A 141,516-nucleotide genomic window follows, 5' to 3' on the forward strand; every position below is an offset into this window, starting at 1 on the left:
GTGCACAGTGGGTGTGCAGTTTGCAGGCGATGTGGGCTGGGGGTTTGTTTGCAAAGGCCTGGGGTTTTGCAAAGGACTGGTGCCTCTGGTTTCTGCAACAAGGTTGTTCATCTCCCCAGGATACTCGGCGGCTCCCAGAGCTCCGCCTGCAACTCCCGTGCAACTCCCCGCCAGGTTAGAATGTGCCTTCTTTATTCTTTCTTTTCTTTTCTTCTTCTTCTTTTTTTAATATATTTTATTGATTTTTCACAGAGAGGAAGAGAGAGGGATAGAGAGCTAGAAACATCGATGAGAGAGAAACATCAACCAGCTGCCTCCTGCACGCCCCCTACTGGGGATGTGCCCGCAACCAATGTACATGCCCTTGACCGGAATCGAACCTGGGACCTTCCAGTCCACAGACCGACGCTCTATCCACTGAGCCAAACCAGTTTCGACAGAATGTGCCTTCTTTATTCAGAACAACAACAAAAATCACAGTTAGCATGATGAATATTTCTTACAATTCTAGCTGGTCTCCAGTGTTCTGTCTCTGCCGCTCACAACTGCAGCTCGGGGCGGAGCCTGCAGCACGGGGCGTCTCTGCGCCTTGGCCGGTGAGAGCGGCGGCGGTGCCACTTTGTCATCGCCAAAAATAGGGACGCCGCTGAGACGTTCGTGTGGCCCGGAGAATGAGAGCAGGGCAGCCGTTTGGGGTTGGCCCGAGACACATACAACAGCAAGTGGCACCCCACTTTCTCGGGAGTCAAAACATCATCTCATCAACGTCCTCTCGTCGCCTGATAACTAAGGGCAAGAGCTGACGTCTGCGGGCCCCCCCGGGGCTGCACCTAGCACCCCAGCCCCGTCCCCTTTAGGATCCTGTCCCCCCCGCACCTGGATTGGATGCTTGTAAGCACCCCGTCTTCTTGGCTGGCCAACCTTCTCCATCATCGCCTCATAGGATTCAACCCTGCCTTCGTGATGGGGCACGGCGACGGGCAGCTCTAGGCCAACTGGGGTTTCCCGGGCCTCTCAGCAGGGGATGCTCCAGACCTGGGACCCTGTCTTCTATCTCAGACTGGGCCCTGCCCCGGACCCGACCCATGTCTCGCACCCCGTGGCCCAGGCTGCTTTTGGCAGAGGCAGCTGGCCGCCCGGCTCAGCTCACTCAACATGCCCTCCCGGACCTCCTGGCCCACCTCGGGAGCCATGGAGTTTGTGTCGGGCGGGACATCTTCAGCCAGCCCAGGCCCTCCCAGTCCTAAAGGAGACGATGCCCTTGACCGTGGTGGTCCTGCCTGGACCCTGGGTGAGGGCCCCACCTCCCACGCGTGCAGACACCGGGCCGAGGCTTACCGGGCCCGGGCCTGATCCGCCCACAGCAATGAGGGGCCCGAGCAGCCCGCCCGCTAATTGCTTTTGCTATTTGTGGACGCTGCCTCTCCTGATGTGCGCTCCCGCTGAGGACAGAAATAACCCGGCTCTAGGAAGGTCATTATCGCCGGCACTTCCTGTCTCAGCAGATGCTCAGCAGCCAGCGAGATCGGGCCTGACTCAGCATGTAGGTCTCAGTAGGTCCCGGGACCAGGGACCATGGGCGGGCCGGCAGTGCCTGTCCCCTGGCAGGGTCACCGGAGCTCCAGAGCCTCCGTCCCTGACCCCACAGCCAGTTTCACTCCCTGAAGCCCCTCTCAGTCCTCTGGGCTCACCTGCTCTTCGACCTCCTTCCCCATGTTCCCCAACTATTGGGAAGTCATGTGATGAAAGAAGAGGGTGGGTGTTTGGAAAGGGGGGGCTCTTCTTGACTTGAATTGGAGCCCCCCGTAGCCTCTACACCCCCTGCCCCCCTGAGACCTGAGTCACTGGAGCGATTCAGGGGATCCTCCGTGGGAGAATGAGTGTGGATTTTGGAGTCAGAAAACCTGCATTTCAGCCCCAGCCCCGACCCTTACTGACCTGAGACTGAGGATGAGTCCCTCTAGGTCTCCATCTCGTGTCCTCACCGCAAAGGGGGACGAGGACAATGGGGTCTGGAGAGAGCCTCATGGGAGGAAACCTGCTCTGATCTCCCCGTGTGGCACTGCCCATCCCCTCCCTCCCTCCTTCCTGCCTTCTTGGTGCTCAGCTTCTTCCTCCCTGCCTCTCTTCCCTCTTCCCTTTCCCCCTCTCCCTTCCCTCTCCCTACACCCTCCCTCGAGGCCATGGGATCATCCCTGGCCCATCCACCCTCCGTCCTCGGCCACCCACGTAAAGGCCAGGCGTCACATGTGGCATCTGTGCCCACGCATCCTTCCTTTCTCCTGGTGACACCCTTCAAGGTTAGCGCCAACTGACAGCCCCGTCTCCTCCACTTGCTGGGGAAACCGTCTCCATAGCAACCAGTTGGCAGCTTCGCCCTTCCTCCCTTCCTTCTCTCCACCCCCTTCCCTCCCCGCCCAGAAGCCCGGGCCCCTTCAGCATCCAGCCACCTGAGCTACTGCTGTGTCTCAGGGACAGACAGGGGAGTCCCTCTGCCCAGAGGTTCCCGTGGGACCAGCACACCATCTCCCTTGGAAACCAAAGAAGCCAAAGGACTTGGGTTCCTGCCTAAAAAAGGACTCCGCCTTTTTGCCAACCAGGAAGGTTAAGGGAGGGACACGGGGCCAGCAGCTCCATCTGGTCGGAAAGCTGTTGGTGAGGGTCTCGCCTGAGAAGTGATTTTCGGGAAGTGCTGGGCCCCTTCTAAGGAAGAGGGGAAGATGCCACGAGAGAAGGAGATGGCGAGCAACCAGATTGTGGGCCAAGTTCAAGCCAGGTTTACACACTGCAGTCGGCTCCGGAGGCTCTGAGCAGAGGTGCCCTGTGCGTGCAGGCCCATCCGACGGAACACGGATGCCCAGGCGATGTGCGTGCCAGGCACCCTCCCACGGTTTTGGTGTAAGAATGTCCCTACCACTGCAGGGCATCTGGGTTTTGTTTCCCTCCCATCTGGCAGCTGCCCAGGTGTGGCCACCAAGGGACGGGATCTCGTGAGGTGCAAGGCCCAGCTCCCAGCACGGGGGCTGTGGGCAGAAGCACCACCTGGGCAGGGCTGAGGTGCCAGCTGCTGGCGGGCCCGTTCTCTCCCGCAGGCCCCGCCTCTCCGAAGGACCCCAGCTGGGTTCTCCTCTTGATGCCCCTCCAACCACTCCCAGCTGACCCGGCCAGCTCACACAGCCGAAGGCGCAGGTGCCAGCCCCACGACCACCTGGAGCTCTGCGACCTCGGGCAGCCCTCCTTCTCTGATTGGTCCTGTCCTCGGCCGGGGAACCTTCCTCCAGCCTCGACCAACCACCGGCGTCCCCACAGGGATGCAGGCAAAGCCCAGTGGACAGGCTCTCGTTGCAAAATTCCCCTTTACAAACACCTGAACTCCCATCTCTCCATCCTGGCGGAGGCTCTGAGGGTGGTCACGGCTCCCCCTTCGTCGGCCAGCTGCCCATTTTTCAGGAAGAGGAAGAGGGGACCTTGGCCAGGGAGATAGTCCCTAAAGGGCCTCGCTCATCCTCACCTGTGTGGCCAGGACTGGAGAGCCACCACTGCCCGCAGCCATGGCCGCGGGGCAGGCCCGCACGCTCCCCACGCGTGAGGAGAAGCGTGCTCCTCGGCACAGAGGCCCCGTTCGCCGGAATGACGTGTGCTTCGCAGTGGGGGATGCTGGGAACGGGGTTGGAAAGGACCACAGGAGCATCCATCCCTCCACCCTCATGCTGGCACCAAAATGATCCTGAATGGGGTACCACGGCTCCTGGTTTCTAGAACTTGCACACACAAGGGCTCTTTCAAAAATCTGTCTGTGCGGTGCAGCCTCTACACACACCTGTGATGTCCCAGAACAAGGGATATTATGACCCCTGACCCTTGGCCCATGACCCCACCGCCCACCAGCACCGTGACCTGAATGAAGGCTCGTCCAAGTCTCTGCTCCATCAGCCCCAGGCCCCAGCCCGTGTGCCGAGCTGCCCTGTGACCTGCCTGACACCATGCTGTTCCTCCTTCCTGGGAGACGGGCTAGGCCTCGTTCTGATCGGTGTGACCGATGAGGTGATTTGGTCTGGGGAGCCTCCTCTCTAACCTTCTCCCTGCACCCCCAAACCTCCAGCCCCTCCCCCCCAGGGGGACCCCGGAGGTCTTTACTTTTTCCCACCGTCGAGGGGCCTATGAAAATTAAAAAAATGAATCAACCACGGCGACCCTTCCAGCCAGTCGCGGCTCGGCTACCCTGCAATTAAACCAATGCACCAGCCTGAAACACATATTTACATCTCATTAGCAGAAGTCAAATGCAACAACGGCATTAAAATTAAGAAATTAGGCCCAATTATCCTGTCGGCGGCAATCGGGAGACGTTGTCAGGGGCTGGCTTATTCATTAGTTTGCACAGAAGTTCAACGGCTTCCTGATCGGGTGCTATTTTTTATCCCCTCCTTCTCTCGCTTAAAAATAAAAAATAAAAAATTAAAAAATGGTGGAGGCGTTTTTGTTTCTCTGCAGAGCAGCAGCCTGAGCGAGTAGGGCCCAGGGGAGGCCCGGGGAGGGCTCACCTCCCTTCTGTGCTGAGTCATCAGGACCCAGCTGTGCCAGGCAGAGGTCGGGATTAGCGGGTAGGAAGGCCTGGGCACCTGCTGCACTGCCCTCTCCGATGCCCGGGTCCCTCTGACCCAGATGCTCTCCACTGACCCAGCGCCCCTCCCAGGCTCGCTGCCTTCACTGCCAGCCCCACGGGGCTGGGGTCCACTGGGAACACACGCTCTTCCTCTTCTGCCACCAGCCACAGCTCCCAGGCCAGTCACTGTCTGGCCAGATCAGGCAATTTGTGAATGTTGGCCGGGTGAATGAATACAAATGTTCTTTCCTGCAGGTGAGAGGACTTCCCGGGCCGCTGGCTGGGCCCAGGTGGATGGCCTTGAGCTTGGAGGTGAGTGGTTCGCTTCAGAGAGAGGCTTTGCCTGGAAGGCTGTCCTTCCTCTCTGGAAGCTTCTGCCCTGCTCCCTTCCCTGGATCCTTCCTTTGTCCTGGACGTCTGGCCCGTTCGGGAACCCGTTACCACCCCCTCGCCTCCTGGCTGTCCTCTGTCTCCACGTGGGGGGTGCCCACGGTGTGCCCGTGAGCGGATGCTTCCTGAACTTGCGTTTCTGTAATTGCTTCCCTCTGTCTCCCACGCCCGCGGTCCTGCCTCTTCCATCTCGCAGGCAAGCGCTGACCTACATTCTCACAGGCACCGCCGTCCGTGATGCTGCCAACATGTCAAGTGGTGTTTAGTGCGATGGCTCTCCACTGTGGTCTGGATGCCTGGCCCCTCGGGTTGGCAGCTCTCCCAGGCCAGCGTCTTCCCCACTCCTGTCGGCTGGGACTCCAGAGCCTGGGAGGACGGACGGGAGGAGAGGAAAGGCCTTCCCCGGAGGAGTCAGAGGGGGAGGGGATTGGGGGGGGGGGCCGGTAGGGGACACGGCTGGCAGCTTGGCAGGCACGGGGTGGGTGGGGGTGGGGGGAGCGCCCTCTAGTGGAAGGGTTCTCAAGCTGATCTCTGTGGTCAGTGGGACGTGGCCTGAGGCAGAACGCAGGGTGTCTGTCTGGGCTGCGCCTGGGACAGATGGACACGTATTCCCCCCGGGACTGCAGGCGAGCCTGGCGAGTTCTGGCGCACTCACAGGCACACGGCAGAGCTGCTTGAAATCAGGGCTTTCTCAGAGAATCCAGGCCAGGCTGCTGCTATTCTTAGAGCCTCTTGGGCTTCTGCAGAGAGCGAAAAGGGGGAGGGGATCCTGGGCTGAGTCCGGGTCTGCTTTCCCACCCACACGCAGTGCACGGCTCCGGGAGCCCTCCACCTTTCTGGGCCTCGATTGGCCTTTATCCTGGGTCCCTTCTGCCTCAGAGGCTTTATTCTGAAGAGCGAGAGCCGAAACCGGTTTGGCTCAGTGGATAGAGCATCGGCCTGCGGACTGAAGGGTCCCAAGTTTGATTCTGGTCAAGGGCATGTACTCTGGTTGTGAGCACATCCCCAGTGGGGAGTGTGCAGGAGGCAGCTGATCGATGTCTCTCTCTCATCGATGTTTCTGGCTCTCTATCCCTCTCTCTTCCTTTCTGTAAAAAATTAGTAAAATATATATTTAAAAAGAGAGAGAGAGAGAGAGAGAGAGAGAGAGAGAGAGAGAGAGAGAGAGAGAGAACGCAAGTGCAGGGGACCCCTGCTCTCTGCACCCAAGGCCTGGACTGAAATGACCACTGAAATGGCCACTTTGGGTCCAGGTTAGAGGCTGCCCTCGGAGTACTTCCTCTCTAACCCAGGGGGCTGCACGTTCAGAGCACACTGTCCCTCTCGCCTCCACAGCCCTCCCTGTCTGAACCCAGGAATCAATCGGAACCACTGAAGGGAGGGGGCAGCTTGGTAGACTCCAGGTCCCAGCCAATCTCAGTGAACGTATTCAGTCAGGTGGTGTGACTACCAGGTGCCTGCTGTGCCCGGGCACCGCGACCAGAGCTGGAAACAGCGGTGGGTGAGACCCACACTGTCCTGCCACATGGAGCCCCCAGCCTGGCAGGGGAGGGGACACAGGGCAACAGCTCCCCGACCCCAAGAGGACAAGTCCGGCCATTGTGGGTGCCCAGGAAGGGACACCTGGCCCAGCCTCAGGGTCAGACTGGAGAAATGGGGAAGAGGCAGAAGCAGGGCATGTGGCAGTCTCTTAAAGCAGGGGTCCTCAAACTTTTTAAAGTGGGGGCCAGATCACGGTCCCTCAGAGAGCTGGAGGGCCGGACTATATGAACTACTAATTCCTACTGTAACACTTTGGCTGCGCTCACTGCCCAAAAAACCTGGCGGGCCGGATCAGACTCCTCTGCGGGCCGCATGTGGCCCGCGGGCCGTAGTTTGAAGACCCCTGTCTTAAAGGTTCCTTCACTCGCTTGTTCATTCATTCATTCCTGCACCCATTCATTCATTCATTCCACAGCATTGGGTGCCGGTGGACGGCGGGTGCTCTCAAGCAGTGGCTTCCTGGCTGGAGGACTGTCTGAGCTCAGGTGAGGCTGGGGGGTCTACGGGAGCTCCAGAGTCTCCAGGCCTCAATGTGCATGAGTTCATTATCACGTCAAGTTCAGAACGTGTGCGTCAAGTTCATCTGCGTGACGATGGCAGGAATGGGAAGAGGGAGTGGAAGACAGTTCCCGGGAGGGACACCCACCAGGTAAGCTGAACTCACCTACCTATGAGGCACTGGGAGCGAGACAAAGAGGTTTGGTGAACAGCTCTCTCCCCCCAACCCCCACCGCCCCGGGAAGATACATGGCAATAAGACCGTTCACACAATTCTCGCTGAGTCAGAGGAAGAGAGCCAGTGGCAGGCAGTGAATGTGTGCATCCCCGGGACTGCCACGTGCATGTGTGTCTTTCCGTGTGACCATGTGACGGTGAGTCGGCGTCTTTGGTCCTAAGTGTGTCTCTTGCTGCCTCCTGCTTCCGGAGGAGTCGGGGAGCATAGCTCTGTGGCCCGCACCCTGACGGGCCAGGGTGAGTTGGGGGAATGCAGATTCTGGGCTCCAGCCCCTGCAGCCCAGCCTGTGCCGCCTGGAAACCGCCTCTGGCTCCTCACTTGCTCCGTCCTTCTCCTGGGAAACCCCTGGCACAGCCAGGATGCCACCTCCTCGAGCAGGAAGCAGGTCGTGGTATGCTTGGCGAGAAGGGAGGGGGCAGCAAGGTCGGCTCCCCGGTCCATCCAGGTCCATCCCATGAGGCCCTGAGCCACAGCTGCAGGGCGTTCTCTTTGTAGCCAATACACGGTGCAGAGATGACTGTGAGGGCCTCACTCAAACCCTCCATTCAGAGCACAAATGCGATACATGCCCGCTGACAGGATAGGCACGGTGATCACACCAAATGCAATTCAGGCTGTTTTCGCGTTCGGAGAGCTGGAGGCGCTGGCAGTCTGAGGTCGAGGGAGCAGGAAAAGTGCACCCCGCTTGCTGACTCACGCGGCGCTGAATTTGGCGCCTGGATGAGGATAAATCAATGAGCTGGAAAACACAACCCCTCTTCCCTTCGCCGGGCAGGCGCGCGCGCTCCCAGGATGCACAAAGCAAGCACCGAGATTTCAATTAGCGTCTCCCGCCCCACGGCTCTCTGGTTGTGAATCATTGCCTAGGTTGGAACACGGGACACAAACGCGCCAGAAGCGGGCGATGCGGAGGCCACCCCGTAGGTGAAGCAGGTGAAATCTCTCCAAGCAGAGCCTGCGGGAGGCGGGGAGAGCTCCCTGGGGCAAAACCAAGCGAAACCCAGGTGTGGAAGGCAGGAAGCCGCCAGTGCAGGGCCCAGCGATCATTGTGATCATTGCTCAAGCCTGGGGGGCCCTGGGGGGGCCCTGAGGGGGACTCTGTGGGAGGTGGCCCAGTCACATCAGAGAGCCAGGGTGAATGCCTCCCTCCCTCCCTCCCCCACAGAGAACATTGTAGAACTTTTAGAACTTTAGAAGTTAAGTTTATGGTGTTTTATGTGGAGATGATGATGGTTGGTATATCATTATCTGAAAGCTCATCCATATGTTTACATTAAATATGTACGGCTTTTTTTTGTACGTCAATCATACCTCAATTTTAAAAAAATAAATTAAAATAAATTTAAAAAAATAAAAAAGGAACACAAAATTTAGACAAGACAAAGAAAATGGTGGCTTCTTTCTTTAACAAACACAAAAACCTGCGTTCTAAATTTAGCTTATCTCAAACCCTGCCCATCTATGTTTTAGTTATTTTTTTTCCCTCTTGCTCCTCCCCCTCCACCCTTGGAGATGATGTAGGGGTGAATATCAACTTCCTTGCTTTAAATGGCTAATACCCCAGCTGCAGCTTCACTCCTTAGGGTGGGTGCCCTGGTCCTCTCCTCGTCCAGACTCATCAGCACACCTGTCGTGCACCTCTGAGGGGCTGCCGGTGAGGGTGATGGTGGTGGCTCTAAGAAGTAAAATCAGAGAAGCTCAGCATGGGGAACAGAGTCAATGAGCCATTTAAAAAAATATTTGGAAGTAATTTCTGTTAGGGTCGCCAAAGGAGAAATGCACGAAAGGGGTAAAGAATTATACACTTACCAGAGGCCCAGTGCATGTGCAAGGGTAGGGTCCCTCAGCCTGGCTAATCAGGTTCCCTGGCTCCCCATCTTCTCCTTCCCACTATGTTCCACGCTGCCCCCTGGTGGTCAGTGCACATCATAACGAGTGATCGAACTCAACCGTCTCCTGGTTGAACCGCTGAGGGGATATTTTGCATATTAGCCTTTTATATACATAGGTAGATTCGGTCATCTGAAAACCAGATGGACTGGGCCCCAAAATGGTGCCAGCACCCAGGGCCAGGGAGGGGAGTCCGAGATCTTAAGGGACTCCAGATGGGCTTTTTCAATGGGGAATTCCTTGGGTGGGTCTGGATCCTGGGCAAGTCTAGAGGGGAAAGTTACTGGTCTTAGAAAATGGAATGTGGTCTAAGCGAAAGGGAGTGTCAATGGTAAAATGATTGAAGGGTCTGTTTCCCGGGGAGGGGATATCGATTCAATTATTTGATCAGACCTAACCATTTTAAAATTATAAAGTTGCAATAGAAAAGAATTACATCTATACCCTAGATTTGAATTCGCCTATTTTTTAAGATTTTATTCTCACCTGCTGTCTCTCTCAATGTAATACCATACATATTTTCCTTTTTTACTAAACATTTATTTGAGGATAAATTACGTGCGTCCTGGCCTCTTATACCTAAAATATTTCAGTGTGCATTTCTAAGGAAGAAATATTGTCTTTTATGCAGACAGCATTATTAACTTCAGAAAATTGATTATTAATAACAGAACTTAAATCTAATTTACTGCCTATACTTCAGTCTTGTCAATTTATGTCTTTTTTATAGCGTTGCTTTTCTTGCAGGAAAAGATTGATCACGTACTATACTGTCATACCATAGTTCTTCGTCTCCTTTAATCTGTAAAAGTTTGTGTCTTTTTTTTTTTTTTTAATCTATTATTGAAACTGGAGAACCAATGGGCCTGGGCTTCCTCTCACTACTTGAGCCAATCGAGTAGAGACAGGGTTGAATTATATATTTATCCCAATAATGCCAGCAGCATGGGAGAGCAGCAGGTCATCCAGGAATCTGCTCTACCCCACTCTCCTATAATCCAGCTGTTTATATGGGGTACAAGGACGACGATTACGTAGGGAACTGGGCAAAAGGAATAAGAATGGGTATAATGGTTACAGGTTACAGGCAAAGCAGGCCATGTGGGTTGGGGGGTTTGCAAAGGGCAGGGGGCATCTGGGACTCCTTTCCTTTCCCCAACAAGGTTGTTCATCTTCCCGTGATAACAGGCAGCTCCCGGATAGGGGAGGATGGACGGCATTTCCAGGTGGGCTCTCAGGTCCCATGTACAACTCCCCTCCAGGTTAGAATGTACTTCCTTTCATCAGAACAGAACAATCACGGTTAACAGAGCCTGATGAGTGTCCGGGGGGGGGGGGGGGGGGCAGGAATTATAGCTGGTCCCCAATATGATATCCCTGCCCCTAACATAAGGACTTGGACATTTTCGAAGAATGTGGTTGACCAGGCATTTTTTATAAACTCTTCTACCACCCGGACATTTTCTCATTTTGTCACTGTAGTTCGCTAGATATTCATAAGAAGAACGCAAAAGGAATTGGACGTTGTTGGGCCTCGTGGGCTGGGACCCTGAGTCTGTTTGCTTCCCCAGGAAGTCATCCATCCCCGCCCTGAGGAGAACGGGATGTGACAGCGGCCATGAGTGTGGACCAGATGATGCGAAGCTGGTGTCCAGGAGGCTGACGTGCATCTCGCTGGCTCATTGGTCAGGCGAGCATTTCTCAGCCATTGGGGGTCCGGTGGGCTGCTGGTGAGACTGTTACCACTCCGCCCGACCTATGCGTCCCTCTGGCTTCCCTCGGCAGCTCTTTGCCGCTGCCTCCCTCCCTGGGGAAGAGGGATAGAGAGCAGGGCGGGTTGTACCTGCGCTGGAACTCCGGTGGCATCTCTCCCCCTGTTTTCCTGCTTCCCTCAGAACCGAATCCTCTGATTGAGCTGAGTGGCAGGGCTGAGTCCCTATTCACAGCTCCATTTAGTGTAACTGATTCGTGATTTCTCTCTACAAATGGGCTGATTGCTTAAATTGAATCTTCACGCTCGGGCTTTTAGAGGAAGCTTCAGATGCAAAAATTGTTTACACACGTCTTGGAGTCTGAACCCTGGATGTAAGAAGTATATTTGCATACATTTACGAGGGCTAACAGGCACCTTTTGTCTTGGGGCAGATTAACCCTGCCGGAGGGTCCCAACAGTGAGCACTAGGGTCCCCAAACCCTGGCTCGCAAGGCACATGCGGCTCTTTGGCCCCTGGAGTGTGGCTCTTCCACAAAATACCACGGCCTGGGCGAGTCTATTTTGAAGAAGTGGCGCCAGAAGAAGTTGAAGTTTGAAAGATGTGGCTCTCCAAAGAAATTCCAACCACTGTGCTGTTGATATATTTGGCTCTGTGGACTAATGAGTTTGCCGACCCTGGCATCTTATTCTGAGAATTGGTTCACATATGGTCTGAGATGTAGCTTTCTCCTTCCTCTGGGGGTTTTTGGGGGAGACCTAGGCCTGCCAGGAGCCCCCAAGCAGCCAGGAGCCACCCCATCAATCGGTCCTATTGTCCCTTAGCAGCCCTGCCAGGCTCCAGGTATGTCTATTCCGAAGAGGGACAGGCTCAGGGGCACCATCCCTCCTACCCAGCATACCGCTCACCGCACACACCTGCTCGCCTGCAGTCTTCCCTAAAGAGGCCATCGTTGGTGTCCTTCAGGAGCCCAGGCTGTGGGGTACCCTCTCTTCCTCTGTCCTTTATGTTCCCTGGCTTCTCTAGTTGAGCTGCCTTCTTGGGCTGGAGTCCCCAAACCCCACAGCAGATTGGAGAACCTGGGTTTGGGGATGAGGCCGACCGGGGCTCAATCCTCGCTTCATCACGTACCAGCTGTGTGCCCTGGGCAAGCCGTGAAGTCAGTCCCTCTGCTCATCCACTCGTTCCCCCAATAACCCAAGGATGCACTGGAAGGAAAACAGCTCTGTGCAGCCTTAGGCAAAGTGCCTGGCACAAGGAACCTTCAATGCTAGGTGTGCAGGTTAAAAATGCGGATTAGCCATTAAGCGGTTAAAAATGCAGATTTTGTAATCAGAGAAAACACAGTCATTTCCAAGAGAAACATCAAAAGTGTTTCATCCAAAGTAATGTCCATTGCTAGCACTTTTCTTCAAAATAATGAATTAAAACTTCCCGCAAATGCCCTTTTTTTGGCACGAAATTGGACATTTCTAAGCGTAAAAATACCTATGATGCTAACACCTTCAGAAAATTTGGCAGATGAAGTTTTGAAGCTTGTTGTCAATACAACAACATAGTATACACATCAAATCGCATATATATCAACATACACTGAATGGCCAGGTTATTATGATCTCTGAATGCATAATAATCTGGCCACTCAGTGTATATCCTATATAATAAAAGGCTAATATGCAAATTGCCCCTTCCACCAGGAGTTCGACCATCAGGCAGGCAAGTCAACTGCCCATGTCCCCTCCCTCTGGCCAGGCTGGCCGGACCCCACCCATGCACAAACTCATGCACCAGGCCTATATATATATATATATATATGCACACACTGAGTGGCCAGATTATTCTGTGTTTAAAGATCATAATAATCTGGTCATTCAGTGTATGTGTAACCCCATCTAGTAAAAAAAAAAAAAAAAAAAATCCGCATTATTAACCGGTACACCTAGTACATAATCACTACTATTATTATTGTACTGTTATCATCATCATTATTTATTTCACTTACCCAGATTTTCTATCTAAAAGCCCCCATTTAGATGCAACACTGGAAAAAAAAAAAACTCCAGACACATGTAATAAGAACACAGTGCCATCTATGACTCTGCAAAACAGCAAACGAGAATCTAACAGGCTCTCTAGTGAGGCACCCAGGTTACATTTAAGTTAACCGTCGCCCTGAGCTAAATATAGGACGCGAGAAATTTCTACAAGAACAGGTGACCCAGATTCCTCCGCCAGATAACCGGCCCGGGAGAGGGGATGCGGGAAATGGGACAGGTTTCAAGGGAACCCCGCCGAGCGGAAACCCTGTGTGCAGCCTGAGCGAAGCAGCCGCCGCAGGACTCTTGTTCGTTTGTTAGAGGAAACCAAGGGGTTTGACCGTGAGCAAGTATTCGCTGACATTACAGTTGTGTTGGAAATGTTGCCAGGTATAATTGTAGAATTGCAGTTATGGCCCCAACATGTCTAGTTGTTCTACATGAATTGCTGAAGTCCGTTCAGGTACAATGACGGCAATGCTGGGGTTTGGTTTACTATCTCCTGGAGGAAGTGAGGCGGGCACGGGAGAGGCGCACATAAGGGTTAAATGGACCGCTGTGACGGCTCTTTCTACTTGCATGCATGTTTGAACATTTCTATAATGAAAGAAGGCTAAAAATTCACACAAGCTCCTGCTGGCTTGGTTTTACCAGCGCCCCCTGGTGGCAGCCCAGGGCACACACTCTGGGGAGGGACCCTGGTGCAACCCAGGAATCAGAGGGAAATGGCTCCTGCGTCTTCACACACACACACACACACACACACACACACACACACACACACACATCCCTCAAGCCCACAATATCTGCCACCTGCCCTTTGGGCCTCTGCCCTCTTTCCCGGTCCTGGACTGTCTAAGCCCGTGACCGGCAAACTGCAGCTCATGAGCCACATGCAGCTCTTGGGCCCCTTGAGTGTGGCTCTTCCACGAGTCTATTTTGAAGAAGTGGCGTTAGAAGAAGTTGAAGTTCAAAAAATTTGGCTCTCCAAAGAAATTTCAATCGTTGTACTGTTGGTATTTGGCTCTGTTGACTAATGAGTTTGCCGACTACTGGTCTCAGCACCTGCTAGACCCGCTTGCTCTCTGACCAGTGACCTCACTTCTCTGAGCCTCAGAGTCTCGTCTCAAAACTGGGAATGGTGATAGCAACCGCCCAGCCTGAAGCCCTCAAAACACGTGACTCTTTCCTCCTCTTCCTGTCTTTGGTTCCTCTTGCTTTAGCTGAACTTCGCAGGCTGGGGAGAGCCAAGCTTCGTAAGCCTGTATTGAGGCTGCTGATGATACAAATGAGGCCGGCTGGCAGGCTTTGGTGCACGGAACTCAGCTCTGGGACAGTCTCCTCCTCCTCCCCCTCCTCCTCCTCTCCCTCCTCCTCCTCCCCCTCCTTCTCCTTCTCCCCTTCCTTCTCCTCCTCCTCCTCCTCCTTCTTCTCCTCCTCCTCATCCTCCTCCTTCTTCTCCTCCTCTCCTCCTCTTCCTCCTCCTCCTCCCCCTCATGCATCTCTGCAAATCATAGCTTCCAGCTATTAAACTAAAAATGCATCTTTCACTGTCAAGAAGCAGTGCCACAGACAGCCAAGAGTCCTTAGCTATGCAAGTTTGCTATCTTGGCCTAGAAATGGCACAGCTGAGCCAACTTAATATCTTCCTTCAAGAATCTGCCGGCGGCGGGGACGCCAAGAATGTTCACCAGCTGTCTCCGGCTCCGGTGAGCTAGGAACCGGAGGAGTCCAGAGGAGCCACATTTGACCGGTGTGAGCTCAGCTTCCGCTACCCACTGGCGTGGGGCCCAAAGACAGGCCCCAGGCAAGGGGCTGGGCCACGTTCAGCTCCCATCTCAGCAGAAGGGCCTCCGAGGAAGGACCAACCGGCAGAGGGCTGGGCCCCACAGCCCTGGACTTGACAGGCAACAGTGAGTATTTTGATTTGTATTTAAAGGAATAGAGATACTCTGGAGAGTGATGGAACCTAACTTTCATCTATAAAACAGCCAGGGCTAAACTCTTGTCTTTTCTTAGCGACACTGAGGTCATCACCGCATTAACAGAAATAGCAACGCTTTAGGATCAGGTGACTTTGGTCATGAGCTTGGGCCTGGGAGACTCTTAAACTGCCGAGCCCAGCAGGGAGCAGTGGGACCAGCTGTTCTCCAGCCACGCCCTGGCAGGAGGAGCGCCCACCGGACCTGTGGCCTGGACAGGCAGGCTTCCCTGGGGTCCCTGCAGCACAGGATGGCTCAGCGGGTCAGGACGCGGCTCAGGGACCTCCTTCTCCTCTACTCCAGTGTCTGCGGGGTCCTTTGGCTCATGTCGCCCAGTGGGCAGGCCCAGTTCCTCCACCAGCGTCTGAAACAGGGCTGCTGGGAAGCCCTCTCCTGCCTGCAGCTCCCCTCCCCTTTCCCAGACAGACCCTGGTTCCAGACCCGCCTGGGCAGCAGGGCCTCAGCCTGGAAGGACTGGCCCTCATCTCCAGGCGGCCTCGGACCTGGTCCTTGGGATCTCAGGCAAGTCTCCTCTGCAGTCTGTGCCCTCAGCCTCTTGCTGTGTCCCTCGGGGATCAGGGAGAGCCGGAGGGGCCCCTCCAGCCCTCCACACCCAGAGGCCTTCGCTCCGAACCATCCGGAGCCACTGGCGGTGGGTGGGGAAGGAGCGCCTCCTGCTGGAGTAACTTCATCAACCAATTAAGGGAATCTCTGGCGTCCTCAGAGGGAAAGTGATTACAAGCTCCGCACACACGTCTGAAAGATCAGCACGATCATTACCGTGCATCACTCAGTTTGTTAAGTGTGCTTTAAAAACCCCACCATGGGATACATCTTCATTGCAAGGGCATCTGTTGTTTCTTACAAATGATTAGCCGTCACGGAATCGTCAATTTAACTTTGTTGTGTGGTTAAAACTAATTTTTTTTTTCTTTCTCTGTCAAATATATGTGTATAAATATTTTTTCTTTCTCTCTCCCCCCTCCCCTCCCCCCCAGAGAGAAAGGGAGAGGGAGAAAGAAACAAACCAGCTTATTTTATTTTATTCATTTTTTATTTATTTTAAATATATTTTATTCATTTTTTTTTTTTTTACAGAGAGGAAGAGAGAGGGATAGAGAGTCAGAAACATCGATGAGAGAGAAACATCGACCAGCTGCCTCCTGCACACCCCCTACTGGAGATGTGCCCGCAACCAAGGTACATGGCCCCAACTGGAATCGAACCTGGGACCTTTCAGTCCGCAGGCCGATGCTCTATCCACTGAGCCAAAGCAGCTTATTTTAAAAGGAATAGCATGGGCTTGATGATCAGAACGTTCTGGGTTCACATTCTGAGAGCTGCATGACTGTGTAGTGGGTAAGAGCGTGACCCCACACTGGGCTTAATGCCTGGGTCTACCTGTATTACTTGTGGAAAGTTATTTGTGTTTTCTGTGCCTCCGTTTCTTGTCTGTGAAGGGGGGGGGGGGGGGAGGGTGTGTGTAATAATACTACCTATCCCACAGGGTTGTTGTGCTTTCGAAGGACATGTGTGAAAGGCTTAGAGGAGGTCCTGAATGATAGTATCTGTCATTTATTATTATTATTATTATTATTATTATTATTATTATCATTGTGATGATGATGGATGATGATGACGATGATATCAGGACAATCCTGGACAATGACCTTCTCTTAACCTCTCTGTGTCTCTAAACTTTAGAGTCTAAAGTAATGATAAACTTACCTTCCATGGTGGACACTGTGACACACCACCCAGCCGTCCCTTTGATGAAAAATCGCTTCCCCAACTATTTTAGCAACAGCTTTCAGAGGTTAGTCCCTTCAGGGATCTTGTCTGCTGCACTGCAGAGGAGTGGTCCTATCGGAGTCATGTCTTGTCTCAGTGCACATTCATGACTGATGAGTATGGGCCTGTGTGACCTTTTCATCTGGCCCAACTTGGGATAACTCTGAAAGACTAATTTTAGAGGCCTCTGTCACCATTCAAATTCTCTCTCTGTCCATTCTTTCTTCATTTTCCTTTTTTCCCACAGGTCTCGATCCCAAAGACACTTCTTAAAAGCATTTTACTTTCCAAATTTTATCTCATAGCCAACTGTCTTAGGAGCCCAACCTGAGACACCCAGCTCCACAGAATCATTGCCAAGATTAAGAAGCAAAACAAATACAGTACGCAACACTGTGGCTGGACCATACCCCCACTTACAACACCACAAACGAAATCTTTTGGAAGGGCCATTCTCTCCATTGTACTCTATGCCTTCTACCTGAAAGATGGCACCTATGACCAACTCAAATAAAAAAAATTATTTATCTGGCCAACCTAAAGTCATTGTTGTTTTCGTTCAGGATAGAGTTTGACAGTTAGCCCCAGGTGACAAGAGGGAGTTGGGTCCAGCTGGTTTAATGAAATCAGTTTAATTCCTCCCCCAAATACTATACTTCAGATTGAAAGGAAGGTCATGTGTCTCCAGGAAATGCCTATTCATTGATAGAGTTCCTGCTTTGTAACTCAACATTTTCTCACAACCACCTCCCCCTTCCCCGACTCCCAAAGTTCATTCATAATTCTAGTTGTTGCCTTTCTAGGAACCATGCATAATAACATGAGACTAGGCACTAATTTACATAGGGACTATCAAGGCTATTTCCAAAGCAATGAAATAAATACGCATTATTCGGCAGGTACAACAGCATCACCTGTACTGATTATGAAGGTCATTTTTCTGTGCGTTGCTTGAGGAAATCTCAGTCGATGAATCTTGCTCTTAACTTCACACTTGATTTTCTTTGTGGCGAAAAGCAGGGACATGTGGGCACTAATAAACAATAAAAATAAATGATATTGGCAAGAGGCGAAGCCATCAACATCATTTAAAGTCTCCACATCACGGGTTGACAAGGGATCACTCGACTTGCACTAGAGAGGGAAACGCTTGAAAAAGAGACCAAAGAGTGGATTGGTGAGGAATTCATCAGCATGAGCATCAGACAGATGCCCTGACCTTTGCTTGAGTGATGATTCTTTCGATCAGGTCAAGCCCCTGGGAATTACAGAGCACATGCTTGCTGTAGGGCTCATATTTTATTTACCATCTGCCAGAGTACGGGGAGTTTTATGGATGAGATAATCTCCCATTTACAGGTAAATACTCTTGGGGGAAATCCTATATAATAAAACCCTAATATGCAAATGACTGGTCGCTATGACATGCACTGGCCACCAGGGGGAAGACACTCAACACAGGAGCTGCCCCCCTGGTGGTCAGTGCGCTCCCACAGGGGGAGCACCGCTCAGCCAGAAGCCAAGTTCATGGCTGGCGAGCACAGTGGTGGTGGTAGGAGCCTCTCCCACCTCTGCTGTAGGCGGGTGGTAACGAGCAAGGGGTCCCAGACTGTGAGAGGGCACAGGCTGGGCTGAGGGCCCCCACCTTGCCAATATCGTTTATTTTTACTGTTTATTAGTGCCCACATGTCCCTGCTTTTCACCACCCCCAGTGCACAAAATTTTGTGCACCAGTCCTCTAGTAAAATTATAATAATATGTATCTTAAACCTAAAATGAACCCACAAGAATTACAGGGAATAAGACAAACATTGCCATCTAGCTGACAGCACGTTTATTCTCAATTGAGATACAAAGTGTAACTAAGCCAGGGCTCTAGAGTAATTTATGAGAGGTGAATTATGGGTGTAACTGTGCCCTCCAAAGCAAGATATGAGTACGTCCTAAATCCCCAACGACACGTAATATGACCTTATTTGGAAATAGAGTCTTTTCAAACTTCAGGAAATTCAGATGAAATCAGACTGTGAGACAATAATCTTTTGTTGTCTGAAGCAAACCATTTGTGGTCCTTGGTTCCAGCAGCTCTAGAAAACGAGCACAGTAGGTTTTAGAAACTCCTGTGGGTATGTACTATGTTCAAAAGGCATTATTGTTTTGCTTCTAGATTTAGGGAATCTTTTGTGTCAGTTGTTTTCCCCATTCAGCTTAGGCTCTAGTACAAACCTTGTGTTGAGGTTTCATGTACAGAAATGAAAATGGCTCTGAGTGTTGTGTGAAGGATGGCGGAAAGGTCTCACGAGAGAAGGGAAAGGAGGAAGAGGAGGGAGGAGGAAGGAATAGCGGAGGCGGTGGGAACTGAGGTGAAACAAGGGGCAGTAGTGGAGCCCTAGCTGGTTTGGCTCAGTGGATAGAGCGTGAGCCTGTAGACTAGCAGGGTCCCTGGTCCAATCCCCAGTCAGGGCACTGAGCCAAACCAGTTAGGCCCGCATCCTTTGTTATAGCAGCCCATATGTGAAGCATTCCACTCCTGCAGCTTTTCCAAGTCTATCTGAAGCCTCTTCCTTTCTGTGATTCTCCATCACACATGAACCCTTCAGGGACTATGTGCTCTGTAATTCCCAATACAATTTTAAGGCAGTAATTGGTTTGGATATGACCTTCTCTAAACCCTACCAGTGGCCTACATTCAGGGAACAAGTCTTAAAGCTAATGTGGTAAAATACATGAGCCAGAGTGGCCTCCTGTGTGTTCTTTCTCGGGAAGGCCAGGCTGAGCTGGGCAGTATGTTTAGGACAGTGGTCAGCAAACTCCTTAGTCAGCAGAGCCAAATATCAACAGTACAACGATTGAAATTTCTTTTGAGAGCTGAAAACTGTTTCTCTTTGTAAGATTAAAGATATTAAGCATTGTTTCAAAAAATTAAAAAGATATACGCCCGCCCTAGCCGGCTTGGCTCAGTGGTTGAGCATCGATCTATGAACCAGAAGGTCACAGTCAAATCCAGGTTAGGGCACTTGCCCAGGTGTGGGCTCGATCCTTGGTAGGGGGCATGCAGGAGGCAGCTGATCAATGTTTCTCTCCCATCATTGATGTTTCTATCTCTCTCTCCCTCTCCCTTCTTCTCTTAAATTAATAAATATATTTTTAAAAGATACATAAAATGTAATAAGATGTGTACAGAGGTCTGAAAAACATAGTGTGTTTGAGACAATGAAAGAAATCCAGCAATCCCAATCTCTGCCATGAGGTTGAAGAAATAGACAGACAGAGGTTTTGGAGGTGACTTTCATCTTAGTTCAGGAAAAAGCTTTAATTAATTTTTTAAATTTTATTTAAGTACCAGTGCTCTGATTCTGAACTTAGGGTATACCATGGTTGCCTCTTCAAGGAATCAAACATGTTTACTCTGCCTAGATACAAAGGCAATTCTAACAAATAATTGGCTGCACTTTATAAATAAACTAGAGGGCACAATCCAGGGTTTCGGGCTCAGTCCCTAGTAGGGGGCGTGCAGGAGGCAGCCGATCAATGATTCTATCTCATCATTGATGTTTCTTTTTTTTAATATATTTTATTGATTTTTCACAGAGAGGAGGAAAGAGGGATAGAGAGCTAGAAACATCGATGAGAGAGAATCATCGATTAGCTGCCTCTTGCACACCCCCTACCGGGGATGTGCCCACAACCATGGTACATGCCCTTGACCGGAATCGAACCCGGGACCCTTCAGTCCGCAGGCCGACGCTCTACCACTGAGCCAAACCGGTCCCGGCTCATCATTGATGTTTCTATCTCTCCCACTCTCCCTTCCTCTCTGAAATCAATAAAAAATACCTATAAAATAATAAAATAAAATAAGACCTCCTTAGTCATGCATATTTAACTTATTTCCAAGTCTTTAGTTACCCGTGTATCTGATAATCATCTCTGCGTGTGATAGCATATCTCCTTGTATAGCTGATAGCTTCCTCAGAACTCCTGGGCCCCTTTGTTCCTTCCACTGAAGCAGGACCCAGGGTCTAGGGTCAAACCAACAGATGATTCCATGACAGTTAGCATCCCTGACAGCAGCCTGGCCCCAATATAGGAGTGGTCCCATAAGCTATCTCAGCTTCCGCCCCAGCCAATGCCTTCAGGGATCACTAAACGTCTAGATTTTCCCCTTCTTCCGATGACTAATCAAATCCGAAGAGAGGCATGTGAGATTCAGGTGGTGGTCTCTGCTTGAACTCTTTGCTTGCCATCATGCACCTAACATCTAGAAACCTCCAGGCGATCAACGTGTTCATCTCTTCTTGCTCCTTAGTCTTCTTGGCATTAGGAATATTGGTCGATGACTGGGTTAGACTAAATGTTGAAACCAAAGAAAATGTAAAATTCCACAGCCCGTGGAAATATAGTACTATTTGGCCAAAAGGTAAGAATGATTCCCTAGGACTGTGGTTGGCAAACCGAGGCTCTCGAGCCACACGTGGCTCTTGGGCCCCCCTTGAGTGTGGCTCTTCCACAAAATACCACAGCCTGGGTGAGTCTATGTTGAAGAAGTAGCGTTAGAAGAAGTTGAAGTTTAAAAATGTGGGCTCTCCGAAGAAATTCCAATCATTGTACTATTGGTATTGGGCTCTGTTGACTAATGAGTTTGCCAACCACCGCCCTTGGAAGAGGGGTGGAGAGGGAAGGTTCACCTTTCCTTGACTTCCATTTACCATACCAGCTTACTCATTATTTGTTGGTGCCATTTCCTCGGGCTGCAGTGAGCCCCCTTTCATAATCAATGCAGCCACAGCGGAGTCCAAAAATCTCGCCATTTCTGATGTTTTGGAGACGTATTGAACGTTCATAGATTTCCTGGCTGGACAGTTGAGAAGTCTTGGCAGTAGCAGCAGGGTGACCCAGCACAGCAAGAACAGAAGGGTATAAAAAAAAAAGGCAACAGGCAACAAGGGAAGTTGGTTAGACTGACAGCAGAGGCGAACAGGAGAAATGCGAGTGTTTCCTAAGAAACGAGTTCTGAGAAAGGGAAGGAGGAGGAAAGGAGCTTACAGAGATACCAAGATAGAAACGGTTTCTTTGGGTTCTCCCTCCCATTCGGCTCATGGTTTCCTGCTTCTTCATCACACACACACACACACACACACACACACACACACACACCCGCTTCTGTCTGGATTACATTATCAAATCCCCTCCCCCATTTCCTTTTTTTTTTTTGAAAATATATTTTTATTGATTTTTTTTTTACAGAGAGATAGGGAGAGAGATAGAGAGCTAGAAACGTCGATGAGAGAGAAACATCGACCAGCTGCCTCTTGCACACCCCCTACCAGGGATGTGCCCGCAACCAATGTACATGCCCTTGACCGGAATCGAACCTGGGACCTTTCAGTCTGCAGACCGACGCTCTACCACTGAGCCAAACCGGCTTCGGCCCCATTTCCATTTTTGACTTAGGGAAGTGAGGCCCTGGGTGGGGAATGAGCCCAGAAGAAACATCTGTTTCTCTCTCAAGATAGCGCCTGCTTTCCAACAGGTGACATGGAAGTGGTCAGAACCATGCTGCTTGTGGTCCTCAGCTTGTCCTACTTCTACAACTGCTACCTGGGAATGGAATACACCTACATGTTCCCTCAGACGGCATGCGTCACCTTCACGGCTGCCTTCCTCACTTGCTTCACAGGTAAAACTCCCTGGCTCCCCTCACACGGGCGTGGAGGTGGACTTGGTTGGTGAGCCCCGCCCGTAGTTTCCAACTCTTGTGGCCTTCCCAGATTTTTGGATCCAATAATGCAGCTTCTGAATGGAACCATCCATGGACATGGGATAGGTTCTTGGATGAGGTGCCTCTAAACAAGGGTGGAGGCTTCGAAATTAGGCCTGTGGGGGAGTTAAGATGAGTAGAAGCATCACGGGTCCTCACAAGGGTCTTCCCCCTCCCGCCCTTTTGTTTGGCCAATAGGGATCCTTCTGATCTCTGCCCTCATCCTGTATCACATAAGGCTCAGGCAAGGCAAATCCGTGTACTACTTGAACTACCATTTAACCTGGAACATTTCCACGGCCTACATAAGTATTTTCTTGCATTTTGCCTCCGGTGAGTGTTTTGAGGGCCTTTGATGAGTCAACAAGAACCAACCTCTCCCGGATAGAATGAAAGGATGGGAAAAGGGAATGAGGAAAATGTCCCGATCCTTGCATTGTAAGGGGCTAACATCCAAGTGGCCTCACGCTCTGATGACAATTCCTCTAGAGACAGAGCTGGAGAGCAGGAGTGGGTGACGCAGCCAACGTGCCGGCCTAAGAGGGCAGCTCCTTATCTCCACCTTTGCTACCGTCTTTCACACCCTCCCCATCTCAGGGTAGACTAAAGAGCATGCATAGCAAGGAACGTTCATGTAGGTGTGTGTGTGTTGGTGGGGGGGGGGGATGTACAGTGTCACCCCAAGGCAGTTTTAGATCAGACAAAAGCAATCTCTAATACTAAATGTTCAGCCTCCAACATTGGACACCCTTCTTTCTAAAAGTGGTTTTCTTTCTTTATTTTTTTTCTTTCTTTCTTTTTAATATATTTTATTGATTTTTTTTTTTTTACAGAGAGGAAGAGAGAGGGATAGAGAGCTAGCAACATCAATGAGAGACAATCATTGATCAGCTGCCTCTTGCACACCCCCTACTGGGAATGTGCCCGCAACCAAGGTACATGCCCTTGACCGGAATCGAACCTGGGACCTTTCAGTCTGCAGGCCGAAGCTCTACCCACTGAGCCAAACCGGTTTCAGCTAAAAGTGGTTTTCTTTTTGTTTTTTTTGTTTATCCTCAACCGAGAATATTTTTCCTTTGATTTAGTTTTTATTTTTATTTTTTAAATTTTATTTTTTAGGGAAAGTGGGAGAGAGAGGGAAAGACAGAGAGAAGCATCGATGTGAGAGAAACACATCGATCGGTTGCCTCCTGCCCAGCCACTGACCAGGGCCCAGGCTGCGGAGGAGCCTGCAACCAGGCTACATGCCCTTGACCGGAAAGGTACCTGGGACCCTTTGGTCCGCAGGCCGACCTCTATCCACTGAGCCCTACCGACTAATGGCTCTGAAAGAGTTTTAACATTTCATTTAGAAATCCCTCGCTCAGATGCCATGTCCCAAGAACCCTCCGTTGTGTGTCGGTAGAGAAGGACTGAAACTCTCCAGCCCCCAGTTTTAGTCTGTCCCATCGAAGCATCAGACCTCCCCCCTCCAAATGTCTTGGGGTGGGGGGGCGGTTCAAAAGAGCATCCCTGGGCTTTGGGTCGGCGTCTCTCTGAGTCTCTCTGCGGACACAGGGGGAAATATCTCATGAGACATCTTCCGTTCCTCTGTCGCCCTCCCCCGGCTCCTCTCTCCCACAGGATTCTTCTCTCTCCTGGAGTACCAGCGCGCCATAGGCCGCAGTCTCCCCTCCGAAACCGCCAGCCAAGGGAGTGATTTCAGAATGCAGTCTGGGAGTTCTATCCAAGTTATTTCCTTACCAGAGACCCCCCCGCATCCACCTAGCATTGTCCATGTCCGCTCTCAGGAATCCAGGGATAGTGATATCCCAAAACCCAACCAAATCCAAAAACGCCGGGTGACCTGGGCTCTATGAGTCGATCATCCATCACTCACCTGTGCTCGTCTTAAGGAAAACAGTCTCGTGTGCACATTTCCGGGTGGATGTTCAGCCATGTTGTCTGTAAAATGACCGTGACCTGGTTGAAATCGGTCAGAAAACCCAGACTATGGCTTTAAAAAAAAAAAAAAAATTCTTACCTACTGAACTAATTTTTTTCTATTGGATGTCACCATTGAATAGCATTTGTTAGAAGGTAATAAATATTGCAGAACGAATATTTGCTGTATTGTTCATCGTGTACATCACAAGGTTTTAGAGTAATGTCTATAACACCCACTGGGTTTTGTTTATGTTGTGAAATGTTTCAAACATTCACAAAGAATACAAAATAATATAACAACCTGTGCACACATCATCCAACTTTATGAAATTTTACTGATTTGCCCTATGAGCTTTATTTTTTTTTCCAATTACAGTTGGCATTCAGTAAATATTATTTTATGTTAGTTTCATGTGTACAGCACCGTGATTAGACACATAAAATGTACAAATTGTTCCCCATGATAAGTCTATATAATTGTATTAACTAATGTCACCCCAGCAAATCCAATAATTTTTTAAAGAAAAACAAAAGGAGTGGAAAAATGTATGTCACAAAAATACTGAGAAACAAGGCCCACAAAAATTCTGGTATGTCTGTGTTAATTTAGGTTAAGTGAATGTTAACAGTAGGAATTAGGAGATACAAAAGTCATTTTATGAAGATGATAGGGCCCATTTAACAGAAAAATATTAAAATTCTAAATCTATGTGAGCCTAGTAAAATAGCTTCAAAATCTATATGACGTATGAAAATTGTGATTAGTAAGTCATCCTTAATTTTTAAAAAAGTATCCTAACAGTTTACTGGTCCCTAACATGGACACACTTTATATAGATCTATAGGTAGATAGGTAGATCTATATAAAGTGCAGAGTGTGAGAAAATGACTGTCAATCAAGAATTGTATGCTATGCCATTACCAAGGATGTGAAATAACATTTGCAGACAGGGCTTTTACCACTAATAGAACTTTCTCAAAGAGCTTACAAAATAACAAACTGCATCCTGTAAGGAACATTTGAGATACATGAAAGAATGGAAAGTTAGAATGAAAAAATTTTTTTTAAATATATTTTATTGATTTTTACAGAGAGGAAGAGAAAGGGATAGAGAGCTAGAAACATCGATGCGAGAGAAACATCGACCGCAACCAAGGTACATGCCCTTGACCTGAATCAAACCTGGGATCCTTCAGTCTGCAAACCGATGCTCCATCCACGGAGCCAAACCGGTTTTGACTAGAAGAAAATTTTTTTAAAAAATTTTTAAAGCTATAGTGGACATGAAGAATGTCCTCCTGGGCTCAGGTTTAAGTCCTGCTTGTCAACAAGTCTTGAGTAACTTTATTTATTTTTTTATTTTTATTTTTTTAAAGATTATATATATAACTTCAGAGAGGAAGGGAGAGAGAGATAGAAACATCAATGATGCAATAATGAGACAGAATCATTGATCAGCTGCCTCCTACTGGGGATCCAGCCTGCAACCCAGGCATGTGCCCTTGGCTGGGAACCGAACCTGGGACCCTTCAGTCTGTGGGCGGATGCTCTATCCACTAAGCCAGGGGTCCTCAAACTTTTTAAAGTGGGGGCCAGATCACGGTCCCTCAGAGAGCTGGAGGGCCGGACTATATGAACTACTAATTCCTACTGTAACACCTCGGCTGCGCTCACTGCCCAAAAAACCTGGCGGGCCGGATCAGACTCCTCTGCGGGCCGCATGTGGCCCTCGGGCCGTAGTTTGAAGACCCCTGCACTAAGCCAAAGCAGCTAGGGCTTGAGTAAGTTTAGAGCCATGGCTGGTGGGTTGATGCGGACTTGTAATGGCAAACAATTCCTGCAGACTCCCCCCAGCATCTGTGAACAGGAGAGAAAGAACATCAGTCATCTGGGGCTGTGCCCTGAGTGCTGGGTACAGCTCAGCACGACCTCCGACCGTGACGTGTCATCATTAGGCAGGAGGCTGCCTAGAATGGCCTTGCTCTTCCGCATTGATTTATGCTTTTGCCCGACACTGTGAATGACTTGGCATATTTTATTAAGGACTTCAAATACTCTATCACCATGCCATCAAGTATGTAAATCAACAGCCAGTGGGCAGCCATGTGTGTACCAAATGACACTGTGATTTGGCTTGGAAAACAGCGCCTCTGTGTCCGAAGCAGACATCAAACACGTGAGCAAACACCGTCTTCGTATCATGTATCTTCTTCACACATGTTTCCCCCCAGAGAGCCCCTTTCTTCTATGTACATCTAATCATCGTAAGGGCTATTCGTGGGGCACCTGACCACTTCAGATGGTCGCTGCACACATTTCAATCATATTGTCAAAAAAAAAATTTTTTTAAATGTATTTTATTGACATTTCACAGAAAGGAAGGGAGAGAGAGAGCGAGCCAGAAACATGGATGAGAGAAACATCGATCAGCTGCCTCCTGCACACCCCCCGCTGGGGATGTGCCCACAACCAAGGTACATGCCCCTTGACCAGAATCGAACCTGGGACCCCTCAGTCCACAGTCCAGTGCTCTATCCGCTGAGCCACACCGGTAAGGGCATATTGTCAAAATTTTAGTATGGCTTTCCCTGCTGTCTATGGCTACACTAGATGGACAGAGTGACACTGAATCTTTAGGGTTTCCTATATGTCTCTCTTCATCTAATTTGCATGTCCCTGGTCATTTTGAATCATATGGGTATCCAAATTGTGAGAATAAATTACCTTGAAAATACCTTGCTGCTGGCTTTGAAGGAAGATACGATAATACCGGTTTTGAAAATGTCCACCCATTTTTCCACGGAGAAGGAGATGGGCTTTTATATTAATTTTGCCCACATTAAGAAAAAAAGGAGTCACGCTCTACACCTTTTAGTTAATACTAAGACAGCTAGCCGCAGACTTTCTAGTCTCCGTTTTCTCCATTTTCCTGCCACGGGAATATGGTAAGATTACACCTCGGACCCTCTTCTAATTGGGGGGGTGGGGGGGAGGGGCAGGTCCTGGCAAAAATGCATGCATGGCCTGGCCATTGTGAATATTAGAGAATTTTTTTTTAAAGTAAAATGATTTGGACTGAGTCTCCTCTTCAAATGTTTCTTCTTGTCAGGACGAAAAGAACTCAAGATGACATTGTGATTTGGCCTGGCAAGCAGTGCCTCTGTGTCTGAAGCAGACATCGAACACGTGAGCAAAAACCGCCTTCGCAGCATTCGCATCCTCCATGTGAACTATGGTGAGTTATGTGGTTGTAGATTGATAGGAACTGGGGCTATGCAAGGATGGGCACTAGGGTGGATTGGTGGGGGGGTGGCTCAGTAGTTAGGATTAGGGAGCAGCCCCTGGACACTGCGTCCCGATGACTCAGCCTCAGCTGCCTTCCCTCCTGCTACCTCTGCTCCAGATGCATATCTGGTGTGTTTGTCTGAGTCACATAGCAACCGCTGTGATGACGGTACAGGGTATACAGTGGGACAGAGATGGGCGGTTCTCCAAAAGATAGGGTAAAGGCCTCATTGTCAGGAGCAAGGAGAAAGAGACAAAAAGGCCTATTGCTGAGAAGCCTAAACTAATGTAAAACTGTCATGTGAAGTATCTACCTTATACCGCTTGGCATCTGTTAAAAACTCTGGGTTAAATGCCTTGCATACTCGGTAATTCTTTGGGGGGCAGAAGGGGGGGGGGGAATTCTCTCTCATCATGGATGTTTCTATCACTCTCTACTTCTCCCTGTCTCTCTGAAATCAATCAATTAGAAAAATAAAACGTATTGTTTAGAGTTAGCAACTATGTTGTATTATGTCCATCGTAGCTTTTTAAAAATATATATTTTATTGATTTTTTTTTTTTTTTTTTTTTTTTTTTTTTACAAAAAGGAAGGGAGATAGATAGAGAGCTAGAAACACCCATCAGCTGCCTCCTGCACTTCCCCCAATGGAGATGTACCTGCAACCAAGGTGCACGGCCCTTGGCTGGAATGGAACCTGGGACCTTTCAGTCCGCAGGCCAAAGCGGTCAGGGCTTGACCATAGCTTTTAGTGAGTGACGTTATGTCATATGGGATATTTCATCTTTGCAAACAACTGGGAAATGTTGTATCCTAATACAATAAAATATTTCAATTCTGAAACTTTTTGGGGGGGGGTGGGGGTGTCGTCCAAATTTTTTTTAATTTAAATTTTATTCTAAAAAAAATTAACACCACCAAAGTTCTGGGTTTAGATTAAGCATCTTAGTGCTGGTGATAATTAGAACCAGAATAGCATCATCTCAATATATCAGTGCCATTGATTTACTTGGTTATTATTGTCTTACAGTATGAAGTCTCCACAGATATTCTGTTTGTGAAGGAAAGCCAGCATTCTCTCTCTCTCTATCTCTCTATCTCTCTCTCTCTCTCTCTCTCTCTCCCTCTCTCCCTCTCTCTCCCTCTCTCCCTCCACCGCAAGTCCATTTGTATTGATGCGGATGTTGTTGAAGAAAAAGTGCATGGCCACTGGGTGGCGCCCAACTCTGGAGCAGCCCAATTGTTTACAAAGACATCTCTCTGTGTAGGCTCTGACCATTTCAGTTAGGAGAACTACCCTGGGGGGGATTCCTATGAGGAAAAACAGGATTGTTACACCAGGCAGATTTAGTTTTAACTCTAGTCTCTTGCTTGCTAATCCAGTGACTATTTCTGTCGACTTATCTGTAAACTAGGCCTGGGTTCAATGGGATCGTGCAGTGGGAAGCATCGAATGTGGTGTCAATCAAGTTCGGGTACCCAGCCACTGTTATAAACTCCTCATCTTCCCTAACCAAGGCCAGGTAGACCTAAGAAAAATGTAAAACAGACCAAAGAGTAATCCCAAACTCCCCAATACACTCATTTTGGTGCATCAGCGTATTTTGAATGCACCTGGAAAGCTGATGGATATTCTACTGAAACCCTTCCCTAAGATTCTTGCCTGCAGGGGGAGGGGCGGGGAGGGAAGAAAGGGGGGAAAAAGAAAGGATAAAAAGCTCTCAGAACGATGACTGGATGTGGGATCACTCTAGAGCAGGGGTCCTCAAACTTTTTAAAGTGGGGGCCAGATCACGGTCCCTCAGGGACTATATGAACTACTAATTCCTACTGTAACACCTCGGCTGCGCTCACTGCCCAAAAAACCTGGCGGGCCAGATCAGACTCCTCTGCGGGCCACATGTCGCCCGCGGGCCGTAGTTTGAAGACCCCTTTCTGGGCATGAACTTTTTTAAAATATATTTTATTGATATATTTTTTTACAAAGAAGAGAGAGGCATAGAGAGTTAGAAACATCGATGAGAGAGAATCATCATCGATCAGCTGCCTCTTGCACACCCCGCACTGGGGATGTGCCCACAACCAAGGTACATGCCCTTGACGGGAATGGAACCTGGGACCCTTCAGTCCGCAGGCCGACGCTTTATCCACTGAGCCAAACCGGTTTTGGCTGGGCATGAACTTTTTTTATTTCTTCCTAAATTCTAAGCTCCCCACGAGACTGGCAGCCAGGGTATTGTGGCCAGCGAGACCCGGTGGAGGCAGGGCTCCAGGCCAGGGAAGGAATGAGCAACCAAGAATGTAGCATGATAAGCTTTAGCTAAGATAACTGTTGGCCATAAAATAGTTCTGTTGCAAAGCTCATCCCCCAGGCAGGCACGTCCTGTTTCCAGTAGCCGCAAGGCAGAACAAACAGACCCAACCAGGTCAAACAGAAACTGCTTAAGCTGAAAATAACCCCCCACCCCAGGTGTTGTATAAACTTTAAATGTTACTGTACTAGTGGAATTTTTCTATAACTTATAGCCGACCTTTCTTTGTTAAAACTTTAGCCAATCATAATCTGCCAGGCATCCCTAAGATGGGGATAAAAGTAGCATGCTTAGAGTGGGTCGAGGCTCTCGTTGCTCACTGCTGTGTCAGTGGAGACGTGAGCCGGGACTCGAGTTCGTAACAAAGGCTCCCTAAATTCCAATTTGGCTGACTGGTGGTCGTCATTCGCGGGTCGCCCACAACCAGGGGAGCAGTGGGCAGCGGCAGCTGGACCAGGGCTCAACAGCCCCCTCCCCTCCTAATCCTCAGCTCACTCCCCAGGGAGCTAACAGCAGCCCCAACCAAGTTCACTTCTTCCCCAGAATGTTCCTAGGAGCCAAAGCAGAGCATGGCCTAGGGCTCCCTGTTGTTTCTTTTACCTCATTTTCTTTCTTTGTTTCACTTTTCCTCGGCTTTCATAAACATGCTCTCAACCTCACGTTGTGAAATCTTTCCTACAGGAAGTCACGGACCCGCATACCACAGGCCGGTCTGAGTCAGACCTGCTGCAGGCCCACCCCTGTCTCATAGCACAGAGAGCAAAGAGTTCCTTTTGAGTAAGCAGTCCTGCATTCTTAGCCCTAAGATTGGTGCAGGACAGTCGTCAGGCAGATGATGACAGGCAGTATCATCAGGTGATCTGGAAAGTGGCTCCAGGAGTTCTGGTCACATCTGGTAGTTTGCTTAATGGATGGGAGGTAACAGGTGGCCAGGACAGGTGAATCCTACAGAGGGCTGTCTATCCAGGAATTGATGCAGGACTGGAAAGTTTTTTTAAATTGTGTGTTTTGTTTGTTTTGTTTTCAATTCCCAGGCCGGTTGACCATGGAGCTGTGAACCAGGAGGTCACAGTTCGATTCTCAGTCAGGACACATACCCGGGTTGCAGGCCCCATCCCCAGTGTGGGGCTTGAAGGAGGCAGCCAATCTATGATTCTTTCTCATCATCGATATTTCTCTCGCTCTCTCCCTCTCCCTTCCTCTCTAAAATTACACACACACACACACACACACACACACACACACACACACACATATATATATATGGAATGGAGTCTTTCCTTCTGCCTCAATCTTTCCTTAGCCACTGGGTTACATGACTCCATTGTATATGTCCCCTGTCTTCACGCTTTCCTCTGTGAGGACAGCCATCATTCCGGTCTGAAAGAAAAGCCGTTTGTCTAATAGTACTCAGTACTAGACTTTTTTTCCAGCTCATTTAAAAAATATATATTTTATTGATTTTTTTTTTTACAGAGAGGAAGGGAGAGGGATAAAGAGTCAGAAACATCGATGAGAGAGAAACATCTATCAGCTGCCTCCTGCACACCCCGACTGGGGATGTGCCAGCAACCAAGGTATTGTACAAGCCCTTGACTGGAGGAATCGAGCCTGGGACCTTTCAGTCCGCAGGCCGAGGTTCTATCCACTGAGCCAAACCGGTTAAGGCCCCATCTTATCTATTATCCATCCATCTGTGATAAGTTTTCAGTTGGGCTCAGTTTTCATGTGATCTGCCCAAACATAACATTTGCAAGTCACCCGTGATCATATGAAAATAGTGGCTGTTGGTCGTAATGGCTATTGCCAGTAGGTCAGCTAAAAAAAAAAAAAAAATGCTCATAAGGCTTGTGTACATTTCCAACATTTGCTCCTTTTGGAATCTGTCTTACAATATCTATAGTGAACAGCAATCACAAGGCCTCTGAGTATACACAGCTCTCAATATTTCTATGCACGTATGTATGAATCAAAACATGTTATACATGGGGGCACTTATTTACTTAAAAGGTTTATAGGTCTTAAGAATACATATAAGAGCTGAAACCAGTTTGGCTCAGTGGAGAGTGTCGGCCTGTGGACTCAAGGGTCCCCTGTTCGATTCCGGTTAGGGGCATGTACCTTGGTTGTGGGCATATCCCTAGTAGGGGGTGTGCAGGAGGCAGCTGGTTGATGTCTCTCTCTCATCGATGTTTCTAACTCTCTATCTCTCTCCCTTCCTCTCTGTAAAAAATCAATAAAATAATACATATCAGTAGATATGATAAGAACAATAGGAAATCTTCAATGAATCGCATGGACACACCACAGAAGAGGCAACAAACAGGAGAGAAGAATTCAGTGGAACTCCATGCTGATGGAGAGGAAACAGCAGGAAGTGAGAGGATGAGCAAAACAGGTTGCTTACATTGTTACTGCCGCCTCCCCCCACACACACCTCAAAAAAACAACCCCACAAAAAATAAACTAGGTTTAAGCTCCTGATGAAAAACCCATGATTCCTATCTGCATTGCCATCGTTTCTCCCACTTCCCCCAACACACACACACACACACACACACACACACACACAGCACCACGCCCTAGGGCAGTGTTTTTCAACCTTTTTTGGGCAAAGGCACACTTGTTTCATGAAAAAAATCACGAGGCACACCACCATTAGAAAATGTTAAAAAATTTAACTCTGTGCCTATATTGACTATATATAAAGTAATTCTCTATATTGAATAGGAATCAAATAAACACAAAGAAAGTATTTTATAATTACTTTATTATGAAATATTAAGTAAACAAAATAGTGAAAAATTATAAAATTCTTGTCTTGTCTGCACCTACGGCACACCAGGCAACATCTCGAGGCACACTAGTAAACGCTGCCCTAGGGATAATACTATCTTGGGACAATGATTCAGATTAGAGATAAATCAATGATGTCAAGCTCATACAGTTATTGGAGGGGGAACACATAACAGCCCTCCCCTTCACCTGGCCCCTGATGGTCCCTTGTCCTAGAGAATCAGGCAAAGGAACAAGAGCACACATTCCTTTGGAGCCAGAGACCAGCAAAGGTCAGACTGTGTGTGTAGGAATTTCCCCTCGATCCCTTACTTTCAGAGCCGCCACTTTGTTGCTGGTCCCTAGGCATGGGCGGGTCTTCCCGGAACTTTTGATTGCGACTGTTTCTCTCTCTCAGGGTGACGCAGAGGTTCCCGGTGCCCGGCAGGTAGGTGACCCGCTACAGTTCCCGCTAACCCGGGCTGAGCCCCAGGCCCGCTCCCTGCCTCTCCCCACTGCAGCTCTGCTCGGGTCTGCCTGAGCTGCCAGCCCACGGGGTGCAGGGGTTAGTCCTGGGGTGGATTGGGGGCGGGGAGTTAATTAGGGGAGAAAGGGAGTGCAGGTGCAGCAGGTGGCTGGTCAGGGGGAATCTTGTGGGGCTGCAAGTGGGAATTGTCTTCTCCTGATAATCTCGAGGCCCCCCTGTTCCTACTTTCTCTTTTACTTTACCTCCCCCTCCCGCTCACCCTCCCCTTCGTACGCACAATTCCTATTTCCTCTCTGTTTTGTAAATTTATGCTGTGGAAATGGAGCTTCAAAACCTCCCTGCCCCCCATCCAAAGCAGCCCCTAAACCCTTCTAAATAGAAGTTCAAGGCTCCAGCTCACGTGCCTTCTGTTACTTCCTGGACTCTAGGATGGAAAATTTAAAGTTTAAATCACTCCCGTTTCTTTTTCTTTTTTTTAAAAAAATATTTTTATTGATTTGAGAGAGGAAGGGAAAGGAAAAGAGAAACATCCATGCTGAGAACCAATGATGGGCTGCCTCCTGCACGCCCCCTCCTGGGGATGGAGCCTGCCACCCCCTGGCGCCTACCCTGCCAGGGGGAATGGAACCCGGGACCCTTCAGTCCGCAGGCTGATGCTCTATCCTCTAAGCCAGTGGTCGGCAAACCTCGGCTCGCGAGCCACCTGCAGCTCTTGGGCCCCTTGAGTGTGTGGTTCTTCCACAAAACGCCACGGACGGCCTGGGCGAGTCTATGTTGAAGAAGTGGCGTTAGGAGAAGTTTACATTTAAAAAATGTGGCTCTCCAAAGAAATGTCAACCGTTGTGCTGTTGATATCTGGCTCTGTGGGCTCATGAGTTTGCCGACCACTGGACTTAAGCCAAACTGGCCAGGGCCACACCTCCCTCTGCACCCCGATGGCCTGGGGGAGGCCCACCCAGGGTTCTCCACTGGCCCTTTGGTGGCCCTTGTGCCACTAGCACCCCCCCTCGCCCAGGGCAACGCCTGGATTCCCCGCACCTGACTCACTGACACGCCCTTCCCTCCCTCCCTCCCTCCCATTCAACTTTGAACCCCATCAGCTGCTGCTGGCAGCCTGGCTGCCTCCGGGTTGCTAAGAGCACTTACTTCTGAAGTGCCCTGGAGCGGGAGGCAGAGGGAGGGCGGGGGGAGTTCTGACTCAGCCAGGGCTGTCCTGGAAGAGGTGGGGGAGAGGGTGTGGAGGAGGGAACTGCCCCTGGGAGGGATTTGTTCCAGTGCCCAGACCAGCCTGTGTCTTTGCAGGAGACACTCAGCTCCTGTTTCTTCACCGGAACGCCGCACTCGGTGAGTACCGCCCACCCTTACAGATTGGGTCTCCCTCCAAAATTTCTTCAGCTGCTGTACCCCCGTATCCTGGTCCCCCTCGGGCGTTAAGGTCCCTGCTGGCATTACTAGAAACTCTCTCCTAGCCCAGCGCCAGCCTGTGGTACAGAGATTGATTCTCAGCATGGATGTTTCTCTCTCCCATCAGATGTGTGCTTGGAAACCCTTTTCTGAGCCTGCGTCCCTCCCCCCACAGCTGCACCGCCTCTGCGGTTCAGCCAGTGTGAGCCTTTTGGCCACCATCTGTGTTTGCCCAGTCCCTCAAGATGAAAAACAGACACAAACCCAAAAGCCTGCCGTGTTGGCGCTGATTTGTAGGTATGGGGGGGAGGGCATGGTGTATCAGAAACCATTGCAATCAGGTGGGTGAGCAACAGGCCATTGCCCTGGCTTGGAGTAGGGTGTGGTGTTTGTTTGTTTCAATCTGTTTGTGTTTTTTCAAAATATATTTTTATTGATTTCGGAGAGGAAGGGAGAGGGAGAGAGATAAGGAACATCAATGATGGGGGAGAATCATTGATCCGCTGCCTCCTGCATGCCCCCTACTGGGGATCGGGCCTGCAACCCAGGCCTATGGCCTTGACCGAAGGCGGACACTTCAGTCTGCAGGCTGACGCTCTATCCACAGAGCCAAACTGGCTAGGGCCAGGTGTGGTGCTTGAATGGTGATTGTGATGAGCACAGACAGACCTAGAAATAGACCTGCCAAAAGCTTCGGGATCTTTGAGGAACGGGGTGTGGTTCCGGGAAGAAAAATGAACTTTCTCAAGAGCCCGCCCCGGCCTGCAGGCTCCAGGAAGAGGTTCCAGATTCCCAGTGACTCCTCCGCCCCTGCTGGGAATACACACAGCAGTTTCATTTCTCTTCAGCATTCTCTGTGGACCAGGCAATGACGTGTTAGCTCACTGTTCGTTTTCTGTAAAAATCCCCTACCGGTCCCGGAGATTGCAGCTCAGGTCACCACCCTCTGACCGAGCAGGGGGAGGCGAGCTCACAGGTCACTCCGTTCAGAATGGCTGGGGGGCAGCTCGCAGTGAGACTGAGGTCAATGACTAGAAGCTGACACATCTGCTGATTCTCTGGATTTTAAAACAGCCCCACCCGGCCAGGTGTGGCTCAGTGATTGAGCATCAACCCAGGAACCAAGAGGTCACCAGTTCAATTCCCAGTCAGGGCACATACCTGGGTTGCAGGCTCCATCCCCAGTAGGGGGCGTGCAGGAGGCAGCCGATCCATGATCCTCTCTCATCATTGCTGTTTCTCTCTCCCTCTCCCTGCTTCTCTGAAATCAATAAAAACACACTTAAAAAAAAAAAAAAAAAAGTGTGACATAAATTATAATCCATGGACATAATATTTTTTGGCATAGCACATGAAATGGTTGTCTGAAATTATAATGAAATTTGTGAGACATGTTTTGATTTAAAATGAAGGGCATGTTGAATTTGTGATAAATTAACAGCTTGGCCAGAGAGAACAAACTGGTTTTAATAACGAACCCCAAAAGAATAGCCACAAGATACATGATCTAAGTTGCAGAAGGCCGTTTTGGATCAGGCAACTTCTTTTGCGAAGGGCCGAGACTCAAACTGTAGGGTAACATTTATTTACGAAAGCCCTAATGCCTAGGACCATGGTCAGTAAACTGCGGCTCTTGAGCCACATGCGGCTCTTTGGCCCCTTGAGTGTGGCTCTTCCACAAAAATACCATGGCCTGGGCGAGTCTCTTTTGAAGAAGCAGAGTTAGAAGAAGTTGAAGTTTAAAAAATGTGGCTCTCCAAAGAAATTCCAATCGTCGTCCTGTTGATAGGTGGCTCTGTGGACTAATGAGTTCGCTGACCACTGGCCTAGGAGACATGGGCTTAGGAAACAAGGGATGGAGGCAAAGGAAAGGCCCTTGGAGCTTTGAAGGGAGGAAGGTCACGGTGATGCGTCTGGAGGGATGGGAACGGAAGTGGAATTGGAAGGGAAAGGCGCAGCCTGCTGGGTCCTCCATCCTAAGGGTTAAAGGTGGAGATTTTAGGGGTGGTTCCAGGGGCAGATCTCAATAGAATATGCAGCAGCTTTCCAGGTGTGTCCTTTCAGGGTTGTGGTCTCCACTGATGGATCGGTCAGTGTCAGGGCAGAGAGGTTAGCATTCAATGCAGCTGGCCCTGAGGGCAGCCATGGTGCTGAGGTCAGCCACGGTGCTGCTTGTCGGGTTTTGTTGCTTTTCTGGGCCTGGAGCTGAATGAAGTACAACCGAAGCCTAGATATTATCGCCAGGGAGGAAAGGTCAGGGGGTCTAAACCCGAATGACCAGGATATGCGAGGGGATTAAAGGTCATCGCGGGGACGAGGTCCCACCCTACACTTGTCCATTGCTAGGACTGGGGCCTTCCGCCCTGGTAACCTTCTGCCCATCGTCCTTGCTCTGCTCACGCCTGTGTAACGGCCACGCCTACAAAGGCAACAGCCACGGTCGACTTAACACCAGGGACAAGAACAACACGCATGTTTATCTTCATTGATTCAATGGGCCAGGCCCCATTCTAGGGACTTCATCTATCTTCTTTCATCTGTGCATATATTAAGGTGACCAGACGTCCCACTTTTGGCGGGACAGTCCCGATTTCTAACAATTTGTCCCGCATCCCGTGGCGTTTTTAAAAAGTCCCAATTTTTGGAAAGAATCGTTTAAATCTTTTGGACTTTTTTTTTAAAATGCCGCGGGAAGCGGGACAAATTGTTAAAAATCGGGACTGTCCCGCCAAAAACGGGACGTCTGGTCACCTTAATATACATACGATTTTCATGTTAGAAATGCTGAGTTTCCGAGACCTTCATTCCATTCACTGACTATACCTAAAACGTGGTATCATAAATACACTTCCGGAAGAAAAAAAAAAGTGGGCTTGGTGTTGGAACCAGTCTTAGGCGAGGTTTCCTGTTCAGCTTTACACCTGGATCTGGCCTTTTGTAGAAGGAGCCTTGCTGTTGACACCTTTAGCCCCTGCTGTTCCGCCTTTCCCTCCTTCCTGGGTCCATCACAAACCCTCTGAGTAGATGTTGGTGCCAGAGAGAAGCCCATCGGTGGTGTTGATGTTTAGATAGGTGAACCCCAACATGGCGCTCCATTCATGATGTGTGTCTTTTCCGCAGTACCCCTGTGTGTCACCATGGTGTCCCCTCCCTGCGGCCTGCTGACCCGTGAGAAGGAGCCAGGTAAGCCTGCCTGGTGCCTCTGGCTTGCCATTGTGCCTGTGGCACCTTGCACGATGCCTGGGCGGCGGGAGGCAATCTGTGAACCTTGGTGACCTCTTGACCTCTGGCCTCTCTCTAGTGCCCCTGAAGAGCATTTCGGTGACCTTGTCCATTCGTGACTTTGTGGCCGGTGTGTCCGCTACCCTGAACTATGAGAATGAGCAGGCAGTCCCGTTGGAGGTCTTCTTTGTTTTCCCCATGGACGAAGACTCGGCTGTCCACAGCTTCGAGGCCCTGGTGGATGGGAAGAAAATCGTGGCAGAATTGAAGGAGAAGTCGGAGGTACTAGGGATGAATACATTACTTCCTCCCTTCTTATGCCCATAATGCGTACTCTTTAAAAAAAAAAAAAATATATATATATATATATATATATATATATATATATATATATATATTTAAAAAGTCAATAATATACATAATTTATTGACTTTTTTACAGAGAGGAAGCGGGGAGGATAGAGAGTTAGAAACATCCATGAGAGAGAAACATCGATCAACTGCCCCTTGCACACCTCCCCCTGGGGATGTGCCCGCATCCAAGGCACATGCCCTTGACCGGAATCGAACCTGGGACCTTTCCAGTCTGCAGGCCAACACTCTATCCACAGAGCCAAACCAGCTAGGGCCCATAATGCGTACTCTTTAGGGTCTCCTTCAAATGCAACTTCCACGAAATGTTGATGTCGAATGCTTTGTCCTCTACTCCCCTCTAGCCGATAACTTTGCTAAAACCATTGGAGGGAGACACCCCTCGGAGGCACTTCGAGTTTGGCTGTGAACTTGGCAAGACCGGTCACAGGCTCACCCCACTTGTCTCCCCCAGAGCGTGTCACCTTCATGTCATGTCACCTGTCCTTCCTTGTCCCCTTAGGCCCGCACCGATTATGAGGATGCCATCAGCCAGGGCCACCAAGCCTTCTTGTTGGAGGAGGACGACGAGGTTGGCGACACCTTCTCTTGCAATGTGGGGAACCTGGCCCCCGGGGCGAAGGCGGCACTCACCCTGAAGTACGTGCAGGAGCTGCCTCTGGAGGCCGACGGGGCCCTGCGCTACGTGCTCCCCGCTATCCTGAACCCTCGGTACAAGCTCTCCAGTGAGTAGGCTCTTTCTTCAAATACCAGCCGGGGGGGCGGGGGGGGGGGACGACCCTCTTCAAGGTTGTCGGGGTGCTAAACATTGTGGGGAGGGGACACACCGCTAAAGTAACTTTCCACAGGAGAAGGTGTGGGCGGCGGCCTTCACATAAAAACTCCTCCCGTCCCCGCGAAGGACGTGCCCTACACGCTCAGCCTGGCTGCCACCGTCAGCTCACAGCATGGCATCAAGAGCGTCCAATGCAACTGCCCCGTGGGTCCCATCCAGTACCTTGACGACAAGACATCTGCTCAGGTAATTAGTGAGGGGGCACTGTGGTGGCCAGCACCCCTATATTTGGGTCCTGATCTTCCTCCTCGCTCCATCTCCTAAATATTGCTAACTTTCACCTGTTAGCCCCAGGGGAATTACACTGGGTCCCTGCTATTTATATATATATATTTATATATATATATATTTTTTTTAATTGATTTCAGAGAGGAAAGGTGAGGGGGAGAGAGAGGGAAACATCGATGATAAGAGAGAATTATTCACCGGCTGCCTCCTGCACGCCCCCTCCTGGGGATCGAGTTCACAACCCAGGCTTGTGCCCTGACCGGGAATTGAACCCAGGACCCTTCGGTCCACAGGCCAGTGCTCTATCCACTGGGCAAAACTGGCTAGGGCTGGGCCCCTTCTTGATCCTTAGTCCATCTCTGGAGCCTCCCACCTGTTCTCGCCCTTGCTCCTGGCTCTGCTTACGCGTGGAAGGAGCCGGGAGACCTTGGCTCTGACCTCAGCCCCGGGCAGGGGTAGGAGGGTCTAATGGGGCTTCTTGGCTTGCTCCCAACTCAGATCTCCTTGGCTGATGGACACAAGTTTGATCGGGATGTGGAGCTGCTGGTTTACTACAGTGAGGTGCACACCCCCAGCGTGGCTGTGGAGATGGGGGCACCCGCAGCCAAGGCCGGTACGTGCCTTCTCCCTTTGGCCGTTGAATTACCCTCAAATTCCCCTCACTTTTTTCTCCTAAGGCCGTTGAATTACCCTCAAATTCCCCTCACTTTTTTCTTTTCTTTTCTATTCTGCAATGGGTAAAACAAAACAAAACAAAAACGGGAGTAGTTTACACTATGGCATGCAAAAATGGTTCAGGTCAATGAATATCATGTGACCATGCCCTATATGTACATTTAGGTGGATTAGTAGAGAATCAGACCAAGGACATGAAAAAAAAAAATTGACGAGGGAAATGCAGCTAATGCAGCTAGTTTACAAATATTACCTAAGGAAATAAATGTAAATGTAAGTTAAAATATACATTGAAATGGACAGTTTAATATCAAAGATTAGTAAATAATCAAAATGTCTCACAGTAGCTAAATTCACTATGCTGGGATTACTTGATGAGTTATTATGCAGCTACTAGAATCATATATGTTGACACATTGAAATAATATGGGGAAAAAGGCTTCCAACAAGGATTAAGTAAAAGAAAAGTAAGTTATACAGATCAGCCTCTACAAGTATAAATAAAAGTAAAATAAAAGTAAATGATGTGACTTTTTTACTTTTCAAATGATCAGAGATTTCCAAATCTGGGAACACCTCCTGCTTTAAAAAGCGAGGTGACTATGGCACCCCCGCAGATGGCTGTAAGCAACAATAATTTGGTATCGAACTTTGGAGGAGAGATTTGGTGCTATGTGCCAAAAGAAGTGTTCATTTTAGTGATTCTAATTTTAGGAATCTTACCTACGGAAAAAGTGCCATTAGAAGTTTAAGTTTTTAAAATGTGGCTCTCCAAAGAAATTTCAGTCGTTGCACCATTGATATTTGGCTCTGTTGACTAATGAGTTTGCCGACCACTGCCTTGGGGACAATCATAGTCAAAACACAGTGTCTTGGGTTAGGCTCTTACTTCCATAACTGCTACTGCTTTAAAGATAAGTGGCTATAGTTGATCTTCAGTAGGCCATTTTCTTATCTCCCGGTTGACATTTGGCCACGATAACTTCACACTCCAGCTCACAAATTGGAACGCCTTAATTTGCCTTCACTTGTTTAACCATTCCTCCACCCCACCACCCCCTACCCCCCACAGGGCAGACTGTCCATGCTAAACCTAGTAGAGGGGGTCCCAGCCTCAGCTAGTTTTGCTCCAGCTCCTGTTCCATGAAGCCCCGGGCCCTGTCTTCTTACATTTGTGGCCTGGTTTTGTCCTTCCCTTTGGGCGAGCTCCCCCTTGTGTGCCCATGAAGTACTCCCACAACGAGTATGTGTTGTGTGTTTTTTAGTTCCTTTTTATCTCAGAGTGTCCTTATTTCTTTCTGAGTAGATTCTTTGATGGGAGATCCATCCGCAATGGTGAGTTTCTACCCAAACATCCCAGAGGCCCAGTCACCAACTGCATGTGGAGAATTTGTCTTCCTCATGGACCGCTCGGGAAGTATGCATTGTCCCATGAATCATCAGGATCCGTCTCGGCTGCGCATAGGGGCGGCCAAGGTAAGACTAGTTCTTGTTCTGGTCACGTGCTCAACTAAGGATGAGTCTCTGGGGTTAAGTTAGAGTGCATCTGGGTCATGTGGATCCCTGTGTCCAGCTGCACTTCAGCTCACATGACCACTCCGAGGTCTATAAGACTTGGAGGCATGCTTCTGGTGAAGGCCCACGCCCTCAAGAGTTCGATTGGGAGGGTCTGTGTGTCTTCAAGGATCCTCTCTCACTCATTCTTCATACTCTCTCCCTTCAGGAAACACTGATTTGGCTGCTGAAGAGTTTGCCTATGGGCTGTTATTTCAACATCTATGGATTTGGATCTACCTTTGAGGCCTTCTTCCCGTAAGTTTCTAGAAAGGCTACAGAGAGTCCGAAAAAAAGATCCTCTATAGAAAGGACTATAGCCGAAACCGGTTTGTCTCAGTGGATAGAGTGTTGGCCTGCGGACTGAAAGGTCCCAGGTTCAATTCCAGTCAAGGGCATGTACCTTGGTGCAGGCACATCCCCAGGAGAGGATGTGCAAGAGGCAGCTGGTCGATGATTCTCTCTCATCGATGTTTCTAACTCTCTATCCCTCTCTCTTCCTCTCTGTAAAAAATCAATAAAATATATATTTTTTAAAAGGAAGAAAGAAAGAAAGGGCGATATTGTTAAAGGAGTTATGGTAGCATTGACTTTGGCATTGGGTTGTATGCAGTGGGGCGAATCTCACTGCGGGGATGTGATACTGGGCAGTGTCAGCTAGCTGTGTCCCTGAGGGTGTTTGCTTTTCTCAGGGAGAGCGTGAAGTACACTCAGGAGACCATGGAAGAGGCGCTGAAGAGAGTTAAGAGCATGGACGCCAACCTCGGGGGCACAGAAATCTTGGCACCTCTCAAGGCCATTTACAGTAAAGCTCCCATCCCAGGCCACCCTCTCCAGGTAAGAATTGGAACAGAGCTCCCAGGAAGGGGGTAGAGAGAACGAAACTTGGGTTCCAGAATGAACAGCCCTGAGTTTCATTGTAGGGTTGTCGCAATATGGTGTGCATTTCAAAGACAACAAAGAGCTGTCTTTCCTGTGGTAAAGGGGAAAAGACAAGAGACATTCCATGGAATTCCTCTTCCTTAGCTCCATGCTCTGAGCTTTGGAGGCAGAAGCTGTCTTGTAGAATGACACAAAAGCTTGAGGTGAAACTGGCAGGGAGATGCAAATGCCCAGGGTTCGGGTCAGACCATGTGAAAACAAGTGACAGTGGCCCACTAGGGATTCTCACACAGGTCTGAAGAGGCATCGTGTCTCCGGCATGAAGTAGTCGAGTTTTTCAAGGGCAGATGGCGGTATTTTTAGAAGTGAACTAAAAAAAAAAAAAAAAAGTGAACTTTATAGAGACTTGACCAATGTCTTCTGTGTTCAGCTTTTTGTGTTCACAGATGGAGAAGTGAGCGACACATTCAGTGTCGTTGGAGAAGTGAAAAGAAATGGGCAGAGGCACAGGTATACAGACCATGTCATTGCTGGCTGACGTGTGTATTTAGAGCTAAAATTATAAACCTATCTGTAACTGAATCCTAAATTTGGGTACGTCATTTTCCATTGGTATTCTCTACTTTCTAATGATCAATTATGATTTCTTTATAAAACCTATGTTATTTGGAAGTTTACTAACTAGTGCACGATCTCTTCATGTATTTTTATGTGTGTGGGTTTTGTTTTGTTTTTTTACCATGATTTTATCATGTCCCCCGTTAGTCCCCGTCTCTAACTTCAGGCTGTTTCACAACCGCAGGTGTTTCTCATTTGGTATTGGCGAAGGGGCCTCCACCAGCCTCATAAAGGGCATTGCCCGGGCATCGGGGGGTGCGGCAGAATTTATCACAGGCAACGAGAGGATGCAGTCGAAGGTGAGGGGCAGGCCTGTGTCCAGGGGAGTGATCTAGAGGGAATGGGGGGGGGGGGGGCCGGGAGCACCCTGCTGCAAGAGCAGAGGCAACCTATGGCCTCTAGGATTCACTTCTTTATATTATTCCCAAGGCTTTGGGCTACAGACTCCATGGGACTACTTTTGTCTTTATGTGAACGGGGCCCACTGTAGTTTCTGGAGAAATGGCATCTAGTCCCAGCAACAAGATGCTGGAAGAGGTCAGAGCTTTGTGTTTCAAACAAGAAACAGAAACTTAAGAATTTTCCCTGTTGAGCTTGGCATTCCAGGTGTGTGCAAATGACACAAAGAACACAAGAAGGATGGCCCTAGCCGGTTTGGCTCAGTGGATAGAGCACCGGCCTGTGGACCAAAGAGTCCTGGGTTCCATTCCAACCAAGGTCAAGGGCATGTACCTTGGTTGCAGGCTCCTCCCCAGCCGGGGCCCTGGTCAGGGCGCATGCAGGAGGCAACCCATCGGTGTGTTTCTCTTACATCCATGTTTCTCTCTGTCTTTCCCTCTCTCTGAAGATGGATGGAAAAAATATCCTCAGGTGAGGATTAACAACAACAAAACACAAACAAAACAAAAAAATATACAAAAACAAGGACAGCCTGGAATATGTCTGTAAACTGCTGCTCCATTTGACGAGTAAGCACAGGGAAGGCATCCACCTCTGGTTATAGTGCTACGTTCCTTGGAGGAATCTCTTTCACGTCCCACGTGGAAAGGGTTCAATTCAGGGTTCGTGTTCTGGAGAAGGGCCGCACACAAATGAAAAGAAGACTTGAAGAAATTCAATTTGGCGATATGGGGGGGCCAGGTGGTAGTCTAAGTCTAGTGGGAGAACTACTCCTGCTCTGGCCCTGCCATCCCCTTTTAGTGAGGCTTTGGGGAAAACATCTTAAGCAAGATACACAGAAATTTACATGGAGCCCTTAGGCAGGAAGTAACAGAAACTTACACGGGACAAACAAGGTGGAGGTGCTTCAGCAAACAATGTCTCAGCTAAAGGGTGAGTGGTACTAGAGCAATGAAGGTGGTTGACCAGCCTTTCTGGCTTCCTGTCAACATCTCTCTCTCTCTCTCTCTCTCTCTCTCTCTCTCTCTCTCTCTCTCTCTCTCTCTCTCTCTTAAAAATATATTTTATTGATTTTTGACAGAGAGGACGAGAGAGGGATAGAGAGCTAGAGACGTTGATGAGAGAGAAACATCGACCAGCTGCCTCTTACACACCCCCTACTGGGGATGCGCCCTCAACCAATGTACATGCCCTTGACCGGAATCGAACCTGGCACCTTTCAGTCCGCAGACCAATGCTCTGCCACTGAGCCAAACCGGTTTCGGCAACATCTCTTTTAGTGAAACTGATTTGTTTCGGGCAGTTCCTCTTTCCCAGTTGCTGCCATTTCTTGTCGAATGCCTACTTCTCTATTACTTTATTCACATTTATTACATTTCTCTGCCTTAGCCTCCTCTTGTGTAAAGCAAAAGTAAGAACACCCACCTGCTATTAGAGTACTAGGGAGAAGGTCTACCATGCGTTGGGCTGCATAGCTCATGGGCACGATGAGCACTGAGGTAGTAGGCGGTATGGTCGCCATTATGTATTTGTGGTGCATTTATGTGTTTATTCTGTTCTCTTGCCTCCGCCAGGCTCTCAGGGCCCTGAAGCGCTCTCTGCAGCCTGTGGTAGAGGATATTTCTCTGAGCTGGGATTTGCCTGCCGGTCTGTCTGCTAAATTGCTTTCCCCAGAGCCAACTGTCATCTTCCAGGGCCAAAGGCTAATCGTCTATGCCCAGTTGACTGGGACCATGCCGGTGAGATTCCATTCTTGCTTGTTCCTCCTGGGCAAACTCATTGGTCAACAGAGCCAACGATTGAAATTTCTTTTGGAGAGCCACATTTTTTTTTTTAAATGTAAACTAGATAGGTAGGCACGTTGTTATTAACGTAATGAGGGTACGTGGTATTTTGTGGAAGAGCCGCCCTCCCGGGGCCAAAGAGCCGCATGTGGCTCAGGAGCCGCAGTTTGCTGACCACAGCTCTAGCCAGAGTTGGCGCTGCCCCGAGCTCTTCTCCGACCTCGCCATCATGTCAAAGTCTATGGTTTTCTGAACTAGCCAGAAACTTGAAATGGGTGGGATCTGCCCCAACTCTGACATCTCTCCCTGGGTGATCTCTCACTTCCCTCGTGTCTACTCTTCTCTACGTTTTAGCCAGCAGAGGCAACAGGAAAAGTTTGCCTCAAGTACACCCTCCAGGGCAAGCAGTTTGAGAACCCGGTGGCGTTTTCTCTACAGCCCAAGTCGGATGCCAAGTAAGATTTCCATTTTTTTTTCCTTTCCTAATTCCTTCCTTTTCTCTCTCCTTTTCCTCCCCACTCCTCCCCTCTCCTCTTCTTTCATTCCTCTTCTTCCCTTCCCTCCACTTCCCTTTCGTCTTGTCTCTGCCATCCTTGGGGGTGAGTTTCCTGCTCTTCATTTTGGGCTCAAGTGATTTCCCTAAAATCAAATTTCCTTTTCCGACCACTCAGAATTCATCTCACCCCCATCTTTATGTTCCCCCCTGTGCCATCCCTAGCTTCTCTGCGTAGCGGCACAGGGTGCTTCTCCCCAAGTCACAGGAATTCTTTTTTTTTCTTTTTTTCCCCCGGTTAGCCTCACCATTCATCGCCTTGCTGCCAAGTCCTTCATCCAGACCAAGGACGTGGGCTTCCATCAGACTCCAGCAAATGATAAGAAAGACGTCTTGAAGATAAGCCTGGAGTGTGGCGTCATAAGCTCCCACACGGCTTTCATCGCCATCAACAAGGACCTCAACAAGCCGGTCCAGGGACCCCTGACTCGCAGTGACGTTCCAAGTCCAATGCTATTTGCTCAAAGTGCGGCATTTGGTTCTCCTATGATGATGATGTGTAGTGCACCTGCTCCTTCGATGCCTGGTAATTCTGTTCGGAGGTTCGGTGCTTCTCTTCCAAGCCCAATGAGCAGCCTTAAAGGTGGTAGGTTTTATTGTAATCAAACTCACGTAAAACAAGGGGCCCTGTATATATCATTTAAAGCAAATGTTTATGAAAAGTCCTTCCCCTCCCGCCACCCCTTGTCATCTCCGCATCTAGGATCTCTGACTGCTGTAAAACTTTTCTGTCCTAGAAAACTAGAAATTACACCATTAGCAAGAAAATGTAAAGTACTCCAAAGGGGGGAGGGGGGGTGGTTTATGAGGGAAATGAAGCTGAAAGTGCATATACACATTGAGTAGTTAACACTGCCTATACCTAAAGCTGATGTATCTTATCGATCCTGGTTAATGATTACACAAATGGCCGGCAAACAACCTGGTAGTGTTAGGAAATGGGTGCTGGTCGCTGAGCTGTCTCAGACATGAGCCAAAGCTGGAGAGTGAAATGCTCAGGGAGAAGTAGAGCTTTTTGTCAAGGAATATTGAGGGGCCGATCAGCTGCAAGGATTGACTGAGATCACCATGGAGGATAAGCTATGTGGCGTCCCACCCCACAGGATTTGCTTCAGCGGGGCTCTGGTACCTGCTGAGTCTACCCCATGCGTATGTTGCTTGTGGAGGTGGTAGAGTGGTGATGCTTTGACATGGTCTGAAGATGTCCACTGGGTGCACTGGCTCTGGAGACTCTTGGGAGATTCAGGCCAAGGTCAGCCACTACCTTTGTTCTGCCCCAGGGCCACCCAGCATGAGCAACAAAATGATCTGCAGATGGCTGCTACTTGTGTTGGGCTTGGAGGTGCCTAGGAGAAGCCATGCTACAAACCAAGGTTGGCTGTGGCTAGTGCCAGGCCCAGGGTCACTTAGCAACAGGTACTAGCCCAGATGCTGCTTATTTGAGAGATTTTAGGAAAATTTGAAGCGTGAGCCAAGATAGGCCATTCTGATGATAGTGCCACTAGAAACAGCCAGTGTGGACAGGGCCTCCACCAGGGTGGGGCTAACAATGTTAATCCAGGTTGATGGAGACTCAGATATGGTGGCCACCTGATGGTCCTTTGGGGGAGGGTTCAACAAAGGAACAATGGCCTCTACCGGTACTTCTGTCTGGAAGAAAGCTGCCCATCCAGCTCATGCTATGATGCCAGACCATTCCTCCCTGTATGCCTTAGGTGCCTTTCAAGTTGCCATCCCCACGCTGGAGCTCTGAGGAGTGAGTCTAAGTTCATCCACATGTGGACCCTTTAGGAGGAACTGCTTGGGACTCCAGCAGCCTCTGTCTCCCTCAGCCTCATCCCTCGCTGTTTTTTGTAACCAGAAGTTATGGGGACTTTTCTTTCCAGCACTGCAACCCTGAGCTGGAGACTTGGTGTGGGGCTGGGACCCCTAGCTCTTCAGGGGGTACCTCTGTAGCTGACATATCCCCCTAGTTATTATCTGCCCCTACATGGGTGTGGCACCAATCCCTCCTACCAGTCTTGATGTGGCTTCTTCTTTAATTCCATTGTTATAGGACTTCCATTGAGCTTCAGGCAGTTCTGAATGATGGTTATTCTGTAGTTTAGTTGTAATTTTGATGTGGTTGTGGGAGGAGGCAAGTATACTGGATTTATTTATATTGCCATTTTTTTTTTTTAAGTATATTTATTTTTCAACTAGTTTTTTACAGGTAGAACAATTCTGCTTGATAACCAGATATCTTGTCTTGGGAAGGAGTGGCCAGAGTAGAGTGGAGATTGAAGCCATTTGATTGGAGGAAGACAAGAAGCTTTGAAATAGGGTGTTGGATAGGTTATGTACATGGGTGCTTAAACGCTACAGAGAATTGCAGGCTTTGCAAGGAAGTGAAAGCCTTCTGTCTAGTTTTCAGATACTTCAGTGAATGTAGAAAAGTGACAAAGAAGTTAGTGGTTGACAGCAGTGAGGCTACTAGTATGAGGAAGGTAATCCAGGTGAAGGTGAAGAGTCACGATATGGATGTGGCCGTTGGGACTGAAGAGGTTGCTCACCCCACCTACCTCACCTCTCTAACCTGGACACTTGGGTTCTGGTATCTGGGGCAACCACCATTTGAGAAGGATAAAGGGAGAAAGGATTTCTAGAAGGAAAAATTTAGTTTTAAGTTAAGATGAGTAGTGGGAGGAAGCCTCCGATAATGAAACCAAGGATTCAGAAAAGATCATTGTCGTGCATCAGGAGGACACCGTTGGAAGGGTCGGAGGGTACAGGATTTGGGCTCCTGGGAGAAGAAGAAAAGGCACAATGAAGATGATGACTGAGGCTGGCCCGGATAGGAGCATACATCTCAAAATTATCAGGGCCCTTTGCCTACAGCAGAGAGCATAGGGTGCCTCAGTGTCAATCTCTACAATATAATGTTGTTTTTCAGCTCATACAAAGCCCTATTCTCCTACCACCCTCCGGCATCTCTGCCCAACTCATACCGGAGCATGTCATAGCAGAAGAACGGTTATGACCCCCATAGGTCCACAATTAATAAGAGCCTGTATTAATTTCCAGATGAGCATCTTTCTGGGGATATTTTCTCACCAGGGCTTGTCTGTCACACATATAGGACTAAGACTAGCCGAATGCCGAAGTGGTGGATCTAGAGCAAAGAAAGCCCAGCTTTCAAGGGAGCGAATTGATGTTGACAGGGTCGTATCAATGGAATCTTCTTCCACCGACGTGACCGACTTGGAAACTAACCATACAGGTGAGATGACCCTCAGTTCTCTTTTTCTAATCTATGGGAACCGAAGAACTCAACTTCTGTGTCCCGCTGTCTTGTGGCTTTCTCTACCTAGAAGGTGATGGGCTGGAAAAGTGTCGGGGGTAGAGGGTAAAATTTCCCAGTTTCCTGGTCAGGGCCAGCCCCGCTTCCATAGTCTACAACACAGGACACGGAAGCCTGCCCCCGTGGAGTTTGGGACGAGCCCCTTTGCCGTCTCAGCTCATACACCTTGCCTACCGATTGGGTCCTCCTCTTGCAGAACCCACCTGCCAGCCTGTTTGGGCCCAGCTGCATCAATCATTCTCTTATAGGTTGGGGTTGAAGACCGACCTTTTTTAATGCTGTCTGATGACTTCCTGACACTACAAAGCTGTTCCTTGGTCATCTCATTGCCTTGTGTCCCATACAGCTGGGTAGTCAAAATCCATGTTACCTAAAATAGACTTAAAGGCAACTTCTGTCCAGTCTCTTCCTGTTTGTTTTTTGTTTGTTTGTTTGTTTGTTTGTTTTTTAATATATTTTTATTGATTTTTTTTTTTTTTTTACAGAGAGGAAGGGAGAGGGATAGAGAGTTAGAAACACCAATGAGAGCCGGGACCGGCTTGGCTCAGTGGATAGAGCGTCAGCTTGGGGACTGAAGGGTCCCGGGTTCGATTCCGGTCAAGGACATGTACCTTGGTTGCGGGCACATCCCCAGTAGGGGGTGTGCAAGAGGCAGCTGATCGATGACTCTCTCTCATCGATGTTTCTCACTCTCTATCTCTCTCCCTTCCTCTCTGTATAAAATCAATAAAATATATTTAAAAAAAGAAAAAAGAAAGAAAAAAAGAAACACCAATGAGAGAGAAACATTAATCAGCTGCCTCTTGCACACCCCCTATTGGGGATATGCGTGCAACCAAGGTACATGCCCTTGACCAGAATCAAACCTGGAATCTTTCAGTCCGCAGGCCAACACTCTATCCATTGAGCCAAACCGGTTTCGGCAGGATCTGTACTCTTGCTATAGCCTTTCTCTGGATTCAGACCTCCCTCCCTGACGTATGCCAAGGGGCCAAATTACACTTCCTAGTTTCTCATCTTCTTTTTTTCTCTCCTCCAAAATCTTTGAAGATGATCCTCTCGTAGAGCTGATTTCCCTCCAGAAGGCAGATGGTTCCTGGGATCTGAATGAAGGTCTGGCCGCGGCCCTTGGTATGAGCTTGGGAGATATACAGGCTGCACTCCCTGTCAAGGTGAGACTCGGGGAAGAAAAAAGGAATCTGTCTGTTTTTGAGAAGTTGGGATCAGTAAAGAGAATTGGGTGAATCATGACTCGCCCGAGGAAGCAGAGTATAGGAGGGCAGACACTAAATAAATTTCTAATAAATAGAGGTTGAAGGTTCCTCCTGGATAGGTTAGAACAGAAGGAACAAGGAACTCCTGGTCCAGCTAGTAGGAGTTGATTGATGACAAAGGGAACATTCTCTTTTCCTTTGGCTGATTCCCTGCCACCCAGCTCAGTGATGGTAACAGCTGACCACTGAGCAGTAACTGCGCTAAACACTTCACTTTCATGATCTTACTTTTTTCTCACAACAGTGAAAAAAAGGTAAGTCCTATTTATGTTGCTGTTTATAGATGAAGAAGCTGAAACCCAGGGAAGTATAATAATGTGTCTAAGTTTACCCAACTAGTTGGTGGCAGAGTGGGGTTCAATTCCAGGACTATTTTTCGAACCCACGTTATTGCTTCTCTTCCTAATGAGGAAGTTGTGCAGAAATGAGCAAGATCTAAGTTAGGGATGTGAAGCATACACAGGGGTGATGTCATTATTGCAAATGCGTTCAAGTCTGCTGATGAGGACACATTCCGTCCTGGAATTTCAAGGTGGCTTGCGAACCGAGATATCGTGAAATATGAGACAAATGCCAAAAGCCTGAAAGGCAGTGTCGTTTCGAATTTACAAAATCTGGAAGGTGATTCAGTAAACCTCAGATATCTGAAACAAGACTACTCAGAGGACAGGGTAGCTGTTTCCAAATGTTAACGCTCATGAGATAAAAGAATGTATTTTAATCTGTTGTCTCTAAAAACTGGCATTGGGAGCCGCGGGGGAAAGCTCACGTTTTTTTTTCTGGTCTATGGATGGCTTTCTGTTGAGCTAGATGACCTTGACCCAGAACGTTTGGTCTCCAGTCCCAGCTCCATCTAGAAGCTTCTAGAAGACTCACTGTGGGCAAATCGTTTCACTTTTATACGAATCTGTTTTCTCTCTTAAAATGTGTGGCAATTGGCCATTCTCCATGTGTTCATGTTTTGGTGGGGGTTCAAATAAAAACACACACGTGAAGATGCTTAAGGAAATACAGAAAACCACTGTGTGTGTGTGCGTGCGCGCGCGCGTGTGTGTGTGTGTGTGTGTGTGTGTGTGTGTGTGTGTGTGTGTGTTGCTGTTTTATCACAGCTGGCTGATCCTTGGTGGGGGTGTCTTAGGAGTTTCAAGCCATGTCCTGGTGGTTACACGATTTAAAATTTAAGACATTTTTACCTTAAGACTCACTGGAGCCCTAACCCGTTTGGCTCAGTGCAGTGGTCGGCAAACTCATTAGTCAACAGAGCCAAATAGCAACAGTACAACAACGATTGAAATTTCTTTTGAGAGCTACATTTTTTAAACTTAAACTATACAGGTAGGCACATTGTTATTGACTTAATTAGGCTACTCCTAAGCTGGCCTTTTCTAAAAACTCAAGGGGCCAAAGACCCGCATGTGGCTCGCGAGCCGCAGTTTGCCAACCACTGGGTGGATAGAGCGTCGGCCTGCAGACTGAAAGGTCCCGGGTTTGATTCCGGTCAAGGGCATGTACCTTGGTTGCGGGCACATCCCCAGTAGGAGGTGTGCAGGAGGCAGCTGGTCGATGTTTCTCTCTCATCGATGTTTCTAGCTCTCTATCCCTCTCCCTTCCTCTCTGTAAAAAAATCAATAAAATATATATTTTTAAAAAAGACTCACTGGATTGTTGCCCTGAGGTTTAGGGCCTGGCATTAGAAGCCCTAAAGGAGGTAGCGGAGGAGGGAGTGCAGGCTTCAGGGACGTCTCCGTCTGTTGTAGAGCGCGGATTCCTCAGGCTGGGCCACTGTCCTGGCGGTGACCTGGCTGCATGACAAGCATAAGGACAAGAAAGGCGAGTGGGAACTTCTGGAAAGGAAAGCTGTGGCCTGGATTCACAGCCACGCAGGTAGGAGCACAATCCCGGCACCTCATCTCCTTCCCCTCTTAGGAAGCTCCGCTTCTTCCCAGACACTGAGCCTCCAGGCCTTGGCGGGTCTCCCAGCTGATTCTTCCCGGGGCAGGAGGAGGGCGCAGTCTTAAAGGGGGGGGGGGGGGTTGGGGGGGAGGTGTGTAACGAGGAAAAGGGGCATCGAGTGGCATTTATTCTTCTCGCTATGTCCATACCGTGCTGAGCATGAGTTTTTTCTTGTTTGAGTGTTTAGTATCTCCTGCTGCTGAGTACCTCTGGGGCCAGAGGAAAGGAAAGGGGATCTAGGCCATGTGACCAGAAAAGTCGGGGGTGTTAAATACAGATACAAGCAGGACTGGGGGAGAGGATCGGGGAGGTTCAGGGGAGACTGGGAGAAAGGCATTTCCTGTCACTGCTGTCCCTCGGCCCTCACTTTGGTTTTCTCCTCACAGGCTCCGCCAGGGATGGGCTGGTGAAAGCTGCCGCGGACTTTCTGAAGTCATCGGTGGATCCCGCCGTCTTCGCCCCCTGAGGGTCCCTACCAGAAGCACTTTCTTCCTGCTCCCGGCCCCTCCTGTCCCCTCCGCCTTCCCAAACGCGATCTGTCTTGTATACCTCTCCTGTCGGTTTCCTGTGATACATTCCCGCCCCACCTCCCCTCCATGTTCCATGTTCCCTCTGGATATGACATCCTTTCCCCAGCATGTGGCCTCAGCCAGGCATCACGGTCCCACACCTGCTCTCTTTCTGGAAGGAGATCAGAGGCAGTCAAGTCCCTCCCCGGCTTTTCAGAGCAACAACAGGAGGAAGAAGTGGTGTGGACTCCAGGCTAACGGTTGCCGGGTTGATGTCACGGACCTTTCAGTCCCAAACGCTATCCTAGTGGAAGGGACCCTGTTGGATGTGTTGTTCCCTAACATACTGCTGTATCAATATTAAAATGACACCTTGTTGTATCTGATACTGTATAGATTTATTCGTTGAATCTGCGTGGGTTTTCTCATCCCTTGTTTTCCCTCCCAACTTATATTTAATTGTTGCCCATTCAAGTTGAAGTTTGCCTTTGCATGAGGCAGGTTGGTATCCAAGTCTACCGTATTGATGTCATGACAAAAGAGAGTTTCCTAAGGGCCATGAAATGTGCAGAACTACCCTCTGCACACACAAGATGGCCCTCGGCATTTATTATTCAGAGCGTGTATTCATTACGTTTATTGTTTACCTCCCCTTTGCTCACCCTTCAGCTTCCAGGCTGGGATTTGGGGATTTCTAAAGCAAAACATAACACGAACAAAAAAACAATAATCTTGATTCTGTCTTCTTTATAATGCAGAGTCCTCTCATTTTTCCATTCGAGTTCTCATGCTTTGAAACCTACCAACCTGGCCGAAACCGGTTTGGCTCAATGGATAGAGCTTCGGCTTGGGGACTGAAAGGTCCCGGGTTTGATTCCGGTCAAGGGCATGTACCTTGGTTGCGGGCTCATCCCCAGTAGGGGGTGTGCAAGAGGCAGCTGATCGATGACTCCCTCTCATCCATGTTTCTAACTCTCTATCTCTCTCCCTTCCTCTCTGTACAAAATCAATAAAATATATTTTAAAAAAAAAACAAAAAAAAAAACCTACCAACCTGTACATGTCTCCAATCGAAACAAGTGTCAGTCTTCGTAATCAACAGACATGTTTATGGAAGCCCACCTTCAGGGCTTGGCACTCCCTGTTCTGTTCCATCGGTCTATATGCCTGTTCTCGTGCCAGTACCTGGCTGTTTTGATTATAATGACTTGATAGTATAGTTTGATATCTGATATTATGATCCCTCCAACTTTGTTCTTCTTTTTCATGATGGCTGAAACTACTTGGGCTCTTCTTTGGTTCTATATCTATTTTTTGGAGTATTCGTTCTAGATCTGTAAAATACGCCATCGGTATTTTAATAGGGATTGCATTGAATCTGTAGATTGTGTTGGGTACTTTTGGACATTCTAATCATGTTTATTTTCCCAACCCATGAACAGAATATGTCTTTCCATTTGTTTGTATCTTCCATTTATTGTTCCAATGTCCTATAGTTTTCTAAGGACAGGTCTTTTATCTCCTTGGTTAAGTTTATTCCTAGGTATTATTATTTTGTTGTTGCTATGGTAAATAGGATTTTTTTTTTTTTAGTTTATCTTTCTTAGAGTTCATTATTAGTGTATATAAATGCTATCAATTTCTAGATGTTATTTTTGTATCCTGTTACTTTGCCAAATTCACAAGTCTACTAGGTCTTTTGTGGAGTCTTGAGGGTTTTACTTCACCCCTTACAATTTGGATGATTTGATTTGATTTTTTAAGCTAATGCTGGCCACATAAAAAGAGCTTGGGCATCTTCCTTCCTGTTGAAATTTTTAGAGTAGATTTTAGTTCTGTGAAATATGCCATTGGTATTTTAATATGGACTGCATTGAATCTATAGATTGCTTTATGTACTATGGACATTTTAGTTGGTGTTAGTTCTTCTTTGAATGTTTGCTAAAACTCCCCTGTGGAGCCATAAGGTCCAGGACTTTTGTTTATTATTATTATTATATTTTTATTATAAATTTTTATTATTATTACTGGTTCAAATTCATTAGTTTTTATTGGTCTATTCAGGTTTTTTTATTCTCTTTTTTAATATATTTTATTGATTTTTTTTTTACAGAGAGGAGAGAGAGAGAGAGAGCTAGAAATGTCGATGAGAGAGAAACATCGACCAGCTGCCTCTTGCACACCCCCTACTGGGGATGTGCCCGCAACCAAGGTACATGCCCTTGACCAGAATCGAACCCGGGACCTTTCAGTCTGCAGACCAATGCTCTACCACTGAGCCAAACCAGTTTTGGCAGGGTTTTTTTTTTTATTCTTATTGAGTTTTGGAATATAGGATGTTTCTATGAATTTGTCCATATTGTGCAGGTTGTCCAGTTTGTTGGTACATAGCTGTTCATAGCATTTTCTTATAATTCTTTGTATTTCTGTTGTTACTTCATCTCATTTGTTTCTGATTTTATTAATTTAGGTCCTCTTTGTTACTTGATGAGTCTGGCTAGTGGTTCATCACTCTTATTTATCTTTAAAAGACCAACTCTTGGTTTAATTTATCTTGTGTATTGTTCTTTTATATTCCATATCATTTATTTCCATTCTCATCTTTGTTATTTACTTCCTTCTACTTATTCTTGTATTTTCTTGTTGTTCTTGTTCTAATTCTTTTAGTTGTAGGGTTAGATAGTATATTAGTGATAGTTTTTGTTTCTAGAGGTAGGCCTGTAATGATATGGACTTCCCTCTCAGGATTGCTTTCACTGTGTCCCATAGAGTTTGAGTTGTGTGTTCATTTTCACTTGTTTCCAGGAAGTTTTCAATTTTTTTTCCTTGATCTCATTGATTAATAAATAACATACTATTTCGCTTCAGTGTATCAGAATATTTTGTTTTTATTGTAGTATTGCTAGTTTCATGCCATGGTGATCTGAGAAGATACTTGGATTATTTCAGTCTTCTTTAATTTGTAGAAACTTACTTTGTGCCCTATCATGTGGTCTATCCTCAAGAATGTCCCATGTGCACTTGAGAAGACTGTATATTCTGCAGCTTTGGAGTGAAATGTTCTGTAAATGTTGATTAACTCTGTCTGATCTGGTTTCTCATTTGAAGTCGCTGTTTCCTTAATTCATTTTTTATCTGGAAGATCTATGCAGTGATGTCAGTGGAGTGTTCACATCCCCTACTGTGACTATCCCCTTGCTGTTGATCTCTCCCTTAAAGTTCTCCAAGAGATATGTTATATATTTATGTGCTCCTATATTGGGTGCATATATGTTTAGCAGTGTTATATTCTCTTGTTGGATCATACCCTTTGGTATAATGCAGTGGCCTTTGTATCTTTTATGGCTTTTGTTTTGAAGCCTATTTTGTTAGATATAGATATAGATATAGATATAGATATAGATATAGATATAGATATAGATTTTTTTACTTTTTTTATTTTTTTTTTTTACTATCCCTGCTGTCTTTTGGTTTCTTTTTGCATGGAAATTTATTTTTCAATCCCCTCCTTTTCATCCTATCTATCTTTTGTTCTGAGTTGGGTCTCTTGTAGACAATATATATATATATATATATATAATATTTTCTTATCCATTCAGCTACTCTGTGTATTTTGATTGGAGCATTTCGTTCATTTACATTTAAGGTTAGTATTGGCAGCTACTCATTTATTGTCATTTTTGTTCTTTATACCTGTGTTCTTCTCTTTCTCTCTATTCTTCTCACAACAGTCATTTTAGCATTTCTTGCAGAGCTAGTTTGGTGGTAATAAACTCCTTTAGCCTTTTTTTTTTTTTTTTAATCTGGGAAAGTCTTTTTGGGGGGCTCTCTAAATATATCCCCATTTTGGCTGCCTCTCTGTATTTGTTTCTGTGTATTAGATAGATCTTCTATGTCTTCTGTTCTAGGTAGAATGGCCTTGTGTAGTAGATTTCCTGTGAAATTCAGTGGTACAGTCTTTTTTATTATCTGAACCAGGTGCTTCAGAGATGTCCCTTGTGTGGCTTATGTGAGTACTCTTGTTGTTAGTAAGTCTTGATGGCTGCTGACTTATCCGTGGGTGGGTTTGTCCCTCAGGCTAGCTGACTGTAGAGAGATATAGATATTTCCCACTTGAGGGCACCCTTTCTGATGATCTCATTACTATTATCTTATAACTAGGTGATGAATTAGTTTCACAAACTAATTGCTCCCTCAGAGCCATCAGTGGGTCCAAAGTAGGGCTTAAGGGGGTTTGAAAAAAAACACACACAAAAAAACAAGGAAGCAATCCAGGGAGAGTGAGTCTAGGCAAGTCTTGATCAGTGCAAACCCTATGAGACTCGATTCTTTATAAGTAGGAGACCTGACATGCCTTTAGCTGGAGCACTCTGTGCTCTGCCAAGAAGCAGTAACTGCCAGCTCTTTATAACCGCACTTTGGAAACTTAATTGTGCTCTCAAGTAGACTGTGAGAGTGTCCACACTGCTGCTCTTATATGACTACTAGAGGCCCGGTGCAATAATTTGTGCAAGGTGTGGTCCCTTGGCCTGGGTGGCAATTGGAGTCCATGTGGGGCAGGGGGAAAAGACAGAGGAAGGTTGGCCCCAGCAGCAAGCTAACCAACAGCTGATTCCATGAGTAATTGGGCTCCCTCCTCCCTCCTATCTGGGTCCGGGGTGTGCATAAAACAGATTTAGGGATGTCAGGGCCCCAGCAGTAAGGTCTGGTCAGTGCACATCATAGCTACAGCCGATGGGCCAGTCATTCTAATCATTCCAATCGTTGGGTCCTAATAGTTGCTTAGGTTTTTATATATATAGATGAGCTCCAGCTCCACACACAAAGTCCTTCCTAATCCTGCCAACTTCTTTTTCCTAAAAAGGCCTTCTTATAGAATCATCCAGTATCAAGAAGTCTGATCATAGGCAAGGACCAAAGACCTCTGACAGCCTTTGCTGAGCTGGGACAGATGCCATCTTGGCTTTTGCTCAGTTCTGGGGCAATAGGTGAGTTCCTCATTTTGGCGTGGCCATTCTATTAGATACATGTTTATGTGGCACCTGCCACAGGTTATGATTGGAATCCCATGGTGAATGTCTCTCTGTAACTTCAATGTCCCCACATTGGGGTTGATGTTCAGGTATAGTGTCACCTCCTACAGAGTTTTAAAAAGTGTCATATTTTTTAAAGTGTTAAGCCCAGTACTAGGTACACAGCAAATAGTCAATGCATGCCCCTATGTAGCATTAGTATTAGTATTACTGTGTTTCCCCGAAAATAAGACATCCTCCAAAAATAAGACCTACTTACAGGTTTCCTTCTGAGTGAAATATAAGGCATCCCCCGAAAATAAGGCCCCCTCCTAGGTGCTGTCTCAGAATGAAAATTAATTTACTGTAAACTTTGTGAAACCTAAACTGCAAGAAGTTGTGACTTGGGTGAAGAATTCATGGGAGAAAATCACTGACAGTTGCATTGCAAATGCACTGCAAGCAGGCTACCTTGACAAGAAGTAGTCATTTAAAAACAGTGCTATTGCTAAACATGAGAGATTTGGTCCACTGATTCTGAAAGAAATGGAATCACAAGAAATTCACCAGGAAATTCAGGAATTGGATTGTTATGATGATGTTCCAGAAGATGATGACATGATTGTCATTGAACAAATGAGTAAATTCTTGATACTGTAGAATTCACAGTTTGTCTGGTTTGTGTTGACAACTACCGTACTACCGTACCGTATACAGGTAATAAATTTCCTTTATTTTCATTTAACAATAAATGTGTACCATATTCTTCTTCATGGAAAAATAAGACATTCCCTGAAAATAAGACCTAGCGCATCTTTGGGAGCAAAAATTAATATAAGACAGGGAAACAGGGTAGTATTAGTATTAGTATTAGTATGTGTTACCAGAGAAGGATATCTCTGTGCTGCCAGACACTATGTCCAGCTCTTGACTTGCTGAATCTTCCCCATTAGAGCTGTTTTTGACCTTACGCCTATGGGTCTGTATTTTTTTCTTCATCACAGGAACATGAATTTGGTGCCTTCCTTGGTGCTTCTATTTCTTTTACGTAGCATTTCAAATTTGCCTCAAACGCTCTTAGAAAATGTTAAAAGGACCACAAAAACCAGAGCAACATCTCCTGATACGTTTGGAAATATTACACCTCCCAGTTCTGGGAGGATATAATCTAGAAACGATATAGTCCAAGTCTATTCAATAGTGTTGTTTCATAAGGCATCTATTTGCAAGTAATTATACACTACCAGCATTAAAGGAAAGCATGTAAATGGATAATTTTTAAGATACATAAAAGATAGGAAGTCTTTTCATTTGGATTTTTTTTTTTTGCCAAATACTTTCACAGTCATTTCAGAAACTTTTCTATTGTACTAGGTTATTTTTGTTGTTCATGTTGTAGTTATGGTCACTATGATTTTTATTTCCTAAGTAATGCTACTATGACAACGAAAAATTGTTGTATAAATTACTTAAACCAGTACAGTGAAATCAGCTTTTAAATGAAGTGTTCTGATTTCTAATGCCATTTCTTTTCCTGATATTTTTCAGGGGGTATGAAAGAGTACCAGTTTGTTGCTCAGAGATATTGTGAGAGTTCAGATTAGAAATACGCCTAAAGAGAGTAAATCCATGAATTAAAGAACTGTAAAACGGTTTTCCACATAACAGGACAATGTTTTGAATATACCTTTAAATCCCTGGCCTTGTCATCACAGACAACCACCTGCCTCCACATAAACATTCCTTCCAGGGGTTAGAGAGACTGTGGCTCTAACATAAGCATCTCTCACCAACTCCAAGTTTTATACAGACATTGCCATTCCTAAAGGGCTGGGTTCTGCTTGTTAAAACACAGCCAAAGCACTGGTCAGCAAACAGCTAGATAATTTGCTATTGGTGTTCAGACTTTGGTGTCCCGAGTCCCATTCCTGGGCCTGGCCTGAGCCCGGCCATGAGGAATGCCTCCGTGGTGACCGAGTTCATCCTGCTGGGCATCCCGCACACAGAGGACCTGGAGGCCGTGCTCTTTGTCCTGTTCTTGACCTTCTACGTGTTCACTCTCGTGGGAAACCTGCTCATCCTGCTGGCCATCGCCTCCTCCGCTCGGCTGCACACCCCCATGTATTTCTTCCTGTGTGAGCTGTCTGTGTGTGACATCTTTTTCCCTTCTGTGAGCTCCCCCAAGATGCTCTTCTACCTCTCAGGGCACAGCCGGGCCATCTCCTACGCAGGCTGCGTGTCCCAGCTCTTCTTTTACCACTTCCTGGGCTGCACCGAGTGCTTCCTGTACACGGTGATGGCCTACGACCGCTTCGTGGCCATCTGCCACCCTCTGCGCTACCAGGTCATCATGAGCCCCAGGGTGTGTGCCATCCTGGCCTCGGGGACCTCCTTTTTTGGCTGCATCCAGGCCACCTTCCTAACCACGCTCACCTTCCAGCTACCCTACTGCGGCCCCAACGAGGTGGACTACTTCTTCTGTGACATCCCCGTGATGCTGAAGCTGGCCTGTGCGGACACCGCCACCCTGGAGGTGGTGGGCTTTGTCAGCGTGGGCCTCATGCCCCTCAGCTGCTTCCTCCTCATCCTCACCTCCTACAGCCGCATCGTCTACTCCATCCTGCAGATCAACTCCGCTGAGGGCCAACGGCGTGCCTTCTCCACCTGCAGTGCCCACCTCACTGCCATCCTGCTTGCCTTCATGCCGGTGGTCCTCATCTACTTACGGCCAACGTCAGACCCCTGGCTGGATGCAACGGTTCAGGTCCTGAATAACCTGGTCACCCCCATGCTGAACCCCTTGATCTACAGCCTCAGGAACAAGGAGGTAAAATCGTCTCTCAGGAAAGTGCTCCATCAGCTGGGCTTCCTTCGTGAGCAGTTGTAGTGGAAGGACAGTAGCCAACAACGGAAGTGCCCTTGCAACCTATAAACTGCTTTTATATGCTTCTCAATAATATCTTTTTAATGGGAGTGTCCAGATATTATGATTGCCTCCATTTTCCAATGTGGGGATAGGATTCAAAGAGTTCAAGTGGGTAGAATTTGAAGCATATGTAAGAAGTGATGGCAGAATGAAGCCCTAAGGACTGGTTTTCTGAGTCTTGGGGCTGTGCTTTCTCGAGAACAACATATTGCTGATGAGGTAGAAAGGAGCCTACCACAGTAGGCAGAGTAGCCTACTCCTTCTGCTTCTCAATTTTTATTTATTTTTTTTTTATCCACTGACACCCCTTTGTCCTCTTCTTTGTCCCCCTCACCCTGACACTCTATGTTGGCTGCCTTGATTGTCTCCTCCAATGCCTGAACTGAATAAACCCTCATTTCATCGGTCTGGATATTGTTGAAAGAAGTGGAGTTGTGTAAAGAGAATGACTTCCTGCAGGGACCTAAGGCAGGTTTCTTCTGAGTGAAGCCAAGGTACCGGTGACCTGCTGTCACCTAGAAATTCTATCTGTTGGGTTTTGACCTGGAAGCAGGCCCTGGCTGTATCAAGTTTATTTACATGTAGAAGGTCAGCATGTCAATGAGCATGTGAGAAGGGCAGGTGGGGAAATTGGCGGAGCAGTGACTGTGGTCTGATGCCACATTAGAAAATCTGGATTTGACTTTGTGTTTTTCAGTACACCCAGGGGACCATTCTGTGTCTTTGGTGTTAGTTTCATTGAAAAGGTGTGACATTGTTCCCCATTCCTTCATATCTGTCTCTCTCTCTCTTTTTCTCTCTCTCTTTTTCTTTGGGCTGAAATACACTAAGAAGAACAATAATGGGCTGTTTCAATGCAGTACACTGTTGTTTTTATGACTGGAATTCATTGAGAATCCTAGCACACCTGAGGCATGTAGAATACACTATTGCAATTTATCCTAACAATGAAATGGAGAGGGAAGGAAACTGAGAGGAGAATGATGGGAAAGGAAGGGACGGGGTGGAGACCAGTTTGTCTGTCCTTCTCAGAATCAGAGAGCAGCCCAGGAACCTGCCAGGCCTACCGGTACTGCTGTGTCTGTGCCTCAGCCAGTGTGGGGAGCCAGCCATGCTCCTGCAGGGGAGACGGACTCTTTCCTGTCGCCTGGCCTACATGCCTCCAAGCCTTCTCAGCGCTGATTCTCCTGTTCCTCAGGAAACAAGAGCCTGAAGAAGAAGGTGACAATGCATCTCCAATTATTTCACATGTGGTGGATTCCCACTGGAGCCTAAGTCCACTTGAAGAACTCTTTCCATTCCTTAAATTCCTGGTGGGTGCTGCTCAGATGATCCAAATAGAACAGTTTTTAAGAATAAAGGATGCAATCTGCCCTAACCAGTTTGGCTCAGTGGATAGAGTAGGGGTGTCGAACTCAATCAGAGAAGGGGCCAAAATCTAAAATCCAGCCTAAATCGCCGGCAGAATGGTTTACTGAACAGTCATAAACTGACAATGTCATAAACTGACAGCAGATTGCAGTGATGACAGCGCGGTGCGGGCCACATTGCAAGGCCTGGCGGGCTGGATCTGGCCCGCGGGCCTTGTGTTTGACACATGTGGGATAGAGTGTCGGCCTGCGGACTCAAGGGTCCTGGGTTCAGTTCTGGTCAAGAGCATGTACCTTGGTTGCGGGCATATACCCAGTGGGGGGGGGGGTGCGGGAGGCAGCTGATTAATGTTTCTAACTCTCTATTTCTCTCCCTTCCTCTCTGTAAAAAGTCAATAAAATATATTTTTTTTAAAAAGAATTAAGGATGCAATCTAATTCCTTTTCATGTTCACTCAGACAGATATCATTTGGTGAATAACTTTGGGCTATAGATGGGGAATGCAAAGATGAAGAAAAGGTGATCCTACCAGAGTGAGTCATAGTCTGCTGGAGAAAAGAAACAAATGTGCAACTGACATCCCATGATAAAGATGTGAACTATGGCAGGAAATATGGAGTATATTTTTCTGGGGCTGTGGAGGCCTTGAGGCTTGAAGGCTTTTGTTTGTTCTGTTTTCCGCCCACACACATACCCCGTGAAGAATGGCTTTTGCAGGGAGAAATGTTTTATAGGGAGAAGCAAGATGCTTCTCAATCTTTTGTTTTTTGGGGTGGTGGGGATGAGACATAATTCCTTGAATGGGTATCTCAATTATGTGTTATCTGTGAAAAAAATAAAATTCTTGTAAGAAAAATAAAATTAGCCGAGACCGGTTTGGCTCAATGGATAGAGCGTTGGCTTGGTGACTGAAGGTTCCCGATTTCGATTCCGGTCAAGGGCATGTACCTTGGTTGCAGGCATATTCCCAGTAGGGAGTGTGCAAGAGGCAGCTGATGATGACTCTCTCTCATCGATGTTTTTAACTCTTTATCTCTCTCCCTTCCTCTCTGTACAAAATCAATAAAAATATATTTAAAAAAGAAAAAAGAAAAGAAAAAGAAAATTAATTTGGCCTAACCCTGGCAAATTTTGCTCAGTGTTTAGATTGTCAGCCTGTGGACTGAAGGTTCCTAGGTTTGATTCTGGACAAGGGCACATGCCTGGGTTATGGGCTCAATTCCAATTGCAGGTGCGTAGGAGGCAGTCAATCAATAAGTCTCTCACAACATTGATGTTTCTATCTCTTTTTCCCTTCTCCTCTAAAATCAATAAAAATAAATTTAAAAATGCTTTTAATGTGTTCATAACAGTTTTGGGATTTTAATGATTATCATTGTAATCACTATGGTCATATACACGATTTATTTTTAAGCTAGAGGCCCAGTGCAAGATGGATTTACTCTCTTTTGTGCAGGGGTTGGGGGTGTCCCTCAGCCCAGCCTGCACTCTCTCCAATCTGGGACCCCTCGAGGGATTTCCGACTACCCGTTTAGGCCTGATCCCACTGGCCAGGACTGGGCCTAAACGGGCAGTCAGACATCCCTCTCACAATCCAGGACTGCTGGCTCCCAACCGCTCACCTGCCTGATTGCCCCTAACCACTTCTGCCTGCCAGCCTGATCATCTCCTAAACACACAAAAAAGCACTGCAGGTGATGTAAGAATAGCATTGGAGCACCTTTTACCATGCAAACTATCTTGGAGAAATATAGATATAGCCCACTTTACTGCACCCTTTTCGATGATCTCATTACTATTATCTTATAACTAGATGATGAATTAGTTTCACAAACTAATTGCTCCCTCAGAGCCATCAGTGAGTGGAAAGTAAGGCTTAAGGGGGTTTGAAAAACTTCCAATGAAGCAATCCACGGAGAGTATGTGCAGGTCTTGATGGTGCAAACCCTAGGAGACTCGATTCTTTATAAGTAGGAGACCTGAGGCGCCTTTAGCCAGAGCACTCTGCTCTGCCGAGAAGCAGTAACTGTCAGGCCTCATAACTGCACTTTGGAAAACAACTGTGCTCGGAGGTAGACTGAGAGAGTGTCCACACTGCTGCTCTTATATCACTATGAGCTCCAGCTCCACACGCAGGGTCCTCCCTTGCTGACTTCTTTTCCCTAAAATGGCCTTTCTATAGAATCATCCAGTATCATGATATCTGATTACAGGCAAGGACCAAAGACCTCTGACCTCTGACAGCCTTTGCTGACCTGGGACAGATGCTCCAGATGGAAGAGAAATTTGCACAGTTCAGAGATAGCGCTCACGTGTGGCTAGAATTAGTAGCAAGAAGGTCATGCTCAGCAGCATCGCTCCTCAATAATGCCACTGTTCCTCTCGGCCATCTTGGCTTTTGCTCAGTTCTAGGGCAATAGGTGAGTTCCTCATTTTGTTTAGATATGTGTTTACGTGGCACCTGCCACAGGTTATGATTGAAATCCCGACAGAGAATGTGTCTCTCTGACTTCCAAGTTCCCACATTGGGGTTGATATGCAGGTATAGTGGCAAAGGTAAGACCTAAGCTCGTTGTGTGATTTTAAAAACTAAATTAGATGTTAACTAGACGTGCTCTAACGTTCATGAATGGAAACGACTGGGAAGAAACGAAATAGAATCCTTTTCGTATCTTAGTATGAAATGATACAAACCCGTTTAAAAGGGTATCCTTGGCTATCGATGAGACAGGCTGTCCTTAAAAAGACAGGCAAACAGAAGGCAGTGTTCCTGGTGGAAAAGGGTGTGGACAATAGCATGAAAAAGATTGGTCTTCGCTGTGACTCAGACTTGCTTTGTAAATGTAGGCAATTTGCTTCCTTTTTGTAAATGTTTCCTGATTGGTAGATGGCAATAGTACTAATCGTTTCTTCTTACAGGATTATTTTTAAAGTGTCATATTTTTTAAAGTGTTAAGCCTAGTCCTTTGTATACAGCAAACAGTCATTAAATGAGACACATATTAATGCATGCACCTATGTAGCATTAGTAATAATATTGGTATTGGTATTGGTATTGGTATTGGAATGTGTTATCAGAGGATGAGATCTCTGTGCTGCTAGACCCTCTGTCCTGCTCTTGACTTGCTGAACCTTCCCCATTAGAGCTGCTCTTTGACCTGCTGCCTATGGGACATTAATTTGGTGCCTTCCTTGCTGCCTCTATTTCTTTTACGTATCAATTCAAATTTGCCTCAAACGCTCTTAGAAAATGTTAAAAGGACCACAAAAATCAGAGCAACATCTCCTGATACGTTTGGAAATATTACACCTCCCAGTTTTGGGAGGATATAACCTGGAAACGATATAGTCCAAGTCTATTCAATAGTGTTGTTTCATAAGGCATCTATTTGCAAATAATTATACACTACCAGCATTAAAGGAAAGCACGTAAAGAAATAACTTCTAAGATTCATAAAAGAAACAAACTTTTTTCATTTGCATTTTTTTCTTTGCCAAATACTTTCACAGACATCTCAGAAACTTTGCTATTGTACTAGGGTATGTTTGTTGTTTTATGATCATTATGATTTTTATTTCTTAGGTAATGGAACTATGTCTGTAAAGATGTTGTGTGAATTATTTAAAGGAGTACAGCTAATAGGTGACAAAACCAGGATTTAAATGAAGTGTTCTGATTTCTAATGCCATTTCTTTTCCTGACATTTTCCAGAGGGTATTAAAGCGTGTGACTTTGTTGCTTAAAGTATTGTGAGAAATACGCCTAAAGAGAGTAAATCCATGAATTAAAGAACCGTAAAATGGTTTCCCACATAACAGGACAATGTTTTGAATATACCTTTAAATCCCTGGCCTTGTCATCACAGACAACCACCTGCCTCCACATAAACATTCCTTCCAGGGGTTAGAGAGACTGTGGCTCTAACAAAAGCATCTCTCACCAACTCCAAGTTTTATACAGACATTGCCATTCCTAAAGGGCTGGGTTCTGCTTGTTAAAACACAGCCAAAGCACTGGTCAGCAAACAGCTAGATAATTTGCTATTGGTGTTCAGACTTTGGTGTCCCGAGTCCCATTCCTGGGCCTGGCCTGAGCCCGGCCATGAGGAATGCCTCCGTGGTGACCGAGTTCATCCTGCTGGGCATCCCGCACACAGAGGACCTGGAGGCCGTGCTCTTTGTCCTGTTCTTGACCTTCTACGTGTTCACTCTCGTGGGAAACCTGCTCATCCTGCTGGCCATCGCCTCCTCCGCTCGGCTGCACACCCCCATGTATTTCTTCCTGTGTGAGCTGTCTGTGTGTGACATCTTTTTCCCTTCTGTGAGCTCCCCCAAGATGCTCTTCTACCTCTCAGGGCACAGCCGGGCCATCTCCTACGCAGGCTGTGTGTCCCAGCTCTTCTTTTACCACTTCCTGGGCTGCACCGAGTGCTTCCTGTACACGGTGATGGCCTACGACCGCTTCGTGGCCATCTGCCACCCTCTGCGCTACCAGGTCATCATGAGCCCCAGGGTATGTGCCATCCTGGCCTCGGGGACCTCCTTTTTTGGCTGCATCCAGGCCACCTTCCTAACCACGCTCACCTTCCAGCTACCCTACTGCGGCCCCAACGAGGTGGACTACTTCTTCTGTGACATCCCCGTGATGCTGAAGCTGGCCTGTGCGGACACCGCCACCCTGGAGGTGGTGGGCTTTGTCAGCGTGGGCCTCATGCCCCTCAGCTGCTTCCTCCTCATCCTCACCTCCTACAGTCGCATCGTCTACTCCATCCTGCAGATCCGCTCCTCCGAGGGCCAACGCCATGCCTTCTCCACCTGCAGCGCCCACCTCACTGCCATCCTACTCTTCTACATGCCGGTGGTCCTCATCTACTTACGGCCCACGCCAAGCCCCTTGCTGGATGCAACGGTTCAGGTCCTGAATAACCTGGTCACCCCCATGCTGAATCCCTTGATCTACAGCCTCAGGAACAAGGAGGTAAAATCGTCTCTCAGGAAAGTCCTCCATCAACTGGGCTTCCTTCCTGAGCAGTTGTAGTGGAAGGACAGTAGCCAACAACAGAAGTGCCCTTGCAACCTATAAACTGCTTTTATATGCTTCTCACCAATATTTTTTTTTTAATGGGAAAATGCATATATTATGATTGCCTCCATTTTCCAATGTGGGGACTAGAATTCAAAGAGTTCAAGTGGGTTGTCAAAGCATATGTAAGGAGTGATGGCAGAATGAAGTCCAGAGGGCTGGTTTTCTGAGTCTGGGGCCTGTGTTTTCTCAAAGACTCATATTGCTGATGAGGTAGAAAGGAGCTTGCCACAGTAGGCAGAGTAGCCTACTCCTTCTGCTTCTCAATTTTTATTTTAGTTTTTTTTATCCACTGACACGCCTTTGTCCTCTTCTTTGTCCCCCTCACCCTGACACTCTATGTTGGCTGCCTTGATTGTCTCCTCCAATGCCTAAACTGAATAAACCCTCATTTCATCAGTCTGGATATTGTTGAAAGAAGTGGAGTTGTGTAAAGAGAATGACTTCCTGCAGGGACCTAAGGCAGGTTTCTTCTGAGTGAAGCCAAGGTACCAGTGACCTGCTGTCACCTAGAAATTCTATCTGTTGGGTTTTGACCTGGAAGCAGGCCCTGGCTGTATCAAGTTTATTTACATGTAGAAGGTCAGCATGTCAATGAGCATGTGGGAAGGGCAGATGGGGAAATTGGCGGAGCAGTGACTGTGGTCTGATGCCACATTAGAAAATCTGGACTTGGTTTTGCATTTGTCAATACAACCAGGGGGCCATTTCTGGGTTCAAGATGTCTTTGGATTATGTTTCATAGAAAAGGTGTGACCTTGTTTCCCATTCCTTCCTCTCTCTCTCTCTCTCTCTCTCTCTCTCTCTCTCTCTCTCTCTCTCTCTCTCTCTCTTCTCTCTCTCTCTCTCTCTCTCTCTCTCTCTCTCTCTCTCTCTCCTCTTTCTCTCTCTTTTGGTTGATATACACTAAGAAGAACAATAATGGGCTGTTTCAATGCAGTGCGCTATTGTATGTGTGTTTTTTTTTATTGGAATTCATTGAGAATCCTGGGATACTTGAAGCATGTAGTATACACTATTGCAATTTATTCTAACAATGAAATGGAGAGGGAAGGAAACTGAGAGGAGAATGATGGGAAAGGAAGGGACGGGGTGGAGATCAGTTTGTCTGTCCTTCTCAGAATCAGAGAGCAGCCCAGGAACCTGCCAGGCCTACCGGTACTGCTGTGTCTGTGCCTCCAGCCAGTGTGGGGAGCCAGCCATGCTCCTGCAGGGGAGACGGACTCTTTCCTGTCGCCTGGCCTACATGCCTCCAAGCCTTCTCAGCGCTGATTCTCCTTGTTCCTCAGGAAACGAGAACTTGAAGAAGAAGGTGACAATGCATCTCCAATTATTTCACATGTGATGGATTCCCGCTGGAGCCTAAGTCCACTTAAAGAACTCTTCTCATTCCTTAATTTCCTGGTGGGAGCTGCTCAGATGGTCCAAATAGGCAACTGACATCCCATGATAAAGATGTGAACTATGGCAGGAAATATGGAGTATATTTTTCTGGGGCTGTGGAGGCCTTGAGGCTTGAAGGCTTTTGTTTGTTCTGTTTTCCGCCCACACACATACCCCGTGAAGAATGGCTTTTGCAGGAAGAAATGTTTTATAGGGAGAAGCAAGATGCTTCTCAATCTTTTGTCTTTTGGGGTGGTGGGGATGAGACATAATTCCTTGAGTGGGTATCTCAACTATGTGCCATCTGTAAGTGAACATTCTTGTAAAAATAAATAAAATTAATTTGACCTGGCTCTAGCCAGTTTGGCTCAGTGGACAGAGTATCAGCCTGTGGAATGAAGGGTCCCGTGTTCAATTCTGGTCAAGGGCACATGGCTGGGTTATGGGCTGGACCCCAGTGGGGGGCATACAAGAGGCAACCAATCATCTCAGCATTGATGTTTGTATCTCTCTCTCCTTCTTCCTTCCTTTCTGAAATCAATAAAAATATTTTTTTAATTCATGTGACCTGCTTTCAGAGTTCTTCCTTCCGTGTGGCAGTTTGTCCCTTCATTGGAGATTCGCCTTGCACAAAATGACTCTGTCTCCTTAAACAAATTGACTTCTCTGCTCGTTTCGGGGTTTCCGAGCGATGTGGGGAGCATTGCTGCCTTCAGGGAGTATCTGTGCTCCCTTTCCGCCTATGTAGGGGCCTGGAATGACAGGAATAGCCTTGGGTTTGGAAGCCCCAGTGGGGTCTAATGGTGGAATGAAACTTTTCTGTGTTCTGGACATAAAGGGACAATATTTTTTTTTAATCTTTTTTTTTGGGGGGGGGGGGGAGAAATCAAGGGGCATAATCATTGGGGCGGGGGAGAAATCAATGGGTCGATCATCTATCAGCATGTTTAATCCTCAGGCCTAGAACATAGACGGGAGCTTAAGGCCCAAGCCTGGGGGGTGAGGAGGAGAGGTGACAGAGAAGTACAAACATATTGAAGCCGAGATTCAGAGTATGTTCAGAGAAGAGTGGGCTAGAGCGGCAGCATTACTGGAGACACTGGATTCAAATATGGTCTCAGAGTGCATCTGCATAGGATACCTGACCCTGGGTGGAGTCTAGTTTCCTTAAAAGGCTTCTCTGGCCAAAACCAGTTTGGCTCAGTGGATAGGCCTGCGGACTGAGAGGTCCCAGGTTCGATTCCGGTCAAGGGCATGTACCTTGGTTGCAGGCACAGCCCCAGTAGGAGGTGTGCAAGAGGCAACTGGTGGATGATTCTCTCTCATTGATGTTTCCAACTCTCTGTCCCTCTCTCTTCCTCTCTGTAAAAAATCAATAAAATATATTTTTTAAAAATTAAAAAAAAAGGCTTCTCTCCAAAGCATTCTGCAACCTCCCATTGTATTCTCTGTTCCCTGTGTGTTTGCTCCTCCCTATATTTGTTACATAACCAATGCCTGTTCTGAGTTTCACCTCTGCATTTTGTCCCACCGACAGCCCCAGAGAGAGAGACTATGGTGTGGGCATCTCCAGGGGAAGCCTGCGGGCTGGACGCAGAAAGGGTAGGTGGGATAAAGGCTCCCCACGCGGCACTGAGGGAGCGTGAACGGAAGTCTTCCAAGGAGTGCTCGCCGTCTCTGTCTATTCCTGGCGCTCCCTGGCACACTGCTCATTTGTTCTAAATCAAATTAATTGAAATGGATGAACACACTGGTAAGAATGAATGTCTTGTAGTCGCTTGGTTTGCAATTTTTTTGCTCAAGAATATGGACTTCGCCTTCTCCCCCCCAAAAAAAACAATTATTCAAAGCTAAGAGGATGACTCAGCAACCCCTCTTCTGAGTATCTATCTGGAAAATGTGAGAACATGTATTCCCAAAGTTATATGCACCCCTATAGTCACTGCAGCGGAGTAGCCATTAACCAGTTAGAAATGCCGATTTGTAATAAAAGAAAACAGGATAATTTCAAGAGAAACATCAAAAGTGCTCTATTCAAAGTAATTTCCATTAATAGCCACACATTTCCCCCATCTTTCAGGTAACTTGTGGATACCGTCCCAATAGAACTTTTCTTGTTTTGAGGCAGACCATTCAGAGACCCAATTTTCCACTTCTTCGTATGTTTTGAAGTGCTGCTCAGAAAGTGCGTGTGCCATCGATTGAAACAAGTGGTCATCTGAAGGAGCAAGGTCTGGTGAATACGGCAGGTAGGTTAATATTCCCAGGCAAGATCTTTTAACGTGTCTTTAACTGGTTTTGAAGTGTGTGATGGTGCGTCAAGAAGCAAATTACTTTGCCATGTCTTCTGGCCCATTCTGGCCATTTTACAATCAAAGCGTGGTTCAAATTGATTATTTGTTGTTGGTGGCGATCAATATTAATGGTTTCACCTGGTTTTAGAAGCTCATAATACACCACACCTTCCTGATCCCACCAAACACAGAGCAGTGTCTTCTTTTCAAAGCGATTTGGCCTTGCAGTGGATGTTGATGGTTGACCTGGATCAACCCAACATTTTACTGATGACATTTTGGTTTTCCATTTGTCTTTCGTTCAGTTGATGTGGCATCCATTTTCCTTCCTTTAAAATCTTTCCCATTTGTCTTCCTCTCTGTTATCAGCCGAACAGCACCCTCAAAATGTATATGTGAAGCCCTCACCCCCTGGGCCTCAGAATGTGACTGTGCTTGGAAATTGGGTCTTGTGGAAATGACTAAATTACCAGAGGCTCTTAGGGTGAGCCCTCATCCAATGTGATCGGAGTCCTTAAGCAGAGGGAATCTGGGCACACAAAGTGATACCAAAGATATGCCTGCAGGGGAACGGCCTTAGGAGGAGGCAGAAAGAGGTGGCTGCGTACAAGCCCAGAGGCTGAAACAGGTCCTTCCCTTGTCCCTTTAGCGAAAACCAACCTTTCTGACACCTTGATCTCAGCCTTCTGGCCTCCAGAACTGTGAGAAAATAAATGCTTGTTGTTTAAAACATCCGTTAGTGGTGTTTTGATTGTTCTATGTGTGCTGGCTAACACTCTGCCACGCCTAGGTCTGCTCTGACGCCTCTCAAGTGCAATGCATGGTCTGTGCTACTGGTAACAGCATGCACTTTCTTTTTTTAAAATATATTTTATTGATATTTTACAGAGAGGAAGGATAGAGAGCTAGAAACATTGATGAGAGAGAAATCATCACACCTCCTGCACACCTCTTACTGGGAATGTGTCCGCAACCAAGGTACATGCCCTTGACTGGAATCAAACCTGGGACCTTTCAGTCCTCAGGCTGATGCTCTATCCAGTGAGCCAAACCGGTTAGGGCAACATGCACTTTCTATGTGCTTTCCTATGAACACCTTGCTTCTCAAAGTAGACATTGGAAAGCTCCAGATAAGAAACAAATTTACATAACTTTAAAAAATTCTTTTGAGAGAGAGAGAGAGAGAGAGAGAGAGAGAGAGAGAGAGAGAGAGAGAGAGAGAAACATCGATTAGTTGCCTGACACATCCACCCTCAGTGGGGATCAAACCCACAACCCAGGTATATGCCCTGACCATGTGTATGGGATGATGCTCCAACTCACTGAGTCACACCCACCAGGGTTGCGTAACTTTTCTTACCACTTACATCAACCTAGAAGATTTCTCTAAGGAGATCACTGAGAAGAAAACTTTTACGTTAATTAATCTCAAAGGCACTCACTTCTAAGAGATGCTTCTCATGCTCGTTATCACTCTGGCTTCTGTTGCCCCATAACACTCGGTGGCCACTTGTGAGTTGTGTAATGGGGCAAAGTGGATTAATAAGGCTGGGAATTGGCTTAGGAAGTGCAAGAAGGCTTGTTAAAGTGCTTATGGTTTGGGGTTCTCTCTGCAACTATTATTCCAAGGGAAAAAACAACACATACTGATGACATTCAGCCTCCTGTACAAACACACACACACACACACACACACACACACACACACACTTATGAACAATTGCATTCACATCAGTTTTATTTTTCCTAAATCACGGCAGAGAGAGATCCTATGACCTTAGCTTTCTTGTGATAAAAATCCCACCTGTCAGTGATGGTGAAATGAAATACTCCTGGCAGTGGAAACACGGAGTTGTGAATGTCAGGGCTTCCGTGGCTCCATCTTCTGGGTGTGGGATCTTCTCGCTCTCAGAGGAGCATCTGTGGAATCTGTCTCCCATTCTTCGGCGCACAGAGCTGGCTTTGTCCAGCGGAATGAAAATAAGGCAGGCACATTGAGCAGCAGGGGCAGGGTTAGCAATTGGAGACTCAGTCCATTTCGAGAGGAAATGCAGGAAGCTCAGTTTACCAACGACAGACAGTTCTCAGGGCTTCCATGAATCCGATTCTTGCTGGTTCTTTCCAGCACTCTGTGGAGATTTCTGTCTCATGTCACACCCAATTTTTCAATCCAAGATTTAGAGGTACTTGTCCATTCTTTGTTATTTGGGAGACAGCAAGAAATAGTTAGTCCTTAAATGCACACAAAAGAACACACACACACACACACACACACACACACACACACACGTCTAATCAATGGAAGAGCAACCATTTTGACAACACACTGATAGGATATCAAAATAAGAGTAAAGAGATAAATTCTTATTTTGTTTTAGAATTTTTATGTTGAGTTAAAAATTGCACACAGGTTTTATTCAAAAATAGAGATGAATGAGACCTTAAATAACGTATAAAAGAAATTTTTATATTCGATGAAGCAATGAGACACAGAGAAGCCAAACAGCATACACACAATAATATAAAACAATCAAGGTCAAAGTGAGTACGAGGTACCAGTCAAGTATAAAGGGGGCCAAATATATGGAAATGGGAGATAATCTGATTTTGAAGGGTAGGCACACAATGTGATATATGATTATGTATCATGGAAATGTACACTTGAAATCTATATAACCTCATTAACCAAGGTCAACCTCCATATAGTTAATAAAAAGAAAAGATCAACAACAACAAACAATAATGGGTTGGTGTCTAATGTAGAACTTAAATGTCCTATTGCTCTTTTCTGCTTTAGAATAAGGTTCTAGAATTGTTTTGGCATTTGTCTTATCCACCGCACAGATGGCAAATTCCCTGAGACCCAGCGCTGTGTGTGCAGATATGTTCTAGTACTAACCCGTCTCCCTTTGCCCTGCAGAGGTTCAGTACCGGGGCCTAAATTTTTATCCTTACTGTTGAGAGGATCACAGTTGTCCCCCTTCTTTTTCCCCATTGACCCCCTCCACCCAGGTCCTGCCTCACCCCAGCCTTCACCAACCTATTGCCAGTGTCCATGGGCAAGGCCTAAGTACATATAAGTTCTTTGGTTAATTTAAAAAAAAATGGATGCCATTTTTCTTAGATTCTGGCTATTTCTTAGATTCTTGCTATTCCGATACCATAACCTCTCCTCGATTTTCCCTCTAATACCACCTTCCTTCCCAAATTTTCAAATTCTGTCAGTGAATTAAACTCAGTTCCTATGTCATCTTCCCCTTCAAGCTCACCTTGATATTCCCGAGTCAAATTAGCCTCTCTCATTGAACTCACTTTATATTTTATCTATAATATAATCTTCTTGTGACAGGTAATATGTGTTTCATCGTTAATGACAAAAATACCTCCACCTGATTCATTTTTCATTCTCTATAACCCTTAACTAAGTGACTCACTGGCTCACCAAAAAATGTTTGCTACATAAATACATTAAAATAGGAAGAAACCTATTTAAATTTCAGATCTCTGTTGGAGAACAGAACTCCCAATGTAGAGAAAAAGGAGAGCATTTGGATTCCATGGAGTCCTAGAGAGGACCCTGGGAGTCAGCAATAGACCAGGGCTGGCTTACTGGGCCCTTTGCAATGAGGTGCAAGCTTGAAGGTCACTTAAAATGTTGCAAGTAGCACACCAGTTAAATAATTTTCAAAGTCCATTAAACATGATTGGGCTTATTATGTCCCACCTGCAATTATTCTTTAAAAAATATATATATGAAATTCTTTATTGATTTCAGAGAGGAAGGGAAAGGAAGAGAGAGATAGAAACATCCGTGATGAGACAGAATCATGGATCAGCTGCCTCCTGCACACACGCTACTGGGGATCAAACTTGCAACTCAGGCATGTGTCCTTGGTCAGAATCAAACCTGGGACCCTTCAGTCCACAGGTTGACACTCTATCCACTGAGCCAAACCGGCTAGGGCTATTCTTGCACCTGAAAACCCGCCTGGCATATAGCAAGCCCTCCACAAGGGCCTGTTCACCATGGAAGTGGTTGGGGCCGCCGCAGGAGAGAGTTGGGGTCCTCCTTACACATAAGAGGGACAGACAGATGGGAAGCACGTGGTTGGGGAGGCCTCTGGAGTCTCGGGAAATCAGTTTGGACTACAGGAAACAGAGGAGACAGAGCTGGCCGTTCTTTAAGATGAAAAGATGAAAAGTCGTTGGTCTTTGTGAAACTACTATTATCAGACTTTGCGCCCGTGGCTGCTGGAAGTGGTATCTTTGAATATCTGAAGAAAAAGAATTGCCTGAGAATCATTTGTGTGGGAGAATGAATGGGTCTGCTTTATTTTTCTCAACTTGAAATTCTCACAATTGACTGTATTGGGGGGTTGTGGGGTTGTGTCATTTTTCGATCCATCTTGTCCTCAAAGACGGAGAGGAACACTGGGTGCCTCTGGCCTTCAGGATGTGAGACTCTGGCTCTGAGCCGCAGCAGCTGTGCCCATGGGTGCATTGTGACGTCACACTGGAGGCCTGGGTGCATTGTGACGTCACACTGAAGGACTGGGTGCTCTGTCACAATGGGCCTGGGGGATATATAGCTGGCGCCTGGTCCTGACCGCCACTCTCTGTGCTATGTGTTTAGCAGAAGAGGTTGCTGTTCGTGTACTGACAAACCTCAGAATGGGGAGCTTATTTTCGTGTTGCAAAGATATGTCTGTAGGGGCCCAGGGCGAGCTGTCCCTTCTAATGGGCGAGGCGGTACTTCTCTCCGCGTCTTCTCGGCATGTTCATTCCTTTGACAGCTGTCATGGAGAGTTGTAAATATCTAGTGCCCTGCGGTGGTCGGCACCCTCAGCTCTTAGAAAAATGCTCATGGGGAAAACATGAAATGTACGTTTTTACTTTTTCAAAAATGTATTAAAATCATGAATTACAGAAGCCCTAAGTGGATCCAGAACTGCAGAGATGTGCAGGCAGGTAAGCATTTCACACAGAAAAGGGAAATGGCATTGTGGTTAGCCCTCCTTCTCTCTGTTTTATCCTGGAATGTGTATTGTTTTCAGGATAATGGGGGCCTGTTGCTTCCATTGCTGTGACAGTTTCCCATTCGTGTCGTTAGAACGTGTGTCTAGGTGTCAGTTGGTGACATGGAACACATTTCCTTTTCTACCTTCCATGTTGTCAGACATTCTCCTGTTACAGAGATATCTTTATCGTTCAACTTATTCATCTCCACAGAGGTAACGATTGTGAGAAGGTAGTGTTTTTACTTAATTACCAAACAATAGTCAGTGTGGTTTTTTTAAAAATATATTTTATTGATTTTTTACAGAGAGAAAGAGAGAGGGATAGAGAGTTAGAAACATCGACGAGAGAGAATCATCAACCAGTTGCCTCTTGCACACCCCGTGCTGGGGATGTGCCCGCAACCAAGGTACATGCCCTAGACCGGAATCAAACCTGTGACCTTTCAGTCCACAGGCCAATGCTCTATCCACTGAGTCAAACCGGTTTCGGCAATAGCCAGTGTTTTGAACAGGCAATGGCAGGTGGAGAAATAGGCTCATGAAATGATGGGGACAGATAATCAAGAGGATAGAGTGTTAGGCACAGACAGAGAAAAGTGTCCACAAGTGAGAGAAATAAAACTTTATATAAATAGAAAATTACCTCCTGTTTCATATACATTTGTAGCTTAAGAAAAAAGGGGTCTCCCTTAAAGATGTCTTAAAATAACGCCTGGCTGTTTCCATTCTCACCCTTGAAGTGCTTTTTCTATGGCTGGTGACCTGTCTCATTATAGAAAAACTCCTATTTGGGCAGATGAAACACCACGTGGTGATATTGATTCACGGGTCTGAGAATACAAGACTTTTCAGCCGGGACCGGTTTGGCTCAGTGGATAGAGCGTCGGCCTGCGGACTGAAAGGTCCCAGGTTCGATTCCGGTTAAGGGCATGTACCTTGGTTGCGGGCACATCCCCAGTAGGGGGTGTGCAAGAGGCAGCTGATCGATGATTCTCTCTCATCGATGTTTCTAATTCTCTATCCCTCTCCCTTCCTCTCTGTGAAAAATCAATAAAATATGTAATTAAAAAAATTAAAAAAAAAAAGACTTTTCATAGATAAGCCTCCTCCTCTAGGAAGCTGGGGTCCGTCTTCTATGCACACACAGCCTGTGACCGTGTCAGGACCTGATTATGGCCAGAGAACCACCCTGTGCGTGTTTGTGACCTCTTGAGTGTGGGTGGGGCATTCGCCAACAGCATTGTTGACACCTCTTTGCCTGACTCATTAAAAGTGGGGTTTGGCTTCAGGTGAATTGGTTATTATAGAAAGCACAATGGCCCAGGAGTTTTAAATCCTGAACTTGAGCAGTGTCTGAATCTTTTTCAAAATATATTTTATTGAGAGAGAAACATAAATAATGACAGAATATTATTGATGCCTCTGGCATGCTCCATATTGGGGATATAGAGCCAGCAACCAGGGCATGTGCCCTTGACCCGAATAGAACCCAGGACCCTTCAGTCCGTAGGCCCACGCCCACTGAGCCAAACCTGCTAGGGCTGAATCTTCTAAAGCTGTGAGATCTAAGTGCATGTGTTTCACAAAAAGGAATTCCTCTGACTTTGCACATTTAGTTCATTAACCCCCCAAAGCAGTGGTCAGCAAACTGGGGCTCTCGAGCCACATGCGGCTCTTTGGCCCTTTGAGAGTGGCTCTCCCACAAAATACCACGGCCTGGGCGAGTCTATGTTGAAGAAAGTGGTGTTAGAAGAAGTGTAAGTTTAAAAAATGTGGCTCTCCAAAGACATTTCCATCGTCATACTGTTGATATCTGGCTCTGTTGACTAATGAATTTGCCGACCACTGGTTTAGAATATAAGATTTTCAGCTCCTCCAACGTTGTGCTAAAACATTTCAATAAAATCATGCTGTCCACTCTTCCTTTAAAAAAAAAAAAAAAAAAAAAAGTACTCAATTCCCACAAATCTGTTCTCTGTCGGACAGAGTGTCCAGTTCACTATTGGATCCTTGCACCTGAAAACCCACCTGGCAAACAGCAAGCCCCCAACAAGGGCCTGTTCACCACAGAAGTGGCTGGGGCACCGCAGGAGAGAGTGGGGTCCCTCTTACACAGAAGACTGACAGGCTGAGATGCTCAGGGAAGGGTCTGGAGTCCTGGGAAATCGATTTGGTTGAGAGGAAACAGAAGAGACAGAACTGACCGTTCTTTGAGATAAAAAGATTAAAAGTTATTGGTCTAGCGAGAGCTAGCTGGTTTGGCTCAGTAGATAGAGTCTCGGCCTGTGGACCAAAGGGTCCCAGATTCAATTTCAGCCAAGGGCATGGACTTCGGTTGCAGGCTATTCCCCGACCTGGTCAGGGCTCCTGCAGGAGGCAAACAATTCATATGTTTCTCTCACATGGATATTTCTCTGTCGTTCCCTTTCTCACACATGCTCTCTAAAATGGAAAAATATCCTCAGGTGAAGATTTAAAAAATAAAAAAGTCATTGGTCTTTGTGAAACTACTGTTATCGGACGAAGACGAAGTGGTGGGTCCTTTGCCCCCGTGGCTGCTGGAAGTGGAATCTTTAGATATCTGGGGGAAAAGAATTGTCTGAGACTGGCCTGTGTGGGAGAATGAATGGGTCTGCTTTATTTTTTTCTCAACTTGAAATTCTCACAATTGACTGTCTTGGGGGTTGTGGGATTTTTCAGTCCATCTTGTCCTCAAAGACGGAGAGGAACGCTGGGTGCCTCTGGCCTTCAGGATGAGACAGTCTGGCTCTGAGCCGCAGCAGCTGTGCCCCCGGGTACATTGTGATGTCACACTGGAGGCCCGGATGCTCTGTCACATGGGCCTGGGTGGTATCTAGCTGGTCCTGATGGCCACTCTCTGTGCTGAGTGTTTAGCAGAGACACTGCTATGTGTGCTGACAAATCTCAGAATGGGTAACCTTGCTTCGTGACAGTGAAGAAAACGGAGGACAATGAGCCGACATGACGTTCCCAGGTTCTTGTGGCTTCTGTGTGGGATTGGAACCCAGGTCCTGAGACACCAGCACCCAGAGTCTGTGTTATTATGCCCTGCTGCCTTCTCGATGGTCTCATCTAAATAAAGTGTTTGTCCCTCACTCACTCTGATAGGTGTTCACATGGCACACAAAACTCCATGATGTTTCTGAAGTCCAACGCTGACTCAGGTGGCACTTCTGGGAATCCCTTAAGCAACGGGTGCTAACTATTGAACTGACAATGATTCGTGCTTTTCGCCTGGCCTTTCACCAGCAAGGTGTCCATAGCGCTGTGTGGTGTGAATGCCTTTCTCTCCATCTCTCCCGGTGGGTTCTCCTACAGTTAGAGATCCAGATGAGGAGCTCCAGTCTGTGCGGGGGCACTTCTACTGGCGAACCATCCAGGTCCACCCTATAGACCAATGTGTGTCAGGTACTGTGGGAATTCCATCATTAACTTGATGCACTTTTAATAACGGCCGCACGTTCCATTTCCCATGTGTAAGGAAATACGTATCACAAGACTTTTCAGCCCAGCTGGTGTAGCTCTGTGGTTGAGCATCCATCTGTGAACCAGGAGGTCAGGGCTCCATTCCCGGTCAGAGCACATGCCCTGGTTGCATGCTCCATCCCCAATGGGGGGTGAACAGGGGGAAGCCAATTAATGATTCTCTCTCATCATTGATGTTTCTATTTCTCCCTCTCCCTCTCCCTTTCTCTCTGAAATCAATAAAAAACACATTAATAAAAAGGATTTCTCAACTCAGACCTTTACTTCCCTTCTTCCTTGGCATCTTTCCCACCCAGTACGACCACCCAGCATTGGCTCATCCGTACTTGGTACCCAGCCCCCTCCCTACACCATGGCCCTTGTCCACAGCAAGCAGAGCTCCCTGAGAAACTCATGGTGAGCAGCCACCAGTGCACTGACCGTTGTTCTGTGTTTCCCTAGGTTCAACAGAGACCTTCTCCGAGACACATTTTCCAGGAACAAAAAGACCTCGTCTTCCGGTAAGGCCCCCTCCGTTCTGTTCTATTGAAATGTTGCTCTCCTAGTGTCTCCCTGGTGAGTCCACTTCACATGTAAGAAGCTGACAAGGTGAGTGTACAAGACGTGCACGCTGCCCTGGGTTTTGGGAGTGAGGGTTGAGTGGAAGTCTACCACGGGCTCATAACCGATAGAGGGAGAAGTCTCCTAGTGACAGCACCCAGGACGTAAAGTATAGCCTGCAGAATGCAGTCAGTTATATTGTATATCTCATTAAGTAATGGTTAAACCACTTACATTGGCATTATCTTTAAAAAGTTATATTTGATCACATAGATACCATGTTCTGGTAGATTACAGACAAAGAGTTGATTTATTGGTATGTTCTTAAAGTCATTAAGCATTGGCACAGGTAAGGCCAAAAGGTGGATTTTGTTTGGAGAAACCAATGAATGGCCCTGGAAATGAATGAAACAACTACACTACCTTGGAGATTCTGATTTAAAATATATATACTGCCGAAGCCGGTTTGGCTCAGTGGTAGAGCGTCGGTCTGCGGATTGCGGACTGAAAGGTCCCAGGTTCGATTCCGGTTAAGGGCATGTACCTTGGTTGTGGGCACATCCCCGGTAGGGGGTATGCAAGAGGCAGCTGGTTGATGTTTTTCTCTCATCGACGTTTCTAGCTCTCTATCTCTCTCCCTTCCTCCTCTCTGTGAAATATCAATAAAATACATTTTTTTAAAAATAAAATAAAATAAAAAAATATATATATATAGTTACATGATTATGTTTCTCTCGCAGCCAATGTATTTTCCGATGAACTATCTTCCCAAAGAGGAAGCCTGCATTGCTATAAAAGCGAGAGATAAAAAGCTCTTCTGGCCGGATTGTCCCTGTTTTTCGTCCTCCAACCTTTATGTGAGGAGGCATTGAAGAGGTAGGTGAAAATTAGCAAGCATTTCCCTGCCCGAGTGAGAACGCTGTCAATGCTTATTCTACTACAGAGCCACTGCATCCTTGTTTGCTCAGAGAACCAACAGTCCATCCCAATTCTAGTCTCGGTCAGCCTCGGTTCCTGGTCCCATGTGAAGTGTGCAGAGACATAGCGGGCACGCGTGGGATGTCTGTATTTGTTATGTTTACACATGGGATGACGCTGAGGAACACGGGGTTTGGGTCAGGCTGCCGGGATCCAATCCTAGCTCTGTGGCTTAATCGCATTGTGAACATACGCTTATTCCTTGACTGCCTATCAAATGGCGATGAACTGTGCACCTGTTCTATGAGGTTATTATAAGGTTGAGCTACATAAAATAAGTGTTTTGTTTTTTAAATATATTATTGACTTTTTACAGAAAGGAAGGGAGAGAGATAGTTAGAAACATCAATGAGAGAGTCATCCATCAGCTGCCTCCTGCAAGCCCCCCACTGGGGATGTGCCTGCAACCAAGGCACATGCCCTTGACCAGAATCAAACCCAGGACCCTTCAGTCCTCAGGCTGACGCTCTATCGACTGAGCCAAACCAGATGGGGCCTGATCAAGGGCGTTTTAAAAATATATGTATTAAAATGGACAAAATATCCTTTCTTCCCAATTCACTATTGAATTGGCTATTATAGTTATAATATCCATGAACTGACTTAGTTTTCTTCATGCATGGAAAAACAAACACAAACATTGCTATCTGTTTTGTGATATAAATCATCACATATTAATAGAAAGAATGTGTTTTTTGTTTTTAATTCATCTATTATGTACTTCGTGTTAGAGGATGATTTAACCATTGCTTCCCTTTTAACCATTATCATCAATGAATGCCTACTCACATAGATGAGAATGTTAGTCAAGGGACACCCTGGGCCGCCGGCCGCTACCTCCACCTGCAGCCCAGCCCAGACCCGGGACACCACTCAGGGCACCAGCCCACCAGCCGCAAACCCACCGCCTCCATGGGCCCAGCCCGGACCCGGGACACCACACTGGGCCCCAACCCACCAGGCGCCACCCGCCGCCTTCATTGACCAAGCCCGGACCCGGGACACCACCCTGGGCCCCAGTCTGCCAGCCGCCGACCCGCCGTCTCCATGGGCCCAGCCTGGACCTGGGACACCACCCTGGGCCCCATTACCCCAGTCGCCAACCCGCTGCCTCCATGGACACAGCCAGGACCCGGGACACCACCCTGGGCCCCAGCCCGCCAGCTGCCCACCCGCCGCCTCCATGGGCCCAACCCGGACCCGGGACACCACCCTGGGCCCCAGCCCACCAGCCGCCACCTGCCGCCTTCATTGACCCAGCCCGGACCCGGGACACCACCCTGGGCCCCCTCCGCCTCCATCTGCCCGGCCCGGCCCTAGGACACCACCCTGCACCCAAGACCGCCAACCGCCGACCTGCCGCCTCCATGGGCCCAGCCCGGACTCGGGAACCACACTGGGCTCCAGCCGACCAACCACCAACCCAGTGCCTCCATCGGTCCAGCAGGGACCCGGGACACCACCCTGGGCCCCGCCGCCTCCATCTGCCCGGCCCGGCCCTAGGACACCATCCTGCACCCAAGACCGCCAACCGCCAACCGCCGACACACCGCCTTCATTGACCCAGCCCAGACCCGGAAAACTACCTGGGGCCCCAGCCCAGCAGCGGCCAACCCAATGCCTCTATCGGTCCAGCAGGGACCCGGGACACCACTCGGGGCTCCAGCCCGCCAGCCGCCGACCCGCCACCTGATCGGCCCAGCCCAGACCCAGGACACCACCCTGGGCCCCAGCCCACCAGCCGCCGTCCCGCCACCTCCATGGGCCCAGCTCAGACCCGGGACACCACACTGGGCCCAAGCCCACCAGCCACTGTCCCGCCGCCTCCATGGGCCCAGCATGGACCCGAGACACCACACTGGGCTCCAGCCCACCAGCCGCCAACCCAATGCCTCCATCGGTCCAGCAGGGACCAGGGACAACACCCTGGGCCCCAGCCCGCCAGCCGCCGACCCGCCGCCTTCATGGGCCCAGCCCGGACCCGGGACACCACACCGGGCCCCAGCCCACCAGCCGCCAACCCAATGCCTCCATCGGTCCAGCAGGGACCTGGGACACCACCCTGGGCACCTCTGCCTCCATCTGCCCAGCCCAGCCCTAGGACACCACCCTGGACCCAAGACCGCCAACCGCCGACCCGCCGCCTTCATTGACCCAGCCCGGACCCAAGACACCACCCTGGGCCCTGCCACCTCCATGGGCCCAGCCCGGAGCCAGGACACCACCCTGGGCCCCAGCCCACCAGCCGCCGACCCGCCACCTCCATGGACATAGCCAGGACCTGGGACACTACCCCGGGCCCCAGCCCGCCAGCCACCAACCCTCTGCCTGATCGGCCCCGCCCAGACCCGGGACACCACCCTGGGCCCCTCTGCCTCCATCTGCCCAGTCCGGAACCGGGACACCACCCTGGGCCCCGCTGCCTCCATGGGCCCAGCCAGGACCCAGGACACCACACTGGGCCCCAGCCCACCAGCCGTCGACCCGCCGACCCGCCGCCTCCATCAGCCCAGCCCGCACCGGGGACACCACCCTGGGCCCCAGCCCACCAGCAGCCGCCCACCTGGAAGCCTGGTGACATGTGACAAGCTGTGGGTGGGAAGGGAAAGAATGGATCCAGATGGAATGTTCTTTCATGGCTTAGAATGGAGCAGACGCCCCACTTCGAGCAGCACCCGAGAGCTTGCACCGGCTCCAGGCTGACTCTCCCTGCAGAATCTACTTGCATTTTCTTTCTTTCCTTCATCAACTCCAAAGCATAACTGTCAACAGCGCCTACATAAATCCTCTCCTTTTCCTGTTCCTTTCCGGTCTGAAACCAACTTTCTTGGTTCTCTTTTTATGAAAGCTTACATCGGATTTCTACCATCTCCAGGTATCTCATCCTATGTAATCACTTTGCAGCTCATACTCCTCTGTAGGCCTACCATTACTTAGTACTACAGCTGCTAAATGAGGCCTTTGAATTTAAAGTTTGCAGCACACCATACACTCTGCAGTGCCCAGCACAGGTCCTTACAGAGAATATGTAATCAAAACAGAATGTATTTGTCATAGCTAAAGAGGTATATTTTGGTCTCTCTAAACCCTGACTTGTAGTTAACAAAATATTTTGGGTCTTTTTTCTATAGAGAAGAGGGGATAGAGTAATAGAATCAACATTTATAACAAGGTTCTCAGTAAAGTCTCCATCTTTGAATATTACTTTAAATCTACTTTCATAAATCATAAACAATGCTTAACTAAGTAATTTAAGGAAACTTAAAAATCCTCACTCAAGGAGAGAGGGAGAAACAATAATGTGAAACATCGATTGATTGCCTTCTAACCAGGGATCGAGCCTACAACATGGGTATGTGTCCCGACCGGGAGTCGAACCTGCAACCTTTGGTGTATGAAATGACACTCCAACCAACTGAGCCACACTGGCCGGGTCCAGGGAACTATTTTTTTTTTAAAAACCAATTAGGTCTAGAGTTATTTTTTGTTTTTGTTTTTTTAATTCCAAAATCTAGTTGTGTTTAATACATTTTTAAAAAAATAGTTGTAAAGGCTGAGAGAAAGAATAAAAACCAACTTCAGTGGAGCTTGAGATGGTACAGAAAGGGATAAATTTTATTTATCAATCAAAGACCTTTAAAAAGAGTAATAGCTTCATAAAACGAAAAAAATGTAGATAGAAAAAATATATCCCAAGTACTTCCTAGAAAGGGTTCTAGAAACTTTGAACACTATTCCTAGATGCTTCTTAAAAAGAAAGCAAATCTTCAAAGGTCCAGGTCACCTCAGGCCTTGATTCAGGTGGTCCAGACGTCCAGACACCTTAAGTCATAGTCAGGGCCACGTTCCCCTAAGGCCCGTTTACTTCAGAGGTGTGCTATGGAGGAAGTGTGCCCACAGGAACCTGCATCTCCAGCTGAGGTGCAGGGGACGGAAAAAGACAGGTCGCTTTCCTCCACTTCCCCTTTCCCACACCTTTGCTTTATAAATAGAAATATCTGCACGGAGCACCCAGCTTCCGGGAGGAGGATCCGGTGAACCAGCACACGCAGGCAGACCCAGACGATGTGGATGCAGAGGATCATGGTCGCTGACCCGTCATCAGTCACCTTGAGCTTCAGGAAACACAGCAGTGTCCTCAGGACATGCCACCAAGGCCGCTCCTCCAGGCCTCCGACGACGCCGTACCTGCTGCCGACACTGAGGGAGGTCCTCCTAGGAGGGCTCGGTCCTATGACCTTATTATGACTCATTGGTAACAGAACCGTCCAGAGCGGGCCAGTCCACCCTAATTCAAGTGCACAGTCCACATCGGGGCAGAGCACGTCTGGGCTACTGCTGGAGCAGGCTCCGCGAGATCAGCATCCTCATCACCTCGTTGCTGCCTGGAAGAGGGAGGAGCCAGAAGGAAGGCGTGAGTAGCAGCGAAATGGGCCTGAGAACTCCGCAGGGTCTGACCGGGGTGTCCACGCCTCGCTCAGGGAGGGCATGATGCAAACTATGATGGTTGCTTTTATCCCGCGGGCAGGGGACTGAATTACCACAGACTTTTCTCCAAAGTGCAGAGGAAGGTGAGAAAGTGAGGATTACATTGACTTTCACAAAGACCGCTCCTCCCTGGCCAGTGGGGCTCGGTTGTGCACAAGAGGGTGCTGGTTTGATTCCAGGTCTGGCATGCGCCCAGGCTGTGGGCTCTGTCCCCAGCAGGGGGCGTGCAGGAGGCAGGTGATGAATGTTCTCTCTCTAAAAATCAATAAACTATTCTTTAAATAAAGAAACCTCTCGCTTTGGTAAAGTGCTAATATTAGGTAAAAGAAGAAGAAATGATATATATATAGTATAATTCTCTTTTTTTTAAATATATTTTTTATTGATTTTGTACAGAGAGGAAGGGAGAGAGATAGAGAGTTAGAAACATCGATGAGCTGGGACCGGTTTAGCTCAATGGATAGAGCGTCGGCTTGGGGACTGAAGGGACCCGGGTTCGATTCCGGTCAAGGGCATGTACCTTGGTTGCGGGCACATCCCCAGTAGGGGGCGTGCAAGAGGCAACTGATCGATGACTCTCTCATCGATGTTTCTAACTCTCTATCTCTCTCCCTTCCTCTCTGTACAAAATCAATAAAATATATTTAAAAAAAAAAAAAAAAAAAAGAAACATCGATGAGAGAGAGTCGTCAATCAGCTGCCTCTTGCATACCCCCCACTGGGGATATGCCCGCAACCAAGGTACATGCCCTTGACCGGAATCGAACCCGGGACCCTTCAGTCCCCAAGCCAACGCTCTATCCATTGAGCCAAACCGGTTTTGGCATAATTCTATTTTTTTAATAGACCTATCAAAGCATAGAAAAAGACCAACGGAGATATTTTTGGACTTACATATGAAAGGAGCCCAAATTATTAATTCTAGATGTGGAAACATAAGTGATTTTTTTTGTTTAGATTTCAAGATCAGGAGTCAAGGTGCCCAGGAACTATACTGTGTTTTACCACAATGAGTGAAAATAGCACATATCCAGGACTCAAAGTCTTTAGATTGCATAATGAGTAGTTATTTAATATTTTAGCAACAGTTATTAGTCATAGGGCCACATGGCTATAACATGATGAGGCTGCTGATGAATTAATATTTATAGAACTCCCTCTGGGGAAAAAGGCCATTTACTGGGAATTTCTAGACCAGATCAGTAGGACAAAGAAAGTCCCTGGTCAAAAGAACTGGATGCTGGGAGAGCCTGGAGGAAAAGAATCTAAATTTAGTCAACACACACACACACACACACACACACACAATCACACAATCACACACTGCCCAGAGAAAACATCCATTCGCAGATTCATAGAAAGGTTTATGATTTCTTTTTCTTCTTTTTAATATATTTTATTGATTTTTTACAGAGAGGAAGGGAGATAGAGAGCTAGAAACGTCGATGAGAGAGAAACATCGACCAGCTGCCTCTTGCACACCCCCTACTGGGGATGTGCCCGCAACCAACGTACATGCCCCTGGCGGGAATCGAACCTGGGACCTTTCAGTCCACAGTGGCTCTACCACTGAGCCAAACCGGTTTCAGCAGGTTTATGATTTCTTTGGAATTGCTCTCTCTGTGCTTCCATTTGAGAAGTGGGCGGGGGGCGTGTTAGAATGGGAAAAGGAGCAAGAGAAGGTGTTGGCTGAGCCACCTTAAGTTGGCAGTAAAGAGGAAGCATGAGAAAGCTCTCAGGAGTTGGGACTCAGTTTCCCCTGGGAGGCACCTCCCCGAGAGAGAGCAAGCTTGTTGATTCAGACCATCTCCTCGCTACCCCAGCCGGACCCCCTGGGATTTTGCAATCTCTCTCTCTCCCTTCTGCTGGCTTTTCTGCACCAGCTGCCTGTCTAAAACGAGTCTGTGATCCTTACTGGGCTCAGAAATGGGAGTGTGGCATAAAGATAAGTAGTCCTTAATAAGCCTAATAGAGCTTGAAATGGCTTTAAACAAAGCAGCCATGTTCGTTTTTAAGGTCTTTCAAAACACAAGGAACACACACACACACACACACACACACCTTTGCTGAATAGGCACACACTAACAGAATCTGTGGGGGAGATAGATTAGTTCCATCTCACTAGTCACTGTCACAAAGAGGAAACACACACCCCTACTCAAAATCTTTTTTCGTTTGTTTGTAAGGAATATTCTTCCAGCTCTTGGGCAGGTCTCTGAGGCAACAGGGAAAAGAAACCTGAGGTAAGATTGAAAATGAAGAGGGAGAATGTCTCCTTAGAGCTTTTGAATTATCATAACCAAGGGACAAGCATCCACATTGATGAAAAGCAGTTTGAACAGCTCTCCCTCCGCTGGCGTGGCTCCCAGGTTGATACCCAGGTTTCGGGCTGGACCCCAGTGCTGGGTCTGCAGGAGGAGCTGATCTCTTTCCTTCTCCCTTTCTCTCTGAGATCAGCACCACAGAGCTCAGAAAGCCGCCTGTTCTCTGGCGCCCCCTGGTGAGCATAAAGGGCCTTCTTAGTGCACCAGGATTTCAGATGGGAATTGGCTAATTTGCAAACACGTCCCCACTTCCCCACTGCAAAGCAGATTAAGAGTCAGAAGCCGCACAAAAGAAGAGTGGGCAAAAGAGAGGGTCATCGAGTTTGGGCCAGAGGAAACGCAAACACTGTTTTCATTCATTCGACATTTACTGTGCCTAGTTTGTGCAAGCCAAGTGTTAGGTCTGACACTTAGCTTCCCTGCCTCAGGAAGCTTAGGATAGGAAGTCACTGAAGTAAGTGATTCCAAAGAGGTTGAGAAGTCCAGGGACTGATCTGAAAAGTGGGAAGGTTCAGGGAAGATGTCGCATTGAATGCTGGTAAGTGATGTGTATGAGTTAGCTATATAAACATGAGGGTGGGAGGGGGGGGGGTTATTAAAGAAAAGGAAAGCATTTATATGAAATGCGACGGACAGGGTGCTCGAATCCTGGACTGCCTAGGCTGGGGTCTCAGTTCCTTTGTGTCTGAACCCAGGGGCAAACACATCTATTCTGGTGGTACTTTAAATGAGCCCTTTTGGTAAATCACTTTGGCTACACATATGCAAAGGTCATAGAAGGACCATGCCTTCTGACCCATCGTTTAACTTCTTAGAAATTTTCCCAAGGCCTGTGTGGTTCAGTTCGTTGAATGTCATTCCAAATATCGCTGGTTCGATTTCAGTCAGGGCACATATCTAGGTTGTGGGTTTGAACCCCAGTGGGGGCATATATAGGAGACAACCAATGGATGTTTCTCTCTCTCCCTTTCAAATCAATAATAATAATTTAAAAAACCTCAGGTGAGGATTTGTTTTTAAAAATGCAGCAGAGACTATCACTGTACACCTATTGGAGTGGTTAGAATATTAAAGACAAACATGGGGAAGTAATACAGCGTTGTGACGGTCATTCATTATCACTCAAGAGAAATGAGAACATGTCCACACAAAAGCCTATATGCACTTGTTTAGTGGCCTTATTCATAATCTCTAATGATTGTAGACAAGCCCAATGCCTTTCTTTCTTTCTTAAATATATTTTATTGATTTTTACAGAGAGGAAGAGAGTGGGATAGAGAATAAGAAACATCGACGAGAGAGAATCATCCATCAACTGCCTCTTGCATATTCCCTACTGGGGATGTGCCCGCAACCAAGGTACATGCCCTGACCGGAATAGAACCTGGGACCTTTTAATCCACAGGCCGAGGCTCTATCCACTGAGCCAAACCGGTTTTAGAAAAACCCAATGCCTTTCAATGGGTGAAATTTAGAATAGTGATACTTTGGCACAATGGAATACTGATTGGCAATAAGACCTACTGAACCATGAACAAATCTCAAAAATGTTATGCTAAGATTTAGCATGCTGATGCTCTGGAGAAGGCAAAACTATAGGAACAGAAATTCTACCATTGGTTACCTATAGTGACAGCTGACTTTAAAAGAGCATGCATATACTGTAAGATTTCACTTATATGTGGAATGTAAGAAACAAGCCTGAACAAACTAAACCAGCTGATGGCATCTAAGGAGTGGGTGAAAACTTTTATTTAAAAAAGAGCATGCCTTTAGTGATAGTGGTGCTTACAAACTATAGATGTCACAAAGATGCACACTAAAAATCAGGAATTTCACCAAATGTAAATAATAAAGTCAACTTTAAAACCAAAACCCATCAGAGCCATTTTTTACTTCTCTATTGCCAAAAACCCATCTGATGACCCGTTATTCAAGAGGCATTTTTGCACATGAGTATAAACTGGTAGAGCCTTGGCATTTTAATACAAATTTTAAAAAAGTAATAATTTATCTACTTGGCTCTCCATATGCATATTTAATGCCATTTACATTGTTTATAATTGCAAATGGAAACCCAAATACCCACAGAACAGTGCCAGACAGTAGTCCTTATCAAAGGTTTTGTTTTCCATGGTTTTAACCTGTAGTGAACCAGTCCAAAAACATTAAAATCCAAAAATAATTTAAGTTGTATACCATCCTGAATCATGTTAAATCGCTCAACAGTCAACAGTCCCTCTTAGGATATGAATTGCCCTTTGTCCAGTGTATCCACGCTACATATACTAGCTGGCTACTGTAGCTAGTCTAAGACCAACTGTAGTGTCATGGCTTAGTGATCCAAGGTCACTGAAGGAGATGATCCTCCTGAGTCAACAGCCTAATACTTTATCACAATGTCTACTTCATCTCAGCAGAACTGGTGAATATAGTTTAAGACCACATTCACATAATTTTTATTTCAGCATATTAGTGTAGTCCCATTATTTATATCTCCCATTTGTCAAATTATCACAGGTATGTTTATGTAAGAAATTAACAGTATACACAGGATTTAACACTATTCATGTTTCAGGAATCCACCAGGTCTTAGACCACATCTCCCATGTGTTTAAGTGGGGGACTATTATACTATGTAGCACTAAAGACACTTTTTATGGAATTATCAAAATGTGTATTTCTAGTCATACAATATACAATTGGTTTTAAAGAGGGTAAATAACAATATTCATTTGCAGTGTTAATGAATTAACTAGAGAATCAATGCACGAAAATCGTACAAGAGTAAGCCCCACCCCCCAGCACTGGGGTTAATGGCAGCCCCAGCTTCCTCCGGTGTAATTAGCATATTATGCTTTTATCATTAGATTATAAAAGGCTGAGAATTAGATGGGGGAGAAATGAATGGTAAATCATTGAATGGGATGACATTTTAGCACTAACTTGCTTAGTGATTGGAAAAATGCTATTTTATATTGGTACGTGCTGGCTGAAAAAGCTGAGAAGCTAGACTCTAAGGAAGTGCTTCCAATTCTCTTTGGTTAAGTCAAACACATAGCCAGGCATACGAGAATTAAAAAAAAAAAAAAAAAAAAAAGACACAGGAAACATATCAGTTATTTAATCGGGTTCTTATAAGAAATTCAGAACACCAGTTTGTGAGGATAAAGCCCATTGGTGAGAGCGAATGTAGAGCGAAGGTAGCCCTGGAGCTGAGGGACAGCTTTGATTTTTGGCAGAATTTGAGAGTCCACAGCTTTCTGGTCAACCTTGCGCTGTTCTGTAATCTCATATTTCTAGAAAGAAAGAAAAACATATAAGAGTTGGGCCTATGTACCAATTCCTGGATTAATCATTTCAAATACTCAAATCCCAAGAATATTTAGAAAGCAATTTTGATATCGCTTTCCTTGGAGGGCGGGAAATATAACAAAAACAACAGCTCTTATCCTTTTGTCACCGCAATCACACGTTAGGACGGATTCCCAACAGAACAGAAGCAGTAACTCAAGAGTTCTGCCAAAGCTGAAACCAGTGTGGCTCAGTGGATAGAGCCTTGGTCTGTGGACTGAAGGGTCCCAGGTTCGATTCCGATCAAGGGCATGTACATTGGTTGTGGGCACATCCCTGGTAGGGGGTGTGCAAGAGGCAGCTGGTCGATGTTTCTCTCTCATTGACGTTTCTAGCTCTCTATCTCTCTCCCTTCCTTCTGTAAAATATCAATAAAATATATTTTTTTAAAAAGAGTTCTGCCAAAACTTCAGTCCCACCTGCTATTAAGAATTGTTTTGTTTTGCAGAATCTGGAACAATATTACTCCTCAGATAGTTCTCATTAATTACAACTTTACTTTTCTTCCTTTTGTGAATTTTCACTCCTGAACTGGGAGGCACGGCTACGAGAGGCAGAGACAGAACCAGCAGCTCACCTCCTTCTCTGTGTCGAAGATCTCACCCTCCTGGTGTTTGGGCTTGCGCAGCTTCTTCTTCTTGAAGTAAGCATCGGTGAGATGTTTGGGGATTTTCACACCACTGATATCAACTTTGGTGGAGGTGGCGATGACAAATTTCTGGTGTGTTCTACGAAGAGGAACTCGATTGAGGGCCAGAGGTCCTAAGGGGGGAGAAATCAGTAGAATGAGGGAACAGGGAAGCAAAGCTCTAAGAGCTGACTTTGAATTAGGTGAAATCAGGAGAGTTGAATTCTATATTTTCTCTGGATCTGAAGAAATTCCAGCTCTTTCTGCTGCCAGCAACAATACTTTTTTCACTTTCTCTTCGAGGCAGCAGATCTTTGTGAAGACCCCCAAGGTTGAGCCCAGTGCCAACACTGAGAAGGTCAAAACTAAAATTCAAAAGAGAGAGCAAAGCTCCTCCAGCACTGCTCAGCACAGTCACACGCTCACCGCTTCCGCATCCCCACACCTCTTCATTCCATTTCCCCAGTTCCTTTGCATCATTGTAGCATCATTGGTTTTTAAGAGCTTGTTTATCACTAAAGATGTTAACCATTTCTCATGCATTTGCAAATGAAATACTATGTTTTTGTTACTATTTTACTCCGGTGTTTTACTTTTTGGTTGTATCCAAACTTGTTATTAAATATAATCATTTACTGTTTTTTTTAAAAAAAAGAAAAAAAAAGAGAGAGAGAGAGAGAGAGAGAGAGAGAGAGAGAGAGAGAGCAATGCCCGACCAGCAGTGCCTGATTCTTAAACAAGTGGAGGATGGCTGCGTGCTCTCAGGCTACATTCAGAGTCCACCCTGTACTTGGTGCAGGACAGCACTGAGCCCTCTCCCCACATGTTCGCCTGCACCTCTGCACTGTCAACTGCTGCAAGGCCACACCTGTGCCCCAAGGTTAAATAAGGTCCCTCCACCATCTCCTTGGCCTACGGATTCAGCCTGAACCCTGCGGCCTCAATTTTCCCCTTGCCCATTTAGAAACTCCATTCTATTGCCAAATGGCAGATCTATTCAAATCTTGGGTAGGATGCATTCCTTGGGGCTGGTAGCCAACCATTCTGCATTTTAAGTGACAGTTACTTGATAACGTTGTTATGTAACATTAAATATCTGCTTCCTGAGAACTCATGTGTATAAGGCAATGAAATGGGGCTCAGCATCTCATGGCATTAAAACTTCCACATAGGTGGAAGCAAAGTGTATACTGCAAGCATTTGAAAAGAGAAGTTTCAGCCCCGTTGGTGTGGCTCAGTGATTGAGCATTGACCTATATAAACCAGGAGGTCACGGTTCGATTCCCTGTCAGGGCACGTGCCTGGGTTGCGGCTTGATACCAGTAGGGGGGCATGCAGGAAGCATTCGATTAATGATTCACTCTAATCATTGATGTTTCTCTCTCCATTCCTCTCTGAAATCAATAATAATAAAAATATAAGTTTCAGAGAATATAAAATCCAAGGGCTTTCTTACCAGTCACAAGTAGCAAGCCACTGCTCAGCTGCTTCAGGAAAACCACCCTCTGTAAATTAAACAGAATGGTAGACATTTCTGCAATTAGAAACCGAGTTCTGAATTAACCAAACCACAGGCTTCTAAATTTGGTAAAGATAAAGGAACTGTCTACACAAATACATAAACATTTTGGGTATAGGGGTATCCGATTCAACTATAACAAGTTACATTACCAACAGCAGTAATTAGTAATAAACTATTGTACATTTTGGGCCAAAGCCGATTTGGCTCAGTTGTAGAGCGTCGGTCTGTGGACCGAAAGGTCCCAGGTTCGATTCCGGTCAAGGGCATGTACCTTGGTTGCGGGCACATCACTGGTGGGGGGTGTACAAGAGGCAGCTGATCGATGTTTCTCTCTCATCGACTTTTCTAGCTCTCTATCTCTCTCCCTTTCTCTCCGTTAAAAATCAATAAAATAAAAAATAAACTACTGTACATGTTGGGCTAACCATCTTATGCTAGTTACTGGGTGCTAAAGAGAGTCCTACCCACAACGCACACACTGTGACCAACACCTCGCGCTCACCTTGCCTCTGTGGCGCCCAGTGAGGATGATCAGAACGGTCCCAGGAGTGATGCTGGCCCGCAATCTCCTCACATGCTGGCTGAAGGGCTTCTTGCCATGGCTCAGCAGCTTTCGAGGCACATCTTCAGTAGGATAATATCTAGGCTGGAGAGAACCCAGAGGTCCAAATTACTTAAATAAGCTAATCAGCTTAAGCAGAGCTGACAGTCGATGAAACCTTTGCTATTACATCCCTTTAGAGATTACATGACAACCTATCACTCATTATACACTGTGTAATAGTGTTTCTCAAGCTTTTCTCAGGTCCCTGATTATACTTCTCCAGGATGTTATAGGTTATAAAGGAGACACGGTTTGTTTTCCATCCAAATTAAGTGTTTCTATCTGTTCCATTAAAAACACGATTCTTCCCATTTTTTTCCATGAAGGAAAACAAACTGTACAAAACTAGACAGTTCAGACCAGTACTGCCAGTTCAATTATAAAAATAAGACCCCATGCCTTGCCCACATGCTCAATCCCCAGTGTTCGACAAGCAGGCAGCAGCCAATCAATGATTCTCATCATTGATGTTTCTCTTCCCCTTCCTCTCTGAAACCAATAAAACTATATTAAACAAAAAACAAAAGAAACACTACTTTCTTGTGGATCAATGAACTATAATCTTGGCAGCAAGTGTCCTCAGCTCCATTATTTAACTCTCACAAACACCCCGTACGACAGGGGTCTTCAAACTTTTTAAAGTGGGGGCCAGATCAGGGTCCCTCAGAGAGCTGGAGGGCCGGACTATATGAACTACTAATCCCTACTGTAACACCTCGGCTGCGCTCACTGCCCAAAAAACCTGGCAGGCAGGATCAGTTTCCTCTGTGGGCTGCATGTGGCCCGCGGGCCGTAGTTTGAAGACCCCTGCCGTAGGACAAACCACAAACCTTTATATTAGAAGCTAAGAAACAAAAGCAGAGAAAAGTAATTCTACTTAATATCGAACGGCCACATTGCAAACCCAGAACCCATTTCCCTCCATAAGTAACTCTCTCTGGCAAACATAAAATCCCAAAACCTGAGGACACAAAAAGACGGAGACAAGTTTTCAAGCCTCAATGGAACATCCAACTTTACAGTGTCCTCTTAAAAAGCTTACCATTTTGCGGAGTTTAACCACTCGGGTACCACCATTCTTGTCGCCACCAACTGGTTTTGTGACAGTGGCAAGGACTTTCTCCTTCTTCTTCTTTTCAATCTATTGGAGCACAAACGCAACAAAGCGTCAGAGGCAAATTTAAGAAAATTTAAGGCTAAGACACAATGTATACAATGAATGGTCAGTGGTTTCCCGCACCCCCTTCCTTACCCTGGATTTAGGGGCGGAATACTTCCTCTTGTACATGGCCTTTCGAGAATACATAGCCGACCGGGAATATCTGCCGATTCCTCTGACGAGGACGGGGTTTCGGCTGCAGTGCGGCTTCCCCTTCTTAGGGGCCTTCACCTTGCCGCCGGCATCAGCCTTCTTCTTGGCTTCAGGTTTCTTCTCCTTAGTGTCTGGCTTCTTCTCCTTAGTATCAGGCTTCTTCTCTTTAGTATCCGGCTTCTCGGTTTTCTTTTCACCCGCCATCTACCAATACGCAATATATATTTTAAAGGTCCTCACCAATTATCCCACAAGGCAATATCTTAACTGTACAAGGGGGTCCCCAGACAAGCCCTCCCTCTCCAAACAGCGATAACATGCATATCTCCAAACCCGACACACGTGCAGCCACCTCATCCTGGTTAATTTGGGTGTTCTGCCAAACTACTATACACTTCAAGATTTGAAGGCATCTTACAGAATCGGCCCAAACTCTGGCCACGTTGGAAAAAAGAAAAAGAAAAGGCACTTCCGGTCGCGAACGTGCAGATACGGTAAAGTGGCACTGGGCCTCATCCCCAAATCTCAACGTGGCCGAAACAAGTTCGGCGGCGTCTTTTGGCAGTCGGGCCCTGGATTCCTTCCATAGCGCGCGCCCATCGCCCGGGTCCCTGCGGGCCCATTAGCCTGCCACCGATCCCCGTAGGGCCCCATTCCCCCAGCCCGGGAGGGTAGCGAGCAGCCGGAGACCCGGAGCCTCTACGGCGTTCCACCTCATCCTCTCCAAGTCCCACTGCAAGCCCAAGCGAGACAAATGAAGCGCCTCGGAGGCGTCTCAGTTGGCCCCAGACATGTCTGACCCTTGCAGGTGTCGACTTGATACCCTCCTGGTTCGGATGGCGAAGGATTGGGGTCCTGAAATCGAATCTTGCAGAGGAGCGCCGCCATTCTTACCTTGCAAGATGGGAAAGAGAACTAAGGCCCTGGCTTCCGGTCTATAAGCATCACGGGTGGGGTCAAATATCACTTCCTTCCTGATCCGAGGCATCATGGGAAATGTAGTTTTTCTTCTTTCGAACGCTTCATACTAGAGAGCTGTTTTTTTCTAAGAGGCGAAAGCGAAGTACCTTTTGTCTCTGTTTCATTTTACAGACCAATAAAATTCTCACAGTACTTCTGGGAACTGACATTATCCTTACTGAGGACATTAGAGAACACTACATTGTCAATATTAGAAGGAATAGATGGATGAAGAATGTAATCCCCAAGTAAATTGAAATCTTTTCTATGAAAGGCTAATTGGGAACCTTCCGCGGACATTTTATCCACAATTGGCTTCATGCCTATATCCCCTTATCAGACTATGCACAATGGCAGAGGCTCAGGAAAGCTAGAATTTAAAAATGAATAAAATATATTCCTGCTTCAAAGAACACACATTCAATGGAAAAACAGAAAATGGATATGTTCTTTCTTCTGGGAAATTTGGGAATGTTTTGCAGTAGCTGTTGTTTAAGATTTGGAAGAATAAATATAAATTTGGCTCTGGATCAGTTGGTTAGAACCTTGTCCTGATATACCAATGCTGCCGTTACATCCCTGGTCAGGACACATAGAGACAACCAATGAATGCATAAATAAGTGAAACAACAAAAATCGGAGTCTCTCTCACTCTCTCTCTCCCCCACCCATCCAATCTCTCTGTTAAAAATAATAAATAATTTTTAAAAATGCATATTTGGCAGATGAAAGTGGCTCTTGGAACAATAATAAATGCAAGAAGCAGGTGAGCAGCTTTAACATTCTGAGCAAAGCATCTCTGAGAAACTGCTATTCCAGAAAATGCATAAGAATGAGTGAAGTGCAGAGTTGTTTTATTGATCCCTCAAAAATTCTGACACCCTCAGAGACTTTCACGAAGTAAAAGCCCCAAGATATTTGTTAAATGACCTACTTGTTGAAATATTGAACGGAAAGGCCTCCCTCTTGTGTTATGTTGTGGTATTGCAAAATTTTACATTCATTAAATTGGGCAAAATAGAATCAATGTACCGTGTTAATTATAAAGTAAACATTAAGCACTTGGTTGTGCCACATATAAAATTCTCTTAAATTTGTTCAGTACTTTATTAATTATAAAGCAGACATTAAATCATTTTAAGTCCTAATGAAACATCCCTGTGAGGTAGGAATTGAAGATAAAAGAACTAAAGCTCAATTACAATAAATGACTTATTTAAAGTCACATATACACTGACATTGACTCATGTCTCTTAGTGCCACTGAAAGACAGAAAACTAGTAGGCAGTTGTGTTGTAGGAACTTAACTCTTTTTTTTTTCTATCAATTAGCCTATGGTTAGATTGGTTTTGCTTTATGTCATTTCACTTAAAGTCCCAGTTTCCAAGAACCTACCTAGGACATTAAGTAAGAACTTACCGTACTTCATAAACATTAACTTTTTTATTCTTTGCAACCTAACCTATGGGGTAGGGAGTATTTTGATTAGTCCATTTTACGGAGAAGGAAACTGACACACAGAGTCAAGTGACTTACCTATGGGCTCCCAGGCTGAGCTTTGGAGATCAATGACTGAACCCCCATATGATACTATTTCTTAGAGTTGGTATTGGAGGGTGTTCGGTTCTAAGCTAGGAAAGGTGTGTTGAGGACCATATAACCTGGATTGAGAGAATCAAAAAAGGCTTCCTATCCCAGGGGGCTTGACTTTTAGTCTGAGACCTGAGGCATAAACTGGAAGGAGGGGTCAGGAATGAAGTCTCTCGGGAGTGGGAGCAGATTGTTTAAAGGCCCAGAGTTGGGAGGGAAAGTGAGACTTATTGAGCATGACTGGGTCAAAGAGAATGAGGTGAGTGGTAGGAAGAGGCATGGCTGGTGCAGTGAGCAGGAACCAGACAAGATGGTTGATAATTTTTTTTCTTTACTGCATCCTAAAAGCAATCCATTCAAGGTAGAGAGTGACTCAATTTGTGTTTTAAATTACTCTGGTTATTATGTGGAGAATGGATGGGAAAGGGCAAACCTGCAGGCCTAATATCAATTAGGATGTTTGAGTCATCAAGGTGGCCAGGATTTAGGGAGAGTGAAAAAGGAACAGATGGGCAACTTCTTGTTGAACCCCTGTTAAGCCCAGATTATATTTGCATATATAAGACAAGTTTTTAAAAATGTATCTACTTGATTTGAGAGAGAGAGAGAGAGAGGAAAGGAGAAATGGAGAGACATGGATTTATTGTTCTATTGATTTATGTATTTATTGGTCACGTCTTCTTGTATGTGTTCTGACCAGGGATCGAAACCACAACCTTGGTGTATGGGACAATCTTCTAGCCAACTGAATTACCGGCCATGGCAAAGACAATTTTTCTAAAGATTTCTTTGCTTGTTTTGTTTGTTTGTCTTAGAGTAAGAGAAAGGGAGAGGAAGAGAGAGAAACATAGATGTGAGAGCAGTTGCCTCCTGTATATCCCCTACTGGGGATCGAGCCTGCAACCTGGGTATGTGCCATGACTGGGAATCAAACTAGCAACCTTTGGGGGCCCAAGATGATGCCCAACCAACTGAACCACACCGCCAGGGTGAAAGACTATTTTTGTAAGGAGCTCACTTTTTCATCAATGCTGATAAAGCACAGTGTGCCAGTTCTTTATAAAGGAGTGAGAAGGGGAGCACTGAGAGGAAAAAATTCAAGGATTTTGGAGCTACCCAATGTGGGTTGAATTCACTTACTAGTTTTGTGGCTTTTAATATATCATAGGCATAGATAACAGCTCCACCTTCTTCCTCTAGTCTGACCATCATCCTCTCCAGCCAGGAATATTCTAGTATTCTGAACTGGTTTCTCAGTTACTGGTCTTGCCCTCCTGACCTGATTCCTTACAGTATACCAAGAGTACTACTTAAAAAACATAGAGATTATATTCCTCTTCTGCTGAAATCTTTCAATGGCTCTCCAGTTCACTGTTTATTTTTAAAAACTAAATTTATTTGGGGAGACATTGGTTAATAAGATTACATATGTTTGAAATGCCCATTTCTATGATACATGGTCTGTATAGTGTGTGCCCACCACCCAAAGTCAAATCACCTTCTGTCACTATATATTTGACCCCCTTTATCCTTTGTTACCGCCCTCACTCTGGTCACCGCCATACTGTTATCTGTGTCTATGAGTTTCTGTTTGTTTGTCGCTCTGAGTTTTATATCCCACATTTGAGTGAAATCACATGGTTCTTAACTTTTTTCTGTCTGACTTATTTTGCTTAGCATGATATTTATGTTGTTGCAAGTGGCAGTATTTCATCTTTTCCTATGACTGAGTAGTATTCCATTGTATATATGTACCACATATTTTTAAATATATATATTTTTAATTGATTTCAGAGAAGGGAGAGGGAGAGAGATAGAAACACCAATGATGAGAAACATTGATTAGCTGCCTCTTGCATGGCCCCCCTTCCCCCAGCTGGGGATCGAGCCTGCAACCCAGGCATGTGCCCTTGGCCGTATTCAAACATGGGACCTTTCAGCCCAAAGGCCAATCTACTGAGCCAAACTGGCTCGGGCTGTACCACATCTTCTTTATCCATTCTTCTGGTAAAGGACACTTGGGTTGTTTTCACGTCTTGGCCACTGTGAATAATGCTGCAAGGAACATAGGTGTGCAGATATCCTTGCAAATAAATGTTTTCAAATTTTGGGGGTGGATACCTGAAAGAGGGGTTGTTGCCAGGGTATGTGGTAACTCTATTTTAAAATTTTTGAGGAACCTCCATACTCTCTTCCACAGAGGCTATATCAGTTTATATTCCCACCAGCTGTGAAAGAGGATTACTTTTTCTCCACAACCTCTCCAACACTTGTTATTAAAAAAAATAATATATATATATATGTTTTATTGATTTTTTACAGAGAGGGATAGAGAGTCAGAAACATCCATGAGAGAGGAACTTCGATCTGCCATCTCCCGCACCCCCCCCACTGGGTATGCGCCCGAAGGTGATCAAACTCAGGACCTTGATTCCACAGGCCGACATTCTATCCACTGAGCCAAGTCAGTTAAGGCCCCAACACTTGTTATTACTTGTCTTGTTGATAATAGCCTACAGGACCTCTATCATCTCCATCTTTCTTACCTCATCTGCTACTACTCATTCTTCACCACCACCCTTCTCCCCAAAGCCAGACACTTCTTTGTTGTCCTTAAAATACAAGAGGCCGTCAAGGCCTGAGAGCCTATGCACTTGCCTCTCCCCTGTGCTTGAAATGCTAGTCCCCTGACTTATTCCCTCTCATGGCTTCTGCACCTGAGCTTTACTCGAAAGCTGTTTTCAGGGAAAGGCCAGAAAGGAGGCTGAGAGTATTATCTTGAGTATTTTTCTTGGTGACTCCTCCCAGGAGAACCCAGGGATTTTTGCCTTTTCACTTCACTGTTGTATCCCCCTAGTCTAAAACGGGTGCCTGGCAGATAGGAAATACTCAACAGGTGTTTAATTATCTTGATAAATCGAACAAGGACGAAGCGCTTACCAAATGGGCCAGGCCTCGTTCGAAGCATGTTACATATGTAATCCTCACCCTAATCCTATGAAGAAAATACAAATCACCAGCTTCATTTGACAGACGTGAAGGCATGAAGACAACGGAGGCTCCGAGATACTTAAGTAGCTTCCCCAAGGTTACCCAGCTCCTTAAGTGGAGCTGCGATCTGGGGGAATGCAATGAATGAATGTTCGACTTGGCAGAAGGCTCAGAGATGGAATCGAGGCGGTGGGACCGGAAGCGGTCGGGTCGTGGGAGCGCGTCCCACTCTGCGCGCCCAGCACGGCCCCGCAGCCAAAGGCGTGAGCCCAGCGACCGGCTCAGCGACGGAGCGTCACCCAGGAACCGGGAGGCCGGGTTGGACTCCGGATCAGGGCACATGCCCCGGATTGCAGGCTTGATCCCCTGTGTGGGGCGTGTAGGAGGCATCCGATGGATGATTCTCTCCTTGTGGGTTTCTATCTCTCCCTTCCTCTCTCTGAAATAAACAAAAATATATTTAAAAAATAATAAAGGAGATGGAATTGGAGAACATCATGCTGAGTGAAATAAGCCAGTCAATGAAAAGAGAAACACCACATGACCTCACTCATTTATGGATAATAAAGAACATTATAAACTGATGAACAAAAAGATAGATACAGAGACAGTAAAGCAACAAGCAGACTGTCAAATGACAGCGGGAAGGGTAGGGAGATGTGGGGGAGATAAGAGATCAACCGAAGGACTTGTATGCATGCATATAAGCAAAACCAATGGACGAAAAACTCTGGAGGAGAGGGCATGTATGGGAGTGGGGGGGCAATGGAAAAATATGTACACATATAATACCTTAATAATAAAAAAAGTGAAAAAAAATAATAAAGGAGAACACGAGGGTGCTTGGGGAACTGAAAGGAGCTGCTCCCCCGAGCCGCCGCACTGCCAGGACGGCCGCGGGTCCCGGGCGCCCGGAAGCAGGAAGTGGCGGCGCGCGGCGCGGCGCGGTGACGTAAGAGGGGCGCCCGCGGCGAAGGGCGGGGGAGGAGGCGGAGCAAGCCGGGCCGGGGGGGCGGCTGCACAGACAGTCTCCGGGATCCCCAGGCCTGGAGGGGGGTCTGCGTGCGGCCGGCCGGCTCTGCCTCCCCTCGTCCGGTCCCGAGCGGGCCTCCCTCGGGCCATCCCGATGGTGACCGGGCCCAGCGGCGCCTGAGCCAGGAGCGCGCCGGTCGCGGAGCCGGAGGGCGGGAGGAACATGACATCGCGGAGGTGAGGAGCCCCACGGGCCCGGCGCGGCCTCGGCCCGTCCCCCGCCGCGTTCCGTCGTCAGCCCCTCCCGGGAGGGGGCGCCCCGGTTGGGTTTCGATCGCTTGTCCGGGGTCAGGGGCGGGGAGGGTGGGGGGAGAGGCCGGGGGAGATGCTTTCTTCCAACCTCCTCGCCCTCTCGGGCCGGGCCCGGCCCCACCGCGCCCCCACCTCCCGGTCCCCATTCATTTCCTGCCTCCCCGAGTTCCGGCTCCCGCAGCCTTGGGGATGCCGGTCTGGACGGGGGCAGGTAGAGCCGCCGGGGGACCCGCGGACGCCAGCGGCCCGGCCCGGCGCCGCATTCCTGACCCATTGCCTCATGAGAATTGCCTCATGGTGATTCCGAAATAACCCCGCTCGCTCTCGGGAGGCTCCTGGTTCCGGGAGCCGGAGGGGAGCGGCGGGCGCTGCGCGGGGCCCGGCCCCCGACGGCGGAGCTGCTGGCGGTCACTGCCCCCCGCGCGCGTTTGGGGGCTTCGCTCGGGACCTCGGACCCCTTGAGAGGCGTCTTTGCATTACCCCTCCCTCCCCTCCCGTGCCAGACATGGAAAAACTGACTGTATCTGCAGCTATTAGAAGTATTTCCTTTCTCAGCGACCTTCGCTTCTGAGAGATGGGAGGGAAGGGAGCTGTAACCTCTAGTTGTTGAATCCTTCACCACAACCTTAAAAGCCAGGTGGCATTCATCACCCGCCGGTTTGCGGATGTGGAAACTGAGGCTAATAAATGACAGGGTCTGAACCTTAAGGGTCACAAGGAGGATTTGTGAATTACTGAGATCCTTTGAAAGTTCAGGGTGATACTAATAGGTAACATTTGTTAAGCTGTTACTGTAAAGCCAGACACATCTAATCTTCACTAGAACCCAATTACTCCCCTATCCCCCTTTTTAAAATATATATTTTTATTGATTTCAGAGAGCAGTGGAGAGGGAGAGAAAGATAGAAACATCAGTGATGAGAGAGAATCATTGATCAGCCGCCTCCTGCACACACCCTACTGGGATTCGAGCTTCCGACCCAGGCATGTGCCCTGACTGGAATCGAACCTGTGACCTCCTGGTTCAGCGGTCAAAGCTCAACAACAGAGCTGTGCCAGCCAAGCTATTATCCCCTTTCTAAAGATGAGTAAACTGAGTTTCAGGTGTGAGGCAACTTGCCTAAGGTCACAGCCTGTAAGTGGTGGAGCCAGAATCCCCACTGTTTAATCACCGTTGCTCTTACTATTTTATAATGCTGCTAATCATTGTTAAGCCTTCATTTTGTTGTTAAAACAGTAGTGTGTGACCTCTTGTTTTCAGATGGCGATCTTGCTATTTTGTATTGCCTCTCTTTATATACATTTCTCATATAAGACTCATTGTTTAATCTTAATTGTCCCTGTATGGTCAATGTCATAGACATTTGAAAAACTGTGTCAAGCTGTGTTGGGGTTATTTGAATGAGAGACTTTTCAAAATATTAGAAATGTTTTCTCAAAATACACCTGCACTTTATTTATTGGTGGATTTGGAATGAAAACTTAGGAAGTGACTTGGACAGGCATGTTGGCAAGTGCTTACAGATCTGGGTAGTAGTATATAACTGCATTTCCACAGAACAGTGTATAGCCTCAAATGCTGTAATCCTTTAGGGAGCTTTTAAATAAAGCAGTTGTCTATTCTTTAATCTGTCAAATAGTCATTGAGCCTTTTGTTCCTTGTGTCTGCTCTTCTAGACAAGTAAAGATCTGCTTCTTTAGGAGACAAAAGACTGGGGTCTGGGGGTGGGGAAGGGGCAGAGTAGTAATAGATCCTACATTGTCCAGTTTGTTAGTCTAGAATAGGGGTGTCGAACTCAATCAGAGAAGGGGCCAAAATCTAAAATCCAGCCTAAATCGCGGGGCCGAATGGTTTACTGAACAGTCATAAACTGACAATGTCATAAACTGACAGCGGAGTGCAGTGATGACAGCGCGGTGCGGGCCACATTGCAAGGCCTGGCGGGCTGGATTTGGCCCGCGGGCCTTGTGTTTGACACATGTGGTCTAGAAGCTGGGAAGTGTGGGTATAACAAGTGATAAAGATGGCAGTTTAGAGTAATTCCTCCTCTCTTCCAGCTCTTCCTATTATAAAAAAGAAGTGTCACCCTAGCCGGTTTTGCTCAGTGGATAGAGCGTTGGCCTGGGGACTGAAGGGTCCCGGGTTCTATTCTGGTCAATGGTACATGCCCAGATTGCAGGTTCGATCTCCAGTAAGAGGTACCAGGAGGCTGCTGATCAGTGATTCTCTCTCATCATTGATGTTTCTCTCTCCCTCCCTCTCCTTTCCTCTCTGAAATCAATTTATATATACGTCTGCCACCTAAAAAGGCAGGTTCTGAACAACACACATAATTGGGAATTATTATTTTTCAGATTGTAGGTCTGTTTTATTATTTTTAACCAGCTTTATTGAGTTATAAGTGACATGCAATAAAATGTAGTTTGATAAAGTTTTGACATATGCATATACTTGTGAAACCACCACCACAACCAAGATAATGGACACATCCACTGCTGTTTGAGATGGTTCCTCATGTCCTTTATAATCTCTTCCTCGTCAGGCGACCATGGTTCTGCTTTGTGTCCCAATACATTAGTTTGCATTTCCTAGATATTTATATTAATGGAATTTTATATCTGGCTTTTTATGCTTGGCATAATTATGTTGAGATTTATCTGTGTTGTAGTTTGTGTCAAATAGTTCATTACTTAATTTTGTTGTGTAGTAGTGTTCCATTGTATGGATGTACCACCAATTGTTTGTACATCCGCCTGTTGATGGACATTTGGGTTATTTCCCTGAGTTTGGCTATCACAAACAAAGCTGCTCTGATCGTTCATGTACAAGAGTTTGTATGAACAAATGCTTTCATTTCTCTCTGGTAAACACCGATCAGGGGTATGGCTAGGTCATATAAGTAGGTGTATATTTAACTTTTCCAGAAAGTGCCTAATTGTCTTTCAAAGTGGTTATACCATTTACATCCCCACCAGCAGTATATAGGAGTTACAGTTCTTTCACATACTCATCAGCACTTGGTATGATCACTTAAAAAAATATTTTATTGAGTTTTTACAGAGAGGAAGGGAGAGTTATAGAGAGCTAGAAACATCGATGAGAGAGAAACATCGACCAGCTGCCTCCTACGGTACACCCCCCACCGGAGATGTGCCGGCAACCAATGTACATGCCCTTGACCGGAATTGAACCTGGGACCTTTCAGTCCACAGACCAACGCTCTATCCACTGAGCCAAACTGGTTTCAGTGGTATGATTACTTTAAAAAAATTTTTTTTTTATTGAGTTTTTACAGAGAGGAAGAGAGAGGGATAGAAAGCTAGAAACATCGATGAGAGAGAAACATCCATCAGCTGCCTCTTGCACACCCCGTACTGGGGATGTGCCCACAACCAAGGTACATGCCCTTGACTGGAATCGAACCCAGGACCCCCCAGTCCGCAGGCCGACGCTCTATCTACTGAGCCAAATCGGTTTCGGCTGGGTTAATTTTTGTATATGGTATGAGGTGTGGATACATGTTCTCTTTTTGGCATATGGATAGTTATTCCAGTACTATTTGTTGAAAAGACCGTCAGTCTTTATTGAACTTGCACCTTTGTTGAAAATCAGTTGTCCATTTATATGTGGGTCTATTTCTGGACTCTATTCTGTTACATTGGTCTGTTTGTCTCTCCTTAGGCTAATACCACATGGTCTTGATTATTGTCTATTTATTTATTTATTTTACATTTTTGTTGCTTTCAGAGAGGAAGGGAGAGGGAGAGACAAAACCATCAATGATGAAAGAGAATCAGAGATTGGCTCCCTCCTGCATGCCCCACCCTGGGGATGGAGTCTGCAACCCAGGCCTGTGCCCTGACCCTGGAATTGAACTGTGACCTCCTGGTTTACAAGTGGATGCTCAGCCATTCACCCACACCCCTTGGGCCTGAATATTGTCGCTTTATTACAAATCTTGAAATCAGATAGTGTTAGTCTTCCAACTTCATTCTTCTTTTTCAAAGTATTTTTAACATCAGTATTAATTCCTTCAACAAGTAGTTATTCAACCAGGCAGGATAAAGCAGTAAGATGGGCAAAGATTGCTATTTCTGTGGCTGAGAAAGAGAGTAGACAAACACATGAATAAATAAGATAATTTCAGGTAGTAATAACTGCTGGGAGGGGAGAAAATAAGCCAGAAATGGGGACGATGTTGATTCGGGGTTTAGGAAACGTCTTTTTGAAGAGATGATCATATGAGCTGACTCCTGAATGACAGGTAGTATTCTGAAATTTGTTTTGCTTAATTATTAAAATAATTACTTTTGATTCATGTATAGGATTTAGATTTTGTGTAGCATTCAGTATTAAATGTCAGTATATTCAGTGTGCTGATAACTCTCAATATCACAGGCATGGAAAGGAAGGCACTGAGAAAGCAAATGACATTTTCCCCAATAATTTAGCGATTGTAGTACTGAATTCAGATTTTGAGATTGCCTGACTGCCCTACTCTGCCTTGTTCAGCTGACAAAACTGGCTGCGTTTTCCGTCTTCCTTCAGCATCCTTTACATTTGCTTTTGTTCCTCTGGAAATTCACGTCTGCTGACTTGAGCTGAGAGGAGCAGAAAGCAGCTCGTACTGAGACTTGGCATTTGGTTTATCTGTTGTAGGTCAAGTACATTTTGTCCCAGGCTCTCTCTCCCTGGTGGTCATGTTTGTTTCTCTCCCATGGGAGTAAATAAACGTGCCTTGCTGAAAAAATAACAGTTCTGTGTCTTTCCAGTTGAAACTGGATGTCTGTATTAATGTCACGTCCTGATGTAAGCCCAGGTTTTTGGCCAGAGCTGCTCAAGTGCAGGGCCCGCTGCTAAGATTACTTACCCTTCCTGCACGTGGTCCACGTGGAGACTGTTAGTGAGTCCCACAAGCTGCTGGGAAAGCAGAGCCAACTCCTGTCGGGAGTTTGTTACCGTGCGGGACAATAGAGGACACTGTGCTGATTCCTGTCCCCTTTGGAAACACGGAGGGCCCTTGCCATTCAATGCTGACCTTTTTAAGGAAAGGAAAGACACATAAGGAAAGGAAAGGCTGATAGGAAAGAAGTTGATTCATTTGAAAGCTGGTGTTGGAGGAGAGCCCGAGGGACTCAGGACAGCCAGGGAGAGGAACAAGTGGGTCCTAGAGCAAATTAAGCCTGAAAGCTTGCTGGAGGCAAAAATGACAAAACCGAAGCTGCCCCACTCTGGTCACGTAATGAGAAGCAGGGTTCTTTGGAAAAGACAGTAATGCTGGGAAAAACCGAAGACTGCAGGCAAGGAGGAAGGCCAAATCTAAGATGGATTAACTCTGGGAAAGAAGCCATAGGCATGAGTCTATAGGAGCTGAGTAGGGCTGCTGAAGACAGGACCTTGTGGACACCGCTCACTCACAAGGTGACCAGGAATGACAGGGAACACACCAAGGTGAATAAGGAAGTCTGGCAGGTTCTGTCATAGCTGTGGGTGGCAACAAGGACTTGAGACTCCTGAATGGATTCAGACATCCTAAAATGCAGCCCAGTTCATTACTGAGTTTTGGAGGGTTGTGTGCATTTAGTAAACCCATATGTACTGTGGGCCCTGGCAACAATGAAATATGAAAGATACAATTCATGTTTGCAGAGACCATTGAGTGTAGAGAGGGAGACAGACTTCATACGCCAACCTCAAATGAGTTTGATGAAGGCAGCATCAAACTGAAATAGAAATTTGTCAATATAGAACATACTGTTTAGAATACACATATACTTGTATGTGATACGCACAGACATATACATTGTATATATCTGTCTATACACACATGCATGTATGCACACACATTTATTTGAAAGATAATGGACTATAGATTCAAGTCTTTTTAAAAAATGTATTTTATTGATTTTTTATAGAGAGGAAGGGAGAGGGATAGAGAACTAGAAACATCTAAGAGAGAGAAACATCTTATCAGCTGCCTCCTGCACACCTCCCACTGGGGATGTGCCTGCAACCAAGGTACATGCCCTTGACTGGAATCGAACCTGGGACCTTTCAGTGTCTGCAGGCCAACACTCTATCCATTGAGCTAAACTGGTTAGGGCTAGATTCAAGTCTTTTATCATCCCACCGACCCACTCTAATGAAACATGGATCCATTCATTCAAGAACTATTTATTGTGGGATTACTAAGTGCCCGGCACTGTGCTAGGTGTTGGGTGTTCCAGGTTTTAGGAAACAGGCAAGTGCAAGAGTGCTGAGGTGGGGAAGTGGGGTGCTTGAGGAACAGAAGGAGCACGTGCAGGAGCTATGAGACTGGGGACAGAGGTGGGGGCTGGAGCACACAGGGCATTTTAAGGTCCTCAGAGAGGAGTGGGGATTGTATTTTAAGAGCAGTGCAGCCCTGACCAGTGTGGCTCAGTTGGTTGAGTGTTGTCCCTTGCACCGGAAGGTTGCCCGTTTGAGCCATAGTTCTCTCTCACAAAGATGTTTCTCTCTCTCTCCCCCTCTCCCTCATTCTCTAGAAATCAATAAAAAAAACCCATCTTTTATTTATTTATTTATTTATTTATTTATTTATTTATTTATTTTTAAGAGCAATGCAAAATCCTAGAAGGATGTGATCAGGGAAGCAGCATGAACTGATCTATTTAGAAACACCCCTCTGACCGAAACCGTTTTGGCTCAGTAAATAGAGCGTCGGCCTGCGGACTGAAAGGTCCCAGGTTCGATTCCGGTCAAGGGCATGTACTGGGGATGTGCGCAAGAGGCAGCTGATCGATGTTCCTCTCTCATCGATGTTCCTCTCTACCCCTCTCTCTTCCTGTCTGTGTGTGTGTGGGAATATATATATATATATATATATATATATATATATATATATATATATATATATATATATATATAAAATAAAATAGAAATACCCCTCTGGCTGATGTGAAAGAAGGAGTGGACTTGGAGCACAGACAAGCCAGAGAGAGACCTTGAACTAGGTAGTGTAGGAGTGATTCCCCCAAAGACTTTTGGAGGCAGCTTCCTTTCATTGCCTTGCCAGGAGGGCAGAGATGCTGACCAGTGAAACTCCACGAGAAGGTAATGATTCTTAAAGACATAGCTGTCCGCTCCCATGAAAAAGCTGCCTTCACTTTTTTCCCTAGCCTGTGTTCCTTTGAATGCTTGTCCCTATGGACTGCCCCTTCTTCATAGCTTATCCTTTTCCTACAGAATATTAAATCTTAATTATAAAAGAGGAAGATTCTTATAATCTGCAGAAAGTGTGAACTTTAAACTTTCTCCCCAAGGACAAAGATAATGATTTTTTTTTTCGAAGCTGTGCGTAAGAAAGATACACCCACTATCATTTTATATTTAGACAAGAAACTGAAATTAGACTTTGGATCTCTAGTTTAAACTCCCGTCCAGGCCCAGTAGCCTTGAGAATAAGTTCCTGAAATTACTGGCCCGCTTGACTGTTTCCCCACATCACTGGGGGGAAGGGGTGTGTAGATAAAATATTCAGCATCATTGAATTTTCTTTTTGGTTCATCAGCATTTCTTAAGAGACATACTTGATGTAAATAAGTTCCCAGCCTCAGAGAGCTAAGCCTTTGCAGGATCTGCATTCACTAATGAGAGCATTTGATTTCTGGTGTGATTTCCCAGTGAAAAGTTTTTTGTTTTTTGTTTTAAATTTAAATTTGCACAGGCAGGAATCCAGCTCTTGTTTCTTCAAGCCCACTCAGCACAGGTCTGTTGCATTTTAGACATCTCGTTTAGATATTGATTTGAGGCTCTTTTTCACAAATGGTGGTGGTGGTGTGTGTTTTTATCTCTTTCTATGAGCCAGCTGCTACCCACTTGGGCCATGTTATGACCGGAGAGCCTTACTAATAACAGACAGTGCTCAGAGGATGGCTGTTAGAAGGAATTGTCCGGGGCGGGCAGGTTCATAGATGTTAAGACCCAGTGAGAGGAGGATGTGTTTCCCAACTCTTCTCTATCTGCCTTTTCTCCATACCCCACCTTTCAGTGTTTTAGCCTGCTTGGTTTTTCTTCACGCCCCACAAATATATTCATTCAACAGTTACTCATCTAGTGCCTACTGTGTACACGGGGAGGACTGGAAATTTATGTTTCTCCTCATCCTGTCTGGACACACTGTATTAATCACCTTGTTGATAAACTCAAATGGAATCATCCTGATTTGCCTTTTCCTCTCCTTTCAGGTAATATAGGTTCATTTATGTAACTTTTTTTTTTTTGTAGACTAAGCTCTATTGTTTGCATTCACACTGGGTGCGGGGATGAGGTTGGGTTTAGAGATGTGTGGCCTTAATACCCAGTATTACAAGTGATTGTAATCCTTGAGGCCAGCCCTATAATATAATATTAATTCTGTTAATCCCACTGTTCTTTATCCTCAATCTCAGAGATTGAATGAACTCTCACAGCTCCTTATTAAGTGACAAGCCTACTGTGAATCACAAAATTGTCAGTGATTGGACACAAGTATTAAACATATGTATTAAACATATAATTGGGAAAGAGTTTTTGATCATTACAAATGCTTTTTGAAAAAAATACCTAAGGAAGGAGAGTTTACAATATAAATCAAAGTTCAAGTAGATGGGTTATAGAATAGAAATTTTAGTTTCTAATTCTGTGCCCTTTGAAATAATGCAGGGACAGCCCCTGAAGCTGGGAAGTTAAGCTTATGAAAAGGCAGCATAACCTAAGTGGTACCTATGTCACAATGGCCTCTGTGAAACTGACATAATGATGCAGGAGAAGAACCTGTCCTGCTATATCGTCCACAGAAATAACAGTGATAACAACGGTGATAACGAATGTTTATTAAGCCTTTACCATGTCCATCCTTTGTGCTAAGTGCTGGTTTCTAAGTTTCCCCTGTAGACATCACTCACCTGTTCACTCCTAATAACATGTTAGGTAAAATTATAAGATGTAAAAGAAATAATATAGTTTACTTAATCAAGGAGTGAAGAGACCACCACCTGCCTTATCTCCTGCTGCCAGTCTGCCTGATGGGTGTGGTGGTAGTCTCACCCTCAGCAGTTATTGTTTCTAGCACTCAGTTCATTCTTACCTGAGTGGTGGTGCTGACGATCATATTTCCTCCTATGTGTATGCTACCAACTACAGTAATTTTTTTTTAATCCTCATCTGAGGATATTTTCCCATTGATTTCTAGAGAGAGTGGAAGGGAAGGGGAGAGACAGAGATACCCAGGGCGGGGGATTGAGCCTGCAATCCAGGAACATGCCCTTGGTCGGAATCGATCCTGGGACCCTTTAGTCCGCAGGCCAAAGCTTTATCATCTGAGCCAAACTGCTGAGAGCCTAACCACAGTAATTTAAAAAGAATTTAATTGATTTTCGAGAGAAAGAAGAGAGAGAGAGAGAGAGATATTTTGATTTGTTGTTCCACTTATTTATACATTCATTGGTTGATTCTTCTGTCCCTGTCCTGGGATCAACCTGTAAACTTGGCATAACAGAACAATGCTCTGACCAACTCAGCTACGTGGCCAGGGCCTAACTACAGTAATTTTATTTCTTTTTTTTTTTTTTTTTTTTTTTTTTTTTTTAAATCAATCTTTATTGTTCATATTATTACAAAGGTTCCTCTTTTCTTCCCCCCTCCACCAGGTTCCCACCCCACCCTCTGCCCCCTCCCCATCCCCCATTGTCCTCATCCATAGGTGCACAGTTTATGTTCAGTCTCTTCCTCCCTCCCTTTCCCCGATAGTAAATCCCTTTTCAGATAGTAAATCTGTTACTTAGCATTTTCTCATATCAATAATACCTCCACATGCCCAATGATACACTTCACACAAAAGACATTTCCAAATAGGTCAACCAGCCTCATCCAGGCCCCACCCAAGGCACTCACAGATCAGCACCCCAGCGCTATACTAACTCAACACATCCAGATCTAAGCCTTCATCACTTGATTCAGCAGACCCTCAAGTTCCCGCAAAAGTTTCCAGCCATGTCTGAGAGGCAGCTGTGGGCAGGTACAGGCGAGGAGCGAGCTGTTTCGGGCCTGGCTGCTCCGGGCCTGGCCTCTGTTGCTCTGGTTCGTTCCACAACCAGCTGCTCCGGGTCTGGTCACTGCCGCTCCCGACCTAGTTGCTCTGGACTTGGCTGTTGCTGCTTCAGGCCTGGCCGCACCCGACCCGGCTGCTCTGGGACCGGTTGCTCCGGTCCCGGCCGCTCCGGGCCTGGCCGCTCCCAGCCTGACAGCCGCTGCTCCGGGCCTGGCTGCTCCCAGCCTGGCAGCCATTGCTCCTGGCCTGGCCGCACCAGACCCGGCTGTTCCGGGCCTGGCCGCTCCCAGCCTGGCAGCTGCTGCTCCGGATCTGGCCGCTCCCAGCCTGGCAGCCGCTGCTCCGGGCCTGGCTGCTCCCAGCCTGGCAGCCATTGCTCCTGGCCTGGCCGCACCAGACCCGGCTGCTCCGGGCCTGGCCGCTCCCAGCCTGGCAGCCGCTGCTCCCGGCCTGGCCGCACCAGACCCGGCTGCTCCGGGCCTGGCCGCTCCCAGCCTGGCAGCCGCTGCTCCGGGCCTGGCCGCACAAGACCCGGCTGCTCCGGGCCTGGCCGCTCCCAGCCTGGCAGCCGCTGCTCCGGGCCTGGCCGCACCAGACCCGGCTGCTCCGGGCCTGGCCGCTCCCAGCCTGGCAGCCGCTGCTCCGGGCCTGGCCGCACCAGACCCGGCTGCTCCGGGCCTGGCCGCTCCCAGACTGGCAGCTGCTGCTCCGGATCTGGCCGCTCCCAGCCTGGCAGCCGCTGCTCCTGGCCTGGCCGCACCAGACCCGGCTGCTCCGGGCCTGGCCGCTCCCAGCCTGGCAGCCGCTGCTCCGGGCCTGGCCGCACCAGACCCGGCTGCTCCGGGCCTGGCCGCTCCCAGCCTGGCAGCCGCTGCTCCGGGCCTGGCCGCACCAGACCCGGCTGCTCCGGGCCTGGCCGCTCCCAGCCTGGCAGCCGCTGCTCCGGGCCTGGCCGCACCAGACCCGGCTGCTCCGGGCCTGGCCGCTCCCAGCCTGGCAGTCGCTGCTCCGGGCCTGGCCGCACCAGACCCGGCTGCTCCGGGCCTGGCCGCTCCCAGCCTGGCAGCTGCTGCTCCGGATCTGGCCGCTCCCAGCCTGGCAGCCGCTGCTCCTGGCCTGGCCGCACCAGACCCGGCTGCTCCGGGCCTGGCCGCTCCCAGCCTGGCAGCCGCTGCTCCGGGCCTGGCCGCACCAGACCCGGCTGCTCCGGGCCTGGCCGCTCCCAGCCTGGCAGCCGCTGCTCCGGGCCTGGCCGCACCAGACCCGGCTGCTCCGGGCCTGGCCGCTCCCAGCCTGGCAGCTGCTGCTCCGGGCCTGGCCGCTCCCAGCCTGGCAGCCGCTGCTCCTGGCCTGGCCGCACCAGACCCGGCTGCTCCGGGCCTGGCCGCTCCCAGCCTGGCAGTTGCTGCTCCGGGCCTGGCCGCACCAGACCCGGATGCTCCGGGCCTGGCCGCTCCCAGCCTGGCAGCTGTTGCTCTGGGCCTGGCCGCTCCCAGCCTGGCCGCCGCTGCTCCGGGCCTGGCCACACCAGACCCAGCTGCTCCGGACCTGGCTGCTCCCAGCCTGGCAGCTGCTGCTCCGGGCCTGGCCGCTCCCAGCCTGGCAGCCGCTGCTCCAGGCCTGGCCACACCAGACCCAGCTGCTCCGGGCCTGGCCGCTCCCAGCCTGGCCGCCGCTGCTCCGGGCCTGGCCGCACCCGACCCGGCTGCTCCGAGCCTGGCCGCTCCCAGCCTGGATGCTCCGTGCTTGGCTACTGCTGTTCTGGGCCTAGCTGCTCCCAACCCGGCTGCTCTGGGCCGGGCTTCTTCGGGCCCAGCCACTCCGTGTCTGGGTGTTCCTGGACTGGCCACCCTGGGCTTGGCCGCCTCTGCCTCAGGCCTGGCTGCCACTGCCCCAGGTCTGACTGCTCCAGTGCTGGCCGTTGATGCTCTTGTTCTGGCTGCTGCTGCTCTGGGGCCTGGCCACTGCTGCTCCAGGCCCAGCTGCCACTGCCTTGTGCCTGGCCACTCTAGGCCTGGTCGCCGCTGTTCCAACATTCTGTCCCTTTTTTCTCTTTTTTTTTTTCTTTTTTTAAAAAAAAAACAAAACGCATTTATGTTGCAATGTTGGCTGGTGCGTTGAGTTCTGACGTAGTCTTTGATTTTTCAAGATCTTCTTTGTATTCTTTCTTAAGTAATTTTACTATCATTTGCTCTCACTTGATTTCTTCACATTGAGAACTTCTTTGGTTTCTTCCTCCTTGTCCTGGGAGCTCAGCAGGTTGGCCTGTGGCACCCCTTTGTTCTCCGCGGGCTCCCGCGCTGCTCCAGTCTGTTGCCGGGGTCGGCGCCGCCCAGGAAGTAGCCCCCGTCCTTGGCTCCGTTGCCAGCGCTCAGCAGTCGAAGGCTCAGGGGCACCCCCCCCACTGGGGGCCCCGTCACCCGGCTCCTTGCTGGCGCCCGGCTGGCCGGTGTCCGGCAGGGGCTCCTGCTCCTCGTGGCGTTCCTCCAGTCTGGAGCTTTCTTTCTTCCTCCCACTAGGGGAGTCCAGGATCAGAGTCAACAGACTGTCCTCTGCGCACAGTGTGCGCGACTCCGGGGGCTCGGCCTTTGGCCGCGCTCCCAGGACTCCACCTCACAGCTCCGTCTCTCCCTGCCCGAGCCTGGGTCCCCAGGGACTGGCCCAGACCTGGAGTTTGGGGCGGTCTGGACTGAGGCTCAGCGCCGCCGCAGGAGGCTTTGTTTCTTCCGGCTAGGGTAATCCAGCATCAGAGTCAACATTCAGTCCTCTGCGCGCCATGTGCGCGCGACTCCGGGGGCCCCGCATTTCGCCGTCCCCCGGGATTGTCTCCCCCTGCCGGAGCCTGGGTCCCCAGGGTCTGGCACATAACTTGGGGCTCAGCGCTGCCGGTTCGGGGGTTCAGCCCAGGCTGGGGGTTCTATTTCCTTCCTGCTAGGGAACGCCAGGCAGCACCCAGCCCTCTCCTCCTCTCCGGCTGCGACCTCTCCGCGCGCGCGTGCGTGCGAGCGCGCAGCATGTCTCCGTACCTTAGGCTTTTTTTCAGCTCCTCTGATTTTCCTTCTGGTTTTCTCCCTCCTTCCTATTGTAGAGTTTTCAGTCAGTCGACTACCTGTAGCTCTGGGCAATGTCCACTCTACATTTTAGTTGTATTCCCTTGAAATTGTTGTGAGCTGCTGCGGCTAGGTGTATACCCGAGCAGCCATCTTGGATCCTCTCTACAGTAATTTTATTTCTAAAAATTTTTATTTTTTGCTATTTCAGAGAGGAAGAGAGATGGAGAGACGTAGAGAGATAGAAACATCAATGATGAGAAAAAATTGATTGGCAGCCTTCTGCACGCCCCCTGGGGGGGGGGGGTCAAGCCCACAACCCAGGCATATGCCCTTGGCCAGTCTCGAACCTGGGACCCTTCAGTCCGCAGGCCAACGCTGTATCCACTGAGCAAAACTGGCTAGGGCCTAACTACGGTAATTTTATTTTATTTTATTTATTAAATTATTATCTGTGTAATAATACCCTCATAATACCCTCCCTCTAACTACGGTAATTTTAATAATAATTTCCAAAGTGATTGCCTAAGGCATTTGTGCAAAAGCCAAAAACTTGTCCCAAAGCTTCCCCATGCATTTAGAATCACCCAATTTATATATATATGAAGAAAAAATGGCTTTTCTTTTGAAGTAGTTTTTATTTATTTTAGAGAGAGGAAGGGAGAGGGAGAGAGGTAGAAACATCAATGAGAGAGAAACATTAATATCTTTTAGCTGACTCCTAAAAGATCCACCAGGGATCAAGCTGGAAACGTGGGCGAGTGCCCTGACCGGGAAGTGAAACTGAGCCCCGCCTGCTGGGCAAATTTTGGTATTTTAATTGAGAAGACACCTGTGCTGACACCTGTGCCTCCTCCTGACCGTGCAGGAGTCATCCTGTGACAGGACCTCTGTCAGAGGGGAAACTGTGTAGATGTGGGAGAGGCCTGGACGGGGCTCACTCACTCCTTCCCTTCCAGCCGCGGGTATTGATGAAGGAACAAAGTGTTGAATCCTTACCAGCGGCCACACGTGGGGGAGATGTAGACAGTTTCTCTGCCCAAAGGAGCTGCCCGCCAGCCTGTGACCTGGAAACTAGAAATGTGTGATCGGGACCCGTGGCGGTATCTCTGTGGGAGAGCTTGTGGCCCGTGGAGAAGGTGGGATGAGGGTGGGAATCTGAATGTGGAGAAAAGGAAGTACAGAGGCTCCGGGTGGCACATTTAAGGAAAACAGGATGGTCACCAGAGCCAGAGAGTCAAGGAGGGGCCAGACCTGGTGGGTCCCACTAACGTCTGTGACTTATTATAATTGTATTTTTTTTTCTTCTGACTGAAAACGAAATTTCTAGTTCCCAAGGTGAAATCTAGTTGGCTGCTTCTGTGCCAAGCATTTTATGTGTATAATTTATTTCCATATCACAGCAGTGCTACGAGTTAAGTTTTTTCTTAGTGTAGCCAGAAACCCAGAAACTGTAAAAGAAACCTCTGATAAGTGTAATCATGGCCAGGTAGATTTCTGTGGGGAGAAAGATACCACAGATAGCGACAGGGGATAACCCTAAGACAGATGTTTGCTACGCTTATAATAAAGAATCACTTTCTGTTATACGAAGCGCTCCTTTAAATCAGTGAGAAAAAAAAAATCTAATAGAAAACGAGCAATGAGAACTGGCAGCTCACAGAAAAAAGGGGAGGGGTGAAGTGGGCAGAAAACATGAAAAAGTGCTTAGTCTCACATAGAAATGCAAACTAGAATGGCACAGTTTTCCGTGAAGCAGAGTGGACAGAGATGAAAACGTTTGATAATGTATGCGGTATTGGTAAAAGCGAGAGAACACAGGCACTTTCACAGTCAGTTTGTGGAAGTTGAAACTGATGTCTCCTTTTGTGTGCAGTTTGGCAAATTTGTCAAAGTAAAAAGAAAAAGGCTTGACGAAGCAATTTTTATTTCTAAAAATCTAATTTATAAATATACTTATAAAACTGTATACTGATGCTTGTAAAGGATAGGTTCTGCTGTGTTATTTGGTAATCCTCACCTGAGGATATTTTTCTATTGCTTTTTAGAGAAAGTGGAAGGGAGAGGGAGAGACACATTGATTAGTTGCCTCCAGCACATATCCTAACCAGGGCCAGGTCGGGGTTTGAGCTTGCAACAAAGGTCCATGCCCTTGACTGGAATCAAACCCGGGACCCTTCAGGATGACACTCTATCCACTGAACCAAACCTGGTAGGGCCTGCTGTGTTATTTGTAACTAGAGGCCTGGTGCATGAAATTCTTGCACAGAGGAGGGGGTGTCCCCTCAGCCCAACCTGCACCCTCTCCAATTCAGGACCCCTTGGGCTATGTCCAACTGCTGGTTTAGGCCCAATCAGGATTGGGCCTAAACTGGCAGTCTGATGTCCCTCTCACAATCCTGGACTGCTGGCTCCTAATCACTCACCTGCCTGCTTGGTTGCCTCTAACTACCCCCTCACCTGCTGGCCTAATCGCCTCTTACTGCCCCCCCCCCCCCCCCTGCTGGCCTGGTTGCCCCCAACTGCCCCCCTCTGTTCACCCGGTCATCCCTCACAGCCTTCCTCCGGCCTGGTTGCCCCCATGCAGCCTGCTGTTCTATCATTTGGTCATCCCTCACTAACCTCCCTGCCGGCCTGGTCATAGCCAGCCATCTTGTGAAGGTTAATTTGTATATTACCTCTATTATACAGGATAATAAAAACCTAACAACCTATTCTCCACAAGATCTGAAAGGACACGGATTCTATGAAAAATTAGGGAATCCCGAAATAGCTGGCTGAGATAAGGAAAGATGAAATGGATAACTAAATAAAAAGATCTTGATGGAGGCCATAAGTATTGCATTTGAGGCATCACAGTGGTGAGGTAGAGGACAAACATGAGAAATTCTTTCAAAACCTTTTTTTTTTTAAATCCTCACCCCAGGATATTTTCCCCATTGATTTCTAGAGAGTGGAAGGGAGGAAGGTGGGGGAGAGAGAGAAACATTGATGTGAGGCACATTGATTGGTTGCCTTCTGCATGTGCACTGACCACTGGGGAACCTGCAACTGAGGTATGTGCCCTTGACCAGGAATCAAACCTGACACCCCTCCATCCACAGGCTGATGCTCTAACCACTGAGCACCCGGGCAGGGCAGAACCTGTTTTGAAAAAGAAGGAAGAGATGACAGTGGTGACAGTAAGGGACCAGCTCAGCAGATAGATCTTGTGGCCCAGGCTGGATGATCAGTGATTAAAAATGAAGCAACCTCTGAGCCTGCAGTATCCAGTGAAGACTAGTAATGGAGTAAGCTGTTGGAAGAGAGCAGCACTTTACCTTCCATAGACGGGAGATAACGATTATTTTCCTTTCACTCTGGCCCGTGTGGTTCAGTCGGTTGCACATCATTCTGTGCACCAAAAGGAATGCTGGCTAGATTCCCAGTCAAGGCACATGCTGCCTGGGTTGCAGGCTCGATCCCTGGTAAGGGGTGTGTAGGAGGCAGCCGATCCACATTTCTCTTTCACATTGATATTTCGCTCTCTTTCCCTCTCCCTTCCTCTCTCAAATCAATAAAAACATTTTTTTTTTTTTAAAAAAAAGGACCAAGAACTATCATTCCCATTTTGCAGATGAGGAATCTGAGGTAAAGAACTTGCCGAGGTCACAGAGCTAGTAAGTGGTAGCACTCAACACGTGCACCTGAGTCTGGGAGACCTGCCGGAGCCCTGTGGCTGTAGAGCGCGCCATGTCCTTAATGCATGGCTTATGGCAGATGTTCACCCTGCGCTGTCTCCTCCTCTGTTGTAAAAACACTGTGATTGGGCCGATACTTGTGGAGCAGTCTCTTAAAAGTTCACTTGACTGTCACTATCAGGACTCTACCTTTAATATTGATTTATGTTCTTGGGAGCATTGAATTAGCCTGAAAAGTCCAGGATAATTGGGCTTTACAAATGACTCTTCCTACCACAAATCTTGTCCCTCTTGGAGCCCATGACGGAAATCTTGCTGGAAACTAGAGAGGAACTTTTAAAAATGTATATATTTTATTGATTTTTTTTTTTTTTTACAGAGAGGAAGGGAGAGGGATAGAGAGTGAGAAACATCGATGAGAGAGAAACATCGATCAGCTGCCTCCTGCACACTCCCTAATGGAAATGTGCCTGCAACCAAGGCACATGCCCTTGACCGGAATCGAACCTGGGATCCTTGAGTCCACAGGCTGACGCTCTATCCCCTGGGCCAAACTGGTTAGGGCAAGAGGAACTTTTTGAAGTAAATACCATATGAACTATTTGAGAGTAAGTTGCAAACTTGATGCCTATTACTCCAAAATTCTTCTGAGTATTTCCTAAAAACAAGGACATTTGCACACATAATCACACTCATCAAAATCAGGGAAATTTGCATTAAACAGTATTATCATCAAATTCCTATCTCCCTTTCAAATTGTTTCTGTAATATCCTTTATAGCAAAAGATAAAACAAACAGCAACGAAACTCCTTTTCCTTTATCTCCCTTCCCTGTGTTCATGATACAGTCCAGAAGAACCGTGTCTTTCTTGTGTGTTGTTATTGGCCTGCAGTCTGGATAGTTCTTTGATGCATTTTTTACATTTTTGAAGAGTACATGCCAGTTAGTGGACTGTCACTCACTTAGGGTTTGTCTATGGTCCTCATAATTAGATTAGGTAATGCGTTTTTAGCAGGAATATCACAGAAAAGACACGGCTCTTCTCTGTGTGTGTTGTCAGGATGTCATAACTGGTCATGCTAACTTTTACCAGATGATTAAGATAGTATCTTCAAGTTCTCTATTGTGAAGTTCTTTAGTTTATTTTTCTTGTCAATTAACATGTAATTAGCAAGCATTTTGTGGGCATTGCAATAAATATTCTGTCTTTCCTGACATGTACACTGTTTATGTTAACGTCCGTTGTTGATTCTTACGTGGATGGTTGGCCCTGGCTGGTGTGACTCAGTACTTACTTGTTCAGTTCCACTCCATGTGTTCAGTCTCCTGACCAGGTGGACTGTCACTTTGAGCTTGACCTATCAAGTGACTGGTTTAATACTCAGGTCCCCTCCCTCACCTACGGGCTAGCAGGATCTCAGGCCAACCAAGGGGACTGCGAGGAGAGGCAGTGACCAAGGAGAAGAGGGGGAAGGGGCAGAGAAGGTTTGATTTGTATTTTTATTAGCCACTCATAGGCACTTCAGCTGTGATGGTGTGGAACAGGGGTCCTCAAACTTTTTAAAGTGGGGGCCAGATCACAGTCCCTCAGAGAGCTGGAGGGCCGGACTATATGAACTACTAATTCCTACTGTAACACCTCGGCTGCGCTCACTGCCCAAAAAACCTGGCGGGCTGGATCAGACTCCTCTGCGGGCCGCATGTGGCCCGCGGGCCGTAGTTTGAAGACCCCTGGTGTGGAACGTAGCGCTGGCAGAATCCTGTTATTCATTGCTCTCTCTTTCTCTCTAGATGGTTTCACCCGAATATCACCGGCGTGGAGGCCGAAAACCTACTGCTGACAAGAGGAGTTGATGGCAGTTTTTTGGCAAGGCCCAGCAAAAGTAACCCAGGAGACTTCACACTTTCCGTTAGGTAAGTGGGAGGAAAAGGAGAGACTCTTGACAGTGGTTTCCAGATAGGAAATGTTGAAACCCCGGGTGGACACTTGCTGCCCTTGTGTAGAGTGTGAAGGCCTGCCTGCTGCCTTGGTGAGGCCTGGCTCACCGATCAGACCTGACTCAAGCTCTGCCTCCTGAGAGTGAGGGGCTTGAGCATTCAGCGGAAGTGGGTGATGGTGGGCATCCTCGGAGACCACCGAGGGTGAGCTGGAGCAGAGTATAGCCAGTTCCTAAGCCACCCTTGAAGCCACTCATCCTGAACCTGGATCCCTGCATTTTTCCTTTCCTTCCATTAATCTCTTGGTGGGAAAAATACCTCTAAAGAGTTTCATTTAAAAAATATATATATATTTTATTGATTTTTTTTCAGAGAGGAAGGAGGAGGGATAGAGAGAAACATTGATCAGCTGCCTCCTGTACACACTCTACTGGGGATGTGCCTGCAAGGTACATGCCCTTGACCAGAATCGAACCTGGGATCGTTCAGTCCTCAGCCCAATGCTCTATCTGTTGAGTCAAACCGGCCAGGCCCATTTGTCTTTTTCAAGAAATAAAATATCACTGAGGAAGTTGTGGTCCTGTGCGTTCCCCTGCCCAGTCCCATTCCCCTTCCTCTCTCCCCAGAGGAAACCGCCATCGAGAGGTTGGCATATATCCTTCCTGGTCATGCTTTTATACTTGTACGCATTTGTACTGTGTGTGAGCAAGGTCAAGTTTGTGTGTGTGTGTGTTTGTGTGTTCAGAATTCACATCCATGGCTTTATAACATGTATTATTCTGCAACTTAAAAATATATATATATATATATTTTATTGATTTTTTACAGAGAGGAAGAGAGAGGGATAGAGAGTTAGAAACATAAATGAGAAACATCAGTCAGCTGCCTCCTACAACACCCCCTACTGGGGATGTGCCCGCAACCAAGGTACATGCCCTTGACCAGAATTGAACCTGGGACCCTTCAATCTGCTGGCCGACGCTCTATCCACAGCCAAACCGGTTTCGGCCGAATATTCTTATAGAAGTTATTTGGTAGCCATACAGTTTCATTCTTTTGGGCAAGATATTTAGGATTGGATTTACTGGGTTGCACAGTAGATGTATATTTGTTTAACTTTTAATCCTGTGTCTCAATTAATGATGAAAAGAAAGTCATTTAAAATATACAACTGGAGCCAAAACCGGTTTGGCTCAGTGGATAGAGCGTCAGCCTGTGAACTGAAGGGTCCTGGGTTCATTTCTGGTCAAGGGCACATACCTTGGTTGTGGGCACATCCCAATAGGGGGTGTGCAAGAGGCAGCTGATGGATGATTCTCTCTCATTGATGTTTCTAACTCTCTATCCCTCTCTCTTCCTCTCTGTAAAAAATCAATAAAATATATTTAAAAAATATTCAACTGGATAGGTCAGACTTTCAAAGTAGGAGCTGTATAAGAGAAGAAACCAATAAACAGAGCCCTTTGTTTTGAAGTGATGGACTGTGTGGTTATTTCAGTCATGGCATTGCTTACGGGGAATAGTTCCATGGGTTTGTTTTAAAGTTTAGATGAAATCTAGTGATGAATATGAGATCTGTTGTTACTAGTGCAGTGTTTTATTATTTCCCCTTCTTTCTGCTGGACTATTTTAGAAGAAATGGAGCTGTCACCCACATCAAGATTCAGAACACTGGTGACTACTATGACCTGTACGGAGGGGAGAAGTTCGCCACTCTGGCTGAGTTGGTTCAGTATTACATGGAGCATCATGGGCAATTAAAAGAGAAGAATGGAGATGTTATTGAGCTCAAATATCCTCTGAACTGTGCAGATCCTACCTCTGAAAGGTCAGTGACATCTTAGTAACTGCAGTCTCTACGTCTCCTCTGCACCAAATGTTAACCATGATGTATTCACATAACCATAATGTTATGTGAATACATTATGGGGGTTTGGCTTGTACCTATTTCTCAAGTTGCAGTCTGATTTTAAAAATTTCAAAAAAAAATTTCAATTATAGTTGACATTCAATATTATATTAGTTCCAGGTTTACAGTGTCATGGTTAGATATTCACATAACTTGTGAAATGATCCCCTGATAAGTCTTGCATCCACCTGATACCATATATAATTATTACAATATTATTGACTATATTCCCTAAGTCGTACTTGACATCCTGTGACTGTTTTGCACCTGCCAATTTGTATATCTTTTTGTTTGTTTGTTTGTGTGTTAATCCTTACCTGAGGATATTTTTCCATTCATTTTTTTGGGGGGAAAATGGAAGGGAGTGGGAGAGACAGAGAGAAGGGAAACATCGATGTGAGAGAGACACATTGATTAGTTGCCTCCTGCACGCCCACACCCCGCCACCTGATCAGGACCAGGGATCAAGCCTGCAACCAAGATACGTGCCCTTGACTGGAACCGAACCCGAGACCCTTCAGAGTGTGGGCAGCCAAGCTGCAATCTTTTAATTTTATTAAAGTAAGAATAATAGGATCACATTATTTTCAGAGTACCCTTTTCTTGCCAAAGCTTCAGTCACTGTGACTTACACTCATTCCAAGGGCTCGGGCTATTCCTGTGTATTTTTAGTACGTGCAGTAATTTTAAGATTATGGAACTGATCATCTTTGAGAGTTATGAGAGGAAAACAAACAATAATGGTGACACCAAAGTCATAGCAGTTCTCCGTAGTAGCTGCTGACCGGTCATGCAGCATTGCCACCAATAGATGTCAGTTTAATCTCAGAAGTGGGAAAGTTGAGAACTCCGAGGGTCCGATTTCTCAGCAGCTCCTTCCTGTTGCACCACAGATGGGTGAGAATGACCTTGCTTAGCGGGAATGTATTATTTCAGAGCTCTTCCCCTTCCTCCCCCCCATCGCTGTGTTGGAACTAGGCTGATGTAAACTGGGGCTTGACTTAATTTGTATTGATTTTATTGGTTTTCCACATTCCCCTCTCTTCTGACTCAGTACAAATTCAGGGTCTCTTAATTAGGTTTGTGTATTTTGTATCTTCGACCCGTACCTCCATGTCAATGCTATTATGTGCTGATAATTTGTTTCTCCAGCTGTGACTGTAGCTTTCAGCAAAAGGCTGCCCGCCAACCCTGTGCAGTATACCTCTAAATTTTACTCTGTTCAGTGGAGTATGGATGAGAAATAGCTCAAAGTATATTCCTTTAAAGATGAATCATCTGCCAGAGTAGTACTTTTTTCTTCCCAAGATCCTGAGGGGAAAAGCCACCTTGTAAACATGACCATGTTCAGGTTTTCTATACGCTCAGCGTCTGTCCTCGAATGGCCTGTGTCAGGATTCTGGTGTGCTGGCTGCGTATACAGGTACCAGTGCATTGGTATCTCCAGTTGTGAGCAATGGTAATTCACATTTTTAAACAAGATCCCTTACCACTTTAGGTCTTATATGCATTACAGTTTGAAATGATAACCCAGCATATAAGCCAAAGATGTTGCTAGCAAACTAGGAGGCTGTGCAAGTATAGGTTGTAAATATGGAAAATTTTGAAATGCTTGAATTAACTTAAAATGAAGATTTTTCTTGCATACTGTTCATATACCAGAGCAAGGGCAAACATTTATTTTATTTTTTATCTAAAAATTTATTTTTCATTATTTTTTTATACAATTCTTTTTCTGTGGGCAAACATATCATTCTCTGTCTCTAGTATAACTTTCTATTATAATTTCTCTAAAAGGCTGTGATTAACTAGTTGGTCCTTTTAATGCTGGGAATGGAGAACTGACAAAATATATTTCTAAAAGGTGGGAGACGTAAAAGAGAAGGGAAAGATTGAGGACATTTATCGTCAAATGGCTGAGGGCTCATTGAAGAAGTTTAATGGTCATTCCTTTTTAAAAAAATATATTTTTATGGATTTCAGAGAGGTAGGAGAGAAAGAGAGAGAGAGAGAGGAAGAGAGAGAGAAAAAAAGAGAAACATGAATGATGAAAGAGAATCATTGATCAGCTACGTCCCACACACTTCCCACCAGGGATGGAGCTCACAACCCAGGCATGTGCCCTCACTGGGAATCAAACCATGACCTCCTGGTTCATAGGTGGATGCTCAACCGCTGAGCCATGCTGGCCAGGCTAATGGTCATTCTTGACAGCTTTGTCATTCTTCCTGTCTGTTGGGTTGCAAATTCTGTCTTTACATAGTATCGTTCCATCTCTTGGGGGTAAAAAAAAAATGTGTTTGTTTTTAAATTGTATTTAGGAGAGCTGACTATATATGGTAGTTTTGTCAAAGAGTATTGTGATTTCATGGCAGAACTCAATTTATTTTAATTTTAAAATATTTAGGTGGTTTCATGGACACCTCTCCGGGAAAGAAGCAGAGAAGTTATTAACTGAGAAAGGAAAACACGGTAGCTTTCTGGTACGAGAGAGCCAGAGCCACCCTGGAGATTTTGTTCTCTCGGTCCGAACTGGTGATGACAAGGGGGAGAGCAATGACGGCAAGTCCAAAGTGACCCACGTCATGATCCGCTGTCAGGTAAAGCCTTGGTTGAACTTGGGTCTGTTTGCCAACTCTCGTCTTCGGTGATTGTTCTACTTGGAGAAAACTGATACCATTACTTCCAAAGCCAGAGTTTCTTGCTCACTTAATCAAGGGCTTCTACACTTTTATTTATTTATTTTTTAAATATATTTTATTGATTTTTAACAGAGAGAAAGGGAGAGAGATAGCTAGAAATGTCGATGAGAGAAAAACATCGACCAGCTGCCTCTTGCACACCCCCTACCAGGGATGTGCCCGCAACCAAGGTACATGCCCTTGACCGGAATCGAACCTGGGACCTTTCAGTCCGCAGGCTGACGCTCTACCACTGAGCCAAACCGGCTTCGGCAGCTTCTACACTTTTAGTAATTATAATTTTTTATTTCAAACTTTACTAAATCATTTATTTCCAGTCTCTCCCTGGCAACTTAAGTTATATCTCCACTAGCCTTGGAGTTTGTTGTATTTCAGAGAGAAATAGTTATTTACTTTCTATTCAGCAGGCTAGTGTATAAGCAGAGAGTAAAGAATACTGTTTTTCACCTTTTAACACTAGTTAGCCCAGCCGGTGTGGCTCAGTAGTTGAGTATTGGTCCCCAGGGGGCAGCCAATCAATGATTCTCTCTCATTGATGTTTCTATCTCTCTCTTCCTCTCTCTCTGAAATCAATGAAAACATAAAAAAGCCACTATTTAGTTAACTTATGAAGGAGAAACTTTCTTGTGGCCTACTTGATGTTGGATACCTACTTATTGCTTTCACACCTCTCAGTAAACTCTTGGTCAGTCATTCCATTTTCATCCTTCTTGTCGGGTCCTATCCTTGTTGTTACCCAGTTGTCTGATCTTCCCATTACTGGGGGTCCGGGTGGGGGTCGAGGGAGTTCCTCTTTGGCCTTCAGTTGGGAAAACAGTGATTTAACGAAGAGGTAATAAACATCATTTTTTTTTGTGTTGCAAGGAACTAAAATATGATGTTGGTGGAGGAGAGCGGTTTGACTCTTTGACCGATCTCGTGGAGCATTATAAGAAGAATCCCATGGTGGAAACACTGGGCACAGTTCTACAACTCAAGCAGGTGAGCGTGTTAGAAAGCTAAAGTGCCATCTTACCGAGCTGAAAAGTCCTAATGTAGGATGTCCCAAATATGCAGAAGTAGAATGGTATCCCGAACCTCTGTGCCCATCACCCAGCTGCAGTTATGATCATCGCATCAAATCCCATTTCATTTTTTACTCCACTCATGGCCCTCCTCCTGTGGTATTTGGGAAGAAATTCCAAATACGTCATTTCCATGACTATCTCCATATGTACCCCTAAAAGGCCTTTCACTCTAGGTGCATAGTCATTTTGAAGTTATTGCTATTTCAAAGTTCAGTCTTTATCATGTAATGGCAAATTATTTTACCTCTCTAATATTTTGGTCAAAGCAGATTGAATTTATACCAGCAGAGTAAAGTGCGTGTGGAGATTAGGGAAACAGTTATTTCCTGACAGAACAGAAAAGAAAGTGAAACTGTATTTGAAAATGCTTGAGAATTACAATGTCCTGTGAACTTCCTGTCTTTGCCTTCATGAATACCAAAACAGACCTCTCTGTTATGTTTTGTTTCTTTTTGCATTAACACTTTTTTTCTGTAATACTTTCTTCATTTCACACCAACGGCTGAATTTGATTAGCCCCTCAACACAACTCGTATCAATGCTGCTGAAATAGAGAGCCGGGTTCGAGAACTAAGCAAATTAGCAGAGACCACAGATAAAGTCAAACAAGGCTTCTGGGAAGAATTTGAGGTAAGTTATTAAGAAAATAGATTTTTAAATGAGTCCTATTTTTAGTAGACAAGAAGTTGGTCTTGTGTTTGCAGTTGGATCTGAAAGACATGAATCCATCTCCTCGTTCGGCCATTGATTGACATGGATCGAGCTGCTGGGGGCTTCTTTGAAACAGAGGGTATTGTGTTCTGGGGAGGGGCAGTTAATATGAAATGGACGGGCCAGTAGCTCTATTTAGCTCCTTTGGTTTGCTGGCAGAAACCAAGACAAACAAAGGGATCTGACTCCTTTGGAAGGTTTTCAGCATTGGCTGGGGTCTTCAGAAAGATTCTGTAGCCTCAGTGTAGTGACCAAGTAAGGGAAATAAATGCCTCATGCACAGGCATTACAGTCATTTCACTGACAGCCACACCGATGTCCTCCTTCCACCAGCAGCGCAGCCGGCCGGTGCGTTTCCGAGCCCACAGTCCAGTTTGATTTCTTTAAAAGTGGTCGCGTCCTGCTCAGGGGAGTTGTAATTTCTCCTTCAAGATGGTTAGGTTTTATGGAAACAGGACTTTACGTGCACCCCGAAGCTGTGTCTGGAATAATCATTCTTTCTGGTGATTCCTAGTGGAAAACCTTCCCCTTGTGACTAATCGGTGCCCCAGTGAACAGCAGTCCCAGCCAGGCTGCAGCCTCCAGGAGGCGGGCGTGAGCTGTGCCCGGATTTTCCATCTAGACCGGCTCCCCTAGCTCAGAGGAGGGCTGCTGCCTTCCTGCGGAGGAATGATGCAGTGGTTAGAGGGCTTATTCCAAAAGCTTCATTCTACAGAAACGCCTGTATTTCCTTCGCTCTCTCTCTGCTCTCAGCCCCTCCAGGGTCATGTTTTTCTCTTTAGAGTTGTTTTTATTTGCTGGCTGTCCTCGGCTTCTTTGCAGAGAATTTAAGAGCAAAGGTGCTTTCACATCTCCGCTTTGTTCCTTTGCCTTTAAAGGACCTCCTACTTTGTGCCCTGCCATTGTCCTGTCTTCCTCATCGAGTGTGCTTGTGCTGTGCCCTCCATCTCTTCTTTCCGCTTTCCCTCTTTACTTACGTATTTTTATTTTATTTTTGTTAATCCTCATCCAAGCATATTTCCCATTGATTTTTAGAGAGAGTGGAAGGGTGGTGATGGGGTGGGAGGGAGAGAGAGAGAGAGAGAGAGAGAGAGAGAGAGAGAGAGAGAGAGAGAGAGAACATCGATGTGAGAGAAATACATTGACTAGTTGCCTCCCACAGAAGCCCCAACCAGGGCTGAGGATTAAATTTGCAACCAAGGCATGTGCCCTTGACATGAATCGACCTGGGCCCCTTCATTCTGCGGGCCAACGCTCTATCCACTGAGCAAAACCGGCCAGGACTGTAGGGGTCTCTTTTTGGTCATTGCAGTGACTGGGGAAGCCGCTACTGACATGTGGGGAGCAGGGCTGTTCACTGGCCCTAAATGTAGGGGGTGGTTCTGCACAGTGAGTACTTTTCCCATCCACAGGCAGTCGTGCTGCTGGGATCTCCCACATGTACAACCGGATTAGGGTCTCGATGTTCTCTTGATGCCTTTTAAGGTGTAATAGTTTGATGCAATCCATTGTCTCCAGATCTGCTTTGACTCATGCAATCAGGTGACTGGAACTAGACTTGGGCCCTTTTGAGGGTTCATCTTTGGTGCGAACCCCTGAGCTGTATTGCTGGGGAAAACAAGGTGTCTGGAACTTGTGTCTCAGTTTTCCACAGGCCTTTTTTTTGCTCCCATCCCAGCCTTATCTTTGATGGAGACCCAGTGACATTTAGCTTGATGGGTCCTTCTCAGCTTTTGGTGCCCCAGGGGCTGCTGGTGGGAAGCAGGTTGTGGAAGATAAACCAGGGAAGGAATGTAACCCCCTGGGGACAGGGCTTGCTGGACCCTCTTCTGCCCCTTCCAGCCCTCAGCTGTATGGGGTAGGGAATTAGGATTCTCCTCACCCAACTCCGCAGGGGTTGCTGATGATCTCATGGCTGGAGCCTCTGAGAGCAGAGTGTGGAAACTCACAACTTCGGAGTTCTTTTTATTGTCAGCCTTGCTGTAGATGGATGACAGCCTTTCTCTGCGGGGAATGAAATGTGTTAGGCAAGGGCACAGATGAGAATGGGCTAATGGGCACCGAGGAATGAGCTGGGGAGATACATTGCTAGGCATTATTAATCACACAGCTGCCAGGTAGCCCCTGACTGTGCCTGGGACAGGGGCTCTGCCTGTCCTTCCTCCTCCTCCTCCTCCTCCTCCTCCTCCTCCTATCCTCACCCATTGATTTATTTTATTTTATTTAAAAGTATTTTTATTGATCTCAGAGAGGAAGGGAGAGGTAGAGAGAGCGCGAAACATCAATGATGAGAAAGAATCATTGACTGGCTGCCTTTCACACACCACCACTGGGGATCAAGCTCGCAACCCGGGCATGTGCCCCTGACTGGAATCGAACCCAGGACCCTTCAGTCCGCAGGCTGATGCTCTATGAGAGTCAAACTGGCCAGGGCTCCATTGGTTTTTAGAGAGAGTGGAAGAGAGAGGGAAAGACAGAGATATTGATGTGAGAGAAACACATCGATTGGTAGCCTTCTGCACGAGTCCCGACCAGGGCCCTGGGCTAGGGAGGAGCCTGCAACTGAGGTATGTGCCCTTGACTAGAATCAAATCCTGGACCCTTTGGGTCCTCAGACAGAGATAGAAACATTGATGAGATAGAAACATCATCCATCGGCTGCCTCCTGCATGCCCCCCTACTGGAGATTGAGCCTGCAACCCAGACATGTGCCCAGACGGGGAATTGAACCTTGACTTCTTGCTTCATGGGCTGATGCTCAACCACTGAGCCACACTGACCAGGCTTATGTGCTTCCTTGTATGCCAGGCCCATTTTGTACTTCACAAAGTAATCTCATGTAACTCTTACACCAGCTGTCTGGGGTAGGGAATTAGGATTATCCTCACTTTACACTTGAGGAAACTGAGATACAGATGGCCTAGTAACTTGAAGTGTAAAAGCCCAGGTTAGAGGCAGGCCTCCGGGGGGCTTAGAAAAGAAGGCTTCATGAGTTGTTCTGAAAAGCTTGGACTTGACCTTGAGGGCAGAGGGAGAGAGGGAAGGTGATTAAACAGGGAGGGCCTGGATGAAACACACCTTTTGTAGAGATTGCTCTCGCCACGCGCCCTCCACCAGTGACATGTCACATGTCACGTGGAGTTTGTTTCCTAAGAGAATAGTCTTTGCTTTACTGTCAAATTCATTTAGCTTTTGTTGGAGATGTTTTTCTTTGTTGATTTTTTAAGCAATTGAGTCAGTTCATAGTTGGATTTTTTGAACTTTACCTTAATGTTCAAAAATCAAGGTTGAACCTTCTTCCTAATAACACAGCGAATACTGCTCAGTAAGACCCGCTCACTGTTCAGAGGAAATGCTGGCTTGAAGATGGCAGATGGCTTTAATTAATCTGCACTCATTTAACATTTTTGAATGGCCGTTTCGTTGTCACAGTTCTGCACACATTGTATTTTACTTCTGCCCAGGTTCCAGCTAGCTAAACGCTTTTGTTATTTGCCCTGTGTCACGGCTGAATATTGCATTTTGAAAGTGAGAGTTAAATAGCAATTTAAACTCCTGACTTTCATACCTGTCTGTGAAATTCTGACAAATGAGATGGAAATAACAGGGCTGCTGTGTTATGAAATGTTGACTCTGGCACTTTTGTAGAAATCTTTAAGGGGTAATCATTTTGGCATTTATTTATACTAGTATATATAAAGTATATGTATTTATAATATGCATAAAACTATATATACATAACATATATAAAGTATGTATAGACATAATATATATATAAATTATATATATTTTTCCTCTTTTTAGTCTGCCTTTCACTTTTTTTTGCTTTCCAAAAAAGAAATTTTATTTTATTTTATTTTATTTTTTTAAATATATTTTATTGATTTTTTAATTTTTTTTTTTGCCCCCCTCCCTCCCTCTCATACATACCCTCCCTCCCCAGAGTTTTATGTCCATTGGTTGTACTTATATGCATATATACAAGTCCTTCGGTTGATCTATTATCTCCCCTAGATCTTCCTCCCCTCTCCACTGTAATTTGACAGTCTGTTTGTTGCTTTACTGTCTCTATATCTATCTTTTGGTTCATCAGTTTATAATGTTCTTTATTATCCATAAATGAGTGAGGTCATGTGGTGTTTCTCTTTCATTGATTGGCTTATTTCACTCAGCATGATGTTCTCCAATTCCATCCAGGTTGCTGCAAATGATGAGAATTCCTTCTTTTTTTATGGCAGCATAGTATTCCATTGTGTAGATGTACCATAGTTTTTGGATCCAATCATCTGCTGATGGACACCTAGGCTGTTTCCAAATTCTGGCTATTGTAGATTGTGCTGCTATGAACATAGGGGTGCATATATCCTTTCTGATTGGTGTTTCTAGTTTCTTGGGATATATTCCTAGAAGTGGGATTACTGGGTCAAATGGGAGTTCCATTTTCAGTTTTTTGAGGAAACTCCACACTGTTCTCCACAGTGGTTGCACCAGTCTACATTCCCACCAGCAGTGCACGAGGGTTCCTTTTTCTCCGCAACCTCGCCAACACTTGTCGTTTGTTGATTTGTTGATGTTGGCCATTCTGACAGGTGTGAGATGGTACCGCATTGTTGTTTTGATTTGCATCTCTCGGATAATTAGTGACTTTGAGCATGTTTTCATGTGCTTTTTGGCCTTCCTTCTGTCTTCTTTTGAAAATATTCTATTTAGGTCCATTGCCCATTTTTTAATTGGATCATTCATCTTCCTTTTATTTAGTTGTATAAGCTGTCTGTAAATGTTGGAGATTAATCCTTTATCAGTGGTATTATTTGCAAATATGTTCTCCCACACTGTGGGCTTTCTTGTTGTTTTGTTGATGGTTTCTTTTGCTGTAAAAAAGCTTTTTATTTTGATGTAGTCCCATTTGTTTATTTTCTCTTTAGCTTCCATTGCCCTATGGGCAGTATCAGTGAAGAAGTTCTTTTGGCATACGTCTGAGATTTTGCTGCCTGTGGATGTTTCTAGTATTTTTATGGTTTCCCGTCTGATGTTTAAGTCCTGTATCCATTTTGAGCTTATTTTTGTGTATGGTGTAAGTTGGTGATCTAGTTTCATTCTTTTGCATGTGTCTGTCCAATTTTCCCAACACTATTATTGAAGAGACTGTCTTGACTCCATTGTATATTCGTGCCTCCTTTGTCAAATATTAATTGAGCATAGTGATTTGGGTTCATATCTGGGTTCTCAATTCTATTCCATTGCTCTATATGTCTGTTCTTGTGCCTTTCACTTTCTTGATTTGCCCTTTCACTTTCATGATTTCCTGTTACAGATGAGGTTTGTTTGAAACTAACAGTCATCTAAAGAGGCACTTTCTGTCATTTTAGAATGAAACCTACCCCTTGAAAATGCTTCAGCCTGGCTTATCCACCCTCCTTTCTGTCCTGCAGCTGCTCCTCCTTCCCACTTCCCCACATCCCCTCCTCTTCCTCCTCCTCCTCCTCCTCCTCCTCCTCCTCCTCCTCCTCCTCCTCCTCCTCCTCCTCTTCTTCTTCTAAAAATATTTTTATTGATTTCAGAGAGGAAGTGAGAGGGAGAGAGATAGAAACATCAGTGATGAAAAAGAATCATTGATTGGCTGCTTCCTGCACTCTCTCTACCTGGGCATGTGCCCTTGAGCAGAATCGAAACCAGCACCCTTCAGTCCTCAGACCAACACTCTATCCACTGAGCCAAACCGGCTAGCGCTCATTCCCTCTTCAGATGGGGCCATCCCAGTCCCACTGTGGCTGGCTGTGTTAGTCCCTTGCTTTCCCATGGCAGTCTCCCCCTCCCTCCCCTGCACAGGTGCCCTTCCTGACCGCTGGCCTCAGGACCCCGAGTTCTCGTCTTCACTCTCTGGCTCAGAAGGCCACAGGGGATGTCACAGGCTGGCTGCCTGTGGCTCTGACAAAGGAGTTCTTCAAAGCCTTGCTCACAAAGCTCACATGCCTGTGGCCCAGTCCCCAAACCACTTCTGTTCTCTGGTATTCACATTTGACAACTGACATCTGTAAGGGTTGCTCTGAATTAAACAATGCTAAAAAGAGACGGGCCATCAACTCGAAAACATGAGTCACATCTGTTATTGTATCCTGTACACCAATACCCACTGGCTTTCATTCTTTAAAAAAAATTAAATTTATTGGGGTGGACTGGCTACTAACATGAATTTCAGACCTACAACTTTATAATATGGCATCTGTATGTTCTGCTGTGTGCTTACCACCCAAGTCTAATCTTCTGTCAGCATATATTCGTCACTTTACCCTCTATTTTAAAAGGCTTCTCTTTTATAAATACTTATTCATTGTAGAAAATTTAAGAAAAGAAAGGTGAGAAAATAGAGAAGGAGAAGGAGGAGTAGGAGAAAGGGCCTTCATAATCCCACTAATAATACCCATTACTGTTTGGTGTAATCCTTCTGCCATATCTTACATGTGAGTGCGAAACACATGGCTTCCGTCATACACTGCTAGCAAGGTGGAGCTTCTTTTCACTTAACATTTATTCTCATTCTTTCTCCAAGGCATGAAATAGTCTCCAAAATATATTTTATTGATTTTTTCACAGAGAGGAAGAGAGAGGGATAGAGAGTTAGAAACATCGATGAGAGAGAAACATAGGATGTGCCCATAACCAAGGTACATGCCCTTGACCGGAATCGAACCTGGGACCTTTCAGTCCGCAGGCTGATGCTCTATGCACTGAGCCAAACCGGTTTCGGCCAAGAACATCTTTTAAATGGCTGAAGAAGGAACAATAGTGTTATTTAGGCAGCTGTTTCCATTGGCCATTTATGTTGTTTCTGGTGTTTTTGCCACGGTTGGTACAATGTTAACATGAGCATTCTTAGAGTTATTGCTCAGGACTGACCATTTCCTGAGATAAATTCCTTAAAGCAGAATCGATGCCAGTCTTTTTTTTTTCTTTTTCTTTTTCTTTTTTTAAGCTTTTGATACATAATAATATTTACTTTTGTTTTTTCTCTAGACACTACAACAACAGGAGTGCAAACTTCTCTATAGCCGAAAAGAGGGCCAGAGGCAAGAAAATAAGAACAAAAACAGATATAAAAACATCCTGCCCTGTAAGTATCAGTATTCTGCTCAGGCACCGTCACTCTCGCAGATTTTGATTTGCGGCAGATCCAAGCAAGGCCTTCGCCTCTTTTAATTGTGAGCCGTTTCCAAAATAACCCACTGCGACAGGGACTGCTGGCCTCATTCACAGAGAGCCTGCATGCTGATTACTGAGCGAAATTGCTTTGAGGAGGTTGTTTTCTTCTGTTGATGAATTCTGTTTGCCTAAGAGCGATGATCTCCCAGTGTTAGGCCAGAAGCACTCCGGGGTCCTGGACTTGTGTCCTTGCTCTGTGGTATCTGCCTCCTGGGTCTTGGGAGCTCTGCTCCCTCACCGGGGACAGATAAGCTCCTTCGAGGGCTCTTCGCTCTGCCCCCCGATGCCACTAGCTCGTGTGACTGGAGATTTGGGTGCACACCTACACTTGCCTCAGAAGGCACAGCTCCATCAGCACCCAGATGCTGCCAGATGGAGCCCTGGGGAACCATGGGAAAAAGAGGCCCAGAAGGATGGAGGCCTTGGACGAGTAATGGCACTTGCAGTGATAAATTCTATAAGTCCATAGGGCATTATCAAAACCAGGAAAATGGCATTGTGACTTTGTTCTTCTTAAAGAAAGGCAAAGTGTGGTGCTCAGATTATTGCTATTGCTAACTTAGGATTTAATTAAAAAATATATTTTTATTGATTTCAGGGAGGAAGGGAGAGGGGGAGAGAGAGAGGAACATCAATGATGAGAGAGAATCATTGAGCGGCTGCCTCTTGCACGCCCCCCACTAGGGAATGAGCCTGCAACCAGGCATGTGCCCTTGACTGGAACTGAACCCGGGACTCTTCAGTCCACAGGCCAACACTCTATCCACTGAGCCAAACCAGCCAGGGCAGGATTTAATTTTTTTAATGTGGTTTTATCACAGCTTGGACTATTTTGAGGATGAACAGATTTGAATAGGTTTATCCTAAAGAGGTCTGAGCACTTCTGTGACTGTGGTCTTTTTCTTCCAGTTGATCATACCAGGGTTGTTCTAAATGACGGTGACCCCAACGAGCCTGTGTCCGATTACATCAATGCAAACATTATCATGGTAAACAGCTCTTCACGGTGTCTTTTATTTTACATCCTTTCTTCTGTCCTGAAAGCAACTTTCAGATGTTGGACGGATTTTCTTCTTACATTTCTAGCCTGAATTTGAAACCAAGTGCAACAACTCAAAGCCCAAAAAGAGTTACATCGCCACACAGGGCTGTCTGCAGAACACGGTGAATGACTTTTGGCGCATGGTGTTTCAAGAGAACTCCCGAGTGATCGTCATGACTACGAAAGAAGTGGAGAGAGGAAAGGTATATGAAATACTTTTCTGATAAAACATTTTAAAATGGTTGCTCACTTCAGGTTGACCATGTTAAGAATTGAATAAACAAGTTAAGCTAACTGACCCTCGGGGGAAAAAAGGATGTTGAGGACATTTGATGATGACGTACTTGGTATAGTGTTCTTTAGGTTCTTTTGCTTGGGGCTCATTGAGCTTCTTGGAGCTGTGGATTCACACGTGTGGTGTTTTTCCCCCAACACCACGGTGTAATCTGTTAGCACTATTCGGTGTGTATTTTCATTCAGAGATTGTCCATTTCACCTCTAGAAGTTTTATTAGAGTCTTTTTAACATCTTCTGTGTTTTTCACATGTGCATCATCCCCTATACTAGGGGTGTCGAACTCAATCAGAGAAGGGGCCAAAATCTAAAATCCAGCCTAAATCGCGGGCCGAATGGTTTACTGAACAGTCATAAACTGACAGCGGAGTGCAGTGATGACAGCGCGGTGCGGGCCACATTGCAAGGCCTGGCGGGCTGGATTTGGCCCGCGGGCCTTGTGTTTGACACATGTGCCCTATACCTTTGAACACATAGAATACATTTATAATAACTTTTAATGTTCTTATTACTAATCCTGTTGCACGTTATTTCATTTTTCTGGCTTTTCAGTTTTTTTGTTTTTGTTTTTGCTTAATATGTTTATTGTCTCTGAAAAATCATAGAAAATTGTGATTTGGTTATTAGCTCTCAGCAGCCCGTTCCTGAGCTGTGAGGAAGCTTGCTTTCTTCTGAGCTACCTGATCTTTCTTCTGGGCAAGAGACATTTTGGGACGGTTCCACCTCTTCTTTTTAACTTCTTTCTTAGGCTTCTTTTCATAGACTGGATTCTCTCATATAGCCGTATGAGCTTTCTTATCCATCTCCATGATGTCTGGAGTTACGTTGTTCTTTATATATTGAGAGAACTGTTTCTTGTAAGCATCTTCATCTTCTTCCATTAGATAACACATATAATCTGCAACGTTCTGACCCATGATGTGCTTCCGATGTACTTCAGCATTGAATTTTTTGCTTTCTGAATCGTAACCAGGGAATCGTTTGGTACTGTGAGGGATAGATAGGCCTCCATCCACAGCTCCCTTCAGGGCCCCAAAAACTTTATTTCCAGTAGTAGTTCTGGCAAGCCCTGCATCCAAATATCAGGTGAAGGCACCAGGTCAACCATCAATGCTTTCCACGTTGTATTCATCTCCAATCACCTCCACCTGGCCTTCATAGATCTTGTCCATGCCAAACCTATTGAGAAGCCTGCGGGCCAGCAGCAGGCCAGTACAATATGCTGCAGCATAATTTGTCAGGCCAACCTTCACACCATACTTTGGGAGTTCATGAGCAGAAGCTGCACAAACTATCATATCTCCTTCTATACGGGCGTAAGCGATCTGACAGATGATATCTCTGTTGGTTATGCGAACTATCATCCTGTATTTAGGTGTGTTGTACTTATTTTTATCCTGGATTACCAAGTGTTTCCGGGCATAGTAATCAGTTTTACCCTGTCGCCATCTTCTGAATTTCACTTGGTATCGCTTGAAGTAGGCCTTGTTCTTGATAACTTTCACAAACCCTATCCTGCAGAGGAGAGACCCACGGCCGCGGCTTGTCACAGACCTGCAGGACGAGCCTAACTCCGGTGGGGAAAAAAGCGCTTTTCAGTTGTTTAAGGTGGGAGGGTAAACCCAGCCGTCACTCCAGCGTATCCAGAGACAGTGGTCCGAAAGGGAATGTAAGGAGGGCTGCCTAGTGCCTTCAGGTGATTAGAGAACTAGTAAACCAACCGTGATTTCCCTGGTCATGCAAACTTGCTGTTCATGACTTTTAAACATTTAGAAAGTAATTTGAATTATCTGAACAATACATTCAAATAAATGTTCAAGCACAGTTATTGATAAAGTTGCTTTTATCACCATCCCTCATCCATCCACTTTAGTCCCCTCCTCCAGCATAAACCTTGTGTGATGTGTATTATTCTACACTCTTCTTGGCGTTTACATATATGTATGTATTAAAGGCATTGCTATCGGCATTATATACCTACATTTACATATATATGCCTTTATATACGTGCGTGTACCTATAGAAGTATATAGTACTATTTTCTGAAAAATACTATATGAAAAAGTGCTTTCATACTGTAACTTTATTGTGCATCTTGGTATTTCCTCCACTAAATACACGTTCTTTCTGTCTCATAGCAATTACATGATATTTCATGGTATACATTTATCATAATTTATTTAATCATCGTGTGCTGGGCATGTAAATATTCAATTTTCTAAGTAGGGAAGTGAACAGTCTCATTCTTGCTTCTGTGTCTATGTGGCAATGTTTCTCTAGGATAGATGTCAGGGATTGCTAGGTCAGAGGGTGTGCATGTTGAAACTTATGTAGGTTCTGCCAAACCACCTTCCAGAGCGGTTTCCCAGTGCACACTCTCCCCAGCTACGCATGCCTAGTAGCCATCTCCCCACATCTTCACGACACTCCAGGTGTTTAGAAATTGTAACTTCCGCCCTTGCCGAGAAGCAGACAGATCTCATTGAGTGACAGCTGTGTGTTATCCAAAGCCAGTCTGTCCACATAGCTTTGGAAAAGTTCTGTGTTTGTGTTTGTGCTCTAGGCAAAGTGTTTTTTTAGACACACTTGATTTGGTTTCTATAACAGCTGCATGGAATGTAGCAGTCACACCTGTAAGTTAAATGTAAGACAAATGGCGATTTTGGATTTTAGCCCTCTTCCTGTAATTTTCTTGTCGTTGTGAAGGGCAGTGTGATGGGATAAGGTTTTCATTGTTGTTCTAGTGGTTGAAGGTCTCTGAGGCCTGATCTGGTCTCTGAAACAAAGGTCTCCTCAGTAACCTTAGCTGTTCTTGAGTTAATGGATGAGTTAAGGCCTCTTCATAGTTTCCTCTTCAGGTGAGGGTCACCTGCCCTCGGTATGGAAGGGGAAGCTGAACCCCCTGGAACCCCTTGTCCTGTGTGTTGCCTGATGGAAGTTACAGGAGACCACCTGTTTCTCAGAGACGTGGGGTGTAAAGACAGGATGCTCATGTCCCTTCAGAGGGATCAGTACTGACTCTTTCAGATGAGCTCCCAGAGGCTCCTACAACAGACACTGGGCCCGATACTGCCTCCTCCTCACTTCCTCTTCCCAGCCCGTGCCTGCCTTCCCATTCTTCCCCTTCACTTGGTGGGTGGAGAGGGTGACAGGAGAGCTTTTATTCTCTCCACGGGCCTCCGGACACCGTGCTCTCTCAGCATCATCACCCTCCCTGCTCCCTGGACAGAATAAAAGCCAGACTGGATTCCTTCGGATCCTGGGGCCTGAATTTAAAAACTCAAGTATTAGCCCTCGCAGTTTAGAGTGTTTGTGTCAAGGTTTACATCAGAGTTTAAAAAAGTGGGAAGTGGGCTGTAGTACTTCACCACTGTTTAAAGTCAGCCAAAAAACGCTTTTAGAGTGACCATTTAATTTTGTGTTCTCTTGAGGGCAACAGTCCTCAAATTGATTAGCCAGTAACAGCCTTGAGTGCAATTAATGTTAAAGGTGTTCATCTGGGGAAAATTGTATTAAATCTGTCACAGGGTATTTGGATCTATAAAACACTGGAGGGAAAGCCGAATTCAAAACAATAATAAATCAATGACCCCAAGCCGTGCCAAGCAAAAAAGTGGCACCATCCATTAAATTCTGTTGAATATTCCTCCTACATTGTTTTTCTTTTCTTTAATTGACCATTGACTGCGGGGGCTAGTCTGCAGCTGCTCTGTCACGTCCATTTTTATAACTGGGAATTTCTCCATCTTCCTAAAATACAAGGAAATGGTCTTTTGCTGATATTTGTGTCCAGTCGTGGAAAGGAAGTGGCATCGGTAACGCCGCCCAGGGAAAAAAAAAACACACACACAACATCATTCTTTACTCAGGGCACGTCACCACATATATATATAGACTCATCGCTCATGGGCTCATGAAGCAGAGTGTCTTCCTCTTTGGCAGCAAGAATGGCTTTCTTGGTGCTATATTTTCCCACCTGCCTGCCCCGAAGCCAGCAGCTCTGCAGGCTTGGCGGTCCCAGGCACCCAGTTAAACGAAGGCGACGTGTGCAGTAGGGAGCTAATGGGTCTGGATATAGAAAAAGCAGCTGGTTCAAAGGCTGCCTTGCTGTGCTGGCTGCATTCACACTTGGGTTAGATAAGGTGCAGGGCCCTCCTATGCCTGGGTGGAAATGAACCAGATGGGCTGGCTTATTGGACAGCCCATCCACCTCCAGAGATCTTGCTTGCCTTCACTGTAGAGCGGCTGGCAGATCTCTAGAATCCAAATCTCAGTGGTTGCTAGACAACACCCTCAACCTGGCCATTTCCTCTCTTTGCATCTTTGATTCTTTTTTAAAAAAATATATATTTTTTTTTATTGGTTTCAGAGAGGAAGGGAGAGGGAGAGAGAGAGAGAAACATCAACAATGCGAGAGAATCATTGATCGGCTGCCTCCTGCATGCCTCCCATTGGGGATTGAGCCCAGACATATGACCTGACTGGGAATGGAACCATGATCTCCTGGTTCATAGGTTGATATTCAACCACTAAGCTGCCCCAGCTGGGCACATCTTTGATTCTTTAGAATTAAATAAACATAGACTGTCCTTTGACCTGAGTGTTGGATGGGACAATTCTGCACACACAGCCTTTTCTTCCCCCTCCTCCCCGGTTCTCCAAGCCCCTGCTTCCTAATTTGAACTCTTCTTTCCAGTCCTTTGGAAAGCCATCAGTTCCAGGATGGAAAGGCCATTCTCCAGATTAGTGGTCGTTAAGCAAAACTTAGACATTTGCTTTCTGCTGGTTCACAGATATTAACTGTCTTTTTTTTTTTTTTTTTTTTTTTTCCTGATCCCTTCCAGAGTAAATGTGTCAAATACTGGCCTGATGAGTTTGCTCTGAAAGAATATGGGGTCATGCGTGTTAGGAACGTCAAAGAAAGTGCCGCTCATGACTATACGTTAAGAGAACTTAAACTGTCAAAGGTTGGACAAGTAAGTATATTGTCGTATTTTAGAGGCTTTGGGAACCGTTTTGGTATGCAACCCAGGGGCATGCCGTTACAATCATTCACTCACTCACTGGTTCAGCAGCCATTAATTGGATGCCTTCTGTGTGCCAGGTACTCTCGAGGCACTGCTGGCACATTGCAGACAAGACACAGCCTTTGCTCCCCCAGAGCCTAGAGCCAGAAGTTTAAAATTTAAATGAGCAACTAAGCTTTCTGATTGTGCCGACTGCGAAGGCACAGGATGGCATGCTAGAGAGTGAGTGGGCACTTGAGATGGAGTACACAGGGAGGGCTTCCCTGCGGGAGTGTCACTGGAGCTGAGGCCTGAAGGTGGAGGCAGGGACCTGGGGGACCTTTATCAAGGAGAAGGAGCACGGATGAATAGGGAGCTGGTCTCTCCCATTCCTCAAATGTCCTTTCTGCAACTGTGTCGCCCCTTGATTTTTTGCTAACCATTAGCATCCAAAAGTATTTTTCGTGATGTCTGCAAATTAAATGCACATAATTCACGAAAAGACCCTAACTGTGGTTCAGATTCTGGTCGTGGACACTGGTCTAGTTACTCTGTCCTTGTTTATAAATCCCCTTTTAAAATGTCACTTAGCTTGGATTGTCTGCAGATCCAGAAGAAGCTGTAAGGATGAATAGTGCTGCTCAGTGACTTCACCCGGGGGGACCCCACACGTGATGCTCTTGGGTGTTTCGCAGCCTTGGGTCCATGGTTGACCTTTGTTAGTGATCACTGTCCTCAGAGGAGCCCACGTGCTGAGTCTCCTCCCATCTGCAGAGCAGTGGCTGTGTTTCATTGCTCCTGTTTAATCCTCACAGTGGTGTGGTGAGAGAGGGATTATTATTC

The 141,516-nt window shown here is 46.7% G+C and overlaps 6 protein-coding genes and 1 pseudogene across 14 annotated transcripts in view; 5 read left to right on the forward strand and 2 right to left on the reverse strand.

Moving 5' to 3' along the window:
- Window positions 1-14,673: 14,673 nt before the first annotated feature.
- TMEM225 (transmembrane protein 225) lies at window positions 14,674-25,428 on the forward strand. The gene is made up of 4 exons (XM_084868404.1): window positions 14,674-14,825; window positions 22,219-22,365; window positions 22,645-22,779; window positions 24,070-25,428. Exons 2-4 carry the CDS (start codon window positions 22,224-22,226, stop codon window positions 24,303-24,305), a joined length of 513 nt encoding a protein of 170 aa, XP_084724530.1. The 5' UTR covers window positions 14,674-14,825; window positions 22,219-22,223; the 3' UTR covers window positions 24,306-25,428.
- Window positions 25,429-33,023: 7,595 nt separating this feature from the next.
- Window positions 33,024-53,220, forward strand: VWA5A (von Willebrand factor A domain containing 5A). 4 transcript variants are annotated; one of them, XM_084868281.1, is made up of 20 exons: window positions 33,024-33,039; window positions 33,165-33,194; window positions 34,536-34,577; window positions 37,758-37,820; window positions 37,939-38,141; window positions 38,733-38,955; window positions 39,079-39,251; window positions 39,792-39,906; window positions 41,275-41,444; window positions 41,692-41,780; window positions 42,215-42,359; window positions 42,835-42,914; window positions 43,207-43,321; window positions 44,996-45,160; window positions 45,560-45,660; window positions 46,001-46,344; window positions 48,877-49,017; window positions 50,149-50,270; window positions 52,130-52,256; window positions 52,712-53,220. In XM_084868281.1, the coding sequence occupies exons 4-20, from the start codon at window positions 37,775-37,777 to the stop codon at window positions 52,789-52,791; spliced, it is 2,439 nt and encodes an 812-aa protein (XP_084724407.1). In that variant the 5' UTR covers window positions 33,024-33,039; window positions 33,165-33,194; window positions 34,536-34,577; window positions 37,758-37,774; the 3' UTR covers window positions 52,792-53,220. The 4 variants fall into 4 exon arrangements, with proteins under 4 accessions (XP_084724407.1, XP_084724409.1, XP_084724410.1 ...); XM_084868283.1 differs by lacking the exon at window positions 33,024-33,039 and having other exon boundaries at window positions 33,107-33,194; window positions 46,001-46,284; XM_084868284.1 differs by lacking the exons at window positions 33,024-33,039; window positions 34,536-34,577 and having other exon boundaries at window positions 33,170-33,194; window positions 46,001-46,284.
- Window positions 53,221-59,480: 6,260 nt separating this feature from the next.
- On the forward strand, window positions 59,481-60,734 carry LOC311613626 (olfactory receptor 10D1B-like). The gene has a single exon (XM_084867714.1). The coding sequence runs from the start codon at window positions 59,798-59,800 to the stop codon at window positions 60,731-60,733; it is 936 nt and encodes a 311-aa protein (XP_084723840.1). The 5' UTR covers window positions 59,481-59,797; the 3' UTR covers window position 60,734.
- A 5,359-nt stretch (window positions 60,735-66,093) lies between these two features.
- On the forward strand, window positions 66,094-67,181 carry LOC311613589 (olfactory receptor 10D1B-like; the record flags this gene model as incomplete). Its single annotated transcript, XM_084867632.1, has 1 exon — window positions 66,094-67,181. The coding sequence occupies exon 1, from the start codon at window positions 66,246-66,248 to the stop codon at window positions 67,179-67,181; it is 936 nt and encodes a 311-aa protein (XP_084723758.1). The 5' UTR covers window positions 66,094-66,245.
- Window positions 67,182-90,860: 23,679 nt separating this feature from the next.
- RPL6 (ribosomal protein L6) lies at window positions 90,861-96,159 on the reverse strand. Of its 2 annotated transcripts, none has more exons than XM_084867715.1 (7): window positions 96,073-96,159; window positions 95,119-95,382; window positions 94,909-95,007; window positions 93,765-93,908; window positions 93,197-93,245; window positions 91,690-91,874; window positions 90,861-91,057 (listed from the first exon to the last, which is right to left on the reverse strand). In XM_084867715.1, exons 2-7 carry the CDS (start codon window positions 95,380-95,382, stop codon window positions 90,905-90,907), a joined length of 894 nt encoding a protein of 297 aa, XP_084723841.1. In that variant the 5' UTR covers window positions 96,073-96,159; the 3' UTR covers window positions 90,861-90,904. The 2 variants fall into 2 exon arrangements, with proteins under 2 accessions (XP_084723841.1, XP_084723842.1); XM_084867716.1 differs by having other exon boundaries at window positions 95,979-96,082.
- Window positions 96,160-101,693: 5,534 nt separating this feature from the next.
- The window catches only part of PTPN11 (protein tyrosine phosphatase non-receptor type 11), a 56,463-nt gene continuing 16,640 nt past the window's right edge, over window positions 101,694-141,516 (forward strand). For 2 of the 4 annotated variants that reach the window (XM_084868312.1, XM_084868314.1), the window contains exons 1-10: window positions 101,695-101,928; window positions 120,596-120,718; window positions 122,376-122,570; window positions 125,059-125,251; window positions 126,218-126,334; window positions 126,937-127,050; window positions 134,146-134,242; window positions 135,241-135,320; window positions 135,418-135,576; window positions 140,512-140,643. In XM_084868312.1, coding sequence (XP_084724438.1) covers window positions 101,915-101,928; window positions 120,596-120,718; window positions 122,376-122,570; window positions 125,059-125,251; window positions 126,218-126,334; window positions 126,937-127,050; window positions 134,146-134,242; window positions 135,241-135,320; window positions 135,418-135,576; window positions 140,512-140,643 — 1,224 coding nt within the window. In that variant the 5' untranslated portion in view covers window positions 101,695-101,914. Of the gene's footprint in view, window positions 101,929-120,595; window positions 120,719-122,375; window positions 122,571-125,058; window positions 125,252-126,217; window positions 126,335-126,936; window positions 127,051-134,145; window positions 134,243-135,240; window positions 135,321-135,417; window positions 135,577-140,511; window positions 140,644-141,516 lie in introns of all 4 variants that reach the window. The other 2 variants (XM_084868313.1, XM_084868315.1) reach the window with 2 other exon arrangements.
- LOC311613902 (large ribosomal subunit protein uL18-like) lies at window positions 136,220-137,173 on the reverse strand (annotated as a pseudogene). Its single transcript has one exon. The product of its transcript is annotated as a large ribosomal subunit protein uL18-like (transcript).

Source organism: Pipistrellus hanaki, assembly GCF_964339955.1.
Source record: "Pipistrellus hanaki genome assembly, chromosome: 19".
Taxonomy (NCBI): Eukaryota; Metazoa; Chordata; class Mammalia; order Chiroptera; family Vespertilionidae; genus Pipistrellus; species Pipistrellus hanaki.

What these genes read in the sequence shown, in the direction of transcription:
- VWA5A (XM_084868281.1), top strand. Translation starts at nt 37,775, where the DNA reads ATGGTGTCCCCTCCCTGCGGCCTGCTGACCCGTGAGAAGGAGCCAG. An exon ending in ACCTTTGAGGCCTTCTTCCC is followed by an intron (nt 41,781 to 42,214) that starts GTAAGTTTCTAG and finishes TGCTTTTCTCAG; the next exon opens with GGAGAGCGTGAAGTACACTC. An exon ending in CTTGGAAACTAACCATACAG is followed by an intron (nt 49,018 to 50,148) that starts GTGAGATGACCC and finishes AAATCTTTGAAG; the next exon opens with ATGATCCTCTCGTAGAGCTG.
- TMEM225 (XM_084868404.1), top strand. Translation starts at nt 22,224, where the DNA reads ATGGAAGTGGTCAGAACCATGCTGCTTGTGGTCCTCAGCTTGTCCTAC. An exon ending in CTTCCTCACTTGCTTCACAG is followed by an intron (nt 22,366 to 22,644) that starts GTAAAACTCCCT and finishes TTTGGCCAATAG; the next exon opens with GGATCCTTCTGATCTCTGCC. An exon ending in TTTCTTGCATTTTGCCTCCG is followed by an intron (nt 22,780 to 24,069) that starts GTGAGTGTTTTG and finishes TCTCTCCCACAG; the next exon opens with GATTCTTCTCTCTCCTGGAG.
- LOC311613626 (XM_084867714.1), top strand. Translation starts at nt 59,798, where the DNA reads ATGAGGAATGCCTCCGTGGTGACCGAGTTCATCCTGCTGGGCATCCCG.
- RPL6 (XM_084867715.1), bottom strand. Translation starts at nt 95,382, where the DNA reads ATGGCGGGTGAAAAGAAAACCGAGAAGCCGGATACTAAAGAGAAGAAG. An exon ending in TGGTTAAACTCCGCAAAATG is followed by an intron (nt 93,909 to 94,908) that starts GTAAGCTTTTTA and finishes GGTTCTCTCCAG; the next exon opens with CCTAGATATTATCCTACTGA. An exon ending in CTGGGCGCCACAGAGGCAAG is followed by an intron (nt 93,246 to 93,764) that starts GTGAGCGCGAGG and finishes TTTAATTTACAG; the next exon opens with AGGGTGGTTTTCCTGAAGCA.